The following is a 144,179-nucleotide window of genomic DNA, read 5'->3' on the forward strand; positions in this document are numbered from 1 at the left end:
GAAGTGCGTTTAGCTTAAAACGCATGTGAGGTGATAAATTTGTTCTCGAAATAAATGAACTATTCAAACAAAAGATTGAAAACTTGGATTCCTTATGGCGGAAGTATCGCACCGGCTATAATCAGGTTATTACATGCAGTTCGTGAGATTTGCTAGCTTTAACGATATATATTTTTTTTATATAGAAAAGGCAAACCAATATGGCAGGTCGAGGTACCATCATAAAACCGTATAGGTATATAAAGACATGATGACATTTTTCTCATTATTCATAACTTTTTAGAGCTCAGCTCTTAGGCGCTTGTTCCTGCGTTCCGCGTTGTAGTCGTCGGTGTGGGTGTAGTCGGCGTAGTCGACGTAACCGGTTGTCTAAGTAGCAGAGTTACACACCTCCTGGAAGGTGGCTGCCACGGGAACATTCAGAGGGTGGCTAGCAGTGTAACGCGTCACGTGCAAGCGGTGGCAGGTGGCGTGCGAAGAGCTGTGCTTAAATTTCGCATTACCAACTGCTGTAACCATGCGTCATTTTCTCTTCCTTTCAAATTGTTGTGAACGCCAATAAGCCACCACAGCAGCAGTGGGCTATGACCGCCCTATTATTTTATATAGTGAAAAGTACCTTTGTTGTCAACTCAACGTTTTATGTCAACATTGGTAATAAGGTATCACATATCACCTGTGTCGTTGGTGCAAGCTGCAAAACAGATGATAAAATGGTTTGAAGTAGTTATTTAGTTGAGAGCTGAAGACAACTTAAATTTAACTAATGATCTTCATACACAACCACTATAGACGACAATAATAACGCTTATGGCCTCTTTCCATTTTTGAAACCCGGTGCCTTCAGAAGTTCCACGAAACTTTGGTTCTGCTTGGCCTCAAATGCTCGGTTTTGCAAATGTCGAGTCGTTTTCTAGAAAGCGGAGGTGTTCGTTAACAGAGATAGACATTGTGGGTGTCTTGCATAATTTTCTCTCATACAGCTTTTGTGGATGAGCTTTCATGACAACTGAGTGTTGTTGACGTCAGTCTGGGGCAATGCTTCGAGGTGCAAATCTTTCGCTACAACCATGTGCTGTCAGTGCACAGCTGTGCAGAATCGAAGGCTGTGCCCTCTGGCGCAAGTCCAGCCGAAAGCAGCATAGCATGAAAGTCGGAGTCAGGATTGGTGGCGAGGCTGCTAGTAGGGCCGAATTCAATCACCCGTCCAGCCTCCATCACAAGGATCCTGCGTTGAAGAAATAGTAAATGAAGCAACTAAAAAAACGTGTTATTACCAAACTTGGAAAAGTGCCCAGGAGGGACTGTTGCCGTTCACAGAACGAACGCCAGGTTTAGTAGCGATTACTGGCCGGCATGATTTTGCGAGACAACAGACAACGGCATAAAATTTTCAGGTTTAAGTGTTTCGTTAACCAATTGTTTTTACCGCATAAGAACCTGGACCAATATTAAAGGTTGAAATAACTAGGACTACTTTTCTGTTCTTTCACGGAAAGCAAGAAGCGGGCGACCGCTGCGGCTGTTCGACACATCGGCGAATAGTACCTCACATTCGACAATTTGTCTCCGTATGGGCGCGCGTGGCCGCTGCGACGCACGTTTTGAAGCGGTAGCTTCACTACTAGAGGTCTCGGGCTGAGATCGCTGTGCGTTGCCTATGACCTTCAAGGGTCAGCCAAGGTCAAATCTTGAGTTTATAAGCTTGGAGAACCGGTGGATAGTCAATGATCAGACTAGTGGTGGAGCAATTGAACAGGTCAAGGTCAAGCCGGGGACGTCAAGGTCACGTGAAGGTGAACCAGACTTTGGTCACGTGATCGACTTCGGGCTCACCGAGGAGCCTAAATGCGTTGTTTACGTGATAGTCGTCACGCCATTTTTAACCGAGTACATGACGGAAGGAGCACCGGCGCGCCTGGGAATAAGTCGACATGCAGTGTTCAGGTTCTAGGCAGTGATGTCACGGACTCCTAAATCGGGTACATGACGGAAGTAGCACCGGCGCGCCTGGCTCAAAGTGCACATGTAGTGTTCACGTGCTAGGCTGTATCGTCAGGGTCAGCAGCAGCGCCGCGCCTACGCACGAAGTCCTAGTGTGGTGTTCATGTGCTGGGCCCTGACGTCACGCGTACAACAACAATAACAACGACCCTGGCCTCGGCCGGACAGCATAAGAAGACTTTGCCAGGCTAAAGCATCGTGAAGCTACCGCTTCTCAATCGGTTTAACCAAGGCTAAAGCACCGCTAATTTTATTAATACATTTACGGTTCGCTCCTCTGAAGATGCCAACTTCCCCAGCATGCAGCAGTGATGGTGATGCAGTTGGTGGAAATCGACAGGCCGGCACACTTTCCTATTAATTCTTCATAATTAAGAATGAGGACGCAGAAGCTGTCTCATTTCTCGGTGGGCAACTCAGCGGCGCTTAAGAAAAAAATATTGAGGGAGTGAAAGCACGCAGAGAAAAAAAATTTAAAGACACTCTGATGACCTGATGTGATGAAATGCCTCAGGTAGTACGCTTTTATAATGATGGTTTTCAATTTAATGCTTTTCTATTTCACTCTTTTGCAATTGAGGCCTTTCACTTGAGCCACGTTTCATTGCCCGAAAATTGCCACACTTCGTTTAGCTTTTCCTTGGCTGCCTATTACGGCTCGCCAGTAATTGTATGCTCTGTATTTGATACAGTTAAATTCCGCTCAAATTTATTGTGGCCTATGGCTCGCAAATAATTTTTTATGCTTTTATATTTGCCGCACAACAAAACATTTCGCATTACTTGGCCGGGTGTACTGGATCAGTCGACGACGGGCGCTCGCTGGCATACGCTGACGCTTATCCACTTTCGGTGCCGCTTTTCCTCTTTACTTTCATTCCCTGCTTGTTTGGGGGCGCCGCTGCGGCGGATAATTTTCTCCCACGCCTCTCATCGGGGGCTGGTTCTCGCGCTCGGCTCACTGCATGTGCTCGAGGCTTCGTTCGGCGGCCATGCTAATGACACTTATACTGTTTACGTAGTGAAAGAGACACTGTGCTGGAAGGCTCGGATAAAATTTCGACGCCTTGGAGTGCTTCCACACGCACTGGCATCGCCCACTACACGAGTGTGTTCAATTTCGTCTCCATCGTGACGCGGCGGCTACGCCCGGAATGAAACTTGCGCCTTCGAGATCAGAAGCCGAGCGCGCTAACCAATGAGCTACCGTGGCGGGTTCCTCGTTCTTCAACCAAATTAAAAATGGTTACATGGAAATGAAAGGCGCGGTAACTGTGTAACGTTTGGAAGAAAAGAAAATTCACAGAAACTTCACCGTGGACACCTCAACCGCGTCGTGTTTTTTCTGTGTACGAAATATAACATATGGCGGCGACCAAGCCGTTCCTTTTAACGTACAAGCAATTTGAAAGCAGAATATTTATGCGCATTTGGAAACACGCTTTTTACGTGCGCACACAGTGTTTACGTTTCTCTGGGATTCATTTCTCAAATAATTTTTAGTTCCCACCCACACATTCAACCTTACAAAAAAACCAGTCATGTATTTTTTTTCTGAGCGTTCCCCTTTGTAGAGGAAAAGATTCAGGGGCTGTGTTATGTGCTTTATGTTGATAAACTAGCTATGTACGCTCAATATATTAAATTGGGTGGGTGTTCTTGTGTTGTCTCATCGAACTGTCCCTAATTAGGTACACATCCAGTTGTACATTCCGGCGCAAGCCATTATGGCGTGATGTTTAGAGGTGAGGGCGTCTCTTCACCGCGTAGGGTGCGGGCTCAATGTAAACGAAAGCATGAACATGTCAATAGTAAAGTGAAAAGCACCTTTAGGATAGCTGAACAATTCTTCCTTCCTACAATACTCGGCTGCAAATATGAATGTTTTCATCGAGTGTATGTTGAAACGTCCAGACTTTAGAGCATTCGAGCACACTCACTTGTCGTAGTCGAGCACGGTGTCCAGCCTGTGGGCAATGGCCAGCACTGTGCAGTGGGCGAAGCTGTCCCTCAGCGTGCTCTGCACCAGCCTGTCCGTGTCTCCGTCCATGTGGGACGTGGCCTCGTCCAGCAGCAGCACGCGGGGTCGACGCAGCAGTGCCCTGGCCAGGCACACTAGCTGGCGCTGGCCCGCACTGCGCAGGTAGGTTCGTGGTCAGCTTGTTCCAATAAAGGTAGACGTTGCCCATAGTTCTTCAATGTGGTGCTATATATCACATATTATTGATTTCTGCGAATAAAATCGACTCCAAAGAGCCTATCAATCCAGCATGGACGAAAAAAAAAGTTTGTTACTCATTCTTGTTAATAAGAATATATCAGTGGCGTATACTAGACACTGTTTCCGCATGCCACGTTAATGCTAGTGTGGTTAGCCTAGCTGATTTTTAATTCGGCAACATTCCCAGTTACATTAGAGTGCTTTAATGAAGGGCAGCTTGTATACTATAAGTGTTGCTCAAATGAGTATGCTGAGATCGATCTGTAGAGGGGCGAGAAGGAAGAAAGTGCGGAACGAGCTCATAGGAGCAACAGCCGGTCACAAATATTGGAAGAGAGATAGAAGAAGAAAAGGTACGAAGTTTTGACCATGCCTTCAGCAGGGACGACATATACACGAGAAAGAAGAGGATTAAACTAGAAATTCAATGGAAGAGGCTGGAAGGGTGACCCAAGAAGTCGTGGCAACACGATGTGGAGGAAAATATAATTGGGAAGCAGCTCAAGAGAGAATAGGTTAATTATGGCGCAAAGCGGAGAGCGCGGATGGAAATGAGCAGTCTTAATTAAAAATTGGACAAAGCTGCTAAGAAGAACAAGCCTTCAGCACAACGGTTGCATGCTAGCAATGCACATACAGCAGAAGTTCGCTGCGCAAAATTAGTGGATGCATGGAAGTTGAATGGAAGATAGGAGCGTCTCCTTTAAAACGATGTGTAGGCATTTGTCACCATGCTCGTCTTTTTTCCTTTATTTATATAGAATGAATGGTAAAAAGGAGCGTCCTGCTTGTAACGGGTGGTGACAGTTGCCACAAAGCTCGGCTTTTTTCGATACGTTTCTTTAACGATGTAATAAATCAGTCTATAAATTCGCCATTTTCTTTAGATACATTCTTAATCCTACATTTCTAAACTTATGGTACGTTTCTGTTTTTGAGTCACAGTTGCTTTGCCACTGTGGAAGGTGTGCGCCACCTGACGGCGAAAATCCCACTTTGCGTGCGCAGCTGGCATCCGCCCATTTTCCATTAAAATGCCCGCCTCAGACGAAGTCGGTTGCTGACGCATTCGGCTTCGACGTAGATGATGTGCAAAAATGCGTGGTGTACTAGGCAATAACGCGGTGCGTTTCATCAGATTACTATGCATAGCGTCTCGATTAAAGGAAAAATTAGAAATTTTCATTCACACAGGCAGATTTTCTTTGCAGCTCCCCTCTATCTGAAATTTTCGGGATGGCAAATAAATTTTGATTTCTAATAAAGGAGTAATTGCCCACTCGCATCCACCCATGCGCAGCCACACGGCTACAAAGGAGAGCTGTGCAGTTTCCACAGAAACTTTATTGTTAAAGAAAAGTTCGTTCTAGCCCGAACCAGGACGAATGTTTCATTAACTACGAAGTTTCTGTGGAAACTGTATAGCTGTTCACTGTAGCCGTCAGGCTGCGCATGGGTGGATGCCAATGGGCAATGACTCCTTTATTACAAATATACTCCACCGTGAGGGATTCCCTTAAACATTTTACGAAACTTTGATTTCATTTCCAGATAACCCACGGTACAGCATGACGATGCCCTATAAACGCTGCGGATTTAGAAAATGTTATTGGAACTTAGCCTAGCAGCCATTGCTATTTCTGTGCACTGCGAGGTTGTATGGAGGAGAATACATATCACATAGATGGCACACAACGCTCTGCACTCTACCTGAAGTTGTTGTCAACGTCTTCCACGTCCATGAAAATGTTCATCGGGTGACGTGACACGAAATGCGTCAGATGCGCTTGCTCTAGTGCCCACCACACATCCTCATCGGAGCAGGTGTTAGTAGGGTCCAAGACGTTGCGCAGTGATCCGCGCGTCAAGCACGGGTCCTGTACGTTGGTAGAGACAAAACGTAGCTCAGCGACGCAAGGTGCAAGAGAGCGCCTGACAGCGGTGCAACGAAGGTTATTATTTTGGAACCAAAACGTGCAATACTAAAAGTAAAATTTGGCTTTTTTCCGAGAAGCAGAAGTTTGAACTTTGAGGCGGCCACGTGCAGTGACAAAACAAGGCGTTGTAAGCAATTGTCAGAAGGCAACCGGCTTATTTAGGCATCATGAAGATTTAGTTTATTGTGGTTTAAAGTCCCGAAGCGCCTCAGGCTATGACGGACGTCGTAGTGAAGGGCTCCCTAAATTTCGACCGGGTTCTCTAACGTGCGCTGACATCGCCCAGTACACGGACCTCTAGAATTTCGCCTCCGCCGCGGCAGGGATCAACCTGCGCCTTTCGGGTCAGCAGCCGAGTGCCTTAACCACTGAGCTACTACGGCGACAATGGCACCATGAAGAGGTGACGAGTGCTCGCAGATACGGAAAGCGCACTTATCCCGATAAAAAGTGCAGTTTTACAAAGCTGGCGCTTCTATTCTTGCGTATTCCTTGCCAATGGGTGTAGGTATTTGGATGCTGATGAATTCTGCGCTTGTTTTCATCTTTAGGTTCACTTTATGTATTTCATCTTTCCATCATAACAAAGTTTAGCTATGTCAGCGGGCGCCCTGTTCGTTTCCCTCTATTTGTCCTGCAACTATTAGCACTCGTACAGTACCCATCGCTAAGTTGCTTTGGCGTTCCACTGATGGTCCGATGGGCGCTGGACCGAACCCAGCCGAGACGGCCATATTTCAATGCTGCTGAAAAGCAAAAACGCCTGTGTAGTGCACCAGGCCAGAGCACGTTGAAGGTCACCAGCTGTTCTAAAATAATTCGCAAGGCTGCACACAGGCGTCCCTCTTCGCCTATGTGTCGCTTAGCGACGCTAAACTCCACACATCATACGACATTTCTAACCACGGCTTTCTATCCCATGCTTGACCATGGGCTTGCGCAAGTGGCACCGCTACACAATCAGTTCAGATAAAGGCCCTCCACAATTTCCTCCATGGCCCTGATTTTCTCCTTGGGTCTCCTCGACCACCTAGTGCTCGCGTGGTGTGCCACATGGTTTATAGCCCTATACACGGTTTTGTCGAACGTTTTTAATGCGAGAGGATTGCTAGCCCCCTTAGGCGAAATTCATTCGGCGGCCGACGTTGTTGTTGAGACCGAGATGGTCTAAAAAGGTTGCGTCATCACTCCGTCTCCGAGCGTGGGGCACGCATTGCGCCGATAGATAGCGTATGCATACAGGGTGGCCTTACTGCTCCAACCTTGCGCGTGGGCAATCCCGCTCCGGCTCCGACTCACGGGGTAAGCCGGAAGGTAAGGGGTAAAAGCAGCGCGCGTGTAGTGATGTCATCTGACGAATCCCCCCGAGGCGGAACCAAGGTGGGTTCACCCGCGCGTAACGCACTCTCTGGGTGCGGCCTCTGACCTATGCAGCGCGGTCGTTGCCACGCCTCTCCCCAGAAGCTCGCACTTCCTAACTTAATTGTGCCGGTCTTCCTCCAAAACAAACCATGCAGACGGACCGTCCGGCAGAAATAACTATAATCACAGATATTCGGCAGCGAAAGAAGCTAATCCTTTCGCCCTCCCACGCGTAGTCAGTCTTAAGTGTCTGTACCGAACTTTTTCTTCTGGCAACACTGCGTTTAGCCTCATAACACTTCCTGATAAATTAAATTGCCTTTGTGGCCTAGCGGCAGGCGGATGGATGTAAGCATACCCGCTTTTAGAATGACAATTTATTTAAATGCTGTTTGCCGCAGGCACATTGGAACGGATGGCTTCAGCGCAATGGTGCCTCAGAACACCGGTACAACCGCCGCGGTGGCTCAGGGGTTATGGCGCTCGGCATGCTGACGCGAAAGACGAGGGCCAGATGCCGGCCGCGCCGGTCGATTTTCGATGCAGGTGAAATTCTAGAGGCTGGTGTACTGTGCGATGTCAGCGCACGTTAAAGAACCCCAAGTGGTCGAATTTTCTGAAGCCCTTCACTACGGCGTCCTTCATAGCCTGAGTCGCTTTGGGACGAACTGTCCCAAACCCAGTAAACAACATTAAACCAAAACCAGAAGATCTGTACATACAGGGCATAGAATTTACTAGACATCTAAAACAAACCTGTCGTTCTACACATTACTTTTTTTGTAAAATTATGAGTGAACTATGGAAGTACAATTGAAATCGAGATCTGCTTAATAAAAAGTGCTCAAGATCAATAGATCATCTTGCCTGTGGAATGACGGTGACCACAGAACGCAATCTCCGCAGCGGTACAGATGCTATGTCCACGCCATCGATGCGAATGCATCCGGCGGATGCTTTTAACACGCGAAGTACGGCCATAAAGAGGGATGACTTGCCGGCTCCGGTGCGGCCGACTATGCCAACCTGAAAGTGCCGGACACAGAGAGTAAATCAAAACAGTTAAGCTGCTGATGCAGAACGTAAGCAACGGTGAGACGTACTATAACACGAGTAATGCCGGCACAAGAGGTGACAGCTTCATCCGTGGCCACATTTCAGAGCTCAAATATTGAAATGCAACAGGAGCACTGTAGTGATAGCGGCACTTCGGTGAGGATTAGGACGCGCCGACTGGGCCTACAATGCCAGCATGTTAAAAGGGAGTCTGAAGTTTCATCAGGTACTTGTTTACGAAAGACATATTGTTCTCTAGGTCATCAAAAGCACAGGGAGAAATAGTCCCCACACCTTCTACAACAATCAACACGTAAGGCCAGCACAGCATTTATATGAGATATATTTCTAAAGTTCAACGAAACCTACCTTCTCACGGGGCAGTACAACAAATGACACATCGTGAAGAACATCTGGCAAGATTCCAGGCTTGTAGGAGGCTGAGTATTTGTCGAACTCTAGCTTTCCTTTTGAAGGCCACACCTCCGAGTCTAGCGAACCGGCAAGAACGGGCTGGGGGTTGCGGTTAACTGGCGAAGTTTTCCCTCCGTCTCGTTCGCTGGCAGATTTGTCGTTCAAACCCGCCTGGTCAGGTCGGAAGGAGGGGAAACAAAACTCAGCTATTGGTGCCAAGTTTATTGCATGGAAAGCGGCTAAACCATTCTGACCACTATAAATTGGGGTGCGATTCGGACCAGTACATACAACGTATCAAACAAAACATGGAATGCGCTGATTGCTACGCAATAAACACATTGAACACAAAGCAAAAACAGTGTCTTGACCATGGCGAGGTAATTAAAACTATTTTCAGTATGGCGTGCAAGTTCAACCAAGACAATAAAAAGTATTTAACTGGGCGGCTTCAGAACAAAGCACACTTTTTGCTGATGCTTGTGCATATACGTAAATATGTGTCAGTCTTCCTGGAATAAAACTATTACTTTTTTCCAAGTCAGCCGTCAGAATTGTTATGCGCACTTTCAACTTCCTGAGAGCTTTTATTCTAACCGTTATTATAAGTTTCGCATAGAACGTTACGGTAATCAATGAAACGACGGACAAATTGCAAGTTTCACAACTCTTTACCAGACTTGTGCTTTCCCTATCCCTGCGCCGTTGAACTTCGTGTTGGCCTGTAAGCTGATACGAAGAACGTTGTCGCTAATATTTAGTAAATAGTGAGTACAAAACCTACAGATCTCAGCAAATACAACACTCTATCTGCGTTACCTGGCATGCAGTGCGCTTGGTAGCTGATATAGAGGGGAGGAGAATTTGGGCGGACTTGCAGGCTTGACGGAATACGCAATTCTGAGTGAGTTGTGACTTTTTTCTCATTTCGGTGTATAACTGTCGCGGTTGCGGGAAACGAGTCACAAAAGCATGCGGTCAACAGCGATCACACGCGTACAAACATTTCTGCATAGACCAGCTGAATCACGACATCCCACTCTTGGTGGAAAGCTTGCTTCGCTTCGATGTGGCTTTTTGGCCACTTGCTGAGACTTGCACTGCCTCGAAGTAAGAAATATAGGGGCGCCGCTCCATTCTTTGTTGAACTTTATATCTTTGTTCCCGAACTTGCTGAGACAATATTTCATGCATCTAAATATTGAAAAAAACAAGTGCACTTCCAAACGTGGCAATAAACAAAACCTGATGACAAAATCTTCCTCTCGAGTGCATTTATGCGTGAATATTTGAGCAGATTAGCACTCATGGCCCATCTCAGATGCCTTCTGAGCGACCCTCTAGGTGTATATTTATTCCACCTACATGTAACACATATGGCGTGCTTTTCTTTCTGTATATATCATTGCTAAGCAGTTCGCCAATGATGTGAAGATTTCGTGATTTGAAAATAGGCATATATATTTTTTTCCGAACCGGAGCCAGTATGAAACATTTATATAGGGAAATAAGATTTCCATTAATCGTTAACTTTCTTTACACTCGGCGGACAAAATATTGCGTCACGAGAGGAAAAATACTTGCTCAGTTCTTTCCAGTAACCTGTTACTAACCTCTGGGGGCAGTCGAGTGTAGTCCACGCAGCGCTCAACAGATACGAACATCTGGAGACAAAAGAACACTGATCCCGAGGAGCCCATTATAAGGAAAGCGACCTGTAAGAATGAAAGGAGGCAACTATATCATTGACGATAATAATTACAATACCTGCGATGAATAATTCTCTTTTTGAATTGAAGTCACGCACAATATTGCTTATCGGAGACACTAGAGTATCGGAAGTTGCATGTAATATACTTGCATCTAAATAGTAGAAAGTATATTAGGAAGAGTACGTAACAAATGGTAATTAATATACGCTAGTAATCTCCGATTTGCAGATGGCATTGCCATGCTAAGTAACGGTAGTATCACTGCGGAATCCAAGAGAAAAAAAAACTCAGCTGCGACAGCCAGAAAGTAAGGAAGGCACAGGATGTTATTAAATTTCGGGTGTAGTTGGCGGCAGCTGGCACAGGCCAGAGTTCATTGGAGGTCAGTGGCAAAGGGCGTAACTGGCCTATAATAATAGTGAAGGTGACGTTTTAGCAGGGACTATGAGATGGACACAATTATGAAAGCAAACTTTTGATTCATTTAAATCTATACCTTCCTTAAGAACAAGTTACGCCACAGTTAGAGTAGAGGAGCTGCTGATTCCCACAGTTTGCAAATGAACCCAATAATATAAGTGTTTTTATGCCTACTGATCTTAAATGCTTCCAGCTCCTGTCACCGCCATTGTTATCCAGCGTTCGCGAGTGACAAGCAGCGCCCAAGCGCTGTAAACTCACGCCAACAGATGCACTGAGAGCGAGTCCCACGGCGCTTCCGTTGTTGGCCACGTCTTGGCTTTGTCCAGGCAGAATCACAGTAAAGACCACGGACGCCATTACGACCAGGAATCCACATAGACCTCCCAGGAACCGGACGCTTCGGAGGCAGTTGGTCAGCGTGAGCAATGCCCTCATAGCAGCGTCGACTAGGCGATAGGAGTGCCGACAGAAGCGCTCGTCCACGCCGTACGACCGCAGGACGCTCAGCGTGTCTCGTGTCTCAGCAACGTGCTGAAGCAGGTGCGACCTCTGGATGCTCTCTAAACGGCCCGCAGCATTGCAGGCCTTGGCCATGATGACCTGCAGATTCTTGCCTTGATTTGGACTGCTAGACAACAGTGCGAAAGCATGCAATTTTAAAATTTCATGGTTTCCTATTTGTTAGCTTGCCAGACGGTTTTTTTCGTTCCAAAACTACATTACTTACACTGTTGCTCTGATTGCACTTTCGTCTTGCTTCAGCCGTCGTGTTAAGGGCTGTCAAAGAATGATGAACTTAAACGAGAGCTCATCGCTTTTCCGTGTATCTCCACTGCACCGCGTCGTTGTAAATAGTTTCTTTCGTTGTCTTTAACGGTTTAAGGCGTTGCAGAAACAATTTTGTAGAAAGCGAACTTGCAGATTTTTATTATAGTGTGGTTCACATAACAGTGGTTCTGCCGTTTGTTTCACGTGACTCCAGCGTCGTATATGATGCAAGAATGAAGGTTTTTTATGCCAACTAGTTAACACAATTACTGATATTTTTTTAGAAAAAGAATTTTGTGGCATGTCCTCCGCGTTTTCATGCAGGCAGGTTGAGCCAGTAGCAGCAATATCAATTTTTGCTTAATTTCTAGCGTCGCGGGAACAGAAATTGGTTCAGCGATTTCTCGTATAATTCACAAATCCTGGCCTTTTCATGTTACATTTCTTAAACATTGAGAGACTTTGGACAAAAATTTGCTCATATTGCTAGCCACATTGACTGTTCGTGTCCTGTGTCGGAAAACTAACTAACCGACTTTCTTTAGTCGCAGATATACTATTTCGGCGGAAAAATGTTTGTTTTCAATCTCTAGAGCGAGTGGCGTCGGAAGCGGTTTAGTTCCTGCCTTGGTAGTGTGCTAAATTCTGGCATGTGGAGTAAACACTCTGCGCTTTACTGAAGGAGCGACTGACACATTGACATACCATCATGATTAGGTAGAAGGCGGCAGTGAAGCCTCCCAGCACCCCTGCGGCTGGTGCTTGGAGGCCTGTCACGACAATGCGGGCGATCCCTGCGGGCAGTGTTTGCAGGATCTGCTTCAGCGACAGATAGAGGCAGGAGTCAACGTTCTCGAGCTCTGTTGAGAAGCGGTTGAGAACGCGGCCCCGCGGTGTAGAGTCGAAAAAATCCACCGGGCTGTCGAGCACCCGCCGAACCATCGCCCCTTGTAGCCGGAAAGAGAGGTTCTTCAATGCAACAGCCAGAGTGAAGGCGCCCAGCCAGCCAAGGAGGACTGTTTAATCATGCGAACAATAATGGCATTGTAGGTCATGGTGTTATCGACCTTTTCATCAATAATCATCAAGAATTCAGTTGTAAAACAGCAATGATGAAAAGTCTAAGTAGATGATGACTCTGATATGTGGCAAGCGGAAACGCAAGCAACTAAAAACCGGGCAGTTTTGATCACAGCAACAAGTCAACTTGCAGTTTGTGAGCAGTACACAATAGTTGTTCACATGAGAATTTAGTTGCTAGCCAATATTGAATATTCCTTCTTCATTCATGGCTTTGTGATTCGGCGATTGAACAGGAGCTTGATAGCTTACTGCTCAGTGCATAATAATCTGGGCCCAGCTGCTAAACTTCACGCGTGGAGTGCGTTTAAAGCGATAGCTTCAGGACACTTGTTCAGCGGAATATGCTGCGTCCGGTCGGTGGCGTCCGACAATGTTGTGTTGCAAAACTTTGCATTGTTCGAAAATTCCTGACTTTCCACGTGGATCAGCGAAATTCAAAGTAGTTAGAACATTACATAGACATTATCAAGATCGCAACATGACACAAACGTCATTACCAAATGTAGGCATATTAATTAAATTAAATGAGGTGAGGAGGAAACTCGAGTAATTCGGGAGGAATCGAGCCATTGGATTGCGAGTCATACACCATACACCCAGGCCACACGCACGTTCGTACCGCTTGGTAAAAGTAGAGTCTCATACGTATGTCGTGTGGAATTTAACATAATGTTCTAGCTTACTGACTGTGATTAGAGAGGCTCTAATTAAAGGAGTAGCGTCCAAGTGAGAAGCAATGTGCATGCAAAAGAGGAGTGAATCTATGCGAACGACTGTATGCTTGTGTCACGCGACATTGGTGTGTCATGTGACCTGGTAACATTGGTAGAACACGGGGTCAGCTAATATGCTAATGAGATCAAGTGGACTAGCTGACTGGACCCACTAGAGCAGTCGCGACATAACTTTAAAGGCTGATGATAAGCGTCTCTCAAATTAATCATGCAGGAAGAATTTTAAGTCCCGGAAAACCGCCCGTTCTGTGCCGAACTGCTGAGCAGCAAACAGGTAATTTTAATATAGGAGCATTAAAAATTCATAGCGGGACGCCTTCTGTGCCACCATTTCCTGGCACTTATCGGCAAACTGACTGTTGTACTATTCAAAACAACGTGAAGAGTATTACTGTATCACAGCCAATGACTTTTTTTTTCACTTTTACTACATTTATTGCTGTTCAGTGCTTGCTTTGAGGAAACGAAAATTCAGCGGTGAATGATCAGTACGCTAACGTAGATGTCTCGTTCATCCCATTGCTCCGTCAGCCTTTCTGCCCGCTTTTACAGAACATAGCTGAAATAAATATCTTATGATGTCTCTAATACTACGTGGCTGCTCGTTTCGTGAGCGAGAGAATAGTGTTAGAAAAAAGCTTTCAGATGTAGCGAACACATAGAAAGCCGCATATGCGCGTCAACGTTCTCGCACTCTGTCATTATCGCTCTCTTCTAAGTGTTTACGAAGCCGTCGCAATTCCCCGAAGAGTTTTTGTCCATCCTGTTACATGTAAAAACAGCTACACAATTCAAACAGGCATGCAAGTAGAATCATAAATGACGCCTGTAAAGTTTTTTTGCATTGCAGATAGTAATTTGGCCCTCGGGTAGACAGATGCAGAGCACGGAATTGCATTTCTCATTCCACTGAGGGAGTCTCTACGAGAGAAACAGCCGATAGAGACTTTTTGCATAGAGGAAACGTGCTCAGGCAGATGTAAATCGGTTTCTGGGACGCCACCTGCGCAGCCGCAGTGGTAGGGATGCGGCCATGCGAAGCCACTGCACTTGCGTAGCCAGCGTCCCAGAAACCGCCATACGTCTAAGCTAGTATTTATCCCGCCGTGCAAAATGTTTCTTATGTTACGTGGCTAGGGCAGCAGCACAGACGCCGCTGCAGACTTCTATACGACAAAGAGAAGATCGCCGGGATCGAAACTGATTTGGGGGGCGATTTTTTCGCTTACTCAGGAAAGCAAGCAGGCGGCGGCGAATTATTTTCTTCTGGTCTTTGGCTTAAGAATCGTCTCTACTGTCGGCCGCGCTCAGTTTCAAGGTGACGCCGAATCTTTGAGAAAAGGCGCCTGTACAGCCCACGACAACCTTGACTGCTATCTCTCAGAAGAATTCGGACTGCCACAGCCGCGGCAGGCAAAGTGACAACGCCACGCTCTAGCTTTGAACAAAAAAGCGAATAAACACCTTTCAAACCTTTGCGCAATAAGAAATCCAGTTAATCTTCTCACCGTCCGAGACGCAAATGGCCGCTAGACCCGAAATCCACACAGTCGAAGGTTTCTCGTCGGCAGCCGCGTCCGTCCATTGTTTCATCCAAACCAAATATGAAGCCACCGCTCCCGCACGGGCCATGAAGCATAGTGCAGCGACTACAATGCAAGGACCGCTTATGCGTACTGCAGAGGAAAATAGGTCCATGGTTCCCTGAAACGTGGAAGTAACGCTGTTCACACAGGAGGTAACTTTCTTTTCGGAGGCATTACGTTTTCGGCAGCTATAAAGAAATAGTGTTTACTGTAGGTCCGTAAGCTTTTCATAAGGGGTGTTCTTTTATTCTGTTTAATTAGCACCCGAATTGTTTTTTCTGCATTTTCGTCTTATGGCAACGTTTCAGGCTTACTGTGTGTTGCTTGTCGCTACCCGTTCGAGCAAACGGACAGTTCACAAATACTTTCAAATATTTTACAGATACCATCCGCCTTTTACAAAGAGTTTGCAAATACTATCCGCTTACATGTCTGCCTGTGACTGATGCCAGTAACAAGCTAAAGGATCCTTGAAGCCGGACCCTCTATCAATCTCTGAAGTAAACCTTTTTTGCCTTGACTCATACGTGATGAGAAAAAGAATGCATCTACCAGCATTCTTTAACTGTGGAAACAGATCACATTTCGTTTTTAGACTCCAAAGTTTGTTTGTTTTTTATAGTGCGTAGTTTGATATCCTAAAAACAAGAATCGAACCCCTAATATACATGCCAAAGAGCACGTTCCATGAATAAAGCGAAACTGTAGAAATATGGTTTTTTCTCTCGGGAACGCGTAAATTATTCAGCCTTTCTTGACAAACGTCATATCAAAGCAAGCGGTCCGTTCGTCTTCCATCTCTGGCGATCCCCGTCCTGGTACGCTGCACAACCACAACGGTATGCTCTAAGGATGTCCCTCCAACTTTTACAAGAATCGTTGACTTGTTGGTATTACTGGCTTGCTAATATACTCTTACTCCGAAAGCCCATTATCTTCGAGAAATACACGTGCACATTTTAATGAATCATGCTCAGCTATAAGCAATGAACAGCCTGGGTAAAGAACCACGCTTTTCTCATTCTCTGCAAGCTCTATGCTCGATTCCAGCGTTCTTTTTCTGCATGGCCCTTTTATTTTCAACCCGCTCATTATCTCTACCATTCTCGCTCTACGTGGTAGACATAGCTGATCTTTCGCAACCTTTAAATTCCGCCAACCTTTGCGACTTTGGCACAAGATTTGTTCTACCCTTGTGGTATGTTAAAAGAATGCTTTACTATGTCTTGCTATCCCCCGTTAACTCATTTAACAACCTCATTACCGTACAGACAATTTAGCTGCCTTTGGGCCAAACAGCCGCATACTTTCCGGTACCTGCTTGAAAGCGGGTTCGGCTCTTTCAACATGCATAACAAGCCGTAGCCAAGAGAGCGAAAGCAAGGTTGGTGAATTATGAATGTTTAAGGCTGCACTTCTTCAAAACACACGCAGTCTACAGAAAAATGCACGTACCACAAGCGACGCCATAGTTTCTTCTTCTGTTTCTTGATGAGTAGGTTTGGCAATTGCTTCAGTTAGGGCCGGGTTTCTGAAGCAGCAGGCAGAGGGTTGTATATAAGTTGAGGGCGCAGATATCAAAGCAGGAAAATTAACAGTTGGCTCTTTCATCGAAGTTAGATTGCAGCGTTCACATGCGACACGAATGTACTGTTTGTGCAATATTTATGCCGTGGCTTTCAATGAGATTAATAAACATTAATTTATCTTTTCAAGTTATTTAGCTTGTAAGCACACTGATATAAAAATGTTATTGATAGAGATGCTTCAACTCGCCGCATTCACTGAGTGGTCTTCGCTTCGGTATCGTGATCTTAATTTCGCAAGACTGAATTCGGCTGCGGCAGCTGCATTATTAAGGTGGGGGATTCGAACAACAATGCACTGTGCGATTTCAACACACGTTATTGAGCCCCAGGTGGCTGAAGTTAATTCGAATCATTATAAAGTAGTGCTCTTGTAGGTCATGGCTGTGTTAAAGACGTTAACTCTCTCTTACCATATCCGTAACTAAGATGCATGGTTATTATGGCGCTCTGCGCTCGTATTTTCAAAACGTGCTCTAGGCTTTAACATTTATGCATGAAAAAGGCATGTGCGGGATGTGAAAACTCTAAATCCAAGTTACTTAACCTTTCGATTTCTTTCTACTTACTTGCTGAAGTCCTGTCTGCTGGTGTCCTTAGCATGAATTCCTTCCCTGAGGGTGGCAGGGCATCTGTGGTCTTTGATAAGTTCACTGATGTCATCAAAAGTTGCAAGTTTGCCGTCGGCGACAAGCATAATTTGATCCATCTGCTGCAGATAACGAGTTTGGCTGCATACGACAACGCGTGTCTGCAAATGTAGAAGCTTCAAGGTTATCCGCAGAAAAAGGCAACAGCTCGAAGTGAGGACAAGACGCCATTAGTTTCTTTTATCTAATAGTATCCTTATCCTATTCAAAAACAGCTATGGGAAATAGTTTGTGTTTCTGTAAAGGGCAAGCGCACGAATCTTTGCAGTGACAGTAGACAGTACACCTAGGAAAGAAGCGTTGAAAGATTGTATGTGCGTAAGAATTATTGTCGAAGAGTGAAGCCGAAGGAGGATTAAAAAGGAAAAGAGCGTTTCCGTGCAATCAAGCCCTCAAGTTCGAGGTGATTTCAGTGAGGGAGTCATTACTATTACATCCACCTCAGCGTAGCCCCGCGGGTACAAAGCAAAATTGTGAGGGTTATCAGAACCTTTGCCAGTGGGGAAAATTTCATCCCGGTCCAGGTATGGAACCCCGTGCCCCACTTGTCCGGGACAGGCGGCTGCGGAGTGTGGATGCTCCTTAAAGACTAAAGAACTGCTGTACAATACAAACGTTAGAAGCATACTTGAGTATGCTTGCACAGTCTGGGATCCGAAATCCTTTCTTGACGTTCAAAAGCTAGAAAGAGTTCAGAATTTGGCCGCTCGTTTTGTTTTCAATAACTATGGGTGATATTTTGTGTAACGAGCGCGAAAAAATCTTTGGGTTGGGAGTCCCTTCAAAAACGTAGGAAAGTTCTGCCTTTAAAATTATTTCATAACATGTTTCATTCTAGAACTGGAATAGACAAAACCAAATATATAGCCAACCCTGATTACGTGTCTTTACGAAGAGATCATCCACTTAAAGTTAAAGAAAAGAATACAGATGCCGGACTGACCTTTTTAAAATGTCTTTTTTCCGAAAAACGGTTTTGGAATGGAACAAGCTGCCTGAGGAAGTAGTGTCCATATTATCAAATGATTCATTTTCTTCCATGCTGTGACATTTTTTATGTATAATAATTCCGTGTTCTTTCTATCTCATTGTTATCTTTTTTTTGTAACCACCTGCATGAGATAGCATTTGTGTACTTTTTGTTCAACCCCCCCACTGTAATGCCAGACAATGGCGCTGTGGGTTTTATGATAAATAAATAATTAAATGGCTAAATACTCCCTTCAAAGAGGATTTCCGTTTCCAAGACCGATGGCCCTCTAGTACATAAATAATCTGTTAACTGATTGATTGCACGAAGGTCAGCAAAGCTTAGAAGGTAGATAGACTGGAATGAGTGACAACATAAATCTTCCCTGCTTCCAGTACCGTTAGGTCTATTGCTTTTCATACCACTCAGTGGGCCTATATCGAGATCACTCGATAATAGCTGCAACATTAGACCCAATGCTTTGAATCTAAGGGGGTAAAAGTACGAATTTTTTTTTAAAGTGGAAGGGTTTAGCTTTACACTGAGCATCCCTCCCCACTTTTTTCATTACCCAGAGAAAACAGAGCTCACCATGTTATGATCTATTGTTTGAGATCTCCTACTCGTCATTGCTTGCAAGCGCTTATAAAGAGGTATATATTTCCCAATGTAAGTTGCTCGGCGAGTTGGTTCCGATATTCCATGACTACATCGCAACGAACGGGACAAGAAGAAGGGCACAGGCAGAGGCAGAGACACAGGCAGGCACAGGCAGAGACACAACACAGCGCTGTGTTGTGTCTCTGCCTGTGCCCTTCTTCTTGTCCCGTTCGTTGCGCTGTAGTCATGGAATATATTTCCCGTCAGCCGTAAATGCGCCAGGGTTAGCCTCTATTCTGCGCCTCGACAATGATTACTGTTTTGTTAAAAGCCTTTTTTATCTTATATTGGTGCATTCACTTTTGCAGTCGTTCATGGAATCGGCGAGGAAGGGCATGCTGTGAACATTTCGCCCTTTACAAAAGGAAAAAAAGCGTTAACTACGCAATGCAACCGTTCATTATAATAGGGCAATCACGGCTACAGCATATGTGAAAATAAGAGAGCGGGCGGCAATATAAGAAACGGCAGCTCCCTTACCAGTATACGGTACTTCAGCTGCGTCTTTTAGGAAGGCCTCTACAGCCTTCATGCTCCTCGGGTAAGAAGTCTTTTTTTTTTTTGCTTTGTCGACATGTGCTCACTTTCTCTGTATTAAATCAGTACTTTTCCTCATGAAATTCCGATTGTAATCAGCGTCGTGTGAGTTGATTATCTGTGTAAATCTGTTTTGAATTTGATTTGTGAACCGTGCGTTATAACCTCTTCCTTCGTATTGATTTATAATGGATGTTGCATGCAGGTTTTGGCAGGCATTTTCGCCCTTAGAGCACAGATTCTTCAGGACGTTAAAGTTGGTAAGGCGGTTTTTGCATATCACCTAGTTTGCTTAGCAGTAACCGAGAAATGAATCACTGAGAATCAGTTTTTCCCTCGAAAACATTTGATAGAGGCATGACTATTCACCATGGATTTCGCAAACTCTAAAAAGCTGCGATAAAAAGATTGTGTTTTCGAGCTGAATTACTTGAGAGTCACAATAAAATCACGCGTGAATAATTTTATGCACCTTTTTCTGAAGGATTCCATTGGTTCCAATTACTTGTTCGAAGACCTTGGAAGCAACATGGACATCCAGAGCGCTGAGGGTGTCGTCTAGAAGGTAGACGTCGCTCTCACTGTAAGCTGCCCGGGCGAGGGCAATCCTCTGCTTTTGTCCGCCACTCAGTGTCGCCCCCTATCGTAGAAAAGCGTTAACGAATTGTTCACTTATGTGATGAAAGGTCTCCACAAAGGCAGTGCGATGTGATGTATACTGAACTATTGTCCAGATTCAATTTGACTTGTGTTTTCGAAAAGCTTTCAAAAGGCGATTAATGCGCGGATTGACAGTTTCTGTAGCAAAGGCAATCTCATAAAGGCATCAATTTAGGTTTAGAAATTTTCGTTGCACACAATGTGCTCTTTTGGTGCAGAAAGAAATAGCATTAGAAATCATGGAAGATAAAATGATGATAATAGGACTATACATCTATATCAGGAAAGCTTTGGCCCTGTAAATCACACGATTGTCCTGGACAAAATGGAACGTTATGGTGTCAGAGGAGCAGCGCAGAAACTAATTCGTCCATACCATACAGGTTGATATGCAATATATGTGAACAGGGAAATACAAATCGCGCTTGACAAAAATGGTGTCAGGATTGCCACAAGGAAATATTTGGAACCTATTCTATAACTTTGCCACAACAATGACATAGTAAAAAAAAACCTAGAGAGTTGTTATCAACGCAGATGATTACTTCGTGTTTTTTGCTGGAATCGATCTAGCGCACAATACTATAGAGGCACATATGTTGCTTTGTAGTTTAGAAGAATCATACAAGACAAATTGCGTAACCCTAAAAGAATAAAAAAAAATGTGCGATGAGAACACTAGCGAAGATGCCTGAAGCCATAGTCCCTGAGCCGCAAAATCTTTCGATTGTAAAATCTGTGAAAACGCTTGGTATCCTATTTACCGAGCATATGTCCTGGAGCCAGCAGATTCACTTGTTATTGGTTAAATGAAGCGAAACAGTGCACACATTGAAAAGGCACCGACAAACTCTTCCAGCTACGATTATACTACTTTATCATGCCCTGTTCATATCTATTTGTACTATTGTGTACTGGTTTAGGGAAATAGTACAGCTGAAAACCTACATAAATCCACTATATTGCAAAAGGGCAGTATCAAATGCTTTCCATTCAGAACACATGGCGCCTCTTTTTGAAAAGAATAGAATCATTCGCGTTCAGCGCTTGTACAGTTAGATACTATTGTTCTTATAAGGAAGCGATTAAAGGCAATTTGCATGGTTTCCTGGACATTGCACAACTTAAGCATAACCCTACAACTTACATTTTTCGCTCTAAACGACTCTGACATGTTCGTTTCTCGCGCACACGGTACGGCCTTCAGCGAATTCAGCACATATTGCCAACGACATTAAATGACTATAACACACTGAATGCTGATATGAAGACGTTAAGATAAAAAGATATAAGTTTATTTAGACAATAAAAATGAAAAGCAGACATGTTTGAAGAACTCTATTAGTCAAGATTTCATAATTGTATTCTGAGGGGGATTTCATCACACTACCATTTTTTTCAAGATGCTCATTTATGCTTTTTTTACTATGTGTTTTATTCTGCTTTTTGCGTAGTATGCTTTACTATGCTCGAAGTGCTATGTTCTTGCAGCGGAGCCCCTGGCCTGGCTTCTAAAATCTTCCCGCTTTTTTAAGCTATATATAGTGATTTATGACTGTTGAATGTAATGTATTTTCTCTACCATTGCTTCCCCCCGCCGCGCTGCTTCAGTGGTTACGGCGCTCGGCTGCTGACCCGAAAGACGCGGGTTCGATCCAGGCCGCGGCGGTCGAATTTCGATGGAGGCGAAATTCTAGAGGCCCGTGTAGTGTATGATGTCAGGGCACGTTAAAGAACCCCAGGTGGTCGAAATTTCCGGAGCCCTTCACTACGGCGTCTCTCATAGCCTCAGTCGCTTTGGGACGTTAAACCCCAATAAACCAAACCAAACCAATCTACCATTGCTCCCAAGTATGTGCATAGTTCAATTTCCAAACAACCGTGCAATATTATACTGCTTATTTCTTTTATAAGCACCCAGTGAAACAGATTCATGGTCTTCCTTGCTATGTAAGAAACAGAATGCTAGATTTAGTGGCTCTCGTGACGTCAAAATACGTCAGTTAGTATCTGCACATTTAATTTAGAGGATGAAGCCTCTGCAGCGTCTGCGGTTTTTGGATGTTGCCGTAGCAGCAGCATTTTGACTGAGGTGAAATGGAGTAGAAGAGTGCTGTTGTTTAGGGCCACGAGAACAACTCAAGGAGGTCGATATTCATTGCAAATTCTACACGCCGAATTCAAATATATTTCATGAAGTTGCTTTAAAATCGTGAAAACCTATCACACGTTGAGGAATACGGACATCATTGTGCATGTAAGATACATTTCTCGATAGTCAGGAAATCGCATAACATGTAGAGTTTGAATATAAGAGAACCAACAGCCACAGAAACCAAGGGGCACAGGGGATCTTTAATTAATGTATTTATTTTGTGGTGTTGATCAATTTATAATATTACTGAATATGTTACCGCTTAAAGCTAATTGATTAGAAAAGCAGAAGAAAAAACAACCACATGCCGCCGGTGGGATCCGAACCCACGACCTCCGAATTAAGCGTCCGGTGCTCTACCGCTGAGCTACGGCGACGGCTGTCAAACCTTCTGCTTTCGGAGGTTTTTATGTTTACAAATAACCTAACCTTGAGAGTGTTCATCAGCGCCACCCACGTTCGTAAGCGGCGGACGTGGAACGTCCTGAGTTACCGCTGGTGTGACGTAGAACGCCATCGAACGGCGAGGGTGGAAGCTGTGTGAGAACCCTCTTATGCTTCCTATGGCGTCAAGGCTGCCAGAACCGAGGCCCTCGCTAAGCAATTAAGCAAACAAGAGAAGGGGAATGAGGGGCTCGTTATAAATATGGGAGAAGTCTTCTCATATTTATAACGAGCCCCTCATTCCCCTTCTCATGTATAGTTTGAAGTTAGGTAGAATAGGTGTAGTTAGGTAGGATAGGTGTTATAGGGCAGTTGGCTGCTATTTGATACAGGCTCATATAAATTCAGAGGTTTAGATTAGTTGTAACAGATTCTGCGTAGGAAAGGGTACAATGCTCTGACAGCGCGCTGCGCGGCTCTGGAGGATCGCTATCTCCGGCTACATCTTCCTTTTTGGGACCTCGGAGGTGCTCGGAGGCGCTCGACTGTATGTCGCCAGGCATCGTCGGGTGTCAGGGGCCAACTCAGGCGAGCAAGCTTCCGGGCTAGTTGGTGATGCATTTTCTGATGAAGTTAGCGCAAAAAACGAACAATAGGGAGAAAGAAAAGACACATGAGACATTAACGAGCGTGAATGTCTTATGTGTTCTTTCTTTCGGTCCCTTGTCCGTTTTTTTTTGCGCCAACTTCTTCAGGGGCCAAGGCTCATTACAGGTCTGAATGCACTCTGGCCGTCACTTTTATTCACGCGCCAAGAAGCATTCAACTGGTCATGCACACCCCTTAAGAGTCACAGCGGCGCCAGCCGGAAGAGAAAAGGCCCAAGCCAGTGGGAAAATGGGGGTGAAGACGGGAAATGCTGCAGGCGCCGACGAGGAGGGCGAGAGAAACGTTCTAGCTTGGAAAGAAGGATCGCTCGGATGGAGGGGGAAAAACGAGGAAAGCTGGTCAGTGGGGTGATGAGGAAGGCCCGAGACTACACAGCTGGGAGGCGGTTCTCCGTGGTTCGAAGCGCCCAAGACATCGGAGACAGCGAACGAACAGGACCAACTTCGCAGTCTCTTGATTCCTTCTGGCAGACTCCGGCGCCAACGCAGCGGCATGTAAGCTTGGGCACCTCTGCCTCTGAATCATATACTCTTTAACACGCAATTCTTGATTATATTCGTTTTGCTCCAGCTCAGTCTAGCACTGCCCTTATGTCTCTTAATTCGGCGTCGAAGCCCCACATTCATTCCTGTTATTTTCCTTGGATTAAAAATTTTAAGTCATGAATGACGCGACATTCAAGAGACCTTTGTTTTTGAGACCCCACTTCTGACACCACGTGTGACGATCCCACGTACTGCACAGGTACACACGGGACGGAGAGGCAAAGAGACACCGCTAGTCTCAGTTGGGACAAAACCGACTTATTCAAGAATTACATGTTAAAGAGTGCACGTTACCGTGTAGAGGCTGTGGTCTCCAAGCTTACATGCCACTGCGTTGGCGCCACAATCTTCTTCAGAAGGAACGCCGTGGCTGCGGAGTTGGCCTTGTTCGTTCGCTGTCTCCGATGTCTTTGGCGCTTCCGTGCCTGGAGGACCGACTACCAGCGGTGTCGTCTCGTGCTTTCCTCGTCATGCCACTGACCAGCTTTTCTGGTTTTCTCCACCATTCCGGCGATCCTTCTTTTCAGGCTGCAGCGTCTTCCCCGCCCTCCTCTCAACATCGGCGCCTACGGCACTCCCCGTCTTCCCTCGAATTTTTTTCACCAGCTTCGGCCTTTTCTCCTCCGGCCGTCGCCAGTGTGGTATGCCTGGCTAGTTGAATGCTTGTTGGCGTCGAAATAAAGATGACGGCCAGGCTGTCATCCTTCGCACTCATAATGAGCCTTTGCACCCAACACCCGACGATTCCTAGCTCCATACAGTCTCTTGCTTGAGCATCTCCGGAGTCCCACAAAGGGAAGATGTCGCCGGAGGTAGCAGCCCTCCGATGAAGCAGTTAGCCAGCATCAGTATACGTACCTTTTGTCCAACTTCTGTGAGGTCTCCTGCCGGGAAGGCAGCTATGTCTTCGAGTAGGTCGCAGGCACTCAGTACTTCTTCGTAGAGCGAGAGGTTTAGTGGCTTTCCGAAGAGGACGTTGTCCCTGATGGACATGTTGTAGATACACGCAATCTGTGGAACGTACGCCACAGATCCCTGCGGAAGCAAGTAGCATGACGTTGAATTTCTCATTGTTTGCTCTTGTTTTGGTATTGCGGCGGCTGGCTGTAGCAAATGGCATAAATGTATGCATTAATCTGACCCCCTGCTTACACTCTGCTGAATCTAGCTTGCAATATTGAGATCAAAATTTCACCTTTTACCCACTGAACTCAAACCAAGAGTGCTCTGCAGAACTTGTTGCAAAGTCTTAGAGCTCATTATTTTAAAGTTAAGTATAGAATTTATTGAGTCAATGCTCTTCATTTCTTCTCCACCCTTATCAACACTGCGTCAGATACGGCCTGTCTAACGTTACGGAATTTCTTCAGATATTACTTTACTTCACCAATGCAATATTCCGGCAAAGAGCAAATAGATGCTCTGGACGTTTGTCGAAGTTTCCATTTTGTGGACGTTTCTATGGAATTTGATCGTGTCTCCATTGCTGAAACATATTTAGAGAACAGGCGATTTGTTGAAAGCGTCACAAATTATTTATCTTTTAACCACCTGTTGGTATAGTTTGGTGGCCATGTTTCAGATAATTTTCCTGCCATTTGTAGTGCAAGAAATGGCTCAGTTTTAGCTGCTTCTCTGTTTCTTCTGATCGTAAATGACAAAAAAGTCGTGCACAACATAACAGAAATCACATAATTGCATACAATCCAAAATTAGATTATTGACACGTGATTGCGCTCTGTACATTGAAACAAAAATCCGTTAAGGTCTTATGTCTAAACAAGAATTTTGCTACAATCGCCCTAAACTGAGCAACTGGAAATGAGAATTAACTTTCACAAAACGACTGCAATGAAGGTAACGAAAAAGGAATGTAACCTTTGTTTTCTGCACCGCTACGACAGCACCATTCGACGTCATTGTACCAACCTGTCTTGAAGAAACGCAACGAAAAGTGTGGACCGAAAGTAAATAGATGCTTGCGCTGATGCTCCTGAGCAATGCGTATTCTAAGCACTAAGGAAGCCTTTTCGTGTATGTGATTATCATATATCCAATCTTAATATACAAGAACGAAATCTGCTTCTAGTTGAGCGCGTTCAAAACTGTCGAGCGAAAAGCTTTGTCTTTTATTTTTAATGAATATAGGCGCAGTGATTCGCAAGTACAAATCCTGTCCAAAATTGGCCTTGATACACCAGCCAGTTGTCTGAAGCTTCATCGCCTGAAATTGCTGCGTAGTCCCTTGCCCGCGATGCACTAAAGGCGCGGGTGTTGCCTCCGTCCACCAGCGTCAGCCTATGAACTGCGTCTCATATACATACATACATACATCTTTATTAACTCTCACAAGGTTACATCAGTAACAGAGGAGAGAGGACGCAAGGCAAAAAGCTGCGTTGGTGCAGCTTGAGGGCCACCCTGCGCCCCCTGCCGGCGGTGTCGCCTGGCAGCTAATCACAACAGCAGTGGAAGAGCGCACTCACAAGCACAAAGGAAAATACAGTCACAAAATATATACATCAACATTTGCATGACGTTATGCCTCTGTTATCACTCGACATTATTGGACAAAAGAAACTGCTCAAAATTTTTATGTACAGGGAACGCATTTATAATCAACAGAGATACAAATCAAGTAGAAAGAAGATACACAAAGCTATATATATATATATATATATATATATATATATATATATATATGTTCTAATCATGATGTCAAAATGATGCACATTCAAACACATTCAAACAAAGGAATAAGTGTTATTAATTTATGCCGTGAAGTCTTTTCAAGTATGATGTTGTTCTTGTGCAGAATATTGAGGTAGTGTGGTAGACTATATGTCACTGACTGCTTACCGTATGTAGTGCGGCAGAAAGGTACGGACCATGACATTTTGTTCCGTGTGTTATAAGATGGAATCGAACGAATGAGGTTGAAACTTGATAAGAGGAGATCATTCTTAGTTGAAACAGCATTTTTATACATAGAGATTAACTTGAATGGGAATAACTCTGAGAGTTTCATGATACTGAACCTTGCAAAGTAGGAAGCCGTATGAGTACACCATGGCACATTAGCTATTAATCTAATTGCTCGTTTTTGCGCCATTAGAATTTTCATTTGGTTTTGCTTGGTTGTTGTCCCCCAGACCATGAGACAATAAGTTATATGTGGCAATATAAATGCATTGTAAATTAATAATTTAACTCTAGGCGGAAGCGTGTGCCTCTGGCGGCATAGGATGCCATTAATCTTGTTTATTTTAGCGCAGATATTCTCAGTATGTTTATCCCAATTAAGTGATTCGGTCCAAACAACACCAAGACATTTCACAGCTGGCACGACATCAATTTTTTTGTTTCCTAACCAAAGGTCAAAATTTGCACGCACCATTATTGCTTGCACGCACCATTATTGCTCGGAATATTATTGCTTTGGTCTTCGTGATGTTTACCCTTAGGTAGTTCTTAAAGGACCATTGACGCAGGAATTCTAAGAACTTATTGCCGTGTTCTAGCAGGTCTCTTTCTGTGTTACCTGAGGAAAGCATTGTGAGGTCGTCTGCATACGCTATGATGTTGACAGGAAGGGGAGCAGAAAATATATCATTAATGTAAATATTAAATAATAGGGGGCCCAGAATGCTGCCTTGTGGTACACCAGAGAGGATAGCTTGCGAGGTTGATATAGTGTTATTAAGGGAGACCATTTGTTTACGATATTTCAGATATGATTCAATTAAAGATAAGCTGTTACCTCTAATTCCATAGTTATTGAGTTTATGTACCAGTAAAGCATGATTAAGCAGGTCAAATGCTTTGGAAAAATCAACAAATATTCCTAGTACAAGGAGCTTTTCCTCAAACGCATTTATTATTATTTCTTTTTGCTTAATTAGTGCCGTTTCCGTGGACCTTTGTTTTCTGAAACCAAACTGACTCTCTGATAAAACTGAATGTTTGACTAGAAAAGTATTTATTCTCACATAAATAATCTTTTCCAGACCTTTGGATAATATCGGAAGAATGGAAATAGGCCTGTAGTTAGCCATATCTGAGGTAGCACCACCTTTGTGAATGACAGCCACTTTTGCTACCTGCATTTCTTTTGGAAACACGCAAGATTCTATACATAAAACACTAAAAGCAAAATCTTCGCCATGTGCTCGTTCGAAAGAACCTTTCATAAGCTTAAGAAGACATTACAAAAGTAGGTTTGTGTAGGGAATGCATATGGCTTTTACCGCAGGCTGCGCGAGTATGGAATGCTTTGGACTAGATGATGGTTTCGACTAGCCTAGCACTGAGAAATATTTGGAAAAAGATTTTTCGCCAACAAACAAATGATGACCTGTTTTCACTTCTTCCTTTCTCGTGGTTTTCATGACTTTTGCATTCTGTTGTGTCACATCTAACATGCAGTGGTTATCTTGTTTATGCGGTGGCAATTTATAACTTTTTTCAATTGATTGCAACATTTGAACTATTTCTTACATTGTTTTTAGTATGCTTTCAACTTTGAGTGCCTGTTCGGCTTCCTACCTGCTGGTAGAATTACACTAACTCCTTTGAAAATCTGTGCAGAGATTCATAGCATCGAGAAATGAAAAAAAAACGATGAGTTATCTTTGCAAGAATTGGTGACGAAAGGGTGCGGTAGTTTATTATAGTAAATGTAACTGCAGAAGGAATTCTTAATGCGCATATTAGGGACAGATCAATGGCGAACAGAGAGGCGGGACAGGACATAGCGGAAATAAGATGTCAAATTTAATTCATAAAAGGGGCTGTGAGCAATGAGAAATTGGCTTCATCAAAGGAAATAGGCATGTGTTAACTTTTTATTCTGACTGGCGTTTGACAACAGGCCCTGCCAACAACACAATCACATTAGCGATTAGATTTAAGCAGGCTTGTGGTCATTTTCACAATTGGGATTTACCGCACGAGGCGGATTGAAGTTCTTTGACGACGCAATAAATCACCAATCCATCAATGGAAAGCTTTGCTCATAGACTACTTTTCCAAGCACTTCAGTGCAGAGAAAGCCCTGTACCAGGCCAGGACACAGCTTTTACTTGTTACAAACTGAATGATACCGGACGGCATTTGAGATTGAACCCCAGACCTCCAGAACTACCCAGCACGTGTAACCAATACGTCGCCGCTGTGTAGTGATTAGAGCTAAGTGAAAAGTATGGGAGGACTTTCACCTCCTTTTATGTAATCAGCCTAAAAATAACAAACAATGAACGACTACGGGAATCAGCGAGGCTTAGTGCGTAAAAAAGTGCACACTATGTTCTAGAAATGTTCACTGCCTTTCTGGAACATGAAGAAAGAGCAACGGACATAACGAAATCATGATGACAGCTTACCTTTGTGTCCAGTTAGGTAATATGTACTAAAAGTAGGCTTGGTATTGAATAAACATTAAGGGAGTAATCACTCATTAGCATCAACGCAAGCGCAGCCATACGGCTACAAAAAGAAAGATATAGAGCTTCTACACAAACTTCCAAGTGTAAAAAAAAATTCAAGGTAGCACAAGAGAGAATATAAAAAAAATGTGTCCTGAACGCTCGCTATTTATATTAAACCATTCGGAGCAAAGCTGTCTTTTCTTTCTAGGCTTTGTGAGTTTTTGCGCAGGTCACACAGGAGATTGTGTGCAGCGTTGACCACTTTTTTGTAGAAACAAAACTCGCCCAGTTGAAGCGACGCCTGTTTGGACATGTTCGTTATTTACGCCTTTCCAGAGTACAAGCCTAGGTGCACATGCGAGAATTCTTGCATTGGCTCGCAGAGAAGGAATTGACTATATATGAAGCGTACTGAAGCATAGCTGGTGTATTATTAGCAGATTCAGGCCACGTGATGGTGCGTTGAGTTTCCTGCGTTTCCGCCCGCAATGTTTACAATCCGGAGCAAGAAACTCAACCGTTCTTGGCGAGCAAAAGTCCGTTCTTGTTCTTTTGATCTTACTAATCACATGCATGTCATGCCGCTCTAGGTGTTTTCTTTTGAGCACTGATTAATTGGTGATTGTTGCGGAAATATTTATTCATCGTATGCTGCCACAGGAAACATCGGACGAAGATACGACCTCCCGCTGCAACCCTCAGGTGAAGGACTAACTGTAGGATCTTTTTCGCCTTCGCTACTTTTTAGACAAGGAAAGGGTAGGGGAAACGCTCGCCGCTCACTGCAGCCCAACGTTCTGAACACGTCCCAGCTAAAACTTTAATAGCCGCATCACAAAGAAATTTTCAATTTTGTTTTGATTTTAGGCTTTCGATACTCCAATCGCGATCGAACAACATGAACTTGCGGCTGGGCAAGACGACGAACTGAAGAGAGATTGCATTATCTTCCATTTTCATAAACTTCTAGCCTCGCCGTCAGTGAGGCTACATGAAGTCATAATTTTGTAAGTATTCAAACAATCAGCTCACAAGGTTAACCGCTAAAAGTTGAAAACAAACTATTTATTCGTTACAGCAGCTTTATCGAACTTGAAGTGAACACTGTTGTTGCGGACAAGCGTGAGTAGCTTTTTCAACGTTAAACCCTCTTAATTTAAACAATATTAATTTCTAAGGGACAAGCTACACATGTCCCTCGTCCACAAGGTCAAGCTGCTTTCACTCGAAGGGAGTCGAAATTCGGACATTTCAGCTACTACGTTTTCTCGATAAAGCGTTGATTTGATGTTTATTGTGGTCACCAGAAACATAGCTCAGTCGCACCTTGAGTTTATAAAGTATCGGTTTCGGGGCATTTGTAATTATTATGATGCATGGGTGTGCGTGAACCCGAAAAGATGCTAGTGTTCGTTCAGCGTTTCAAAGTTTTCATAAAGTAGAAATAAAACATACAAAAGGAACAACAAAGTTTGGTACAAATAGGAACAACAATGATTCTGCTCCTTGAGTTCGCGTAATCAGCCAACTTAACTACTGATTCAGCTTTTGGCTGTCAAAGTTTCCTACCTATAAAAATGATAGGCCGAAGGAAATGGTCGGCTTGACAGCGTTAGTCAGAATCGCATTTTCATCTATGGGTGCTTCGTTGAATGTACACAAAAAATTTTCCAGCCATGTATCCATCACTCGGTCCTGTAAAAGTTGTTTTCGTGCTTTTTTCTACGGGCTTCTGTGCCTTGCGAAACATGTAACAACGTGTTATGTCATATGTTCAGTGAGATACATGAACGAAAGAATGCGTACGTAAAATCTAAGGTGTATAGTGTATGGAGCTTTGTGTCCGAAAACAACATAGCGGCTATAAGGGACGCCGTAGTGGAGGCCTCCCGAAAAGTTTAGAACACTCGGAGTTCCCTAACGTGCAACGACATCGGAAAGTACACGGGAATCTTGCGTTTCTCCTTCGTAGAAACGCGGCAGCAGCGGGCAGGATCGAACCCGCGTTTTTCGGCTTAACATTTGTCCGGTAGCAAAAAGAAAAATTTGCTGCAGAGAAAATTCAATTTCAAATTGTTTCCACCCTCTCCATTCAAACTCGCGGCGCCCACACCGATAAGGACTGATTGACCCTGACTTAGAAATACCAGCGCAGCATATCCTCTAGGATCCCCCCTCCCCCCCCCCCCCCTCCCCCCAAAAAATGTAGACGCAACCAGCTTAGTTGTGAATGCGGCCGATGATGGCAACACTGTATTTCATTTTTTGGTCTTTATAGCTTATAGAAGCTTCATATTCGATGACAGTGCTCTCTTTGTTGTTTTTTGCATTGCGTTCATCAGAAATATGTCGCGTGTATTCGACCAGATAGGAGCAGGTTCCCTCGCGGAGCTGCTGACTGCAGTTATCTGTGCTTCAGATTCGGCGCGCGGTGTTGGTAACGGTATACCTGTATGTCACTGGGGACGGCGGCACACCGAAAAGGAACATAGTAGGTGGTGACACCTGGGTGTAACTTTTTTCTCTAATATTGCCGTTAAAGTAGCCCCTATGCTCACTTTTCTAGATGTATAGGCGGACTTGAGCTGGCACACTCACTTTCACGCAGCAGCTGCCGCTAAGGATCAGCATGTCTCCCTGGAGCGCGGCCAGCAGCGCTGACTTCCCGCTCCCGACGGATCCCACCAGGCCAACCAGGGAACCTGGCCTCAACGTGAGGTTCACATCACGCAGGACCGCTTCAGGGCAGTTTCCGGGGCAGGTTTTGGAAGAGCTCCAGGCGAACGAACATCGTTTCAGGTAGATCGAACCTAAAGGATATGTTATATGTTAGAAAAGCAGTGGTGAAAAGCAAAAAAGACCGCAGCAGTAGAAGAAAGTCGGGTTACTGCAAACCAGTGCAAAAAGAGGTTGTTACCCTTCCAACTCTCCCTGTGCTCTCCAAAATAAAGAAATAGCAATTGACTCTTACCTGCAGCGCCCTCTTCAGGTTTTCAAAACTGCATTTCTTCTGGTATGTCTGTAGCTACGCATGGATGCGTCTTCGATATGTATGTCTGTGAGTGTAAGCATGTTTGCATGCGCGTGCAGGTGCTCAATGAATGTGACAATGTAAAAGCTCTAGCGCAAGCGCGCCATGTGAAAAGCGCTGTCGAAACTAACTTGCACACGTAAAGTGAGAAACTATCAGAACTTCTTGCTTTCTTCGCGGGCAAAGAACTAATATCAGTGCTGTGTCACATTTATAGCAAATCCGCCGCGGGAACACAATGGCTTTGGCTTTCTCCTACCGATTTCAAGGTCGCTGGATTGAATTCGCAAGTCGACGGAGGCTAAATTCATGAACACCCGAGTGCTGTGCGATGGCGGCATGCTCTAAAGAGCCCAAGACTGTCTACATTTATCCGCAATCCTCCTTTACGGCATGCCTCATTGACCATGAGTCGCTGCGGGGCGTTAAGCACTGCATACCCATATTTATAACAAAGCAGAAGTTAACGAATCCAACAATTGCTGCGGATGGAGCGCTTGCATGCGACACAGATCACTAAATCGAGATAAGCTGCTGCTGTCATCTTGTCAAGACGTCCGGTTTGACACTGCGTTACATAAGGTTGGGAATCTGCCGGGCTTTATTAACCGGAGTTTGGTCTTCGAAGACTCTTGTCCTCCATGTTCTTCATTTGAACCTTCGCTGTGAGCGCCAGCCGGCTGAGCCGCGCGCTAATGTGCAAATCGTACCTCGTCTTTCATCTCCCGGACCATACCCTCATGGCACTGTCCCAAACCTGATACGGCTTGTACGGCTTGCCAGGACAAATCGACTTCGTCGATCAGACGAGGACGACACCAATACACTGCATTTGAAGATGAACTACTAGCTGGAACCGGAAACTACATTCCTCTCCGAAGGAAAAACTAGTTTGAGCTGTGTATCTTTGGAAGCGTTAAAAAGTTCGCGAGTACAACACATTATTCAAGCGCACTTCAGGAAAAATAACGGATGTTCCTTACCAGTGTGACTGGTGAGGATATAAATTAATTGAGATTAACTCCCTAAAAACTGAGCTAGTGTGATTTTGAAGTTCACGCGAATTTAAACCAAAATATTGCCACGTATCATTGTAGCGTCCGTTCGTTCGCGCAAGGCCGCAGAAAAGGGGTGTTATTTTTGTTCTTGACGCGAGAAGCGACCGGACTTATCTCGATTGTTCACAGCCATGAACAGCTGCATCTACGTGTTTCTAGATTACTCTAGATGATCTCGTCCTGCTATCTCGAAGTTTCCTTGCCGGCTTTGAATTGAACGATGCCGCGAGCAGCGGGCATTCGTAGTTCGACGACTGACGAGCACGTTGGTTGCTTACGCCGCCGCCGAGTGATTCAGTTCCTTTGCGGGCGCAAGTCAGCCCAAATAAAGAGCTTCGTTTCCAAGTCTTGGTGTTTTCGTGACCGCTGGACTGCCGTCACTACAACGTGGCATCTGGTGGAGGTGCTGGGTAGCCTTCCATGTTCCGGACACCCCCTACAAGTCGTGACGCCAGTCCTCTGAGTCATTCACCGCAGGGCCTGAGCCCAGTCCACCGCGCAAGTCGACGTCTGCTAGGGGACGCACCTGAGTTCGGGATTCTGCCGGACCCTACCCGGAAGCGAAAACCAGTAGCAAAGTCCACCATGAGCCTGCCCCAGGCGACGACTCCAATCATTCTTCAGCAGCCCCGGGTGCCACCAACCTTCGACGCTTCGCGGCGCCGACCCCGAAGAATGGCTGGAACAGTTCGACCGTGTGGCTGGCTTCAACAACTGGGATGATGCTACGAGACTTCGGTACGTCTTCTTCGCCTTGGAGGGACCAGAAATAATCTGGTTTCAGAATGAGGAAGCTAGCCTCACGAACTGGGAAACCTTCAAGGAGCAGCTTCTGAAGATCTTCACGAACGTCGTGCGAAAGGAGAGAGCCCAGCAGCTGCTACAGTCTCACATACAACATCCAAACGAGACCGTTGCAATGTACACTGAGGAGATGAAGCGTCTCTTCCGGCGTGCCGACTCGAACATGAAGGAAGATGAAAAGGTCAAGCTGCTTATGCGAGGAGTTAAAGAGCAACCCTTTGCGGGCCTCGTACGGAACCCACCCAAAGCCGTCGCAAAATTCGTCGAAGAGGCATCCACCATAGAAAAAACCCTTGAAGCCAGAGCCCGCCAGTATGACCGCCAGCAGCGCTTTTTGTCAGCAAGCTGCATGGACAACGCTAACAAAGATAACCTGCGCGAGGTTATACGTGAAATTGTGCGAGAAGAGCTCCGACGATTGCTGCCAACAGGAACGCAGCCGCAGCTCACTTCGCTCACCGACGTCATCCGGGACGAGGTGCAACAGGCCTTGGGTGTGAAACCGACCACCACCCAGCCTCTGGAGCCTCCAACCATGACTTACGCCGCAGCAGTGCGCCGTCCTGCACCTCGACGACGGGACCCAAGCCCCTATCGCCCTCAGCCAGCTGCGTTGGACCGCCGCCCTCTCGCACCAACCCGCCCGTCCTACGAGCGCCGCACACAGACGAGGAAACGCGACGAGTGGAGAACTCCCGACCAGCGCCGTCCACTATGCTTCCACTGTGGCGAAGCCGGTCACGTCCTCCGGCACTGCCCATACAGAAGACTGGGCATCTGAGGGTTCTCTTACGACGCCCCACGACCCCGACCCGGCCAGCGAACAGTCGAAATCTAAGAGTATTTGCGTCGGGAAGAATGCTCATCGCCGAGCCGCCTATCACGTTCCCCGTGGCCATCGTCACCACGCTTTGTATCTCCGAACCGAGGTTACGCCGTGCGTGGACGCTCCCCAAGCCCCCGAGGGTTAAACTGAGTAAAGCAGCCTATGGAGGTGAGGTTGCTTCTAAGCGCAAGGACAAAGATCCTCCACCGACGACAACCCCGACGACAACCCCGACGACAAACCCGACGACAACCCTGACGACAACCCCGACTACAACTCCGACGACACCTCCGACGACACCTCCGATGACACCTCCGACGACACCTACGACGACACCTACGACGACAACTTCGACGACAACTTCGATGACAACACCGACGACGACGACGACGCGGCCATACTTGAAGCCTTTACCGCTGCCCGTAGAAGTAACGTCGGAGTACGCCCACCGCAGCCTGGCTACCCGACGAAGCCGAGATCGTACACCGTAGACTACGTGTAGCACGAAAACGCGAACAAGTGACCTTGAAGTTACGGTCGACGGTCACGTGGTTACTGCCTTGGTCGACACTGGAGCTGACTACTCCGTCATGAGCGGGCCATTCGCTGTCCGACTCAGGAAAGTGACAACAACTTGGGATGGCACGCTGATCCGCACCGCAGGTGGTAACCTTATTACGCCGTCAGGACGCTGCACCGCGAGAGTTACAGTAAATGGGCCAACCTATGCTACAACCTTCCTGGTCCTACAGAAATGCTCGCGAGACGTGATTTTGGGAATAGACTTCCTGAATGAACATTAGGCGATCATCGACCTTCGATCCAAGTCGATCAAGCTTTCCACGGACAAAGCCATACCTGCTGCGACGAGCGCAACTCATCACTTTGCCTTAAACGTCCTCGACGAAGTACTGAGCGTGCCGCCCCGATCAAGTGTCGTCGCCCGCATAGGTACAAGAGACATCGAAACTCCCGAAGGCGTCGTCGAGGGGAACACCCAGTTACTCCTTGATCGAGGACTGGGCGCCGCAAGGGGAGTCGCCAAAATCCGAAATGGCCAAGCCCAGGTGCTGCTAACCAACTTCACCGAAGAATACCGGCATCTAAACCAAGGTACGACGATCGCTTTCCTCGACGAGCTGGCAGTCATCAGAGACATATTTACCCTACCCGACCAACCCGTAGAACCATCTGACCAAGGCCATCAACCAACGTTTGATATCAACCCGGCATTACCACGGAGCAGACAAGACCAAATACGCAGTCTTCTTCAAAAGTACAGCGATTGCTTCTCATCAGCATCGAATGTGCGACGAACCAGGCTTGCCAAGCACCGCATTGTCACAGACGAACACGCCCGACCCTTGCGACAGAGCCCCTACCGCGTATCGCCGCTAGAACGTCAAGCTATTCGCAAACAAGTTGAGGAAATGCTTCGTGACAACGTCATCCAGCCATCGAGGAGCCCTTGGGCAGCTCCAGTCGTCCTAGTGAAAAAGAAAGACAGCACCCTTCGCTTTTGCGTCTATTACCGCCGCCTGAACAGCATTACGAAGAAGGATGTCTACCCCCTCCCCCGCATCGACGACACATTGGATCGGCTATGCAACGCTAAGTACTTCTCATCGATTGACCTGAAGAGCGGATACTGGCAAATTCAAGTCGACGAAAGAGATCGCGAGAAGACTGCGTTCATCACGCCAGAAGGACTCTTCGAGTTCAAGGTGATGCCCTTCGGCCTCTGCTCTGCCCCAGCGACGTTCCAGCGAGTAATGGATACGGTGCTCGCAGGCTTGAAGTGGCAGATTTGCCTAGTCTACATAGATGACGTTGCTGTCTTCTCCTCAAGCTTTGAAGACCATCTCAGAAGGCTTCGCACAGTGCTGGAAACAATCTAGTCTTCAGGACTAACACTGAAATAGGAGAAGTGCCACTTCGCCTACGAGGAGCTGCTCTTCCTTGGTCACGTCGTAAGCAAGGATGGAGTTCGCCCAGACCCTCAGAAGACGGCTGCGATCGCAGAGTTTCCACAGCCTAATGACAAGAAATCTATACGCAGATTCCTTGGACTGTGCGCTTATTACCGGCGATTCGTCAAGACCTTTTCGCGCATCGCTGAACCTTTGACCCAACTTACAAAGGCTGACGTGCCTTTTAAATGGGGAACGCAGCAAGTGGAAGCTTTCGAAGAGCTGAAGCGCCGCTTACAGTCCCCTCCTGTGCTCGGACACTTTGATGAAAACGCCGAAACCGAAATTCATACAGATGCAAGCAGTGTGGGCTTAGGTGCGGTCCTCGTTCAGAGAGATGGCAAACAGGAGAAAGTTATCGCGTACTCAAGTCGTTCACTGTCGAAAGCCGAAGCCAACTATTCGACGACCGAGAAAGAATGTCTCGCCATTATTTGGGCCACGTCCAAATTTCGACCCTACCTGTACTGACGACCATTCAAGGTTGTCAGCGACCACAATGCTCTGTGCTGGCTTGGCAATTAGAAGGATCCCTCTGGCCGCCTTGCTGGTTGGAGCTTGCGTCTTCAAGAATTTGACATAACTATAGTCTACAAATCTGGCCGCAAGCATTCCGATGCAGACTGCCTATTGCAAGCCCCCGTAGACGCCGCACCTGAAGAGGAAGACGACGACGCTTTCTTAGGAACGGTAAGCGCGAGCAGTTTCGCGCAGCAGCAGCGCTCGGATCCTGAGTTGCAAAGCCTTGTTGCTTATCTGAAAGGAAAGACCGCATCGCCTCCCCGAGGGTTCAAGCGCCAACTGTCGTCCTTCGTAGTTCACAATAATGTCCTCCTGAAGAAGAACTTCGCGCCCAACAGGACCGTGCATCTTCTTGTCGTGCCCAAAAATATCAGGCAAGAAATTATGCAGGCATGCCATGATGAGCCGACTGCAGGGCATCTCGGGATTGCTCGCGCGTTGCACCGCATCCAGGAGAAGTACTATTGGCCGCGGTTAGCTGCCGATGTTTCCCATTACGCGAAAACGTGCCGTGAGTGTCAGCGACGCAAAACGCCTCCGACTAGACCAGCTGAACTCCTGAACCCCATACCACCTCCAACTAAGCCCTTTCAGCAAATTGGGATGGACCTCCTCGGCCCCTTTCCGACTTCATCATCGGGTAACAAATGGATCATCGTGGCCACCGACTACATGACTCGATACGCCGAAGCAAAAGCGTTGCCTAATGGTACCGCAACAGAAGTCGCTAAATTTTTTGTCGAACAAATTCTCCTGCGACACAGCGCCCCCGAAGTGCTCATCACAGACAGAGGAACGGCGTTTACAGCGGAGCTGACGCAAGCCATTCTCAACTACAGTCAGACAAGCAATCGGAGGACAACTGCCTATCATCCACAAACCAACGGACTCACAGAGCGTCTGAACAAGACCATCGCAGACAGGCTCTCCATGTACATCGACGCAGAACACAAGACGTGGAACTCCATTCTGCCCTACGTGATCTTCGCTTATAATACTGCCGTCCAGGAGACAACCAGGTTTACCCCATTCCAGCTGGTATACGGCAGGAAGCCCACGACAACACTCGACGCAATGCTCCCGCACGTTTCTGACGAAGTCAACCTCGACGTCGCCGCCTGCCTTCATCGCGCCGAGGAAGCCCGAAGACTTGCGCGGCTTCGCATTCAAGACCAGCAGCACACCGACGCCCGACGCTACAATCTGCGCCGGCGAGACACGCATTACAAGCCAGGTGATCGTGTTTGGATATGGATGCCAGTTCGCCGCCGTGGATTGAGTGAAAAGTTGCTGCGACGCTACTTTGGCCCGTACAGGGTTCTCCGTCGCATCGGTGACCTCGACAATGAAGTCATCCCCGACGGCACGACAGCATCTCAGCGACGCCGCACACGCCCGGAAGTCGTACATGTAGTACGCCTGAAGCCATATTATGAACGCTAAAGGACTCGAAGTTTGCATTTTCCGTGTTTATTTTCATTTTAAAGCACCGAGACGATGCTTCTTTGGGAGGGGGGTAATGCCACATATTATTGTAGCGTCCGTTCGTTCGCGCAAGGCCGCAGAAAAGGGGTGTTATCATTTTTGTTCGTGACGCGAGAAGCGACCGGACTTATCTCGATTGTTCACAGCCATGAAGAGCTGTATCTACGTGTTTCTAGATTACTCTAGATGATCTCGACCTGCTATCTCGAAGTTTCCATGCCGGCTTTAAATTGAACGATGCCGCGAGCAGCGGGCATTCGTAGTTCGACGACTGACGAGCACGTTTTGCTTACGCCGCCGCCGAGTGATTCAGTTCCTTTGCGGGCGCAAGTCAGCCCAAATAAAGAGCTTCGTTTCCATGTCTTGTTGGTGTTTTCGTGACCGCTGGACTGCCGTCACTACAACGTGACAATATTGCCGTACTTTGAGCACAGCGTCAAAGTCGCCCCTGATGTTCTTGTTCACTCATTACCTGTGTTCCGACCGTTAAGTATTCTGGTATGTACACTTAGAGCAATGTGCCCTCGAATGCGACCCACATGGCTAATAGCATAATCTTTGGAATATTGTTTTTAAGGCGAAAGCCTTTAATCTCTCATCGTTGTAAGCAGCAGTTGTCGACAGAAATGTCACGCTTTTCAGTTCGTCGAAACGGTCGTGACGTCACAGTGCGCCAATTTCAAACGGGGCCAATTGTACTTTGGCTAGTAACAGTCTAACCAAAAAAACGACACGTTAATTAAGAAACTGAGAAACACTGTCAACCAAATCTCCTTCCTCATCAGACGCATCGCGAATCGGCGAGGAGGAGTTAAAGAAGCCGAGACCAGGAGACTAATACAAGCCTTCGTTCTTAGCAGAGTCAACTACACTACACCATACGTCACCCTCACAGTAAGAGAAAGAGACGACCTGGATTCTCTAATTAGACAGTCCTACAAAATTGCGCTCAACCTCCCACGTCATACTCCAAATGAAAAACTATTACAGTTAGGAATTCATAACACCTTAGCGGAAATGATAGAAGCACACCTCATTGCACAATATGAAAGACTATCAGGCACTGAAACGGGACGTTTCATCCTAAAGAAAGCAGGAATACAATATGAAGGAATCCGTACACACACCTTGCCAATTCCAAGACACGTGCACGAACACTTAACAGTCCCTCTTCTGCCCAAAAACATGCATCCACACTACGATACGGACAGAAGAAAGGCTAGGGCACAAAAACTTCACGAAAGATTTTCAGTTCAGAAAGACACGGCGCACGTGGACGTGGCAGAACATGCGGACAGAGACGCCTTTTCTCTGGCAGTTGTCGATCATCGAGGTTCTCCCCTTGCATCGGCGACAATAGATAAAACAAAATTTCCGGAGGAGGCCGAAGAAGCTGCCATAGCTTTAGCCATTACCTCCACCACTGCCAAATACATCATAAGTGACTCCAAAACAGCAATTCGAAATTTTGCAAAAGGAAGGGCCCACTCAGCAGCCATCAAAATCTTACAAAAAATCTCCAATACCCGCCAGATAACATTGATCTGGGTCCCCGCCCATTCGGACCATCCTGGAAACGAGGCGGCGCACCAATTTGCCCGAGGATTCGTGGTTAACCGGGAGGTGCGCTACCCCGAGCTCAGGTCGGCCAAGGAGCGAATGACAACCTACAAAGAAATTACTACCCACTTCAAGAAAGAAAGACAGATCTTCCCAGAACCACATACATCCCTCAGTAAAACACAACAAGTCAGTTGGCGGCAGCTCCAAACAGACACTTTCTTTAATCCATACATGTACTCCATATGGTTCCCGGAGCAGTACAGCCCCGTCTGTTCTCTCTGTGGGCACCAAAAGGCAGACACACCGCACATCCTATACTCATGTACTCAAGACAAGCCATCGCACAGTCTGCAGCTCTCTACCCAATCTCAGTGGGAGGCCGCGCTGCTCAGCTCGGACCCGGAGGTTCAACTTCGAGCCACAGAGCGAGCCGAAGAGGTCGCCGAACGACATCGTCGGTCGGCCACCTGGCGTCCGGCCTAGAAGAGGAGCCCACCGCGGGGAGGGGAACATGACCCCAATCCGCGCCTAAGACCTCTTCTTTAATAAAGTTTACCTCCTCCTAGTAACCTATTGAAGGGATCATATAGTAATGCTCCAAGTAAGTGGGACTGAGCTTAGTTAACTGCTTAATTACCAAATTATCGTAATTAACTTTTCTAGTCAGGCCATGTAAATAAATAAAAGCCAGTAGGAAATTGGTCGAGCTCGGGAATCGAACCCCGGTCTTTGGAGTGCGAGACGAGCATGCTATCCACTCCGCCATGCCAGCTCGATGGTTTGGAATGAACAAAGGCACGTCTAGTGAATACGGTGTCTCCGCTCACTGCCATCCTCCTCCCTTCCCTTCCGGCCAAGTTTAGGTGTCCACCGAGATATGAGAGAGAAATACATTTCCTTTCCTCAAAAACCAATTTACCGACGAGCGAGGCGTAGAACCGAATGGGCGATGGCGTTCTATGGACTCCCTGGCAGCGTTGCAAGACGCTGTCGCGTTCCACTCTTAGAGGCGAAGCTTAACATCTTAACCACACATCAGTGACCGCACTTTAGGTCAAAAAAGTGCGCCCCCCCCCCCCTGAATTTTGACGGGTGTCAACCGAGATATGTGAGACAGTTACTGCGTAATTTCCTTTCCTCAAATACAATTTTCATTTCCTTCATTACGGGCCATCTTTGTCTTTCTTCTTTCACTCCCACTTCCTCCCTTCCTCTACGGTGCGGTTCAGGTGTCCACCGAGATGACAGAGAATTACTGCGCCATTTCCTTTCCTCAAAAACCGTTGCGTTCAAACGGCAAAGCATCGCGCCGAACGGGTGGTGGCGTTCCGTGGACTCCCTCGCAGCGCTACAACACGCTGTCGCGTACCACTCCTAATGGCGAAGATTAAGCGTCATTAATTAGCAGTTAATCAGTATTCAGGCATTAATCCAAAATTAACCATTAATTAGTGATTTGTCATCACTTAGTAATTAGTACTCAATTACATGTGACGCCACCAGTGCCACAGAAGCAGTCAAAGTGGTGCGGAAAACGCTTTCGCCTCTACGCACTTTAGACAGTTAAAGTGCCGCCTGAATTTTCTTAGACATGACAGGTGCTATTTCTTAAACTTCAAAGCCACCTGGAAAAGAGGATGAACAGTATTCTTAAAAGGCATTGATGATAACTCCATCAAGATTTACTTCGTAAATAACAGTTGTGTTGCTCAATATGATTATGCTAGCGTTTGCCCGGCGACGACGACGTAAGGCATGTGGAGTGTGTTCCGAATCTGACAGATCTGAAGAAGGCGGTAGGGGCTTGCAATATCAGTGAAATATATTATGAATAGTCTCCATCCGAACTGAGTCTTAATCGTTTACGTCTACAAGCTTATGGGGATGCCAAACTGAGCAGCTTCATTCTGGTATTGGAACATGTATCAGTTTTTTGTATGAAACCTCATATCTAGTTGAGAAACATAAAAACTGCAAGTGTCTGAGCGCTTGGAGAGCCTATTTATGTTCACATATTGCAATCTCCCGTAAGGCAACGACAGGAAGCAATAAAGAACACAGCACACAAACACAGCAATCAGCAGTATGTGAAATACCATGAAAGCACGTGGAAACGCAAAGTCAGAAAACGTTAGGTATATAACGAAGAATATAATAATTCCTTCAAAGGCAGATCTTAGAGCCTGAAAAGGAGTTGCAAAGTGCTTTATCGTTCAAAAAAAATCTGCATTTGAACATGTGAGTACGAGAGTTAAAAGGGAAAAGCTCGTAAAGTAACTACACTGCTGACTGTAGCGAGGAACTAGAAAGAAAGTTCAGTAATGAAAAGCACACATTTTGCGCTACATGCAAGGTCCACCAAAATCATACTCGGCATTGTGGACGGAGAGAACAAAATTGCCTCCTCAAATTTGTGCAACTTGCAGAGTTGGTGTGTGTTGGCAAAGACAAAGAAAAACAAAAACAGCGTGATAAAAGGCATACACGAAAGAAAAACGACCCAGATAAGATTGTCGACCTTGCTTTGTTCCTGCTATCATATATGCCGTCATTTTCAAGCTGTTGTGCTTTTTTCTTGCTACCATCACAATCATTAATACCTCGCCTAATACGGTCCTTACGTAGCGGGTGGGCGCACGTGTTTAAAGCAGCAAATACCTTAGATTGGGACACATCAAGCAATGAGTCAATAACTCGAAGTAACTCAACACAAAGCCTCGAGCAAAAAGTGCAACAGCCGTTTCCTAGAAGCCGTGGAGAGCTGGTGGACTTCGAAAATAGCCTTTTTTTTTAAGGACTTTTTGGTCAACCCCATCAAGGTGATCAAATCTCTCACCTTCGGGTAGGAGTACGTCGTCTGAAGTTTTCAGATCATCTTCTCTCTCTTCCTCTCCGCAAGCCCTGGCGATTCTTTTAAATCCAAATATTGACTGCAAGAAACCAGAACGAAATATTTTCGAAAGAATAGCATCTATGTACACTCTTATATAGAAAATATGTAGGAGCTCAGAGTCACTTCAGTGCTTCAGTTTCGATAGTGGCAAGCTGGTGACGGGAAATGGAAGCTTAAAATGCTTTTGCACTGGCTGCCGAAAGGGCAATGAACAGCCAGGGATGGCATATACACTAAAATGCTGTAGCTCACTCACCAACGTGAATAGTTTGAGCAAGATCACGATGTTGCTGTTTGTTGGGTCTAGAAGTGACAGCGCATAAATGCACGAGAACGACAGCGAGGCAGTCAGGCTTCTCTCAGGGTAAATGTGGGCCAGTGCACTGAAGAGTATGATGGCCATCTGGAAACGACCAGATGGCACTCAATTCACTGCAGATGGGACATATAAACGAGGTTAGAAGTAAAGGAATGGGTGCACAGAAAACACTCGCCATCGTGGTATTTTGAATCTTTAGCTGGAAACAACACTCCACTCTTTGCATCCATCGAGCCTTAAAAGAGCTCTGCAAAAAAAAAAAACTTTCTCCGCCATGAGAAATCTTCAGGGTTAACGGCGGCTTATAACAGAAATCTGCGAATCTCTACACCACTAGAAGCCTTAACCGGCAGGCATTTAGGCATCCTAAATTTAATGTACCCAATTAAGCCAAAATGTATTCTAAATTTACATAATCTTCACAGGCGCACTATAACGGTAACGGTAGTCCAAATAATTATTGTCCAGCTGTTCAAGCCGCTACTATATAAACACTGCGCACAAGTGGGGCTATGACTTCAACACGGGGGCAAGCACTACTGAAGCACGCTGCAATGAATGGCATGCTAAGGTTGGAGAACCTCAAGTTTTACTGCGAAAGCACTACTTCAATAGCAATCCTGAAAAAGGCGATATTTATCTGAAGCCTCTTAGATACCTGCAGAAATAAAATAAACAACGCCACAACTAGCTTTCAAACCCGCGGCGGCGCGAACGATCAGGTTCACAGACCACTGCACGAGAGCGCTATGCTGTCGCCGCAACCAATCACGTCTCATGTTAAACTGCCACACTTTCGCGCTGTGCACTGAACGTCGTCATCATCAACTTCCATCTGCGCTCAAAAGACACTATTATTCTCCTACTCCACAAAATCCGCAGGCGGACGGGAAGTCTCTGAGACAGTCAGGAAAGGAAACGAAACGCGCATAACTGGCTCCCTGGGCCAGTGGCCACTTCTTTGGCGCATTGGGATACGTGGCGGTAGTGAAACAAATATGTGCACTACATGCGTGGGCAGAAACGCGGCACTTGAGCAATACCCCGCCAGCGTTCTTCGGCTAAATTAGAAATGACGATGCAAAAGTTAGGCTCGGTTGGTTTAGAGGAGCGAAATAACGTGGTTAAAATTTTTAAACGAGATTGACAAGCCCGAGATCAGTACATCTGCTTCTAGATGTATATAGCGCCTGTTCCTCAGCAGTACCAACCGATGTTGATAGTGTACACCTGCAAAAACGCGCTTTCGCAAGATATTTTGCGCTCAGGAATGCTAAACCACCATAAGTTTTTGTGTGTCCTCCTGAACTGCAGCCTTATGTTTTGAGCTACTTGCAGTCCTTGCACACGAGGTTTGCAAACATGTAGCAGGAATGGCCGTGAGGCTCAGCTCATGATTTGATGAGCTCAATTACCATGAACTTTCGTAGTAGCACTCTCCTGATGTTCAAGATTCGCAATGATTCTAGTTCTCTCCAGTTACTGACTCTTCTACTGTGCGTATTACGGTTCTCCCAAACGCTATGCTTGCGAAAGCTGCGTGTTGACAGGAAATGCTCCATTCGCCAGGTCCTGGCACTTGCTTGCATTGCGGTGAAGTCTTACAGCTGAGTCGAATGCTTTCTCGGCGATGCTTCTCGGGGAGGCTTTCAGGTGTGCGTTTTAATTATATAACTGCAGCTAGCTTTTATTTTCGCGCATTGCCAGTTTTCTGTCCAGTGTTTATTTTCTTTTAAATAAAAATAAGATGAAACTGAAATTTAAAATAAATTTAAATTACTTCATTTAGAAATTTACGCCAAATATCGAAATATCTACTCCTTGCAATTAAGTGATGTCGGAGAATTCCTTCTTTGCACAGCGAATCAGCCAGGGAAAATATTGTGATGCCCATGAAAAGGCCTATTCTATCTAGTCCTATTCTATATGGTCGGCGTTGCTGACTAAGCCGAAGATGAGGAGAACGAAGTTGTTGGTGTCTCGTGCTCGGCAAGCGGACCCAGCTGCTTTCAATCTCCGTCCCGGTCTTAATAAACCCTGGGCTTAACATCTTGGTGGAGGTGCGGGGTATACTGGTTCCCCGAAGGCGGATACTTTGCTGGAACCTCGCCGGAGTCGTCGCATTGTTGGTCTGCCGCCTTCTGTGCTCATGATGTCCCTGGACGGCGACGCTCCGAAGTCTCTGCCCAGCAGTTCATGGCAGCATTTTCGGGAGCCACGGCCGTTCGCAGGCTCAACCAGCGAGGACGTGGATGAATGGCTTACCCACTACCAACGGGCGAGCCGTTACAATAAGTGGAAATCTTCTGCCCGACTTGTCAATGTCGTCTTTTCCCTGGCCGACACGGCGCTAACGTGGTATGACAACCACGAGGATTCATTTACGACATGGGACCGCTTTGTAGAGGAGCTAAAGAAGTGTTTCGGCGACTCTGTCACGAAGAAGAAGCAGGCTGAACAAGCGCTTGCGCAAAGGGCTCAGCTTCCCGGAGAGACCTGTACAACGTACATTGAAGAAATCATAAAGTTATGCAAGGTCGTCTCTCCTGGCATGACAGAAGAGGATAAAGTTGGCCATCTACTTAAAGGGTTTGCAGATGACATTTACAATTTTCTTATCGGCAAATCAAGTCTAGATTCCGTGTCTGACGTCATCCAGCACTGTCGCACGTTTGAGACATTGAAGTTGCGTCGCATCACACCGAAATTCGGACGTTTGGCCGGTGTGGCAATGGTGGCAGCCGTAGACACAACATCGTCGTGTGATCTGGCTTCCACGATCCGCCAGATTGTGCGCGAAGAGTTGACCAGGTCGCTGGAACTCACTCGGAATTCTTCAGTGCTTCCCCCTGAGTATCCCACGCGCCCTCCTCCGCCAACCGCAGTTAACGCAGCGGACTTTGAGGACCACCGGGTGCCCCGACAGCTGCGGTCGAGCAACGTACCGCGATCGCCTCCAGAGCACCGGCAAGATTACCAACCTGTACCTTCTCGGAGCCCGTCCTGCACGCCTGATGTCGACAACCGATGGCCTGCACAAATGCGGAATAGTTCACCGGCATCGGATAGAAGCGTGACTCCACCTCCAGCTTCCCGCACTCGTCGATCTCCATCACTCCGACGCCGCTCCTCTTCGCCTCCGCCGGAAAACTAGTCGGCGCGACCGATGGGGGTGAGGTCGCTGGAAGTCTGCCGCCGGAAGTGATACCCCTGCCTGTAGTTATGTTGCGGAACAAAGTGAATGTACTAGTGGATGGTGTACCTGTAATGGCTTTAGTGGATACCGGTGCTACTGTTTCCGTTATGAGCGCTGCATTTAAGTGTCTCCTTGGACGCAAAATATTGTTTCGGTGGGACAAAAATGTCCAGTTTTGTGGTGTGAGTGGCGAACCGTTGCCTGCAATCGGAGTGTGTACTGTTAAGGTTTCTTTGAGTGGTGAAGTGTTCAGCACGGAAATGGCGGTGCTCGCCCGATCGACGCACGACGTCATTCTTGGCCTCGACTTTTTGCAGATGTGTGGCGCCAACGTCGACTGTCGCACCGGTAAGCTGAGCGTCGGCAAATGTTTTACCACTGGACTTGTGGAAGGCTCTTGCAGTGGAGAGAGTGTGCTCGTTGTTACCCGAGATACTGTTGTGCCTCCTTCTTCGGCCGTATGCGTACCGGTTTCCTGTCCCGATACCACGGTCGACGTGTTTGATGTGACTGTGGAACCGAACCATCTTACCTGCATGAAGAAGAATATTTTGGTTCCTCATGCCATGGTTTCCGTCACCAACGGTCGCACTGAATTATGGGCAGTGAATTGTTCTACAGAAGCGGTAGTTCTGCCTGAACGCCGGAAGCTTGCGTCGTGCAGCCACGCCTCACAAGTGTCCGTTGCCTTGGTTACCGACGCCTTGCACGCGGAAGCGCCTAAGTTTTGTGACGAGCCCAAGCTACTTAGCATAATTGACAAGTCACTCTCGACGCATGAGCGCCGTGCTCTCTTGGCCATTCTTCTGCGACACTCCACCATGTTTGACTTTTCACAGCCCGGTGGCCCACCTTCCATCCCCTCGTCTCGGACCCTTCACAGGATTGACACTGGCGCCTCACACCCGATCCGGCAAAAGCCCTACCGAGTGGCCCCGTCTGAGCGTAAGCTGATCAATGAGCAAGTGACGGAGATGTTAGCTAAAGGTGTTATACAACAGTCGTCAAGTCCCTGGGCTGCTCCAGTAGTTCTTGTTCGGAAGAAGGATGGGTCGTGGCGTTTTTGCGTGGATTACCGTCGTCTGAATGCTGTCACGAGAAAAGACGTATACCCCCTACCTGGAATCGACGATGCCATCGACTGCCTTTTTTCAGCCTCCTACTTCTCTTCCGTTGATCTTCGGTCGGAGTATTGGCAAATCCCTATGCATCCCGCGGACAAAGAAAAAACAGCGTTTATCACGCCTGATGGCCTTTATGAATTTAATGTGATGCCATTTGGCCTTTGCAATGCGCCCGCCACCTTCGAGAGATTTATGGACACTATACTCTGCGGTTTGAAATGGGAAATATGCATGTGCTACCTCGACGACGTTGTAATTTTCGGAAAGACGTTCAGTGAGCACAACGACCGTTTAGCTCTCGTCCTGGACTGTTTGCGCCAATCTGGTCTTGTGCTTAACTCTGAAAAGTGCCACTTTGGTGCGCGTCAAGCGTTAGTGCTTGGACACCTCGTTGATAAAGACGGCGTCAGACCTTATCCAGCCAAGACTGCAGCTGTCGAGTCGTTCAAGCCACCACAGTCTGTCAAAGAGCTGCGGAGCTTCTTGAGCTTATGCTCTTACTGTCGCCGCTTTATTCATCGCTTTGCGGACGTAGCTTACCCCCTGACTGGTCTACTTCAGAAAGATGTGGCTTTCGAGTGGACAGCTGAGTGCGACTCCGCCTTTCGCCAACTAAAATTCCTTTTGACGTCCCACCCTGTACTTCGCCACTTCGATCCCTCCGCTCCCACAGAGATTCATACTGACGCCAGCGGTGTTGGCCTCGGCGCTGTTCTCGTCCAGCGATGCGACAACAAAGAGCACGTTGTTGCGTATGCGAGTCACTCGCTCAGCAAGCCGGAGCGCAATTATACAGTCACCGAGCAATAATGCTTGGCTGTCGTCTTCGCCACGCAGCGTTTCCGTTCCTATCTGTACGGACGACCGTTCACCGTCGTCACCGACCATCATGCCCTCTGCTGATGTCGCAACGTTCAAAGCGGAACAGCAGAAAGATTTAACTCTACGGTCTCTCCTTGCGGAAGCTGAAGATCCTTCCAATGTCAGCCACTTTTGTGTGCGGGATGGTCTTCTGTGGAAGAAAAACTATTCTTCTACGGGCCGCCGCTTCCTGCTGGTAGTCCCGAAGAGCCTGTACAACTCTGTCTTGCAAGCCATGCACGATGACCCTACATCTGGACATCTTGGTTCAGCACGGACGCTGCACCGTACTCAGGCACGCTTCTATTGGCCGAAAATGCGGGCCACGACTGAGCGGTACGTCGCCAGCTGCACTCAGTGCCAACGATACAAGCGACCTACTAGCCTTGCATCTGGTCAGCTTCACCCTGTGACACCGTCTGCAGCACCGTTTGAGCAAGTGGGCATAGATCTTCTTGGCCCGTTTCCGAAATCCTATCATGGGAAGCGCTGGATAGTGGTTTGTGTCCATTACCTTACTCGTTATTGTGAAACGGCAGCACTACCCGCGGCTACAGCGTATCATGTGTCCTCTATTCTGCTACGATTCATAGTTCTACGTCATGGACCTCCAAAAGTTATCATCAGAGACCGTGGTCGGCAGTTCACCGCTGACATCGTGGAGCAACTTCTCCGTTCCTGCGCATCGCATTTTCGCCACTCCTCGCCTTACCATCCCCAGACGAATGGACTCACTGAGCGCACGAACCGCACGATCACCAACATGCTGTCAATGTATGTTGATTCAAGGCACAAGAATTGGGACAGCGTCCTGCCGTTCATCACGTACGCGTTCAATACCGCGCGCCATGAGACTACTGGCTACAGCCCCTTCTTTTTACTCTATGCTCGGCCCCCACGCTACACCCTGGACACCATGCTACCATTTTCTGACGAGCTTCCTGAAGATCCCTCCATCCCTGAGACACTCTGTATCGCCGAAGAAGCACGACGCCTTGCTCGTCTTCTTGTTCTCGCCTCCCAAGATCGGTCTAAAGCGCGCTACGATTCCCACCGCCGTCACGTCACTTACAGGCCTGGTGATTTGGTCTTGTTGTGGCGGCCTATCAGAAAGCGAGGATTGTCTCAGAAGCTGCTGTGCCACTACGATGGACCCTATGTCATTATTGAGCAATTTAGCGAGCTCAATCACTGCGTAGCTCGTCTCACGGCAAGCGGACGTCGTTCAGCGCGAACTGAAGTCACTCACGTTGCCCTGCTGAAGCCCTACCATTCGCGCGGCGCTTCTTAACTCGCCCAGCGGGCTTCGGCTGTGTAGGGGGAAGTGTGACGCCCATGAAAAGGCCAATTCTGTCTAGTCCTATTCTACATGGTCGGCGTTGCTGACTAAGCCGAAGATGAGGAGAACGAGGTTGGTGGTGTCTCGCGCTCGGCAAGCGGACCCAGCTGCTTTCAATCCTCCGTCCCGGTATTAATAAACCCTGGGCGTAACAATATATTAGCGGCCACGAAACTTTACGGGATGGCGGTAAGTAGAAAGAATTTATTTCGGTGCATTCACGTATACCAATTATCTGAAATGCCTGAAAATGTAAGGGCACGTACAGGCCTGAGCAGTCAAGTCTGCAGCTCTCGAACTGTGGTTGGGCGGGCAAAAAATGTTGAATTCTAAGGCAAGTATTGGGTTCCAAAGGTAATCTTTGAACCAAATACCTACGCGAATTATGCAAGCAAAATTGCAGTGCCCGCAGCAAGACAGCTAGCCTAAGATTTCAGGTTATTTGTTTCGCGGCCCACCACTCCTGTGCTCTAGAAAAACTTGCTCATATGTGTACATGTTGCACTCTATGGCAATATTGCCACTGGAAAGGATAAGAACATCGGTTATAAGAAATTATTTTCCAAGAACATGTATACCGCAAACTTTTGCTGCATATAGAACTATTTATAGCTGCTGGAAGCGCCTACAACTGAATTTTATTCCTCCATTTTGCACCGGCCTCCTGTTACGTGTGAATCCCCGAGCTTATCAAGGCATCTACTGATCGCTTATTACTCGCGGCAACCCGACTTAGCTCGACTCACACTGTTATCTTTCATGGTGCCACCGGCAGTGGCACAGATTAATACATATCCTTGGATCTGCGATTTAAGCCAACTCTGAACAGAAATAATAAGTATTAATGCTTCACTGGACCTCTGGAACTCCCCAAAAAGCTCACGGAGTTATAAATGTAATAAGCAAATTATCTAGTGTCTTACACAGGTAGCGATTTCGAGTCACCCAATTTTCAGCGCTCACCACAGAGCTGGATGACACAAGAAGGGTGTCCATCAATCCGTCTCTCAAGTTGCCGACAAACCGCTGCTTCACTTCTTGACGCCTTAGCTGAGCCACTGAATCGGCGAAAGCTTCTTCCCAAGCGTAAAACTTCACAAGCCGCACAGAGGACAAAATATCTGTGATCTTCTTGAGTCGAGCGTCGCGGAACTTGATAACATTTACCTGAAAGCAAAGCAAAGCATTCAATTCACTCCTGGTTTTTTATCAGATATTCTGCCTTACCACTATCTCACGTAAGCTTTTCAGTGACAATTTGTCGAAAGATATACCTCCTTCAAACCCGGCGTAGACAAATCTTTACGCAATTTGTGTTACCTCGGCTTCGGTTGCTGTTTCGATAATATGCGCCGCCACTGGCTGAAGCTTATATTTTGAAGCCTTTGCGACAAACCACCAGCGACAAGCCATTTATGCCAGACATGCGAAATAAACGTAAAAAACCGTTTATAGATGAAGGTCCCCATGTTTCACCTAGGTACCGGCGTGGCTACCGGTACATGTGCGTACCTGTTCGCGGTTTTTGTGCGCATCAGCAGTTTTAAAATCCATAATGTAAGCTAAACCATTTACATAATTAGTTCCTCTCAAAGACGTTGGTCAAAAAATCTAAAGTTGACATCTTCGAAAAGCTTCCAAGACATAGAGTTGCGATATGAGAAACCAAGCGAAATAGTATATCTGCGATGCCGTCGTGTGTTTTTTCTTTATCTAGTCATGTGACTTAGAATAATCTGAAAATTTCATGGTTTACTCCGACAGGCTCTTAAACCTGAAAAAGGTAATAAGTCTGCACTGAGCCATCTTTCACTAGCTTTCCAGCTAAACTGACTTGTTGTTTGTTCTAACTAAATATTACAGCAACGAAATATGAGCACACCGTAAAGCAGGTGCCTTTTTCGTTAATACATCTTCGGTCCCTGACGCCCAGCTCGCAAATATGTTACATGTGAAAGTAAAGAAAGCATGTAAGCAACTTAAGCAGAAGCTTTGTCAATTATCAGTGCTCTTTCGAAATTTAACTGAAAACTGAATAGGTTCCTTTTGTTTTCAGTTCCGGTTGATTTATGTGCGTGTTTGTAAAACGTCGTTGGCATATTACGAACGCATGAGAATCAATCCGCCACAAAAAATTGCCTTGACAGCCAAAGATGGCCACTCTTAGAATTGTTCAAATGTGGCACATCTTAAACGCGTCTAGATAGGACATCTGAGTGGGCTTAGAACTTCATTCACAAACAAAAACAGCATGACAGAAGAGTCAAGGCAGAGAATGAAAGAAATGATTGAGTTTTACCAGCTACATACGTTGGTTGCGGGAACGTATTATAACGTATGTTGCTAAATAAACAGGTAAAACCAACCAAAATGCAAAACAGCGCTGAAAAACTGAACATCCTGGATTAAAAGCAAGTAATCTCCTGGAACTACCAGGAAACTTATGGCTCATGAACACAAGACACACCCTTACGGTCGATAATGCAAGCTTGGAAAATTTCACGCGTCCGTGAAACGGAAGCGTGAAAAAATATCATTTTAGTATGAAATTGCATTCCTGCTGACAGTGGGTGTCCGTGTTCGCTTCATCTTCTCCACTCTCCCCCGCCTGTCGCACTCAAAGACTTACTCGCTCAGCTTGATAATGCAAAACTATTAATTGCTACTAATAGATCTCTACGTGCAGGGCAACAATTGCGGTTTTGATCGCGCCGCAGTCCACCCTTGGTTGCGTGTTTTATTTTGCCCGCATAGATTCTTATCGTTTTTATCAAAACGTCTGTCTTTCCTATATTCATATAGGAACCTCTGATGGCACTGGAAAAGAAATCGGCAATGTGCAGCCCCTTGTGACATTCATAAAGAACCAAGCGATTAGCTTAAACTCAGCGCGTGAGGATTTTAAACCTTGTCTCTCAAGCTAGTACAGCAACCTTCATTTGCATCACTATATTTCTCTGAGTTGTATGTTATGCAGTTTTGAAATAATACATAAAGAATTTTGGTAAACGTTAGAGCGAGTGCCTCTTTTTTGTGCGAAGAAAACTCGACCAACACAATTTTGCCCAAATATGTTTAGGGGAATCCCCCAAGGTGGAGTAGCTTTGTAATAAGGGAGTAATTACTCATTGACGTCCACCCGAGCGCAGCCATACGGCCACAAAGGAAAGCTATACAGCTTTCACAGAAACTTCGTAGTTAAAGAAAAATTCGTCCTGGTCCGGGGTTCGAACCCGGGACCACCGCTACACCGGAGCAGTCGCTCTACCAATTGAGCTAACCGGGACGGCAAGCTTATGGTAGGGCGAGAGCGAATTGATCTATAACTCGAAGTGGGAACAGTGTTGACCAAATATTTTTAGGGGAATCCCCCAAGGTGGAGTAGATTTGTAATAAGGGAGTAATTACTCATTGACGTCCACCCGAGCGCAGCCATACGGCCACAAAGGAAAGCTATACAGCTTTCACAGAAACTTCGTAGTTAAAGAAAAATTCGTCCTGGTCCGGGGTTCGAACCCGGGACCACCGCTACACCGGAGCAGTCGCTCTACCAATTGAGCTAACCGGGACGGCAAGCTTATGGTAGGGCGAGAGCGAATTGATCTATAACTCGAAGTGGGAACAGTGTTGACCAAATATTTTTAGGGGAATCCCCCAAGGTGGAGTAGATTTGTAATAAGGGAGTAATTACTCATTGACGTCCACCCGAGCGCAGCCATGCGGCCACAAAGGACAGCTATACAGCTTTCACAGAAACTTCGTAGTTAAAGAAAAATTCGTCCTGGTCCGGGGTTCGAACCCGGGACCACCGCTACACCGGAGCAGTCGCTCTACCAATTGAGCTAACCGGGACGGCAAGCTTATGGTAGGGCGAGAGCGAATTGATCTATAACTCGAAGTGGGAACAGTTGGGGGATTCCCCTAAAAATATTTGGTCAACACTGTTCCCACTTCGAGTTATAGATCAATTCGCTCTCGCCCTACCATAAGCTTGCCGTCCCGGTTAGCTCAATTGGTAGAGCGACTGCTCCGGTGTAGCGGTGGTCCCGGGTTCGAACCCCGGACCAGGACGAATTTTTCTTTAACTACGAAGTTTCTGTGAAAGCTGTATAGCTTTCCTTTGTGGCCGTATGGCTGCGCTCGGGTGGACGTCAATGAGTAATTACTCCCTTATTACAAATCTACTCCACCTTGGGGGATTCCCCTAAAAATATTTGGTCAACACTGTTCCCACTTCGAGTTATAGATCAATTCGCTCTCGCCCTACCATAAGCTTGCCGCCCCGGTTAGCTCAATTGGTAGAGCGACTGCTCCGGTGTAGCGGTGGTCCCGGGTTCGAACCCCGGACCAGGACGAATTTTTCTTTAACTACGAAGTTTCTGTGAAAGCTGTATAGCTTTCCTTTGTGGCCGTATGGCTGCGCTCGGGTGGACGTCAATGAGTAATTACTCCCTTATTACAAATCTACTCCACCTTGGGGGATTCCCCTAAAAATATTTGGTCAACACTGTTCCCACTTCGAGTTATAGATCAATTCGCTCTCGCCCTACCATAAGCTTGCCGTCCCGGTTAGCTCAATTGGTAGAGCGACTGCTCCGGTGTAGCGGTGGTCCCGGGTTCGAACCCCGGACCAGGACGAATTTTTCTTTAACTACGAAGTTTCTGTGAAAGCTGTATAGCTTTCCTTTGTGGCCGTATGGCTGCGCTCGGGTGGACGTCAATGAGTAATTACTCCCTTATTACAAATCTACTCCACCTTGGGGGATTCCCCTAAAAATATTTGGTCAACACTGTTCCCACTTCGAGTTATAGATCAATTCGCTCTCGCCCTACCATAAGCTTGCCGTCCCGGTTAGCTCAATTGGTAGAGCGACTGCTCCGGTGTAGCGGTGGTCCCGGGTTCGAACCCCGGACCAGGACGAATTTTTCTTTAACTACGAAGTTTCTGTGAAAGCTGTATAGCTTTCCTTTGTGGCCGTATGGCTGCGCTCGGGTGGACGTCAATGATTGGTTTGGTTTATGGGGTTTAACGTCCCAAAGCGACCAAGGCTATGAGAGACGCCGTAGTGGAGGGCTCCGGAAATTTCGACCACCTGGGGTTCTTTAACGTGCACTGACATCGCACAGTACACGGACCTCTAGAATTTCTCCTCCAAAGAAATTCCAGCCGCCGCGGCCGGGATCGAACCCGCGTCTTTCGGGTCAGCAGCCGAGCACCATAACCGCTGAGCCACCGCGGCGGGGTGGACGTCAATGAGTAATTACTCCCTTATTACAAATCTACTCCACCTTGGGGGATTCCCCTAAAAATATTTGGTCAACACTGTTCCCACTTCGAGTTATAGATCAATTGGCTCTCGCCCTACCATAAGCTTGCCGTCCCGGTTAGCTCAATTGGTAGAGCGACTGCTCCGGTGTAGCGGTGGTCCCGGGTTCGAACCCCGGACCAGGACGAATTTTTCTTTAACTACGAAGTTTCTGTGAAAGCTGTATAGCTTTCCTTTGTGGCCGTATGGCTGCGCTCGGGTGGACGTCAATGAGTAATTACTCCCTTATTACAAATCTACTCCACCTTGGGGGATTCCCCTAAAAATATTTGGTCAACACTGTTCCCACTTCGAGTTATAGATCAATTCGCTCTCGCCCTACCATAAGCTTGCCGTCCCGGTTAGCTCAATTGGTAGAGCGACTGCTCCGGTGTAGCGGTGGTCCCGGGTTCGAACCCCGGACCAGGACGAATTTTTCTTTAACTACGAAGTTTCTGTGAAAGCTGTATAGCTTTCCTTTGTGGCCGTGTGGCTGCGCTCGGGTGGACGTCAATGAGTAATTACTCCCTTATTACACAATTTTGCCGTTTTCCCATTGCTCGCACACTCGGGTGCTCAAAAGCATCTACTAACCAGGCAGTGTCCTATAATGTACAGTCTGTTGCAGAAGTTTACAATTCATCGCGCCACTGAAATGAACAATGCTGTGGATTGCAAACTTTTGCAACAAACGGTACATTTCGGACATAGACACAAATAACTGGGCTTGATAGTCGGTTAACATCTTGATCTTCAGCTGGGCACACGACGCGAAGAAGAAGGAAATAGTTCCTCCAACGCTTGGGGGAATTAATTCCCTAAGGTGGAGTATGATTGCATTAGGATAGTAATTAATCATTAGCACCACCGAAACGCAACCATGTGGCCACGAAGGAAGGGCATCTAGTTTCGTCAAAACATCATAGATGAAAAATTAGCCCTGGCCCGGTGGGATCACCGCTTACCGAGCAGTCGCTGTGCCAACTGAGCTTAACAACTGGACCAAATGGACCAACTGGATTGGACCAATTGCTATCCGACTCGACTTGCAGAATTCGCTCTCGCCCTACCGCGTGCCAGCCGTGCCGGTTAGGTGACTTGGTAGAGTGACTGTTCTGGTGAGCCGGTGGTCCCGTGTTCGAGCCTCGCACTAGGAGGAATTTTTCTTTTAAAGCAGTGTTTCCGAGGAAGCTATATACCATTATTTTGTAGCAATATGGCTACAACACAAAAAAGGCACAGCGAGCCGTACATAAAAATTACTTTGGAAATAAGCGCTCGTCGTCTATTGTTTCTTCGTCCTTACGGAACGCGTCGCGCTCAACGTTGAGCCGTTCTAACATTCCCTTAGAACATAGGAAGCGCAGGGAAAGCCTCATCACCCGCCATTCTTTGCACGTTTGTTCTTCTACGCAAGCTTCACTAGAATCGAACATATACTTTGTGCTAATTGTGGACCACTGCTGGTGTGTGGGCAGAGTCGATAACATTTGAGCACCGATTGTGCCTACACGCCAGAACCGCTACCCAAGATAACCACAAGCAATTGATCACCGCGCTTCAGTCGAGTTGCTATTATTGATGTCGGGTATATTTTTCTGTTGTGCCGCTCTATTTGTGATCTACGTAAGGCAATGTTGCGCTAAGTGGGGAGATGGAAGGTGCCTATGAACAGTGTCATTCTAGACACGTCTCCTCGATGGGCAAGAAATAAGGGGCACGTCATTACAAAGCAATTCTTGCAGATTTTAAAAGGAACCGGCCTCCTTCGACATTGTCTTAACGCAGAAATATATATGTCTAGAATGAGGACATTATGCAGGAGCTGCCCATTCAGGAAAGAGTGACGGCTGTATTGAGAACGGTGCGTCCTGTTATATACCACCTTGGAAACACACTGAAAAAGTAAACATCTACACATCAACACTATCTCAAAGCCTAAAGTGTACTGCCAGAGAAAGAGAGACGACGTCTTTTGTGTGTCAGCGATTAGCATTTAATAATAAAATGAACGTCAAACACCCGCACTTTTGCAATATGTTGTCGTGCGAAGAAAGATTTTGATACTTTTATACTGCTTTTATAAGACTGTACAAATTAGTTTTCTCTGGTAATTTTCGCTGCATCACACAAACAAGGTTTCTGAGTTCATAAAGTGTGAGCTCTTTCATTGCAGTGGAGATGACTTCGTCGCCATATTTATAATCCCTTGCCAAGAATTCTGTTTGGATATATCAGATAAAGAAGAACATAAAATTGAAAAATGAATGCCAAATTCACCACATTTTCTTCTAGAATAAATGTAATGCAACGTGAATGAATATAATGTAAATGTAGCTTCGGTTGCTTTAAACTAGGCTTCCGCAAATGGTCTGGACAACGATGGTGCAAAGTACTCACCCATATCTTTCCTTGCCGCATCGAAAATGGAATGAGGAGAAGAAGCGTTAGCAGCTGCCAGCAGACACAGCACAGTATGGGGAGGGTGCCGACGTAACACCATAAAATGTATAAAATGACCGGCGTGAAAAGAAAACCAAAGCTTGTCCTGAGCGCGGATGTTGCGGTCACGCTAGCCACCTCGCAGTCGACGCCAATGATTGATACAAGGTAGCTCGCCGAATAGCTTGGCAGTGCGCATTGGCTCATGCGCATCATCTGCGAAAGGATAAATAGAAGAGCACCCCCATCGCCCATCACTTTCGGCACATCAGAAAATTAGGCTTTCGCCAGGAAACGAGTCACTCAAGTGAAAATTGGTTTGGTTTTTATGGGGTTTGACGTGCCAAAGCGAATCTGGCTATGAGGGACGCCGTAGTTGAGGGCTCCGGAAAATTACGACCACTTGGGGTTCTTTAACGCGCTCCAAAATACACGAGGCTCTAGCATTTCGCCTCCATCGAACTGCGACCGCCACGGTCGGGATCGAGCCAGCGTCTTTGCGTCAACAGCCGAGCACCATAACCACTGAGCCACCTCGGCAGCTTAAACTGAAATTTGAGTGTGCAGATAGGCTGAGATTCAGTGGATTCAAAAAATGTTCGTAGAGACACCTAATTACATTATGCCTTTTTAAAGTGACAGCATTGAAAGTTCTTCATGGTTTACAATTAGTTTTTTCTCATTACTTCATGGTTGTAGTTGAGGACCCCTAGATGGTTTATAATAAGTTTTCTCTCATTATTTCTCGATTGGGCCTGAGGACCCCCACACGTCGGTCTGCACACGACACGCCTTTTCGTGTCATCTAGCTGATGGCCACATATTTGCCCGAAGGTGTCGAGAGGTTGCGGCACGGGCGCATTTAGATACATCGAAGTTGTCACATCCAATCTAGAGACGCCACTTCCGCAACCGGGAATGATGTGACCGACAGCGCATTTTTTGCCAATGCGGCTTCCAATGCTTTCATATTCCAAATGCAGAAAAAAATATCTTCCACGCAATAGGAGGCGTTTCATCTAGCAAAACCGGTACAGTATACAAGCTATCACACATACGAAATACCGCGGCCTGGCTTGAGGCTAAACTAGACACGGTGTGCTTCCTCTCCAGCAGAAATTGTTAGGTGTTACAATGTAAACTGCCCCTTCCCTGTTCTTGCATCTTTTGCAGTTTACAGTTTATGGGAGCTCACTGTTCCAAAGCTACTCAGGCTATGAGAGACGCCGTAGTGCAGGGCTCCGGAAATTTCGACCACCTGGGGTACTTTGGCGTGCATTGGCATTGCTCAATACACGCGGTTCTAGAATTCCGCCTCCATCGAAATCGGGCCTCGGCGGACGTGATCAAACCCGTGTCTTTCGGGCCAGCAGCTGAGCGCCTTTACTACCCAGCCACCGCGGCAGCTCACACAGCTTTTGGACGAGGATATTGGTTATGGTTGCTCCGGCATGTATGAACGTCGGAAATACATCGCAGTAATTCCTCTATTCGTGCGACTAAGTTTCAAAGCACCCGGAAACGCCTGGAACGCTCCATGTTTCGCTCCCAGTGTGATTAGAGTGCTTTCATTTCATTCACAATATATATTATAAATATCCCAGCACAAAAACTACACCTCGGTTTCGAAAGCCGCAGAAGGTTTGAATCGATATTGCTAACCCTTTGTGTCTTTTCTTGTGAAACCAACCAAGATTGCAGTCTGTTAGGGATAGTGGAGCGTGATCATGAGTGAGGCTTTATTTAGTCAGGGGTGGGCAATACGCCAAAAAAATTTTCTAATCGTCTTCCTATTATCAATTCCGGTACACCGAATATATATCTCCATAATATTTGCTACTTAATACGTCGCGCTCTCCAAGTATGTAAAGGGTTGCTTAAAAGAAAAAGAGGAAATGGCAATTCAATTCAAAATTTCACATTGTCGCATGTTGCCTCACCCTGCGGGACAAGATCAATCAGTGCGGGCAAAATTAGAAGCCCTTCCAAAACTAATATACTGCGCATCGTTACAATGAATGTACACGAAGTTAATTTAATCGGCATCTCTTTGAGGATAACCGCATGACAAGGATTATAACAAGGTAGAACCCAGCATTGTTTTTTTTTCATAGTCTGCTGAAAACCAGCCACTTGGACTGGCGAGTTTTGCATTCTCCCTGCCTACACGAGCGCTGAAGTTCCTGTATTCGTCGCATTATTAATATATTCTGTTCGTATTCTGTTTTAATATTCTGTTCGTATTCAGTTCTTCATTTGTGCTATGTTCGAATGCGCACTGGGGCTGCTTTCATGCTGCTTGCTTATATTACACTTTTAAAAATCTGTTAGTACCCAGACATTCAATTCAAGCAATTAAAAGCATTAAAATGAATTCCTGCCAGCCTTCTCGACTCCCTGTAAATGATCACGGCGTTCTCGCACGATAAACAGCATCCAGAACAAGGCAAAGCATCAAAGCGTGGGGACTACCAACCTTTGTGAAGAGGACACCTTGAAGCAGCGACTGTATTCGCACGCTTAGGGTGTACGAACTGGCAGCTTCAAAACATCCCAGGAAAAACTCCGCAATACAGCTCGCCACGAACAAAGCGACCAGCATGGAAACTTCGGCGGTGGTCTCAGCTTCCAGTAGCTTCCTTCAGTAATAAACATTGGGGTAAAGGGCAGCGACAGAACGAATAAGGAGACAGCGAAAGTGAAATGAGCAAGCGCCTTGGCACTGTTTACCATTTACTGGTAAAACGCTAAGTTTTTTTTTCACGCCTAATAGCATAAGGCTTCTCATTCCAGTGGTAGAAGGCAAATGGTCCTGAATGCTTGGCTGGAGAACCTGCAGCCTTCGTCAGCATCGACGCGGAAAGAATATACAAGGGTGCTGGTTTTTACTTAAGAAGTCATAGCGACTCGGATTTAATAATACCAACAGTGGTTGCTCTCATGCTGAAGAACACCACCTCGTGCGCATTTCGACAAAAGAGATTGAAAATTTCACCAGAAGAGAAAACTTCTTCATTAACAAAGCATGATTTAAGAGTTTGCAAAAATATCTTGCTCTAAATGCCCAGAGAATAAAAGATACAAACAGATGCCTTGAAAAAGCTTTTTCCAAGAAGCAGTAGTGATAAGTGTGTTAGGAAATGATTTTTGCAGGGTGAAATCTCATTTACCATGACGCCTGTTGAAACTGTTGAAATTCACGTTAAAGCTTTCGTCTCCGAACAAATAATTTTAGAAAGGTCGTTTCAATATGTGTACAAGCCTTTGAGTTTGTATGACTAACTGCGGTTCATTGCTAGAAGCCCAGTCAAAACTGTGTTGTTGTAACAAGCTTTTACCCCGCAAAGGCAGCATGTAAAATTGCATAATTAGGGGATTTATTGAGAGCATAAATTTTTTTCTCGTTCCTGTACTCGTGCTCTCCGCGGTTGGCTTCTGCAGTCAGCAGGAATATAACATCAAGAAGAATTTCTCTGTATTGCAACTGTGCTATAAGATTTAAATGCTCACAGGAAGTATTCCTGGTAATTTTTAAACAATTTTATCTCGATATTAGGCGCAACATGCAAGTCGTATGTCACAAGGTAAAGTGCTCCTACTGACACCGGTACCAGGGGCTTCTTTACAAATAAACACTCTCCGAGGACGTAGTAAATGTTCTGTCGGTATCTAGAATGGGGCACGTGCGTTTGCTACTGTGCGATAAAGATTGTGATGTCACCGTGATTCTGCGCATGCGCTAGTTAGTGTAGCTGCATGCATATAAATGGTTGCTCATGCTCTGTACTGGGAGGAGTTGCTTTCGTGCCGCCATGTAGGCAGCACTGATAATAAAGCCGTGTTCATCAAGCTAACGCCTTCTCTGTGGATGTAACAGTGAAAACGCACTTTTTCTCCAAAAATAATAGTTTCCGAGGTATTTCTTCAGACATGCGTAGTAAATCATATGCTAAATACCTTCCGCAAACAGCCTACTTATACGAGCGTGGCTTTGGATTTTTCATTTTTTTTATAGAGTGAACATATTTTGCATATGAACAGAGTAATAACTCTATACCCGGCATCCATACTTAATAAACCGACAGAGAGGTTGACAAAGTAGCGATATGATTATCATGTGATGAAGAACGTGTTCAAGCTCAAACAGGTCATTCGCGGCGTTGAGATAAGTTTAACTGATCAACAAAAACAAAACTTTAAACCTGTTGAGATACACATCAGGGATCTGAAACAGTGAGCATAGCCATTAAGGACAATGTTTCGCGAAACAATTTCAAATATCTTGTCAATATACTTCGTTCATCATGCCTGTGCATTTTTAATGCTTTCATGTTTACTTCTTAAACATCTTACCAATTGCAAACCAACTTTATGTTAAAAATTGCCAAATTTCAGCAAGTAGAAATGCTTACCCAAGCAGAGGTATTCGCAATATGACGCATGCTTGGTAAGCCACGTTGCACGCTGCGCAGGATAGAACATCTTGCCAGAGGATGCGCACTACACATGTCACGAAGTGCCAAACTCCTTTTACCCTGGAATTCCTGGAATGGGTGGAGATGACACGCACATACCAGCTTAAATTATTTACTATATCTCAGTGAATAGTTAAGCAACCGGTTAATGCGCAGGTGCTTAGTCTGTTCGAAGAGTAATATTCGCATAAAATTATAAGCACACGATGTGATTGACGGTTGTGCTCGGCTGTGTAGCAGCCCACTGAACTAACCCTCAGTAATCCAGGTGGTTCTAGGGCGAAATGCCTCAGCATACGGTGATACTCAGCCAAGCCTAAGAAACTGCCGTTGGCAAAATTCTCTTCTGGAAAATCTCGCTGTCTTTTTGATATAATTCAAAAAGACTCACACAATCATGTACCCGGCCCTGATTCAATTTCAGCCCTCCCCGCGGATTTCTTAACTACGGCGAAGTTCAGACATCTTTACGAGTTGTGATTTGACCTCTGGGAAGCGAATTATTCAAAGCGACACAATAGCGTCACTTCTGGAAACTTCAATGTTGTGGCTCCTAAAACTAAGAGGTAAGAAGCGGTTCATACTCCGCATGCACATATAACCCTATTATTCATAGCCATGTACTAAATCCTCAAAAGAGTATGACGCATTTAAGAATTCCTTACACGATGTGTATGTCATTTAGTACCAAGGACCTGGGGCTGAATACGTTTTCTTCCTAAGTTCGTGCGAGTGCGTTTTAGCCACATTTCAGTTTTTATTACGGCCATGAAACTTCGAAATTTGCGGATATGTTTAAAGGGTCACCCGGACCATCATCATGTGATCATAATGGTTTCCTTTATGCAATTTGACGTCCGAAAGCGACTAAGTCTATGAGAGACGCCGCAGTGGAGGGCCCCGGGTAATTTTGACTACCTACAGTTTTTTAACATTGACATTGAGAGTCGGCCTTTGAGAGTCGCTCCATGAGTTTACCAAGCAACATAATAGAACAAGCAGGTAAAGTTTTGTGTCGTCGGTCCGAACAATTTACAACCGTTACAGGACGAAGCTATCCGTATTACGTACAGGGCGTTGAAGAATTCGTATCACAAGATCACAGTGCCCCTTACTTCAGCCCTTGCGGTGACTGCAAATTCGTATAATCAGATATTTTCCAGTAAGAACCGGTATAAGTAGCGCACCGCTCCTGTATATGGTCATGCAAGCCCACTTTCGACCGCATTTTCGGTCGCTAGCGGCGGCCAGACCTGTTTTAACACGTAGACGAAGAATTGACCATGAATTTGATTGCAAATTATGAGTTTGCGTTGCCAATCTTTAGAAAACGAGTCATAGTAGTACACTTTGAAAGAAAACAGAAACTTGTTTCGCCTGCAGAAGGTAAACGCACGTCTGAATGTTTACTTTTTATTTTGGTATGACACGAACATACCGCCCCCATTACTGAATTTTAGCAGCGACAGCGCAAGAAAGGTAGACCGGACGAATGTGAATACAGATCTCTTTTGTTGAAGTCTAACGCGCGTAAATATAAGCATGATGAAGCAATTGTTTCGACTAATATGCCAAGTTTTTGAATAAAACGAACACGCTTCATTCTGATATGATCTGCAATCCGCCGCATAGAAAAAATACTTCTCCCCCTTGCGCAAAAGAGCGAAGGACAGAAAAGCACAGAAGTGCGCTCCCTTATGTTCTTGCTCCATAAGTGGAAAAATATGTTGCGTGCTTTCCGAAAGCCGATATAAAATAAATCTATCATTAATAAACGGCATGAAAAAATTATTCTTTCCTCATTTCTTGCTTTTACGTTGAGATGTCAGTTCTATCAAGTGATTGACCCACTTTTGCTATGTTCAGCGCCTGTGCACAGCGATTTATTTTGATTTCATCAAGACGAATCTCTCCTGAGTCACATGGAAGGCTGAGTAGTTTGAAGATTTTTACGTTGTTTCCAGACTTTTTTTTTATTCCTGTAATTTTTCCTTTGTTTTTATTCCTTTGAATAGGGATGTATTTTTCCAGCATTCTTATGTTTCTTAAAAGTTGTCTGTTTAGATACAAGCCTACCTTCGCAATTTTGACCAAATTTTGTCTAAAAACACTGATTTCAAAAATAAAATCTAGTTAGACATGAAAGACATTAACCCGGTTTGAATTATTAAGGATATTTTTAATTTGCATTTTGATGCATAGGATTAAAGGTGCATTGAAGTGGAATCTGAACTTGTATTTTTACCGCTGGAACTCGATCTACATGTTCCGAGTGTTCTTAGAAACTTCGACTGAGTGCACTGTGCGGCCGATTCCCCTCATTTAAATCTGATTAAATCTCCCGGATCCCACTTTTTTGTTTAATTCCCCGCAGACGGTGGGTGGAGTCAGCCAACCTTTCAACCAGTCCCGTGGCGTCTTACCGCTCTGCCATCGGCGGAGAGATACGTAGGGATCGGCAAAAGCAAAGAGTGCACGCGTATATTTATTTCCATAGGCATTATTTGTAGCTATGTAGTCTCTGACTAGATCTATTTATTCACGGAAACTTAAAAACAAAATAAAAGCGCAAGCAAAGCCGCCACGTGACTGCCTGAAAAGCACCTCATGCGTTGGTTGACACCTGCCACAGCTGGACGTTAATCCGATTTAATTTAAGGAAATTCGCCACACAGGGCAATAATTCGACGTTTCGAAGAATGCTCAAAACGTGTACATCGAGTTCCCGCTGCAAAAAGACAAGTTCAGATTCCTCTTCAGTGCACCTTTAAGTTCAAAACATCCTACGCCGCCGCGGTGCCTCAGTGGTTATCTTCTTTGGCTGCTGACGGGAATGATACGGGTTCAATAACGGCCGCGGCGGTTGCATTTCGATGGAGGCAAAATGCCAGAGGCTCATGTACTGTCGATGTCATTGCATGTTAAAGAACTCCAGGTGGTCGGAACTTCCGGAACTCTTCACTACTTCGTTCCTCATAGCCTGAGTCGCTTTGAGACGTTGAATCCCCAGAAAACAAACAATGAAATACACCTCATAGTTCTTGGATGAAAACCACCTAACGACAACCATCAAAATCGGCAATAGTAGGGCAAATATTATTTCGTCTTCAGCGTCCTTTAAGCTCCCCATGCGAACACACTGTTTACGTACCGTGCCTGGAACTTCGTCATAGCCCTTGTCTGTGGGCGGGAACGGAGGGCGTCGCCCAACAAGGGCAAATCATCGGGTACTACTTTTTCCCTGAACGCAGCATTCCACACGTGCCTGAAAATCGACCAGAGTCAAAGAATAGTGACAGTATTTGTGACGTGAATCTCCTTTGATAGGAGGGCGCTCTCGACAGACGAAAAAAAAAGTTCCGTTCGTATAATTTATGGCTTAGCCAGTTCCCGTTTTTGCATTGTGTTATTTTTTAGTTTCTCAGTTTAGTAAAGCTGTACGCTTACAAGGCAGGTGCAAACACTCGCAAAGAAGGCTGCGCACTGATGAACGAGCTGAATGGAAAGTTACCACGCTAGTAGCGACGGCTATATTCAAGTTGCTCTCAGTAGTAAGAAATTCGACGTCAGCAGTGCGCAGAAAGCAAGATGAAAGCCTAATTTTTAACAGCAACAGCAGCTGACTACATAACGCAAGAAACATATGTGATCATATAATTTCGATCATCAAATTGAATGGCGCAGAAAGGCCCAACGGAAGTGTCCTTATTTACAATAGCGCAGGAAGAGCTTGAGTAAACGTAGGTGTACATAAAAGAGGTATTTAATTCCTCCCTCACTAATTAGCCGCAAGTTACGAAAGGCCGTTATTTCTAAATGAGCTTGCCGGTAAAAGAGACAACAGTCATGATGTAAAAGCGTAGACAATAGTATGGTTTTCTTACCTGAAAATAGTTGTGCAAGCCAATCTGCTGAACACAGAATGCGTATCTTCATTTCTGTCACTTGATACCTGCCGCATAACACAACCAGCGAAACGTAAAGCAATACAACATAAGGCTTGAAATTCATACTGCGAAGCTTGAGTAAGAAGTGGACTTTTCCTTTTGTTCATGTATATGTCATTTTAGACTTATCATTAGGTGGCAGATTTATTCAAGTGTCAGTAATTGGTCCAGCAGTTTTTTTTTCGTCCCTTTTTGGATCCAGCATAACATATTTGTACAAATTCTTACGAGTGTCACACCAATACAGCCAATGCAATAATATTACCAGACCGAAGATAACTTCAGGGAATAAATCCCTGCTCTGCGATTAGGGGATCGGCTACTGAGCCCAAAGATGTCCATCGATTTCCTGCGGCGGCTGCCATATTTCGATGCTGGTGAAGTTGCAAATCGTCCACACCAAATTGGCCGAATATTTGCTTCCACAGCTGCAGCCGGCTTGTTTCTCTTTCAGCAAATAAGTGACGAACGTTGAGATGAAACAGTTTTCTGATTTATATTTCAATGCTGCAAACTGGGAGCGACATTTCGAGATCCCTTAATCGAATTGAAGTGAAAGTGCTCAAACAATGTATTAAGTAAACGACCATTTCAGCTGGCCATGAACGTCAATAAGGCTCGTGAAGTCGTACGAAAGGCTGCTGCAGAGGCTATACTCAACGTGGAAGCGCCGGCTACTTCCTGTAGCATTTCTTTAAATGTGGTTTTATATTTAAAAGCTACAATGAACAGTAAGACAACAATTGTGACGCCTTTATGAAGTACTGACGCAGCAAAACTTTTATGACTGAATATTTTTAGAAGCGGCAAAATTGGGCCATCTCTTTGCATCCTACGAAAATGAGAGGCAGTTGAGGTGTGCACTCTAGGGAAAAAACGGGCTCCTTACATTGTGATACCGAACACTTAACTAAAACTTTAAATGAGTGACCTATGCCGTCTTATACTTTTTAATACTTGGAGTAATGTTCTGGCGGTGAGGACAATAAAACTCAGTCTAGAAGTGATGACATGTGGGAAGCAAAACCATCTCCTCAAGAAAACCTACCAGTCAACTGCATTTGGGATGAGAGTTTTGTTATAGGCTTCATTAGGCCGCATTTGTTCCAGAGGCCTGTATAGTATTTTGTGCGATTTATACTTTGCTTAAAAATAGCCACCAAAGTGTTGAAAGCTTGCTCGTATCTTTATGAATCACTTTGTACAGATGTTTCGTTATGAAAGGCATGCGCAGGACCTCTGACTCCTCAGATACGCGAACACTTCCTCGATATATCCTTTGTTATTTCCGCCCTCAGGAGGTAAGCAACACAGCAAACAAGCGGCTAGCTGTTCTTTTCAATCTGTAAAAAACCACTATTACAACCTCTCGCCTTCATATTTAGCATAATCCTGAATGAATTTTACCGTTTCCACTAAAAATAGTAATATGTGACTTATGTTCCTCACGCACACAGCTTTAAGGGTGCGTCATTTACATTACTGGCGGTGACGCAGCTCTAAACATTAATGTGGCAGCTTTTCCTCTGGTACCTTTTCTTCAGACGGCCTGACTTCTGGCATGTCTTGGCACCCAGAAAGTAGAAAGCACCCGGACACTGTGACGAGCAGCAAGGCATCACTTGTCCTCCCCATCTCAAAAAAGGCGCTGCCGGCGTAGTTAACGATACCCTGAAAGACAATAACTGATTTTATATCGTAGCAGAGTGAGGGGATATCCATCAGAAAACACTCCCTAAGGTTGAATTCAATATAAGTAGTGTCTGTGTGGTTCAGATCAAAGTAAACGGCTAAGAGCAGATTGTAAAACTCAGACATTCCCGAGAAGCAAGAAAGTAGTAAAGATACGGCAAGAGACACCTGGGAACCTGGTGTGGTCTTGAAAGAACATAATGCATTTATAAACGTTTGCGCTCCATGCCTTACGGGTGTGCCCCTTGTTAGCTCTTGAGGTGGGCCTACAATGACAGTGGCTTTCATGATAGGACAGCGCTCTTTCGGTAAAGGTCATCTCTCCGGCGTTTCTTTTACCCCCCCCTCCTCCCTTATTTTATTGAAAATATCACGGTACGTACTACAGATTTCTGGTCTGCATGGCAAGTTTCGCACCGCGGCGGTCTATTGTTGCAATCAAAATAAATTTTCAAATCTTCTATTCCATGAAGCAGCCTTGCGTATGTGGGGTCACTGGACGCAGGGTCGTTGATATTCGCTCTTTTTTTTTTCTGAAGAACGAAGTGTCTAACTAACTGGATTTTGAAAATTCGGAAAATATAGTGACCCCAGCGCTCATTCAATGTGGACACCTTAGACAGTCAATGCGCACAGGGTAGGTTTTGTGACAGTATTCAAGACGTCACTGGGCGGTCTGTCGTGACTTCATCGTTTTGTCAAAACTCAGCTGCGGGTTCACAGTTTTTATTGTTTAAACACTTCTATTTAGTATTTCAAAATTGGTTTTAGTTCCGAGTGAGAGGGATGTAAGTAATGTGATCCGCATATTAATTTAAAATCATCAAAGACACACTGGAGTTGTCCTTGAAGCTGGTCATTCACGAAGGACTCTCAGGCTAATGTTGTGAATGTAGACCAGTCAGAGTTTTACATTTGTTACGTTCAGAAGCCAAGATAGAGCATTGGGAAGAGGTAGAAGTCGCCCCGTATGGGAAGGACCTCGTTTAGTTTCGCAATATGGGGGACATCTAACTGAACCCTACTTTACCACAAAAAGCAATTCTCTTAGCCTATCCTCGAGATGCTCAGTGTCCTTTGTGCTTCTCGCAAACTTTGTCTTTGTCAGTGGGTAATAAAAGCATTGGTCCTTAGTGAAGGCTTGATTTGCTCTGCTTCATTACCTGGCAATGAATGATGTGAGACGGGGTGGCAGTTAAGGCAATGCTCAATTAGTGTTTATGTGTAACTGGATGGTTGCCGCCTATGAGAGCTTAACGCGAGATGCTATGGTAATTACTGTTGGTGCAGCAGCTGTCAATGGTAACTGAAATTTTGCCAGTACTATGCATTACACCTCGAAGAACTCCCTCCCTGATCATTTCAAATGCTTTGGGAAAGCATAAGTCTCAGTAAAACAAAACCACTTCCTAGGGAATCGTTTGAATTCTTGCAGTACTAAACACAGCTCATTATTCTTCACTGAGTTTTCTTTCAGCTCCTCCCTCAGGCCCGTGTTAAAAACGATAATCGAGACATCAATCTGAGGACTTGCTTTTGCGTACTGTCGTTGTCTGTGACATATATCGTTCAAAAATGCATGCTTTGAGGGAATGAAAATATCTCACGCCGAGTAAGAGAGAAGTTTTATCTTTAGTTCGATCGATTTGTTTACTCTACATGGTCTCAGCATCTACAAAACTTCAAGCCAGGTTACCGCCAATTAAAAATTATTGTTTTAGCAACAGCGACCGAGCAAGCTGTATCTACTACGCTAACAACCGTAACGACAAATTTTGTCTGCGTGTTGTCGTGGGTGCGTACGTACTGAAAATTCCTCCACTCGGCGGCAGCTGTTTCAGGCTACAGAGGCGGAGCGTCTCTAACCGTATCACTCCGCCAGATGCTTTGGCCGCACTACGCCACGCCTGGCACTTTGCTCTCTCCGCGGAAGCTTCATTTCCTAGATGTAGAGTTATTTTACAAGTACCTAGAGCTGCCCGTAGGTCTGCCGAGTTGCCGCAGAAAACATCCAAGTTATACAACAAAGCCGCCCTTCGCGTCCGCAAGAGGCGCTAAACGCCTAAGCTCGGAAAGGAAAATCATACAGTGATTGCCTTAAGCAATCCCATTCTCCCCATTTTACCGTGGGCCCGACTAATTTAGACAATTACGCCGAGTAAAACGCTCGAAACGCTTTTCTCGCTCCGCAGTTTTGCCGCATAACTTGGATGCTTTCTGAGGCAACTCGGAAGACCTACACGCAACTCAAGGTACTGGCACAGTAACTCTCCCTCGACGTAGCAGCTCGAACCATCTATTTAAGTTCCTTGTAACTAGACGTATCCTGCAAATCTGTTCTAGCTAAGAAAACTATTTCTTTCTTGGCCATCAGTGCTGAAAGCTGGCAGTGTGGTTTGAAATATGGAGTAAATAATGAATATTTACAATTTTCAACTGCTTCAGAAGTAACAAAACTAGTGGCAGCAAGCGGATATTCCGCTGTGTAGAAACAGAGGATGCCTTTACGTTCCGCAGCTTCATTTCATTGCCAGAAAAAGTTCGTCGGGAGAGTAGCAGAGGCATATATCATAATTTCCCATTAGAACTGCGAGTACATGCACAAGTGCGTGTTGGGTGAAAGTAGACAGATGAAATTAGAGAGCGAATGAAAAGTGGAGCCTCAGCCGCGGCCTACTGGTTTGAGCATCCGCCTCCTATGCGGGAGGTGTGGGGTTCGGCCCTCAGCCCCACCGGGTACCCACTTGTCTCCAGCGGGTAAAAACGCTCTCCTTGCTTGAGCATGGGCTCCACTGAGGTAAATTGTTTGGAAACTGGGCCTCTGAAGCCAATATGTGTGCACATTTTCCTTCATTGGTCTCTTTGCCCAAGATGTCTATGCGTCAATCGAATTTATCATTATCACAACAGAAAAAGCTCTCGTCTACCACCACTTATTCCAGTCATACAAAAAAGGACAAGCGACGGTACTGTATTAATAAAACTAATATATAGAATTGGGGCTTGAAAGGTTGAAAATGGCGATAAAAATCGGGGGTTCCCTTTCTCTTACTATGATTTGTCAAGACCCTTAAGCAAACCATCGGTCATAGGATATTTGAGAGCAATGACGGCGCATTATTATGAATGACCGCAAACTAGTCAGTTCAAAAGAAATGAAAGTTCACACCGTGTTCCGAGTGACATCCATGAGGTCCGTGATGACAGCCACCAGGTGGAGGAAGTGTGCGCCACATATAGAGGTAGACGCACCAGTCTGGTGCCACCTTGTGAGCAAGATCATAATATTTGCCGACACCTGAATATGAAAAGAAAATTAAAAACATCCATAATGGACGAAGACGAAATACTTGAATAATCTACTGACAAGGGGAACACAATGCTGTGAAGATATCTGCGGAAGGCACGTAAACCTCGCACTCAAATGCAGTCAAAATGGCAGGAAACATTACAGTTTGCTCCATTTACCTCACAGAAACCGTCGCATATCAGTCTACGTTCACTGCGCCGATATAGTCTCTTTCACTTACACCCTAACATTTCTCTTGTGTGTCACACGTGGTCATCCTATGCAAGCTATTGTTCCTCTTTCATCTCTCAGTGCCGAATATGTAACGTTTTATTTCACTTTTTCTTCTTTGTTACGATAAGGAACAATCGGTTACCGGCTGTCTGCATTACACCTATCCTTTTATAGTTCTATTACTTTACCGATAATTGCGTTTGTCCAATAATCCACGCTTCTCTCGATCTCAGTCTGAAAGTTATGCCTGTTACTTGGTTTTCCAGCAGCTCACTGCCTTAATCATAATCAAAGCGCAAGTACTTATTTCTATAGGCTCCAAATTTCGACCCCTCAATGATGTCAGTAAAGCTGCTAAGGAGCCAGTAGGATTTTCATGCTTGACTGCATTATTGCGGAACTCTGGGTACGGACTCCAGGCAAAGGAAACACAGACAGACAAAGTGCAAACTATGAACTGATTTTTATGGCTCGGAGATTTGTCTTTTTTTATCTGTTAAAAATACGAAAATGGAACAGCACATGATAAATTGCTGGCGTCAGGGGATTGAGTGTGCATTTCTTCGCTGTTAGTTGTTGGGTATGAGCGTAAGGTCCAGGTTTTTTCACTTCCTGAAGTCGACCTCTCGCTTTGTCAACGTGACTGGCGGTTTACTTTGGCATTGCCGTCATTTTAGGACATCATGCGAAAAGCTTCAAGCAGCTCTCTTCGCATCTTATCGCGACTGAAGGAGGAACCTTGAGTTATTATCAGGAGTAGTCCGGTGTTATGGAGCAAATTTTCATCGGCCCACGGTAGAAAGAGTGCGGGCAAATGGTTCTTAACAATCACAAAGAGAACAAGGGAGGGCAAACCTTCAGGGTCGGTGATATGCAAAAAGAGCTGTTCGAAGCTTTCGGTATGATGTCCTCCAACGAAGGCACGGCTCTTAGTGCACCGTCAATCACGTAAACGAAGAGAAAGACCCACTTCTTCAGAAAGGAGAAAAACCTTTACCTTTCACGCGTGTCAAAAACGGACGGAAATATGCACACTGATGCCAGCTAATATCATCAATTTTTTATGTGTTGCTCCAATTTAATGTGATTAAAAGTTCATATCTAAAACACTTTCCGCGCTGTATGAAACTAGTTGATAGTTTCCGCTCTTTCCTGTATTTATTTTTTCATCCATTTGTGTGTCATACCCAGAGTAGTGTCATAACGAACACCGCCGTATGAGAGCACCGGCATTATGCAACTTTTATGTTCGTTTTAGAAGCGTAGCTAAGTTCTTGTTGTTAACATAAGAAGCATTGCCATATGCACTTCAGACCCTTTTCACTCACGTAGTCGCTTCTTTCTTACACATCCGATCTACCATCAGAAGTTTCACTAAAAAACATACATGACGTCCACTTCATCATAAGCATCATAAGCAATGTGTAAAATAAACGAAAACGTCTGTGAGTGCTTTGCAGGCACATTGGTACAAAGGTGACGCAGTGACCTCACCGCAAGGCCTGCGCGTTTAATTTAACTCCAGCAAAAAGGCCGTGCTTTTCATTTTGTGCAACGTCGGACTCCGCAGAGGGACACACAAGCCACGTCGTCCACTCCGAGGACCCTTCCAATCATATGCACTAGCCTGGTTTCGTTTGATACAAACTGTACACTTTGTTCGTTTTTCCTTTGTCTTGATATTTAGAAGCTGCAGTTTTTGAGAACAACTTGAGGTAGGTATATTAGCGTCGTGCAAATGTCCGCATACAAGTCACGCATCGAAGCAAACATCTTACCAGCGCAACAGGAAGAGAAAAAATCGCCGTCAACTGAAAAAGACCGGGAGCGTCGAGAGGTAATGGTGCCTCCATCCATAGGTATGATGAGATCGCTTGCCTGGCGCAAAAGTAACACGTCGACAAGTTGTAAACCTGAAAATAAGGAATAGGAAGAGGATGAAGAAACATTATAAAAGCTTTGGCGGTGTCGTGTGATTGTGAGGCTTTCTTTCTTCATTGAACTACCAGGTAAACCAAGCCGTGGCACCAATATTAGCCACTTCCTCAGGAATTTCGAGAAGCATGTTTCGAGCTAAGCTCTCCAAATACAGGTACTGTGATGCACACCACTTGCTCGGCAGCGGCTTTTAATGTGCAATTGCTGCCTGACTTGTCCATCATGTAGGAAACTGACAGTCATCGACACCAAGGAGAGCTTAGGGAATGGTGTTTTCAATTTGTGGCATTGGTAAATGAGAAGTTAGAAGCGTAATCAATTTTATTGCGAATGCAATACTGCGCTAGGTTTTGATCCTTCAGCGTCGTCCCGGCGGATCCGCGTTTGACCTTTAGCTTGACCTCTGTTGTGGCGTTCATTGATGCGCTCTGACATAAACAGCGTTGTAGACTGCGTTGATTTGGAGGAAAGGAAAGGCGCCTTACCAACTCTGTCGTTTAGTGGACACCTCAATAGCACTTTAAGCTAATTCTGGCGTTCCGTGCAGCACTCAGGCTTTCGCCTTTCAATACTGTAGTCGCTAAACTTGCTCGTAATTTGCTTTCGCAACCTTCCGTGCTCGACCAAGCTAAGTCTCTGCCAATTTTTTTATGCCTGTAAAGTGATTGATTTGAAAGGAGGAGAAAGAGCAGCTTATACTTTTTCACTAATTAGTTTTCAGGTATAAAAAATTATTGCAATTTTAATTTTTCAATCCATCAACACTACAAACTAAAACATAATTCCTCCATGCTTTCTTTGGTGTCCGTGACCATAGGCTCTTTTAAAATATATGTCAGAACGAGACCTCATTTCCCTAGTCTTGTTTACTCAACTGACTAACAACTGTTTCTCCAGCGTTTCTGCTGCACTCGTTCGTGTGCGGATAGTCACATAGGTAGAATCACCGCTCGTAGGAAGGTGGCTGTGTCTGAATCCTTTTTGCCCGTGAAAGTTACATCTGACATGAACACTTGTTTAATTGCTTTTCCAGCTTATCCCGTTCAGATGGTGTTGCATCAAAACAAAATACAGCATGCTTGCATCTGTCTTTGAAAATGCTCAAACACATTGTATTCCATTTCGGGAAGCGCCACATAATGATGAACACTTTACCCAGCTCTTTCCTCTTCGCCTAAATAGTTTCATTTTGCAACAAGTGGTACTAAAATTTTACCGGAACTAGGCGAACAATGCAGGCTGACAATAAGGGTAGGAGAAAGGACGACGGAGCACAGAGAACACTTCGTAATCGGCTATCTTCAAAATCTTCATATGCACAAAGCTGCATAGGGATTACCCAGCCAAAGAAGCAAAATTTATTCATAACTAAGTGGAATATAAAGTTCTTGTTTACAAAACAACTTTCATTAAGTAAGTACATTGCAACTCCTTACAGATGATAGAAACCGGGGAGGCTCCTAATTTCGCTGAGAATTGTTTGAAAGTGGAGAGGCAGAACTGCCACAGAACAAAGCTTACCGGGGTAGGCAGATTTGCGTAGCTCTGAAATTTTGCCAAGCATTGGCCGCAATCTTTACTAGGAAAGAAACTGGAGACTTTTACAGCGAAAAGCTTTTTTCGGGAGCTCATCCATACCAGAACTTCGCTCTCGTCCCCCGGTACACTCTCACCCTGCCGTTCCGGGCGCCCTACGCGCAGAACTTCCGAGTGCGACAGGGAGGAGTCAGACGTCGCAGTAACCGACGCCACCATACCGGCTCCCCCAGAGAAGCTTTCGTCATAAATTCTCCGGCTTCGTGCATTGGCCCGGCCGATTTGTCTCCGTGTCTGCGTTTCGAGCAAAACACCCTTCCTCTCCCACCCTTCACGCGCGCGCATTCCGTCGTCCCTTCGCGCGAGGCTCGCATGTTTTACGCGTTAGTGAAAGAACCCTGTTCCAGAGAAAAGCCGGCGTTGGCGTTACCGAAAAATACGGATTGGTAGAAAAGGTGGTTGTTACAACAAGCTCACGTCATCAACGTTACGTTCCTACAAAAAATTTGTGAATGCTGTACCATCCTTGTAGCACCTGTTTTTGCACAGTCCCACAACAGTAAAGATACCCAGAAGTTCTGCAGAAAAAATTGAGCTTCCGCAGAATCTCAGCACAGGCCCAATTTTTTAACGGGAAGTTTTTATGAACGCATTTTTTTTTCTCATACTGTAATATCTAACCCCAAATTCACTATATCTTCATATTCCTCCTCTGGACTTCTCAAATTTTCTATTTCTTGTCAGAACTGCAGCCAATCGGTTTCATCAGGCAGTTATAGCTACTCGGACGAACGCAGGACAAACAATAAATGCAATATTTTGCTACACATAGCAATTCGTTACCCAATGCCATCCCAAATTTTCTTAGAATATTCCACAGCTGCTTCACAATTACTCTCTGAAACGTACCGCATTAATTTTCTATGGTATTCTAAATTATTACTTGCGAGAAGAGGGGAAACTTTGAAAGTAAGATTTTTGTACGCATGGAAATTTTAGACCACTTCTGTTAATATCTTGATAAGAGTACCTGAAATATTCCACCGTCGCCTCGCAATTAAAAGTGATGTCCAAAAAACCTGGAACTATAGCGTGATTGGAAAAAGCAAAAATCACACCCCTTCTTAAGTCTAGAGATACCCAAAGCGCCTGTCTCTGATATAGGCGTCTTGCAAAATAAAGGCGCTTATTTTTATGCATTAGTCAACCATTTAGAAGCTGTGATTTTTTTGCATTTTCAACGTCTATTTCATGCCTTTTTTGCTGTGTTACTTTACTTCTCCTAAATAATAGTGTATCTTGCGGATCAACCATCCCTGGCCCGTCGAGTCGCCGAGCTGCTGCGCATTGTAGGTATTTTCTATAGATATAAATAAATCAATAAATATAATATTTACTGCTAAACCTTACGTGGGCTTTGAGTTTGTTTCAGCCTACATATTTTTATTTCCCTAAAGGCGTTCATAATTTATCCTTACCTTTTTTTGCATAATAATAATAATAATAATAATAATAAATGTTTTATTGCACATAATGATACATAGATCAAGGAGCGGGCCTGTCAAAGCCAGCAGTGGCTTGAGGGACTAGGCCCGGCAAAGTCAGCGGACGAGGGTGCAATAATTCAAATCAGCATACAAAAAAAAGTGTTGAATGATGGTTAACACTTGGGACGATTAATGTCAACATGTGGTGAACCGCACACCCATATACAAAAACAACAACAACATCAAAACAGACAACGCGTACAGATTACAGAAATGAGAACATACACTTTACAAAGAACCAAGCATGCTTTTTAATGCATTTTTTGATGATACCGAAAATACATCATCTGGCAAATCATTCAAAATTTTCGGCACATAAGCACAACGCCTAGCTTCGCCGAATCTTGTTGAAGATCGCGGAACAACAAAGCGAACACTGTTACGAAGGCTTCGGGGGGCAGTGTAACTTATTTTAAATTCACTAAACCAGATATGCCGTAAAACCACAGTTTGGACGAACAGATTCCAGAAGCATGGAAGACGAAGTGCAGAAAAGATGTTAGGATTAGCGATTGCTGGAGTATTGTAGGCTATATTTCTTAATATGGCCTTTAACAAAGAATCAACACGGTTTTTCCATCGAGTGGAGCAAAAAGCAAAAACAGTGATCCCATATCTGAGAGTACTGTAGACTAGAGCATGCGCAATAGTTTTTTTTATTTGAAACGGAACGATAGATTTAATGTGGAAAAATAACCAAGCAGCGCTCCTAAGCTTATTGCAGATATGCGATAGGGGATTGTGCCATGACATATCACTATCGAAGAATACTCCCAGGTATTTCACCGAGTTCGTGTAGGCGACCGGCGTGCATCGACAGGGATGACAGTTGTGGCTATGTAGAAAAACTGGTGCGTTTATTACTGTTAATTTTAGAGGAGATCTGAAGCAAACAAGTTGGGTTTTTGAGGCGTTAACCTTTAAACAGTTATCACTGAACCAGGTCATGGCTTTGTGGACGCTATTCTGCAGATTAAGGATGGCCATGTCGTAGGAAAAATGTTTTGAGAGCAAAACAGTGTCATCGGCGTACTGAAATACTAGACATTTTGAAATTACGCGCGTAAAATCATTAATAAATATGTTGAAGAGTAAAGGTGATAGTATAGAGCCCTGAGGTACACCAGCCTTCACAGGAAGTTTACCACTTGCGTTTTTAATCTCGTCTAAAACAACCATTTGCGATCGCTCGGTGAGATAGTTCTTAAGGACATCGTAAAATGGACCCCTGAAACCACTAGAATAGAGTTTCTGTAGAAGAATTCCGTGATGAACTGTATCGAAGGCCTTAGATATGTCTAGAAACAAAGCAACGGAAAACAAATTTTGATCAAAAGCCGAATACAGTTCATCCGAGAATTCCTCCAGAAGGGCTACCGTACCACGACCAGTAACGAAACCGAACTGTCGAGTCGACAGAATCGAAAATTTTTCAACAAATGATGACATGGTTTTCAAAAGAAATTTTTCGATAACATGGGAAAGTATGGGCAACATCGAAATGGGTCGATAGTTCTTCACGTCATCTTTTTGTCCCCCTTTGAAAAGCGGCCTAACTATCGCAGTTTTAAGATCTTTCGGGATGCACGCGGTATCAAGAAAGCCGTTTAACATGAAGAGCAAAATTTTGGATATCGCTGCAAAGTTCCTCTGTAGTAGACTAGCTGATAAACCGTCAATACCAGGAGGCTTATTGCGCTCAAAGCTGAAAATTATTTCATAAAGTTCATAAGGTGAGCATGATAATTATTTACACAAACATGGTCAATTTAGTAATGGCTTCCTTACTTCATGTGTTTGTTTGCAGCTGTTAATAGTAACAATTCACCTCCAATCGCAATTAACTCCGGAAGATCCTAAGGGTCAGTTCTTGGCCGCTCGTTATCCTTTATTTTTATCAACGTCTGACCAACTCATGTTTGCTCTAAATTTGTTATTTTGAAGAAGATTGTGCAGTGTTTTCTAGAATGACCAACAATCCGGCTATTCAATTTGTACAGCTTACCCAAATCCAATATTTCGGTAGCATGCATCACAGTGATTACAATCAAGGCGGAAATCTGGGCTAGTTGGTCTGTCCTAGTTACATGCGCTATTCTCTATATGAATGGTAATCAGTGATTACAAGTGCAGGGCAATTTGAAATCTTCGATCTAACACAGCAAGTCCCAAATATTTTCTGAATAACTTGGTTTTAAAGACGGTGACGTAACATTGCCGTTGTGTTAATGTAACAATAAATTTGTCTCTAAATTAGCACATTCAATACTTGACGTCTAAAGCAGTCAGTGCATTATTGTATATCAGAAGAAACAAATCACCTGCCCCGTCATTCTTAAAGCTAGTGTTATACGCGACCTATCTACTTTCACAACTATAATACGCGTCATCTGATTAAGACCCATACCGCATCATTCTAATCGATAAGGCTAAAGCTGTGCAAAATCGTTCAATCCGCTTCATTCTTACAACTACCGCAGACGAGCTAGCGTAATGCTAATGAAGATGACTTTAAATATGTTATCACAACGGATCTTTTATTTATGCTTATTTCATGAAACACAATGTCATAACCGAACTCTCTCTCTCTTCTGCGGATCCGCACAGCTATGTTCATGTCTTCCTGCCGTGATAATATTCTCACCAGTATCCCTCATTGTCAAACAAAACGTATAAGCTGATTCAACCTACACACCACTTGCATGTGAACAAAAGACCTTAGTGCATTTTAAAAGCACGCTAATTTGGTACACTAGTGTCTATCTCCTGTCGCTTCGCGTTTATGAATTTTTTGACCCTCATGCATTTTTTATTTTGCTCCTTTATGGAATGAATATTGTGTTTTTTCTCAATGTCATTTAGTGGTAATTGTAACTTTTCTCACCTCCTCCCTGATCTGGATATGTATGTATACCGTGAGGATAAAATAAACATTTTTCTACCTGCTAGCGACTTCTTACAAAAGATTTCTGAGATCTGAACATTACTGATCAGTATGTATATAATCGACTACACGGAACACCTTTAGGTACACTTATTTCCATGATCTAGCACAGCTAAGAACCTTCACGCATGAATTACCGCGAATTCTCTGAAGCACAATGCAACCGAGAACAAAAGAAGGCTAAAACATATTGAATTTATTGGGGTAATACGCCAAAATAGCAGAAAAAATATTCCACATTCCAGTGAGCGAACAGCAGCTGATAATCTACAGTCAGGAACCAGAATTAGTGAAAGAGTATGCCAGTCTAGGTCAAGTAGTTAAAACGGATTCGCACCACCTGAAAGCAATTCGTCGGACACTACGAGTACGAACACTTAGGCATGAATCAGGAAAGTTCTACCAAGGTATGAACTGCAGCCTATCGAGATCACTTAACATGATGGTACAGATTAGTGCTATTTAACCAGCAGCGGCTGTAGAAACTAATTTCGAGGCTGAGACGCAGTTTAAGTGAACTGGGGAGAGCCCGATGAACTAATACAATGAAATAAGTGTAACTTTATCAGGCGGAAAGAAATGTTTTGCGTATTTGAGAGAAAAAGCAAAAATTCATGATACTATTGCTTAAGCGCCGGTGATGAACGTGAGCCGTGTAAGAGTAATGAGCAAACGAGATAACAAATAATCGGTTAAATTTACAGAATTGTTAGCAAGAGGAGGGTACCGTTGCCACGGGTGATAGTTCAGCTTGTGATTGGAAATTTATGTGGAGGGGGAAAAGGGTTCCGACAGGAGGAATCCAGAAACAATGGAGTACAGGGAAGATAGGGATGGAAGAAAGGCATAATTGAAGAGCACTGGAAAGTGCCTGCGTTCCACAGCGGATGCACACTTATTGTTGATGGACATGCAGCTATCGTCTGCATGCACATGATGCAGTTTGAATTCTAGGTAGAGAGAACAGTGAACATGGAAAGGAAATCAGCGTAACGGAGGAGAGGATATTCAACAGAGTGGAAATTATGAAAGTTTAGAGGAAGCACATAAATGCGTTTTGCATGCTTTCTTCGAGGAAATTAGCAGTAAACTCGAATTGTGAAAGTGTGTAGTTTCAATATCTCCAGTATTTGCAAAGATAATTTATTGCGACGTATTGTTAGGTCATGAAGTAGTGAAAGCACTTGCGCCTGCCCCGGCTGATCGTCACGAATGCTGCTCACGTTTTTTTTCCTTAAAAAAGCATTCATTTAATATTTTTTTATGTTGCATGAAACTCCACACAAAACAAAATTTGTAATAAAAGAAATGAGACTTCGCCGTTGTTTCCAAGTGATTGCACGAAATTAAGAATATGAAGTGTGATTTTCTCAATAAAAAACAAGGTATACTCTGCTTGAAGTATTTCGCTAAAGGGCGGAAGCACTGACCTGACTCGCCTCTTACCACAGGTGCAGAATCTAAAATTCATAGAGCCGCCGCGGTGGCTCAGCGGTTATGGTGCTCGGCTGCTGTCCCGAAAGACGCGGGTTCGATCCCGGCCGCGGCGGCTAGAATTTCTTTGGAGGAGAAATTCTAGAGGTCCGTGTGCTGTGCGATGTCAGTGCACGTTAAAGAACCCCAGGTGGTCGAAATTTCCGGAGCCCTCCACTACGGCGTCTCTCATAGCCTGAGTCGCTTTGGGACGTTAAGCCCCATAAACCAAACCAAACCTAAAATTCATAGACCTGTGTCATAAATAGAGACCGGATTTTTAGGCACTAAAAGGCATGTTTTAGGCGCCATAAATAAGCGGCTAAAATTGCATTTTAGGCACCTAACGGAGAAAAATAGGCACTATAAACTTTATCAAAAGTGCACACAGTTCCGAACTTCAGCGCGCAATATCTGCCGTAAAATAAAACAAAAAAACAGCAGGAATGATTTGGGACCTTAAGCAAGGTGCTAACATTAGAAGCCGTTTTTTTTTACAGCTGTCGCGCAACTTTTCGTACAATACACATGCTTCAGCAGAGCAAAAGGGACGGTTACCAATCCTTTTAAAACACTTTGGTATAACTCGAAACAAACAATTCGCATGTCGTGTACAAAAGTAGAAACAATGAACACCTTAACAGGAAGCCATGTATTTAGGAATTTATAGAAACGTTGTCAGTGCAAAGCATCTGACAAATGAGTTCAATCTTCGCTCACATAGGAATTGAACTTATTTATTGCAAGCATACATGATGCTTCAAAATTAATAAATATGCTGTCATTTGTGTAAACAGTGTTTTATAGTTTGTGGCTTCACGTGTCTGGAGCCACGCGACTATCAAATGGTGCTTGCCATTAGAAGTGTCTGGAAACCATAAATACGAGATGCTAGAAAATGCTACACACAGTGCTGCTTGATGCCGAATATGTCGAAAAGAATCATAGTTTTGCACGGACCTACGTACATCCACAAGGATCCATGGTAAAATAAGCATCATCCATCTAGAAATCACTGTTAAAGCAATGGAAGCAGTCATTGAGTCATTTACTCTATGGTTTGAGTGCACGAATACGTTTTCGTATGCATGCACGACTGCCAGCTGTCTAGTGTGGCCTGCTCCAACAAGATTACCGCCAAATGCCATTTGATGAAGATGGCATGCGGCTGCGGCGCAAGGAACGAAAGTAAGGCAGGTTACCCAGGTGGAAATTTTAACCAGTTAAACTGTTTCCAGCAGGTTTATGGAACATTTTACAGTTGGTTTCAATTGGAACCAACTGGGAATTATTTGGACGAACCTATAACTTGTTCCGTATACTTTCCGGAATGTGGTGCCATCTGGTCAACTACCACTTTAACAGCCAAAGTCATCAACAAGTTGCTACGATAAAATGGCAGAAAATAGGAAAAAGGTTGCTTCGATATTTTCGGCTGACGTGGTTGGTATTGTGTACGCAGCCGGCGTAGGTGCAGTGTTCACCACAGCCAACTGACGAGATCATCTCATGTTGCCACGTGCGTGTTCTACTCAAAACCGAAATGGATTCGAAAGCAAACAGAATTTGAAAGGAAAACCACAGCGTATTTAAAGCCCCTTTAATGTAAAATAGGGCATTTTTAGGCACCGACCTCAGAAATAGGCATTTATAGGCACTGACACCCAAAATAGGCATTTATAGGCACTATAAAAACAGTATTAAACATATTTTCAACACCTAATTCGTGCTCATATGTAAAAATCGTGCGCCTACGAAGCGTTGAAAAAAATAGGCATTTGCCTAAAATCCGGTCTCTAGTCATAAATATACATATATATATATATATATATAGTACTAGCAAGTCAGAAAGATTTGCAGAATTAAGGGTTCACAACAGTTCGATTATCTTTGTTTATTACCAACATTTGCTGCGGACGGAGGACAGGCCTTCGTCAGGGTATACAGTCTAATATATATATATATATATATATATATATATATATATAGAGAGAGAGAGAGAGAGAGAGAGAGAGCATTATTTTATCCGCAGCTTGACAGGAAGTGTTAGTGGCGTCAACCAGGTGTGCAAGTTCAGATCGAATTCGAGCTCAGTTTTCTCTCTTGATGTAGACTAGTGAAGGTACATTCGACAAATACAACAATGAAGACAAGAAACTATGCTAGAGTGAAATGTGACAGTTGAACACTACCGGAATTTTTCTGCAGAAAAAGCTGACTGGACTGCAAAGCCAATCGAAAATGAAGCGCCCTGTTTCATCTTCCATTTTTAATCCAAGAAGGTCGGGCTGCCTTCTCTTGTTTGCATACATCGTAGCTCTCCGAAGACTTCCATTGTCTGGCGATGACTGTTACTAATATCATTTATTATTTACATAGTTCATTCATTTATTCCGCCATTCTACTCAATCCTTATTTTCTAGGTATCTCACGCAGTCGCTGTTGGAATTTTTTCATTCCCTTGGTCTGAGCTTGTACATCGTACGCATCGGCTCTATCATGGCCACTATTTCTGACGAGCCTCGGAACCCAAGGGAGCTTCATGTTGCGTCCTTGTATTCTGGCTCTTGTAATGTTGTGTATGATATTTCTAAGCAGTGGCGTAATTGCTTTTCGACAAGTAAGTGTTGTTGGTATCCTCAGAGAATCGATGCAAACAATGCTGTTCCGACCCACGCATTCATTACTTTTTCTACGGCCATACAGATGGTGCAACATTCAGCATTAAAGGGAGTTGCGCATCGCGGAAGCCTCACTGTTTCTTGCCGGTAAACGTGTACTACTGCGCTTACGGCGTAAAAACTTGAAAACTAACTAGTGTAGCACGTAAAATCTTTCAACCAATAATGGCTATCAAAACCGCCTTCCGTGCATGGTTGCTAGAGCTCGGTAGCAAAGTCACTTAATGCGTCGCTGTTTTGTGTAACTTTCCAATTCATCCAAGCTTTCACCAGTGTAAAAATGAGATAGGTCCAACCTGACGACACTAATCTCTCCGGCTGAATGGACTAAGCATTCACTTTAAATCTGTGGTTGAGAACTACTCCCTTACTGCAAAGTACAAGTGTACTTGGTTTATGGGCGTTACTCACTCAGGCTAAGAGGGAAGACGATGTGGAGTGCTCCAGATAATTTCGACTACCTGTGGTTTTTTAATGTGCACTGACGACGCACAGTACTCGGGGTTCTAGCGCTTTGCCTCTGTCGAAATGTGACCGCCACAAACGTGGTCAAACCGCTTCTTAAAATCATAACAACTGAGCCTCCGCGAAGGCAAAATAGGAGTTGGGTACATAACTTACCACGTAGGTGAAGTCTAGCATGGTGACGCAAGGTATTCTTCGGCGTTTCGGGATGGTCGTGCCGATTGTGCCCAAAAGACTGATGAGGATGCAGCCAACCGCGCTGAGCTTTAACCCGGCAGAAACGAATATGTGCAGACTTTCGAGCTGCAAGAAAAATGGGATAAACATTTTGTTTTAGGTTCTTGTGTCTTGGCAAGTTCATTGTCTCTTCATGCAAAATATTTTCCCTCAAAGTCGAAGAACGGAGTTCAACGAAAAACAGTTGCTAAAAAAAAGAAAGCAAGGTTTCGAGAGCTTGAGCTACAGATAGGAAGTACGGGGCACTATGGTACATTCGGCAATGGTTGATGCCGGTGGCCGCTTCGTGCTGGTTGCAAGATGTCATGGCAACTTTTCCGGCTAACTTATCTCTGCCTGACTATTCCGTGGGCGGTATTTCCCCTCATTTCGTGTTAAAACGGTCATCAGGCCTTTCGCCATTCACTGCAGGCATGCTAAAAATTCCAGATGTCCTGAAAATCTCAGAACACGTGCATAAACATGCGGCTCTCATTATCCTCCTACGCATCATAGCAAACGGGCGAGAGCGCCCATGGAAACGGTCTACGCGTGCACACATGAAAGCAAGAGGTAGTGAGCGTTGTTATCGGCGAGGCAGCAGTAACATATTTAAGAAAAAAATGCGCACCAAAAAACCACGAAGATTAGTAAAGTGATAGTCTATTTAGATTCTCGTACAATCTCTTTGCTCTGGTGATATTTTCTTAGCAAGCTGTAATCGTTAACAGTTAATAAAAAACTGACTCTGCACCAGCAGCCTGTCGTGTAGTGACTGCTAATGGGCTAGAAACACGCCGCATATCAGGAGGTACCATAGACGCTGAATATTGAAGTTTTTGCATCTGAGATGTAACAGCGATGTTCGCAGTACTAGGGCCGCTATTTTCCATCTGTATATGTTGTATGGAATACATTTCATAACGTCATCGCTGCAGATAGAGCCATTGGAACCGAAAAGAGCCTGCCTCTGCCTTGCGCTCTGCAGTTAATTAAATGTCTGCATGCGGTGAAGCAGACAGGCGACAACATACAACGATGTTGTCGCCCTCTTTTTCTGAACAGCGGCTATAAGAATTTAGTTTCCATCAATATCTATATCTCGGTGCTAATCGAGAGCCAACAAGCTCAGGATAAATCCGGTGACCCATACAAGAACCCACAAGTGCACAGGCGCATCGTCCAATGTCTTGCTCGTCTCCAGGAACATTTTCGAGCTCCTATGACTACATCATCAAAGTAAAGAAAGCTTGCTTTCTGGTCTTTTTCACCCAAGGTTAATGAGCACAAGGCATTTTATTGCCCTCTTATTCTTCTTTTATGTCTGTACATAACATTGAAGAGTTTCTTAGCGTTTTGTTACGTGAGCAATGTCTAGTGGAGATTTTATTTTGTAGCTGAAAACTTCATGCGTAACCTTTAGTCATTTGAATTCGATCATTTATGCGCATAAGGTGCATGGTAGCCAGATTCTTCTTGTGTATTATACGAATATTTTTCTGTTCCGCTTTCTTCTTCACTATATTTTTAAATCTTAGATTTGTTTGCGCATTATATTTCCACATATACTTTTTTAATATCCCTCATTAAGACAAGCATTCATGTCAGTAGATGTGCTTCGGCATTCCTGCCTTTCCAATCAAAATATTCGAAGAACAAATAGTTTATGCAACACCTCAAATAGCTGCGTTCAATAAGGCAGCCAAAACTTTTTCTAGCTTCTAGTGTTTGTTACTCAAACCATCGATATTTTCAAGAGCTTCATGCAATACTATAAGCAGCGTTTTACATATCTGAAAACTTCTGAAATAATTATCTTTACTTGTTACAATGATAACGCCCTAAAATTGTACAGTAACTTTCACCAAAGCTCGTAATTTCATAATACTGCCTAATCTCATAGTTTGAAATGCACAGTGTCAAAAAGTACTGTTACTGGGTAATTTGAGAGATAACAAAATCTTTTCCACAAAATTGCAAATTTTCATGTTATTTTTTCACTTCGGATATAACACACCTAGTGGAAATCTAGTTAGAAAACAGAAAAAGTGTGCGAATCACAAATAACTGTCCAACTGTCAATAAATTACTGCTAAAATTTTGTTCCCTCTCAAAATTCTCACGACTGTACATTTATTAACCTTCATTTTTATGGGCCGCACGCAATGTACCCAACGTTACTTTTTAGTTCAAAATTTCAAATAACCTACAAAAGCCTACAAATTCAGCGTCTCCAGTAGCCTCCGTACAGTTTCAGTACATTGAATGCCGCAAATCCCCACAGCCAGAGACGCATGCGAAAAATGGCGTCTTCGAGAGAAAGTTGTGTGACCAGTCGACTGTAATAACAATAAAATCATGCCCAGATGCCAGATAGCGCTAAGGCAGAGTGCTTGACGCTGGTCGTACTACCAGTTTAAGTAATTTCTGATTTGCTGAAGTTTTTGGGTTCAAGCCTAGGTAATGATTCCAGCCACGCTGTGAATAACAGATCTTTCGGAGAGTGGCTTCGAACTCACGGGCTTGTTTGCGCGCTGTTCCTAACGAGGTGTGCACACAGGTAGCATGAAAACTGGCGCAAAAGCTGTTAAAATCCACACGTCGTCTTATTACTGACAGCAACGACTGGCTTTGAAGGACTTTGTACTGCTTCGTTTATAGAAGATGCAATCATATCTAGCAATGCTGAAGTAAAGCATTTTTCAACGGGGAAGTTTATGAACGCAATTTTTTCATATATACTAAGATTTCACTACAAAAATCAATAAATCTGCCGATCGCTATGCATCTTGTTATATATAAATCCAATATATCTTGAAACAAGAACTTCTGATATTGGAACAATATAAACTAATGTTATGGAAATATTGGACATAATGGTCCATTCTTCCTCTGTGTTGTAAAATCTTTATTTTAAAGTGTTTCCATCGCTCGCATCGAGTAGGTAGCACTATCTTAGCAAAGAAATCGGGAACGTTTATGGCAACAGCAAAAATGTCAATACCAAAAAAATGCAAGCCTGCTGCCGGAAGATCTAAGGATATGTTCATTTTTCTAGTGAAACCTTACAATATCAGAAAAAAATTACGTTCATATACTATTTCCCGTTGAAATATGCGTTGTCCAGAACTGTGGCTAAGAAATGAGCCTTGCTGCCTTGAAATTGAGATTACAAGCGCGAAGCATCCACATAAACAAAAACTAGAATTACAAGAGCGAAGCCTCAAAGAAAGTTTTGCACATTCTTGGAATCAAATTTGAGGCCTTAGCCGTAACACATTCTCATGACTTCTCCACGGATTTCAAGCGTTCAGTGGTGTCAGCCGTGATATTCTAGAGCGAGTATGGAGCCCTTGCTTTATTAGCCTGTGGCTGTTGCAGGAGCCGTACAGTGGCATGAGGACAAAATGAGATGTTTTGGCACTCAAGGTAGTGTCACATAAAAAAATACCATGGTAGTTGTTAAATTCATTGAACCCCATACTGCCTGTAGCAGAGCATACATTTGGGCTAGTTGGTGTGAATTCATGGTGGAAAACAGCGCAAACTAAGACAGGGAACCCAGACCAAGAGAGGAGACACTACAAGCGCTGTAGTGTAGCGCTGTAGACACTACAAGCGCTCCCCTCTTGTTCTGTGTTCGCTGTCTCAGTTTGCGCTGTTCTTCCACCCCATACTACGTGTGTATTTTATTTAAGCATCTTTAAAAATTCGTTGAAAAGCTTGGCACAGTTAAATAAATATGCGACTGGTTGATGCTTGGGACTAACGCCAGCAATTCAGCTCTGCCATGCGTCTTGTCTAAAATATGGGTCTGTTTTTAAAGGAATAAATTTGACGTTCTCTGTTATTTTTGCGCTTAGCATTAGCAGACCATCGCCTCTGTACTCCTATGTTATGTAAGCCAAAACGTCTAGAAACCAAAAACCAAAGGCCGTACCGGCTGTTCTATGGGAACTGTAACCGGTGTGTTATCAATGTACGTTTGGAGGTAAGCCTCACATCCGTGAGAAGTAATCCTGACGCATGTGGTACTTCCTTTTACATCCTCTTCCGCTAATGACGCAAGCAGTCATTAATATTTTCTATTTTTCTGTGTGCTACACAAGAGACCATGTTACTTCCGCAAGGGCTGCCACCGGTGCCCTTAATTCGCATATGCCAGTGAGGACATTGCCCGTTCCTGTAGCGCAAGATGAATAGGCGGATTCCAACTGCTCGCGTCGCGAGCCTAACACAATAGTGCGCGGCCTCAGACAGCTGGCATCGCATTACTACTTTTACACCAGGGTCCGTCATCTTACACTGGACGTCATCCGTGTGCTTGGTGTCCACAGAAAACATTTTGTGTCCGTACTCCCAATACTCCTTTGCCAAGTCGTTGATGGGTGCTATGGGTTCATTCCTACCTTCCCGGAAGCAGCACGCACAATCCTGAGTGGTGTCGCGCTACTCAAGCGCTTGAATCCCAATAAGTTCTTCAAACCGAGCAGAAAAAACATATGCGCCGATAATGGTCTTTTTGCATCCAAGGTCCGGCTACAAACGGTCTGGGTGGCGATGAATAAATGAAAGATCAGACCTGGATCAGGCAGTTGGTATACTGACTGATTCATGTATTGCATTGTGTGGTAAATTTAATACCTCCTGTTAGGCTCGAAATGTCTTCCGGGCATAAAGGCAGTTCGGGACTGAACTTTTATGGATGTTCCTACAAGCGCCCTTCTATGTAAGCTAGCCAAGAGGCTTTAACATGCGCTATATCTACATAACAGATTCGCAAATGGAGCGAGCATACTTTTCCTGCAGCCTATATACCTAACGTGGTTTAGTGACGTGGTTTAGTAGTAACGTGGTTTAGTAGTTACGCAGATCACTGTATCTACAACAAAGGACCGTTAAAATTGGTGATGACAAGACATACCGTCAGCAGGCGTTTACACTGTCAGCGGATTAGGCGCATGTATTGCCTCGCTCATCATTAATCTAATTTGTTCAGCACTGACGGTCACTGAAAAGGATAGCTTTTAGTTGCCAATTAGATGCGCAGTCAATAAGAAAGAAGGTCCCTGAGTGTCCTTCCGCAAAGAAAGGCCACACCGTCTTTGATTGTTTCGATATAATGATCGTTCATTATTTCGACACCCAGGAGAATGCTTCATAGAGCAAGGTTAATACGAAAAAGTATGAGCATGAGCACATTATGCTACTGTGCTCGAACAGTACACTCAAAAGGATTTATCCCGCGTGGATCTCTACCCATAAAAAGGAATAAGTCAGGCGGCGCAGTGCACGGCGTTGGTCTTTGAGTTTGTACCTTTTGTGCATTTAGGTAGGAGGCTTTGTTTTTCTAGGTGTGTGGCCATTATTCTTTGCGAAACGGTGTTAAGGTTTTGTCATCCACTAGGCAATGCAAGCCAATCAAATTGTTCACTTCCCTATATTTCTTTCTGGGATCTCTACTAATAAAAGCTTCCATGACTAACACCAATAAGATGAAATTAAAAAATCAGGTCGTTGATTGCCTACCTCTTTAAGATCATCCATTTTCACAGATGTCAGCACGGGCAGCCTGAATGTCAATACTTCAGCGGAGCTCGTTGTTGAGAGGTGCAAAGAGGTCTGAATACAATTTCACTTCTTTAAAGACTTAACTGAAATTATAGAGCAATATTTGTGAAAGTTCACTGCAAGCGCACGTAGAGCTGCAGACAACCAAGCCAAATGGTATTCTCGGCAAGCTTCTGCCGACCCATATCAACTCCAGGTGCTTTCAGCGGCAAACAGCTATGGTGCCATGTGGCAAGTGTTTTGCAGCCCGGCAGCTGGCGCTTTAAACAGAAGGCTTTAACAAGCTTCAAACTAGGTCGGTGGATCCCAGCACAAGAGCACGTAGAGCCAAAACAAACCAACCGTACTCTCGATAACCTTTTTCCTACTCATATGCTGCACAGCTGCATTTCATCGGTAAAAAAAGCGTTGACGTCATGTGATACGAGCTCTCGCTGCTAGGAACTTTTGGCAGGAAATAACTACATAAGGTATTGAAGTGAGTAATCTTGGTACTTTCTGCAGGAAAATGTTATGCCACAGTTCAGACACGCAGGCATTCGGAGTGTTTAAGCTAAGCAGTGCGAAGCCTTAAAAGACTACATCGCTCTGTATAAAGGTTTCACTATTCTAGTATACTTGGAATCCCCCCCGACTACAGTCCGAACATGGAGGCGCCTATGAAAAGAAGTGCGGAAGAAGACACCTTCACTCGTTATCACTTCTTTCTCTTTTCAATGTAAGTACCAGAACATAACCTAGCCATCTTTTTAGTACTATCTGCAACGTGAACTGTTCAGTGCAACAGTAGCACAGCATCTTGAGAAATTACCATTTCGGCGGTATTTTTTTAGTAGCACTTGCATTATTCTTTTTACAAGCTTAAAATAAAGCTATCTCGCGTAAAGAATTATCACCTAAAAATGCGATCCCTCGTCGCGCTGTTGGCTGCATCACAAAAGCTCGCATTTCAAGAACATGGTTACAGAAAATCATCTCTCTGTCTTGGTCGAGGATAGCCGTAAGCACAATTTTTTTTAGGAGTACCGGCGTGCCACATTCTAGGTATTCAATCTCACTGTGAGGTCTCGTCTCGGCGAGAGACAACCGTCTGTCTCTCGGGCTGTTGAGTACAATGTCCAGTAAAACTATGCCGCTCTCGCTGTTTCGAAAGGGGTTCGTGCCGCGCCGAAGGATGGGGTCATGGCTCCCTACGAGACCAGGTGCATGCAGGCGCAAGGATCGTGCAAAACGCGCGCCGCTGAGGCTTCGCTCACACGCCACAAGGACTGCGCGTCCACGCTCGGGCTGCAGGGGACAGTGCGCTTGCGTTGTCTACCACGGGTCTAGAAAGACGTTGTTGTTGACGCATGCGCTGCTACGGCGGCAGCGCAGCGCAGCGTGCAGATGCCAGCGGCAAGTTTTCACCCGAAAAGCGCGCATCTCCAGAACAGGTGTGCATCGCAGCCGATTCTTCTTGCACGAATAATTAGACGAGTTTAAAGAACTTTTATATCAAAAGCGGTTTATAATTCAGGCGCAAAAAGATTGCAAAAGTTCCCGTTTTCTTTTTTAAGGTTGGTTGGTTTATGGGGTTTAACGTCCCAAAGCGACTAAGGTTATGAGAGACGCCGTAGTGGAGGGCTTCGGAAATTTTGACCACCTGGGGTTCTTTACGTGCACTGACATCGCACAGTACACGGGCCTCTAGAATTTCTCCTCCAAAGAAATTCAACCGCCGCGGCCGGGATCGAAGCCGCGTCTTTCGGGTCAGCAGCCGAGCACCATAACCACTGAGCTACCGCGGCGGCGTTTTCTTTTTTAAAGTGTGTCTAAAAATTTTGCTGTTATTGCTTGAGCTGAAGAGCTTTAATCGGCAATTAGGTTTAAGGGAGAAGCCAGCAGGATGACAACTCGTCCATCTCCGTAAAGCAGCACCTTTTTTTTTTCTTCATCCCTTGCTCCTGCCGAGCTTGAAAATAAAATAGGTTTTCCGTGATTTCATTTTATTCGATTTCATTTGAAAGCGGGAATATTCAGTGCTTTTTGAGATGAAGCTGAGCCAATGTACATCTCTAATTATTTCATTTCCTCTTGCAATGCGTGAATGCCGTTTGGCGGAGGCGTCCTGTAGCCTAGTTTCTTTCGATACAAGCGGCTCCTTTTGTATTTGTTGCTTTTTCCACGCAGTTGCTTGCGTCTTCCTCCTCTTAAAGTTCCCGGAGATGCTGTTGTTTTACTAGTTTACTGATGACAGCATTACGAGGAGCCACAGGATGGACAACGTGACGTTCCATCTCCGGGTGATGACAACGAGTACCCTTTCAATTCCAAGTGAAGTCTCTAGAAAGACAATGCAGGCTCCCCAAAACTATTTCTTCGAAAGAACTTCCGGAATTGTCGCAGCGGTATTTGAATTCATAACGCTGCAGAGGCGGCAGATTTTGAGGCCCCTCTTTTACCGGTGTTCATTAGCTGCCTAAAAAGTCGAGTAACTATTCTAAGCAGCTTCACTGCGAAGCGCATAGGCAGCCGTGGGAGCGCAAACAGGTGTGGATGTACCACTCACGAATAATTACTGTTAGAATTACACTGGCATCCAATTCAACCTAAAATCAACATTCTTCCTCTTTAGATAACCTGCAAAATGTTCGAAAGAGAGTCTATCGCAGTATATCTATAAATATGGTGCAGTCGCATATATATTCAGTCAATTTTTGCCGAGCTTTAACAGCGCCATGCACCGTTTAAAATAAGTGTCCGCAAAATATCTGCTTATTTTGTCATGGAACTAAACTTCTATCCCGACGGCATGCCAGCCTTTGTGGGGTGCTAAGAGCTGGAGGGTTCTGCTTGGAAGCTGTCTTAAGTGCCATGGTCAAGCTATGGTCATAAAAAAATGACCATAACTTGGCCTTCGAGCTTTTCTTTCTTTGCTTTTTGCGGAAGAAGGTAGATTAATACGTCTCTTCAGCGCAAGCAACTTAGCATCAGCCTGAAGAAAAAATAAGAGCCAATTTATAAATAGCACCATGCGGTAAAGGCTCGCCGGGGGTGATGCTGTTTTGTTGCTCCTCTATTCATTATGGCCCCTCTTCTGGCATTGTATCTCACTAATCAATCATGTGCGAGAAATCCCTGACCAAATAATTCCAAAGTAAGAACAATATACTCGCCAAACAGCATTTAAAACTCCTGAAAAACCAGAGGTACACACGCTTCTAGAGGTAGTTAAGTTCTCCTTCCAAAGTCTGAATGTGTGCGATGATATATACAGGGTGTCTGACCTAGGATGTTTTGCAATTTCTTAAAATATCTTCATTGTATTACAACAGGGATTTCTTCGGCAATGCATTGTCATAGGTAAAACGCATCAGAATAAGCTGAGACGTTTTACTATTAGGCTGCTCGACCAATGCTCAATAGTTATCTTCCTGGCTATCATTCTTAGTCTTCTTGTTTATTTAGAGCCTCGGTCCTCGGTTCTTGGTAAGTAATATTCATACCAATTTTTAGAATTTCCGAATCCCCACTGACCCTCGGTGCTTTGTCCTAATATATTTTGACTGTTCCGACGGGACACGTGCACTGCCTTTATTTACAGCAAAATAACGCATAAATGTGGCCGATCACTAAATCCATGTTTTGGTCACGTAGCAAAAGAATTACTGCTATTTATGATCCATGCAGGGCTGGTTCTCACGGCGCCGCTTTTCTGGTTGTTGGTGCCCTAAAGGAATTAATGACGTGTAGCGAATGCGGGAGATTGGCCAAAGCACAGGCGGCGAGCGACAAATTTTGAAAAACGGTTTTCATATAACGAAAGAAAAATAGTAAGGGAGTGCAGATTGGGCGACTTAAAGAAGAAGGAATCGGTTGCTGCGAGATGGGTGACTGACAATGGAAATGTGGCTATACGTGCAAAGATTTGCTTGTTTTCATTGCAGATTAATTTTGAACATGAGCAGAGGGAAGATAGAAATGAGAAAATTTTTAGGAAGGCAGCCGCTTCTGACGTTTGTGGTGAAGAGGAAAGAGAAGGAAGAAGAAGAGCAAAGTCCCTGGCTGGCTGGCGTACCCTCTAATGCTCCGAGATGGGTAAGGTAAACACTTGCTTAATTGTGCATGTGCCCGGACTCTGGCGTCTGGATTTGAGCAGTAATGGTTATATATGTGTGCTAAGGAGATGGCCGACAGCCAATATACACTCAATGCGAAGAGTGCGAGTCGTAGCTGAAGGCAGCTCGCAGCACTATTATGGTGGTTTTGTGTTCAACACGTTCTCATGTAGCTTTAGCCCTTTGGAGCTGCAATACGAGTTTCACGCGCGTAAACTGCGCTCCGAACCTCACCTGTACCGTTTCTCTCCTTGAAGGAAACCCGGCCAAATGCGAAAGACTTACAGCAGACGTGTTCACTGGCAGCCTCAGAAAAGGAAAAATGCCCACTCCCGTTCTAGTTGTGCATCTTACTATTCCACGAAACCGGATTAGATTCCACGCTTATTTCATAAATCTAGGCAATCTTCAAGAAAGTGCTCCTCGGCACCGCACAGGCCTCCAGGTTCGCACTCAAGCGAGGTACCTGTATTGTTCATTTGTCGGGTAGCTGATGTGATCGCTGAAGAAGCATACACACCGTAGATTAAAGTAGCCGTCCGACTATGTGGGCTTCAGTGAGGCGGGCATGGTTGAAAACAGTAAAACAGGAAATTGTGGGGCTTGAGGCGGTGTACGGCGCGATTTAAAGCACTGGTAGCCTTCACAAACGCAGCACTGATGTTCTGGTTTCGAAGCTCGTAGTTGTTGTCTCGTAGTCTGCCGGGAGGCGGCTCCATACCCAGTCTTCTTTTACGTCTATGGGTTCGGCGCAACTTCTTCACCACAGGCTTAACGACCCGAAGCGAAAAATTGGCTGGGTAAACACCGTAATTGACGGCTCAGGAATAATTTCGACCACCCGGGGTTCTTTACCTTTCACTGACATTCCACAGCACACGGGTATTTTAGCATACCGCCTCCATGAAAAATACAGGCGCCTTGGGCAGAATGGACCTGGTGTTTTAAAGCCAGCAGCCGAATGCCAGAGCCACTGATGCACCGCCGGGAATCAGCATAGTTAATGTAATGTTTCACGGGCACGGTGGCACCAAAGTAGCCGAAGTATGTTAAACGTACATAAAACGACACCTCCCTTACTGTAGCGTCGTAATGTTGTCTTCCACGGCAAGCTCTCGGCTCATTTCACTATTTTTGTTTTCTTTAGTTTCTTCTGGAGTCGGTACTTGAGTCTTCAGCCCCGTCAGATTATGTCTATTAATAACTGCTACGAAACAAAAGTAATGTTAAGGATAGGACGGAATGGGGCAATGCACATATTAGAGCATATTACACTAAGTCTGGCATATTCGATACGGATTTTAGATGCAAGACTATATTGACGCCGTGTTAAACACTGCCGTTTTTTGTGAACGGGCAATGTACGTCGCGGTGGCCCAGTGGTTATGGTGCTCGCCTGCTGACCCGAAAGACGCGGGTTCAATCCCGGCCACGGCGGTTGAATTTCTTTGGTGGAGAAATTGCAGAGGCCCGTGTACTGTGCGATGTCAGTGCACGTTAAAAAACCCCAGGTGGTCGGAATTTCCGCAGCCCTCCGCTACGGCGTCTCTCATAATAGCCTTAGTCGCTTTGGGACGTCAAAACCCCATAAACCATAAACACGTTTCTGAGTTAATTTAGACCATCTTTGACAGCCCAATGTGTCCGACTGCATTTTTTGTCAAACCGGCCGATCTGAACTCAACACTTCGTGTTCAGCTGCACAATACCCCAACCCCGTTGTCACTCTAGCGGGGTTTGCTAAGCAACCCTTACAAAAATGACTTTTGAGCTTCAGTTGACGCCTTGTTGAGCTCCTGTTGAATCAACTGGAAACCAACATGAACTCTATGTATGTTGAGCCTACTCAACACCTGCTACACGGAATTTTTGTTGAGCGTAGTCAAGAGATTTACTGTTGAGCAATTTCTGTTGGATTTAAGTTGAATCATCTCAAGGCAGCCGTTTCTAAGCCTAACTAAATGAAATCATTTCGACATCCATCGTGTAAACAGAACCTGATCACATTACACACATTAAGAACGCATGCAGCACCCGTTAAAACTCTCATAAACCGCTCAAAGTAATTTTCTTGCATAGAAAAAAGTGCACTATGCTCATTCAGGCATGCCTACTTTGGAGGATTCGTATGTGCTCTCATAAAAAAGGGCGCTTAATTAATGCTTTAATTAAGTTGTTTACGAATAAATCAAGGTCGTCAAATAATAGACCGTTGCATATGAACTTCATTACTTGTACTACACATAAAATAAATAAATATTAAGAGTAATAACTGACATAACTTTGCTGATCGGCAGGCCATAACCTGCGCAGGTCCGGACACCCCTGAGTAGGACTATATAAGGGCGAAGATCAAGATGAACTCCAGCTGTCAGTTCTTCCTATAGCCTCGTGTGCAGTACTGTCCCATGCTCTTTATCTGATGGATGTGTATGTATATGTATGGATGTGTATGTATATATATATATTTATATACATAAGTGTTTGTGCGTATGTGTGGAGCGCTACGTCACAGGGGGTGATGGCTTCACGTTAACGAGAAATCGCAGAAATATGAATATACCGCCGAAAATTTCATTGGTAGTCGGTCCATCTGGCGCAATACGAATGCATTCCCAGGATTTTTTTGCTGTTTTACCCCAGCCAAGATTCAGAATGGCGTGTTGATTCACTCCCGTAATTCCAACATGAATTCAACATGAACGCAAAGCAGAAATTTCATTGAGAATGCTCAACTCTAGCACAGTGGCCACTTTTCCAATCAGTTTCAACTCGGCCTCAACAATTCACCAACACTAGCCAATCCTGGTCACAACAAAAATTCAACATGGCGTGTTGAGTCTGCTCATGAGAACTTCAACACTGTCTCAAGAAGCATTTTTGTAAGTGAACTACGCCTGATATTTAGTGGTAAAGAAATGCTGGGTTTTTACTTGATGTTATGAAAGAAGTTTACAAACAGAAAGACCATTTAAACCGCCAGCATATACTCTTTTTTAGAAGTAGCGTGAAAACTTCTTCGAGCAAAGAAATACATACAGCCTTGCAATCTTTGCTTAGGCGCCTGCATAAGCGGCTTCTTAAGACGAATCATCAAAGGGATCGTATTTTTAACTCAGTGGGGTAGCACGATATTTGGTTTGGGATACTGAACGGTTTCGCTTAGAAATGCTTGAAGGTGTAGCCTCACAGCAGGGTTAATGAAAGATAGTGGCATTAATCGTGTGCGTCATCATTGCAGTAGGCGCTTCTATTCGTTTCACGATATCTTTGGTCGGAAAGCAAGCACCTGAAAATAAGCCATACCCCCGTCATTTCTCCTCCATTACAAACTTAGGATAAGAGCGTACGTTGTTGGGCTAGTCGGTCAATCATGGTGAATACAAGGGGGGGTACTGCGCACAAAAAGACAAGGACAAGAAGATAACAGAACAAGCGCAGACTCGCGACTAACTTTATTTGAAAACACGATACTCCTTTTATAGTTTCAAACTGTCACATCACACACATGTGGAAACCAAAAACCTTTCTTCATTTTTTACGCAATCTTTATCCTTCAGTTTGATACAGAACGCCTCCGCCAACTCACGCGCCACCTGGTCACGGCTCCTCCTCAAAACTTTTGTATCTGTCAGCAAAGGCAGGCAAGGGTTATTGCGCGTAGCATCCGGGCATGCGCCACAATGCAGGGGTAAATTCGACCCTGTCCCTGATTTCATGGAAAGCTGGTGCTCTCTTAAGCGCTCATTCAGACATCGGCCTGTCTGGCCGATGTATACCCTGCCACAGGTGAGGGGAATCTGGTATACCACACCCGTCTGGCACCTGACAAATCGAGTGGCATGACGCTTCTCGCAGTCCGCTTTCCTCTTCCCTCCGGACATGACCTGAGGGCACAATGAGGCCAACTTGCATGGGGCGGTAAAAACTACCGGCACGCCGTAGCTTTTCGCCACGTTCTTCAAGTTGTGGGAAATTCTGTGAATTTCACACAGAATTCACACAGAATTCACAGAATTTCCCACAACTTGAAGAACGTGGCGAAAAGCTACGGCGTGCCGGTAGTTTTTACCGCCCCATGCAAGTTGGCCTCATTGTGCCCTCAGGTCATGTCCGGAGGGAAGAGGAAAGCGGACTGCGAGAAGCGTCATGCCACTCGATTTGTCAGGTGCCAGACGGGTGTGGTATACCAGATTCCCCTCACCTGTGGCAGGGTATACATCGGCCAGACAGGCCGATGTCTGAATGAGCGCTTAAGAGAGCACCAGCTTTCCATGAAATCAGGGACAGGGTCGAATTTACCCCTGCATTGTGGCGCATGCCCGGATGCTACGCGCAATAACCCTTGCCTGCCTTTGCTGACAGATACAAAAGTTTTGAGGAGGAGCCGTGACCAGGTGGCGCGTGAGTTGGCGGAGGCGTTCTGTATCAAACTGAAGGATAAAGATTGCGTAAGTGACCCGTCTATCAAACTGTATCAGAATGAAGAAAGGTTTTTGGTTTCCACATGTGTGTGATGTGACAGTTTGAAACTATAAAAGGAGTATCGTGTTTTCAAATAAAGTTAGTCGCGAGTCTGCGCTTGTTCTGTTATCTTCTTGTCCTTGTCTTTTTGTGCGCAGTACCCCCCCTTGTATTCACCAACAAACTTAGGACTCAAGATAAAACCTTTGTATGCAAAGGGCGTTCACAAAAGCTCTCCTAGTGTGGCGACAATATTTTATTTCCTGATGAAATTAAAAGCTGTCAAACTTAGATTAAAACCTCGAATGTCGTCTTCCTTTCTGAGAGCATCGTTTGCCTGTACAGTCACCGGATGTGGCGATCGACTGTTGCCTATCTGTGGTACTGTGCTACTGTGTGCATGTGGCCGTGGCATAATGACGGCGGGTTTTGTCGATGCACCATCAGGCTGCAAAGGTGATTCTTTTTTTTTTGCCCTACACGTAGCTTGTACCGTTGGAATACAGATTCGTTCTCATAGAGAAAAATTAAATCAAGCTGAGCATGGACCGGACTACAAACAGGAAGAGTGGAAAAGCCTTCCTCATTTTTGCGCAATAGGTAGACGATAAGACCTACCGGCGGCCGCAGAGCGTCTACTGTATGCTTGCGGCGGCTGTAACTGAAAGTGGCGTGCTTCTTGGAAATATCAATGTCAAATTGAATGGGCAAGTAAGAGTTTTTAATGCCGTCACTTAAGAAAAAGCGCTCAAACAGAAAAGTAATGAAAAGGCTTTTTGTAACCTTGAGTACTGATTTGGAGCTTTGCGTTTTAGATGAAATACAATTCAAAACACAACAGCAGAGAATTTCTAGCGAAGAAGCATACGCAATCACCGGGTGCCAGCTGCGCAAGCGCAGTAGCAGGTGCTAGCCCGCGCCCCTTTCCCCGCTGTTCGCACTTATGCCACTCTGGTAACTGCAGATTAGTCTGCTTTAAGCACTCCAGCGGAGCACGACGAGACCCTCCCTGCTTACATTATAAAGGCCTCTAGAACTGCTTCATGATGTGCAGTGCGGCTCTTAATAGCATCCTAAGCAAGCCACCCTGATAATTGTGGATGATCAGCAGAACTTTCATTTTCTTGACTCTGAGCTTTGAATCGCAAGCAGAGGGTGAGGAGGGGAGGTTCGAGAGCCCAGTTGTTAATACTGACGTCAGCAGAGCAGATAAATAGTTCAGGAGACACGAAGTTCAGAATTATATATTCAACGTGCTCGTTGTTGAAATGAAACGAGGTGCGAAAAGGAGCGTTCAGCGTGGCGCTTTCAGCATTCAGATTAAAATACCGAGAGACATTCATCACGGCCAGGTTTCGCCCACCCGCTATGCTCAAGAATCGAGAACTGCTTAAACACACTCCGTTTATGAAAACCACATAGACAGATTCTTTAAAACCTCTTCGTCGTGTAAACAGTTGCGATTCTATAAAAACTGATATGTAACCGTAACACATAAAACGAGTTGCGCACACATAAAAGACAAATACAAGCAAGGCGATTTAGACGGAAAGAGTGCCTCTCCACCCTCTATTTTGGGGAGCTCGTATGCACACTGCATTTATTAGCAGTATTGAACCGAGAAAAAAAGTGTGCTCTTTCAGTCACCATCGTCTTTCCTGTGTTCGTCTTTCATGTGTGCGCAGCTCGATCTTAACAACAGTAATGCATCAAGCCGCCCAGCAAGAAGTTCTAAAGTAACGGTAATAGTCGGGGATGACATGTGATAGCCCCTCAAGCAGTGCCAACATTATATTCTCTGTCCCACTTCTGGGTGCAGGGTTGGCTGTTTCACGCGAAGGACAACACGCGAGGAGTTAAAATGCTCACGCGTGTAGGGGAATGAGGCGATTTAAAGGAGAGAACTCAGCTGACCACTACGTGCGTGCGTGCATGCCCGAGTGTTTCTCTTTAGATGCGCTCTTATATATTTATATCATCTAATATTTTCTCCAGGCGACGCATCACCGCCGTTGACCGCTGGTGGCACTGGAACTGGCGGTAGTTGTAAGTGCAGTATTTCAAGTTTCTAAGTACAAAAATACCAAAAGTGTCGTTGTTCCTGAAACGCAGCAATGCATTCCTACGTGATACTTTTTGATGGTGCTAATTGCTTTTTAATGATGCACGGACATCTCGGGAAATGAAGACCGCAGTTCAAACTTTCTCTGTGCGCGAGAAAAGGAGCACAGTAGACCCATTTCTCTAAGTATTCACCACACATAAGCCAAGCATACCGAGTCAGTTCAAGAGTTGTGCATATCAGAAAGCCATCAGGTGCCCGGCTTCGCAGGGAATCGAACCCTGCCCCTAACGTGTAAAAGGTGGATACCAAACCCGCTAGGCCACCACAGCATTGTCTAGTCGTTTGCAACGCTTGTACATAATCGCACTCGATCTTAACTGAGAAGTTCACCCGTTACAGGGCTGATGGCGCTGTCAGCAGCGACAGTTGCGGCAAATAAGCCAATGTGTTATCAAGTGATAATACGTAAAAACAATTTTGTTCGAAAATCTTCTGAGTAATGAATGCATGAGGAAGGGTTTTAGCCAAAAATTAGTCGGCTGATGAAAGTTTCCGAAACACGTGGGTAGCAGTGGCAGCTCCTGGATCCAGCTTGGAAATCTAAATCTTACTTTGGGACCCGGCTTGATGTCGACCGCGTTTGGAACCAGCCGTGATTAGAATTTTTCGTGCAGCCCCCCCAAAGCCCCCCTGGGTTAGGTCTTCATTAAATCAGTGAATAAAAAAAGTATTCTTGAGACCCCGATAAAGAATAGGCTTCCCAGCTGGGTCTTAAACAAGTGCCCCCAGTAAGTGAAGGTTGTTTTTAGGGCTTCTATTACTCATCGGATCAGTGCGAAACAGAATATTTCAGATTCATGCGGTCGACGATCACTCCGGAAGCGGGAATATATGACGCATCTTTTCTTTCTAAGTATTTTCTGTTTAAGTCCTAGTATATTTAACGCATATTTTGACTGGGGCATGACAAACGAAGTGTAAAACACTATGCAGGTTCCCTTAATAGTACTCATGTCTACACTGTACCTTCAAAGGCGTCTTGTGAAGAACTTAGAGTATATTAGCAATGGTAAACTGCTACTTATCGCTCGTAACCATGATTGCAGAGAATGAGTGTCAGATTGTTCAAGAAAAACGTATTCCTATACACTTGCCTGCTAATCTTTTTTATCTTTCTTTCTAGCCCAAACACAAGAGTAAGTATATGCATGGCATTCCAAAACAATTCAAATATTCCTAAGAGGGTTAGGAAAGAAATGTTTGCCACACTGTCAAAAGAGGTACTGGCTTCTTTTACCCACAGGGGGATGGCCATCTCCCGATTTCGCCTATACGCTTCAATTGAGTACGCTGGTCGACAGCAAGCAGGAAAGGCCACATCTAATCTTAATGAATGGTAGCAGTTAAGTGGGTGTAATAACACAGGGGAGCGCTAACCTCAGAAAAGACAACACGAAAAATACACTATAAAACACTAAGCGCACATTTTCAACTAAGTTTATATTCGACGGTGCTGCGAGAGTGCTGCGAGATTGCCCGGCGCGTTCACTGGAGAGTGGTTGTTATTGTACTCTCGGCCTCGCAGCCTTTTATCAAAGCACCTTCCAGTCAGGCCAACGAAGGCCAAGCCGTAAGACAGATTAATTTTATAGACGACTCTTTCAACACCTTCTAAGATTTTTTTCTGGTGTCTTACACCGCAATGCCAACTATGTTTTCCGGCTAGGTGCGCGTTGGTCATACGGGAAGGTGCGTGAATGAAATTTTGTGAGAGTACAATTACAATAGTCCAATCAGCGCGCCTGGCAACCTCGCAACGCAATGCGGTAGGCATAAGTGTATACCTCTAGGAGAAAGGATGTCGGTTGTTCTCAAATCCAGCAACAATGTCACAAGGGAGTTGCTCAAAACATTTCGTATGGCTTCGGTCACAGGCGCCGAGGCTTTCTTAAGCGATCCGTCTGTGGCTTCGACTGAAAAAGAAAAATGGTTTTTGAGCTGCACAGAAAGTAGAAACATGATTGGTGCGGAAGGGTTTGATTCAGTCACCACTGGTTTCATAATTGCTTGGTCTTTGGATAGTTTTCCTTCAGTGTTTTTTTGTTGCTTTTTTTTGTTTTCTCTTTCGGTTCGGTTTGGTTTATGGGGTTTAACGTTCCAAAGCGACTAAGGCTATGAGAGACGCCGTAGTGAAGGGCTCCGGAAATTTCGACCACCTGGGGTTCTTTATCGTGCACTGACATCGCACAGTACACGGGCCTCTAGAATTTCTCCTCCAAAGAAATTCAACCGCCGCGGCCGGGACCGAACCCGCGTCTTTCGGGTCAGCAGCCGAGCACCATAACCACTGAGCCACCACGGCGGCTGTTTTCTCTTTCCTTTGATTTTTCTGCCTATCAATATGCGCCCTTTCGAAAATAAGCTCAGTTGAAAGTCTGTGTTTGGTGTCTCCTGGTGTAATCTGTCTCGTCTGTTCCGAAGTTTGCTCTCTCCAACTTCATTGCCAATGGCTAGCTAGCTCTTGTCGTTAAATGGGCAGCTATAATTTTGGGGGAGAATTCAAAATTCGAAATTTGGTATATTCTGTACAAGTGAGCGCATTTTGCGATCCGCGACAAGCATTTTGGTACCAACTTCTAATATGTTAGCCGCTGTCAGTACAGATAGTTTTTTCTGCCTATATCTTCCCCAGACCTTGCTATGGAAAACTGGTGACATAAGTGGGACAACAGAATGAAATATGTGAAGAATTTTCAGCATCATAAAGCGCTCTTTCTGAGGTACCTTTGTAATCTGCGCAGCAGTCTCGTGAACGTGGCCAAAGTAGCACTGTTTCGCTTTTCTCTAAGCGGTTCAATGAGGGGTGAGTCAATCTCTTTCAGTATCATCAATATCGATCAGAAATACGAGCGGAATCACCTAAAATCTTAGGGTCATTGATTGCTTTCAGGCATTTTTTGGTCTTTTTAACATAGCCACCAAAACACGTAAACGCACAATCGGGCCTAAAAATGTGCTCAATCTTCTCCCACACTTCGAAAGTTTGATATTTTCTCCATATTAAAATATTTCCCAGCACACAACCAAACGTTATAAAAGTAGGAAAGCATATTTCATTTACTTTTTTACAAAATAAATATACATAGTTTGTGACCCGCTGAAAATGCTCAATGGAGTCGCATTCACTCAAGAATTCCAACGGTTCTTATTAATCCGAAGTACTCTCTCATAGCCCATGTGCGACTTCTGGACGTTAAACCTGGCATACCATACGAAAGTAAATCATATTCAAAGTGTCCGAAAAAAATCACTGACAATATTTACCGTTCCAGTCTTGGCAGAACGGATTTATTTCCAACCCCTTTACTACCAAAACATATAGGACAACCTCCTAGGACTTCCCGGACGACTTTCGCTGTTCGGTGTAGCTTCGATATCTCTTACGCGTCGTCTGTAGGGAAAGGAGAACACAGCATGGGTCAAGTTGCTAATGAGCTAACAAAGGCGCTTTACCAAGGGATTAACCACCTTCAAGACAATCCGTAGACATATCCGGGAACAATAATGAATATCTCTGAATTATGGGAGCGTGACTGCTGCCCTCTGGCAGAAAAGTACTGAGGTCGTGATAGTGATAGACCGGGAAACGAGTCGCTCGTGGCGAATGAGAAAATTGCGACACCCGTGGAGCTTCGATCAAAACTAAAAATGTGAACGCGACCAATGTTTACTGGAATAGCATACTATATGTGACCATTTATGACGTGACCATTTATATGTGACCATTTATGAAGTGAAAAAGTGATGATTATTCATGCGTTATCTTTGTATTGCCTTTTTTCAATGCCTCTTCCCGTTGTCCCCATAATTTTCGTTGTCCTTTTTGCATACATTAAATAGTGTTTATGCCTGGTCGACTGCTTTGTCTGCGGACACAACCCACTCCTGTAAAAATCCCTTAAACAGGGACTGGCAGTATTAATAAATAAAATAGATATGTAAATGCGAAGGACAGTTGTGATATTTATCTATGGTGTTCCTTACATTGTATAAAAGTGAGCCCCTTAATTCAATAAAAGAAAATTGCACGTCGCTTTTAAGGGTGCCTGCATAACGCTAAGCATGCGCTACGCTTTTCAATGTGCTCAACTCTGCTTCAGTGGCATACCGATGTGGCCCGAGTTTGCGCCTTTCTGAGCTTCCTTCCAACACGGCGCCTTGCAGACTGGAGGAGCACGCTGCCGAGGACAGCAGCATCAAACGCAGGCTCATGGTGGGATCCCTCTGCGTCCTCTTCCTCGCGGCAATCTTTTCCTACCTAATCCTCGACGCCCTCGGTGAGTTCGCCGCAGGCTATGTCTCTTATAATAATACCTTTATTTACGGGGCAAGCGAAAGGGAGGGAGGGGGGGGGGGGCGTATATGTGCCCACCTTGTTGAACAGTGCGCGCGCGGTTATTCCGTATGGAGAGGTAGTGCGCGGATCTTTGCGCTTAGTTCACAGCGCTTCTGCAGAGAACAATTCATTGCGACCCCTGCGCCAGAGCGATTACAGAGAATTTAATCGCCTTGCCATCTTCTTTCGTTGTCAAAGCGATGATCCGAGACCGAAAGACTTGCTGCCTTTACGGCATCATAAAGGTAGAATAAAGACTTGCAGGTTAGTTACCACAGTGTTACACGCAGTTCATGGGCAGCTGTTCGCGGTGAAGAACGTAATACTCTTTATCACTCTTTTTAAATTGGTACGTATTTATAAATTGTTATTTTCCTGTTCGTCTTCCTATCTTTAGCCGAAATTAAGCAGAAGAAATGGGCATAGGCAGGGCATGTAATTCGCAAGCAAGAATACCGTGGTCGATAAACGTAAATGGCTGGATTGCATGACAAGGCAAGCGTAGCTGGAGTCCACAGAAAGTCGGGTGGGCGGATGAGGTCAGGAGGTTTGCGGCGATAAGCTTGCCGCAGCATGTACACAGGAACTAGTTAAGTAGAAAAATATGGGTGGAGCCTTTGCCCATTCGTCGGTGTAGTGACGGTGACCACGTTTTCAAGCGAAAGCTTTACTAAGGAACCTCGTGTTTCGACCGCCGTGTGCCTAGTTTTAACCTTCAAATGACCTTGAGCTTCGAAAGCAAAGGAAAGGCTCATAACTGGCTCCCTGGGGCAGTGGACACTTCAGTCGCGCTTTAAGCCAGGAAACCAATGCAGCGGGGACTCGGAAAGCAAGGAAAGGCGCATAACTGCCCTCTTGAAACAGTGCACACCTCAGTCGTTCTTTAACCTATGCGGCGGTAGTGACAGATGTGCGCTGCATGCGCTAGCATTGACAGCGTTGTGCCAGAATCGCGGAACTGAAGCCATAGGCCGTCGGCGTTCATTGTGTTCATTGGCGTTGGCGTTGACAACGTTTTAGACTGCGATGGTTTTAAAGAAAGGAAGTGCGCATAAGTGGCTCCCTGGGTCAGTGTACGCCTGAATCACGTTTATAGGTACGTGGGGTGATGAGAGAGAGAGATGTGGGCTATACGCGTTAGCACTGACAACGTTGTGACAGACACGCGGCACTGCTGCAATAGGCCGCAGGGTGGCAGGTTTGGTGCGCTGCCTATCCAGTGTCTGCAACGCACTCAACGTTACAGACGCTAAGCCGATGCGCCATAGCTTTCGCTCTGCAACCAGGTTCAGCAGCAGTTGAACCGCAGATAATTTTTTATGCGAAGCATATTGCTAGAGCTACCACTCACACCGTCGGCGTGGGACCCCTAGACGTCACACCACGTGACACCGTGACGTCACACCACGTGACATCGGCTGAGAGAGGCGGCCTCCACCTCGCGCCGTCGCCGTGGGACCCCTAGCCGTCACGCCACGTGACACCGTGACGTCATCGTCACGATGCCATCGCACAGACGCCGGAATGTCCTCGAGCGGCATTCCCGCGCATTTCGAACGCGCGTTCACACTCGGTGTAGGTGAAACGCTCGCTCCACCGGGCAGGCAGACGCGGCTTCCGTGGCAATCCAGGCGCTCACCCAACGCGCGTCTCGGGGTTAGTCGGCGTTCCGCTGTAGCCATGCCGTTGTCTTCCCCCACGACGAAGGCTTCTAGTGGTTGTATTAAAATGACCAAGTAGGCAACCAAGGAAAGCCGTGTATTACCAAGCCTAGCCACCAATATGCTTCGCATCTGACTAGGCTTAACCTTAGCTAAGCCTCAGCCATAATTTTTTTTCCTCTTTAGTAAAGCTTATGTGACGTCAGTTCATTATCACCACTCAGGATGTCTCGTTGCAATGACGGTATGCATAGTGGCACTGCGTACTGACCAATTACCGTTATGCGGTGGTACTTCAACGGTAGCACCTCATAGCCCGAAGTTTTGTCTCAAAACCGACCATCCCCTGGGTGTACGACATTCTGCAGATTTGTGTTTCAGTTGCCAAATTAAGAGCGTGTTATACGAGTGCGGAAGCGCTAGTGCCCTAGGCGGGCTCTGTTGCAACCGACATTCTGGAAAGCTTGTGCGACGTCATGAGAATATACCCGCCACTGCGTCATCTGCGTTCCGGGATACAAACTTAGAGTCCATACGACTCTTGTTCCTTCGATGCATGATAGCAGTAGTATTCGTGCTTCATGCATGAGTGTACAATGAGCGTCAATATATAGCTCAGAAGTGAAAACAGTAGCTTCGGTTTGTTGAAAGGGGGAAATTGGCGATGTGCATGTACACAAACGCAGCTATACGGCTACCAAGAAAAGCTATGCACCTTCCTCAGAGTTTCTGAGGAAGCTGTATGGCTTTCCTTAGCAGCCGTATGGTTGTGCTTGGGTGGATGCCAATGAATAATTACGCCCCTATTACACAGTCTACTCCACCTTCGAGATTCCCCTGAATTTTTCACCAATTAGCGTGGCTTTGCGGCAGTAATCTTTAAAATATGCTTGAAAGAGGATGCTCGGAAACTGCAGAGACAAATATGGCTTAGTGCATTATTCAGCAAAAGCTGATCGGAGTTAGCGTGGTCTCCGTCAGGTAGGGTCGGTAAGGCGCGTGCGTGCGTACAGCGTGGACGGTAGCGTTGGCGTAGACATATTTACAGACAATTTACATATTCAGCGAGCCAACTTCACAAAAAAATAGCTGCCTGGCTTTGCTTTCCTATTTCGCCTGTCTTTTCCAGATGTCTATTTAGAGTATTCTGTTAACACGTCAGTGATGTAACGTTGCCAGGGCAGCTGATTACAAAAGAAACGAAACACATTACTCTTAAAATGACGTTCTTAAACTCTAATTTCTGGGAATTGTAATTAAAAGCATAGAATACAATGTGTAATAAAAAATTTGTGGGAGAAAATTCAGTGTCGCGGTCGTTTTAATAACTACGCCGCAAAACGTTGAACTCCATCAAAGTCTGTGTTGGCGAAATGAAAATACCTCACGCCTGTCTGACTCGCTGGAACAATTATCACAGGAACTGAACCTATTTTTCATGTTTCATGAAAATAAATAGGCAATCTCAGTAGCAAAATAAACCCGAAAAGTTGCCCTTTAACCATATGCAACCATGGGCCGTGAATTCTCTACACACCAATTTGAAGCCGAAAAAGCCAATAGGAAGCGATATTGTCTTCGCCTTAACAGGAGGTACTCGTCGTTTCCGAGCTGGCAACTGAGAAAAAGTGGATAAGTGTTATGAATAGTGCGTTCTTCAATAAAAAAAAATAGCTCAGTTTTTCCCACGAGACCCCGTGCTGTTCATAAATTGGTACCGAAGGTGGTGGTCGCCTGTTGCCGAAGTGAGCTATCCTGCATCTCGGAAGCCATACACTGTTCAGCGCGGCACGGTCGATATGGGGCTTCTAAATTTATATCTTAAATAAGGCTGCCACGCCGGTACAGTAAGGTACTCGGCCTTGATGCGTGCAAGCAAATAAGAAGGGACATAGTTTTCAACAGCATGGCTGGCTCGAGCTAGAAGTCTATTCAGGCTCCCTAGCAACAAAGAACCAACAGTCTAGCTCGCATACCGGACGTGGTCGCACAGCAAGTGACGTGGCGGCCAATCTGTTATCTGTTTTAAATCCGCCAAAGGAATGTTCAATAGCTCTACGTTTGATAGCTTCTCTAAGAAGCTCGCTCCTTGGCTGACGTTCACCACACAGCAGAAGACGAGTCGTAGATGCTGTCATCTACGCTGTTCGCATCAGTCTCGGTCGTGTGTATCGGTCCGAGCTCGTTCGTTTTGGCCCATAGAGACGGATTCATTCCCCTCATCGTGAACGGCTTTGGGCGCATTTTGCTGCCGTGCCCGAGCATGCGAACGTTTCTTTGGTGTGTCTATGAGGATGGAGCGCACAAAGGCTCTGGAAAACACAGGCACATCATCGGGCCGCATCACCAGTGCCTCTGAGCAGCAATGCGTGACTCATTTGGGTGTTTGCCTGTTATAAGCCTGGCTGGCAATCGTACGGCGGCGATGGTCAAATGGTTTCCAGAGTGAGCCAAGCAGGCTACTCTCTCCGCGCCGGCTTGACTTACATCCGAATCAGAGGACAGACATTTTATTTTTTACACTTGAAGGCACGCCTTCTCTTTTAATGTTCATTGTAATTACGTGGCCCAACAAAACAGCGAAGCCGTCTGCTGTTCATTATTCATGTTGATTATGTAAATACGCATCTGGGCACTTCATCCTGTTCTCCATTCACTCTACGTCCACAGGGTGCCCAAGAGTGCAGGGCAGTTTCATTCTTATTGGGTGTTTCGCGTAGCGATCACATTGAGGAGCTTTGCCTTTGCATTCAGACGACCTACTCGCGCTTCCTGCTCTTCGTGCCATGGAATTGTTTCTGTAAAATATCTGAATGCGAATTTTGTTTTAATTCGACCGCTGCGACCCGTTGTCGTGTCGTTTGTCTAACGAAGTAACGCGCTGATACGGTTAGAATTTGGTCTTAGCGACGCGGTGCGCTAAAAATTCCGAAAGAAGGAGATTAAGATTAACACGTTTCTCCGAGTAGCTGGCGGCTCCCGTCCTGGTCCGGAGCCCGGTCAGCACGAAGAAGATACGCCACCGCCTTACCAAGGGGGATACGGTCATCGCGACGGGCGGCGAACGCCTCCACCGCCACCTACCGAAGAGCCAGAGACGGCAGCTCCGAACAACAATACCGTGCCTTCCTCCAGTGAGCCTTTCATACCACCACCCAATGAAGTGCGAAACTACCGGGCGAAATACACACCAGAATTCACGAGGGATAATACGAGTAGTCCACTTGGTACTTCATCCTGGTGGCGCTTCTCAGCACATCCAATAGAAGGCGCTTAACTTGATCAGGTGGCAGAGATGAAGCAAGTCTAAAGATGGAGGCCAAGCCCAACTAAATGGACGCTAGATAGATTGAGAAGAAAACCATCAAAAATAAATTTAACGTGTAAGTTGCATGAACATGCAAGGAGCCATAGTGAGAGCGAAATTGTAATAAATAGGACAGCACTTAAGAACAAATAGTCGTATACGGTCTCTCCTAAGCACATCTGAGGGATCTAGGTGACCCATCGTTTATTGTAGGATGTGGGGATAGTCTATTGAGGGATATATATAGATTGTATTGGGAACGTAGTCTTTGAATTCTGTGAGCAGCGCAACCTAGTTATACGTAGTAACGTCTCAATGTGAAGAATAAATTACGTGGAAATCCCACAATATTCAGACGACCATTGGCCATTGCCTAAGGTCGCGGGAAATATATAGAAAGCTCGCAACTAGCCACGTAGCGGAAGAAGGGAATATAGTTTGCTAAGTGATCAAAAACGTAATAGCCTGCTGATAGGACCCCCGATCAAAAGGGGAATGCAAGAAATTGAGAAGGAAACCCCAAAAGGAACGGGATTTAAATGAGGTGCAAAATGCGTTAAAAGCAGCAGGCGCTGAGAAAGCAATATAGAACCCAATACAAGAGCGGTTTACAATCAGTTAGAACGACTCATCTGTCAAAAAAATGGAACAAATAAAAATGGCTAACCATTAGAACCTAAACAGGAAGGCGCCAAGCTTGTGGAATACGGAAATAAAGAGGCAATCGAACGATGACGCCTGGCTTCGGGAGAAAATAAAGGCAAAGGAGGCGCAGCTTTCTCCCGATGTATCAGACATAAAACGGGAATCTTGTCGACAAAACAAACCTCGAGCAGAAATCCTCGTCCATGGCAAAATAAAGCAGTCCACTGATCGCTGGACGGCTGAGGTTCGGTATGTAACTGAAGGTAAGGCTGAAAAATTCTGCAAATATGCATACAACATCTCTGGGTAAAGGCAACAGAGGAAGAAGGAACTGCTACAGTGTGCTGAAGGAAATTCTTTAGAGGGCGACGGCGCTTTGAAATACACTAAATTAGTCTTAACTAACGCATTTACGGTGGACTATTGGATAATCTACATGAGCGGAAATGCATCACAGACCAGTGTAATGAAAAGGAGCTACTAATTAAACAAACCTGACTGAAAGAAGGCAGAAGGCAATATATCTGAATGCACTACCGCAGGAATCGAGGAATTTTAAATCAACGTGATTGAAGAGCTTGGTTTAAGGAACAGGGAAACGCTGTTAAACACATTGCAAACGTCATCTCGAATAAGCAAATTCCGGACAGATAGCGACAAGGTAGAATCAACTTGGTCTATAATGAGAAACAAGATAGGGCCAGAGTAAAATCCTTCAGACCGGTTAGTATAACTGCTTTTACAGGCAGGCTGCCAATACAGGCAGAGAATTTAAAAACCAGACATGAAAAAAAGTAAGATACTGGGAGAACATCATAACGGGTTCAGAAGCGGCAGGCGCCTAGATTCGTGCTTAGGCGCCTGTTCGTACTTACACAGTGCATAGAAATAGCTAAGCCGGAAAACAGGCCTCGGTACTTAGCCTTCCTAGACATAACAACTTCGTACGACAATGCAGCAGGGAGCTCTTTTGGGCATGCTCAGCGATGAAGGTTTGGTCATAAGTTTTCATAATTTGTAAATCAAATGTACAAAGGTAATAAAGTTGAAATTGCATTCGAAGGGATAAGACCGTCAGCAGTCGAGGCAAACAAAAGACTTAGGGAGAGTTGAACGTTATCACCACTCCTGTTAACTGTTTACCAGATAAATATAAAAAAAAGGCTGCAAGGAAGTAATCTGCGTTTTATCTGTCGTACCAATTAGGTCTAATTGTCGCAGAGTAGATGTTGCCAGGTTTAATGTATGCTTGCAATATTGTACCCTGAGAAAATAGCCGCCAAGATTTACATACGTGGTTAACATTTGCGGAGGAGAAGGACATGTTGTGGGGTTTACTTTTTATTTTTATTTTTTATTGATTTACAAAACAGTGCGGACACTGAGTCCAGGCAGGGTGGGCGAACAAGTCAATCAAGCCACAAGGTTAGATATTAGGTATCTCTCCATTAGGTGAGATATTCACAGATTTAGAGCTTACAGTAAAAAAACAAGCATGATGTGCCCAGGCTGGCCGAGTACTTATATCGTGTGGTATGGGTAAGCGAAGGACAGATATACCGGATGTCTCAACGAGCACTTTCAAAAATTTTCAGAAATAGGCTTTTTGGGCTAAATTTATGGCTTTCGCAGCAGAGTATTACAAGTGTTGGCGGACAGCAGAAAAACGGTGAATCGCCTTTGGCAGTAAACTGATCAACTAATTTTTAATAATTACCTTTTTAGGCGCCTAGTTGCAATTAGGGACTTGTACCTAATTGCAAGTTTTTATAATTTCACAAACGCGATTACCCTCACCGCTGCGGCTCGACTAAGTTTTTCTGCATCGTTCGAAAATACTTGCGATTTTGGAAGCATGCAAGAAAAGCAACCCTTTCAGGGCACGTAACTAGTCGAAAAAGGCAAATTTTGTCGAGCCACAGCGCCAAGGGCAATCGCGTTTTTTGAAATTCTAAAAACTGGTTTGCCTGTTACTAACGACTGGTTATAAAGTAAAGTGAAGTAAGAAAGCAATTATTTAGCATAAAACATGTAATAGAAGCACACAACTTCAGGGACCCAACAAAATTTGTTTCAGGGTCCCAACCACTATAAGCTGATACGTATGATGTAGACGACAGCAACAACTAACGCAACTCTATTTGCAACCATGCGTCTAGCTCTAATAGTAAAACAGCTAATTTGTAGAATTTAGTTGACCAGCTTAGTACTTTAGATGATTCACCGGTTTTCTACTGTCTGCCAGGCCTGGAAATACCATACTGCAAAACCGGTAATTTTACTCTAAGGATAATTTTTTTTATTTTTAAAGTATTCGCTGAAACACCCGGTGCATGGGAAAAGACGAAAACGCTACCTGGGAGAAAGGGTGAAGCGATGCGTAGGTACGATGTACTGACAGCTATATGGAAAGAAATTATGGTGTCAGGGCTTTAACCAAGGAATTTAACCAAGATAGTCACACATCGCTGTTGTTATCTTGTCCCTCTGTTGTCCCTCTGTCTTCTCCTTTGTCCTGTTGTCTTCTTCTTTCCTTGTCCCTCGTCTCAGCGCTGTTTTTTTTTCCTAGCACTAAGTACCAACTAGCTCAACTCTCCGCTTTATTGATAGTCACACATGTGGCGTTCGCGGTGAATCCATTATAAATCCATAGAAATAAAAGAACATGTACAGTAACGTTGCAGTATCGATCCAAACGTGGATAGAGACACAATTCCTCTCATGAGGCCCTAAGGTTAGAGATAAAAAGAATGTAGTACGGTTTTAGCGCAGTTAAGCTAAGTGGCCGTACTCTAGCATGTGTTTAGCCTGGTTGGCTCAAGATTTTGCTTTGCTGGGTCGTCGGCACGTCTGGCAGCGATTTTACCCTCAGGTTAAGCTCTTATTGTGGTTAAGCTCATCTGATCTGCTCGCGCTGCCGTGGGTATGGAACCCTTTCACGGCAATATTTATTTTATTTCTGCATGGCCTGTTGCCATGCCACGTTTTTCAAGGCCACCCTCCAATTGGCTACACCAGGCGTGGCGCTCCTCCGAACTTACCCGAGCTTACTCGAGTTACTCCGAGGCTTGACACAAGATTCTTGGTTGGGACCGCTTCAAGTAGTGGTTTATATAGTGGGAATGAATCTTCGGTAGGCACGCATTGCGTGCCGACGTGTGCTTGAAGAATGTAAGAAGAGATAAAGCATCTTATAATGGCTCGTCGGTGAGCGGAGAGAATTCCAGAGGGCGAGACCGAAGCAACGCTGAGCCCACTACGTCAGCCTTGGAATGGTTTGCATCGCTCAGCGCTTCGCGCGCAGTAACCAATTGATGCTGAAAGGCGCCGGCATCTGTGTTGGTTTCGCCCAGGTATATAAATGCTCGTGTGAAAAGGGTGCAAAAGAAGCACTCAAAACCTTATTTATTTGCGCAATACTGTGAGCTTTAAGCAATCTAAGCATGGGTGAAATACAAAGCAAAGCACTGGTATCCAGGGCTATGATAGCACCATGTTGTTTCATAATGCCATCGTGTGCGGAAAAAAAAAATGAAAACTTGAAAGCATCTGTTCGCGCAAAGTAGAGGTAATGACTGACGGTGATGGTGCCGAGTGTATCATGTTGCAAAGATTGACAGGCATGGTGCAGGATCAATTGCAAATGCATGGTTACTGAGCGGGATAAGAAATTGAAGCTGGAATTTTCTTATAACTTCTAACTGTGGAATTTCATTAGTTTTCATCAGGTCAGTTCTGAAATCGGACTGTGGGATTTTATAATAAAAAACCTTACTGCTTTTATCTGAATTTCTTCAAATTTATCTCATTGGTTCCTTCCTAAGCGAGCATGCTCGAAATCCGGGCTAATCAGTGATAGGTGAGCAAGAAGCCTAACGCTGCTTGGTGGTTGTTGAAGTTTATGCCTGAGGAAGAATGGTTTAGCCAAGGCGAAACGAGATATATTTTTAATATGACGTTTCTAAGGTAAACGACTGGTGAGTGTCTAGCCTAAGTACTTACAATTAGTGACTTCCATCAATGGCACTTGGCCTAACTGTTACGTGAAATAGAGAGGGGAAATTCTTTCGTAAGCAATGCGTAGGTAGGCGTTAATAGCTATCCTCCAGTTACGGCAGCGTCTCAGTATGTTATTCAATTATGTGTTAAGGTGAGCTTGACCGCTGGTGGAAGTCATTTGCCGCTACTCAAAGCAGCGGTCAACAAACAGGCGTATTTGCACACCATCGGACATTGTGTTTACAACATCACTGATATAAATCAAAGAAAGAACAGAGAGAGGACGCCGCCCAGCGGTACGCAAGAAGTGGAAAAAAATGCAGGAAAGGCTCCCCGGGCGAATTGAAGGATTGACGGGTATTTTACCACTCCCCGTCCGATGAAAGCATTTGCGCCAAGCCCTCCTAGATCAGGCGCCCACGTGAACCGCATGCAAGAATGTCACCATCCCTCTGCAGTGCACATAAATAACTCTCTCTGAGGTGAACTGGAACGCTGTTGCTCACGCCTCACTTTTCCTATGAAGCCGCTTTGCCCTTACGCTGTACCGTATGCAGATGTGGAGGAAAAATTTTGGTTACGCATCTGAGACTAAAATGCTATCCTACTGAGGGTAAGAAATGGACTTCAGTAAAACGGCAAGTTGAGCTAGTCGATACATCTTGAGAAAGAAACAGCGCAGGAACAGGGACACAAGAAAAGAAGACGACGGAACAGGCACTGACTAGCAACTGAAGGTTTATTGCACGAAACACGAAAAAATATACCCTACAAAAAACCAGGAGCACGCATGATCGACGCCAACAACACTGATACGATGTTACAATCAACCATGATCTTCAAGAAACGATATCTCACAGTCATGAACGAGGACGAAAAAATTTCCAGTCATTGCAAGCGACGCTAAACTTTGAAGGTAGTCGCACTATTATATTTTTCACACGTCTTCTTTTAGCGCATGAACACTCTGAAGCCACTAAAGCGATGTATGTGCTCAATAAAGACCTAAATAAAGGCTGCGAAGTGCGCTCTCAATGGGCTTTCCGAGTTTTTTGGCATTAAAGGCAACGCTTCGATCACAGAGACAGTGGAACTTGGCGACAGTCGCGATTCGCCATAACTCGAAAATACTACATCCGCATGACTCCGTCGCTCTATTAGCGACCAAGCCCACATCTTCCCCTGATTTATTTGATTGGGGCTACAGTTTTTAGACCTACGGGTCAAAAAAATAAAGAGAAGCCTCTAGCGCATCTGCTTTTTTCTTTCTACCTGGTACGCGTTCACAACAGGGCCAAAACATAGGTCTGCCGGTGGCGTCTTCAGCGTCATGCTTGCTTTTCATAGTCAGGTGTATAAAGAAATCTTCGTGAACCCTTGTAGCGTGCTCGCTCACTACGAAGGGCATGGTGGACGCCAGCTCCCGTAGCAAAAATGCCTCCTGCGACTGGGCTGGCATTAAGAGCCTATCAGGTGCTGGCAGGTCTATCTTAGCTCGTCATATTTGTGCGTTTAATATAGGACATCCTGACTTAGTTTAGCATTTGTAGTGCCCGAAGAAAGCAGGAACTCTTTTTCCAAACACGTTAGGTAAACAATTGCAAAGTATCGGATGAACGCCTGCATGGCCAGTGTGGACGATTCCTCGCTTCAGTCAAGCCCTTTCTTGTGCAAAATATATCTTACATCGTTCTGCGGCGCTTAGTGCATGGCTTGTCTTTACGAGCGGTCAATAGATCCGCCTAAAGCATTATTGTTTAAATAGACCTACGCCAAAGTTTGTTCATCATTAACTGACTATGCGCCTACTTTGCAAAGATACTGGTGAACAGCGCAAAAAAGGCGGGACAACGACAAGATAAGCGCTGGCACTTAACAACAAGGAATTAGCATACATTACTTCCCATGTGACATAGTTTTTGATTTTCACGACCCTTTTCAACAGCGCTTGTCTTGCCGTTGTCCCGCCTTTTTCGCGCTGTTCACCAGTATGAATGCATACCAACTTGCCCAGATCTCAGCTTTACTACTTTGCAAAGGTAGCGAGTAGGTATTGTTGCTGCTTAGGCCATAACCCGCACAGACGCTGCGTCCTCGTTTGCGGACTGCATCAGAACCCGGTCAAATCCATCTATGCAACGCATAAAAGTAGCTTATGTCACGTGATATGTTGCGCTTACATTGGTAGTTTATGTACAGAAATATATCTAGCCATTAATGAGAAATAAACGCAGAAAATGTTTTACAAATTTCACTCCGGGGTCTTTACAGTCACTCTGTTATGGCTGCGAATATTGTGTGTTTATTTTTAATCTCTAGAAGGAACATGCTCAACACAATCTCTAGAAGAAACATGCTCAAAAAACAAAGAACGGAAACATATTTTCATTTACTTGAAATGTGTGCACGAGCCATCTAAAGAGTCTAAAATGCGCAGATTTGCTGCGCCTTCAGTTTACATAGACGGTACACATGAAAATAAGTACAGCCGAGATAGTAAAAGAATCTAGACACAACGTGCCCTTAGAGGACCCGACAGAATAATCGTTGAATTGTTATTGTTTAAAATAAATATTGAGGAGGACAAAAATTTTCCTTTCCCATGTTGGAACGCTCCTTGCAAAACACCCGGATATTTGCGTTGTTTACGAATAATGCTTTACTTGACGTACTAGTTGTGGGTTAGTTGCCCTTTCAAGTAACCACAGCTTCGTCTACGCAGTTATTTAGCCGTATAGCCTTTATTGGATTGTTTTTAAGTCAGCCGACACAGTGGTTGTCTTGCAGTTTTATATTCATTGAAGGCGTTAGCCAACCACGGACAGCCATATGCGCCGAAGAGTGGTTTGAATCACCGCCATAAGAAGGCGTGGACAGCCGCTAACAGCCAAAACCTCCACTTTCTATAGAACTTCAGGCCCATGTTTTTAAGGCTGAGGGAATCAGTAGAAGCACTCTGTGCTAATTTCTACTCAAGCCCAAAATAAACACTTCAGCGCTTATACTAAAAATATAACGAAATATCATAGTGTAACCGAAGAAGCGAGGAATAAAGAAAACAACTGTACGATCGAATAACTGCATACTATTTGAAAACGGATAACATATACCTGGAAAGCTTCTAAACCTCTGAGCAGACATTCTGAGAACCTCAACTTTATCAAAGACGTAATATGGTACCAACACTAAGCTACCAGAAGACAGGATCACCGTAATCAGCATCATTAGCCTGACTACTCCCACTGCAAGATAAAGGCCTCTCCTATACCTCTCCATTAACCCGGTCCTTCCCAGCAAACCTCTTACTCTCATCCGCCCATCAAATTTTCTGCCAGCCCCTGCTCTGCTTGCCTTCTCTTGGAATCCGGTCCGTTACCCTTAATGACCATCGGTTACCTTGCCTTTGCGTTACATGCACTGAGCAAGTATAAGACAGCAATTCCGCCACTGGTTCTACGTCATTTTTGAATTTCCCGCCCTTCATCACTGACTTAAACGACGCCGCGCACCGCGTTCAGTTTTGCTAATTGGCTGTAGACTGGGGCGTGGCGTCGCGTCAGCCAATGGCGAAAGGCGAGACATTCACAAAAGGAATTGTGGTTCCCGGTGGAATCATTATATATTACACCATCCCTGCGCAAGCCCATTCCTTCTTCTTGATTTTGAATAGGACGTCGTTAATCCGTGCAGTTTCCTTGACCCATTCTGCTTTCTTTTCTCTTAACGTTAGACCTGTAATATTTCTTTCCGTTTCTCCCTGGTTTGTACTTAAGTTCCACCTTTTTCGTTAGCCCCCACATTCTCCCCATAGGTCAATACTGATAAGGTACATCAGTTATCTACTATTCCATTGAGGGATATTGGTAAACTCTCATTCATGATCTGAGAGCCCCTGCGAAATGCGCTACACCCCATTCGTATTTTTCTAGTTATATCGCTGTCATAGCCTCAATCGCTTTGGGACGTTAAACCCCAATAAACCAAACCAACCTTATGAGGCGAGAAGCCGCTCATCGATATAATTGCTGACTGAATGGAAACGACGTTCACTGGAGTCATCCAGGCATTCAGGCTGTAATTTCCTTCGAGCCACTTTACCCAGGAAAATATCGTTGATCGAACTATGCCTGATAACCCTGAAAGGCGAATTTCTATCCAGGATGTTTCAGATAAAAGAAGAAAGGGCTTTAAAAACTTTAAAGACTTTAAAGAAGACAATTCCTTTTACGAGTGATATAACCTTTGTGTGGTTCGGAGTCTGCTGGCGCAGTCACAAATATTTCTACACCCTACCTGTTTAGAATAATATTTAGGGTGAATTCCCTAAGCTTTGAGCATTTTGCTTCGGAAATAGTGGTACTGAGCCATGTTGGCTTTCGGGCAGGTTGCGCCAGCAGCTGCTTCTCTTGTAATCTTGCTCTCAGTCCCTTCGCCTATTTATTTTTGCTATAAAAGGCAGTCGTATTGTCGCAGGTGCCGGCGTCTATTTATAAATTTTCTATCCATTGCAGCAGCGAAGTCAGATGACGACCACCCGCGGACGCGTACTACTACTACTGAGAAGGAGGAAGAACAGACGGAGGTCTGTTCCACCGCATAGCCTTCGCCGACCACCGCATAGCCTTCGAGGAGGTGTGCGTCTTGGCAGTGGAGCCAAACCTGTTCAAGAGGCGACATGTGGAGTCATGCCACATCCGGCTCGCGAAGGCTGCGATGAATAGGACTCCAGGAACGCTCCCCTCCACGTACGTTATTAGACTACGCCACGTGCTAACAAAGGGAGAGGGAAAGCAGAATCCCGCTGCTGCTGGCACACTTTAGCCACCCCTGAAAAAGGGACCGAGTTGTTCCCGGAACGTTGGGCAGAATTAAAATATTGATTGGCGCCAGTTTTTTCTCTCAAATATATTTGTTCTATTCTTAAGGGTTGAAAACTTCGACTCGGTAGTAGTCTGACGTTGTTTCTCCTTGCTTCATTCTGAGCATCCCAAGCTTGTTGTGCATCGCAGACTCGAGCAGCACGAGGCCAAGGAGACCAGTATCAAGAAGCGGCTCATCGTGGGTGCCATCTGCGTCCTCTTCATTGCGGGAATCTTTTCCTACCTGATTATCGACTCTCTCGGTGAGTGCCATGCGGTTTCTGTTGGCGAAAAGTCCCGAAGTTTCTCTCCCATTATAGCTATCACTTTATCAGGGACGTTGTGCGGACTTCTTGGGACCAGAGGACTTCGTTCTTTTTCAGCATGCTATAACATCACCAGAAAACTTGGTGCTATTACGTCCTTATGCGTACGGTCTTAATAAATAGCAAAAATTAACTCTTCCGAAGTCCGCCTTAGGTGAAAATAAATGCAGCCAGGAGAAGAGACAACCATGGGACAAGAGACAATCGCTGAACTTCCACTAAACGCTTTATTTGGCACTCACAGGTGCCATAAACCTTTATAAGGTATAAAGGTGTGCGCTAAATAAGGCGTCTAGTGGAAGTTTAGCGCTTTTGCTTCGTTCCATCGTTTTGCACTGTGGACCTCATGTGAATTACCCAAAATACCGAGCCATCACCCTTCTATGGTTCGCGAGGTTCTACGCCGAATTGTACCAGAAAATTTAGGCAGAAAGGCCTAGTTAGTTTTCAATCCAAATGCTTCGTTGTTTCCTGCATGGAACAAAGGCAGCGAAACATTCGCGACCATTTATGTGATATCCACTACACTCTACAGCAATAAATTCGGAACTGCGAAGAGCTGCTTTTTTCAATCTGGTTATTCGCACCTTTTAGGGCGCGTCGGATGCTCCGTAAGGCAGACGTTTTGAAAAAGTCTCGGCCGGATGAGTAGGGCCAATTCAGCGGCATTTCTTCAGCCTTGCAGACAGGTTCGGGTTTCCTTGTATCGACAGGGTCTGTCCGACTACGCCGCCGTATGCGACGGACGCGAAGACAATAGCACTTGTCTTGTTTCCCTTTTCGCTGTTTTTTCCTTAACGTTCCAATGGAGACTCTTCAAATCAGTAACTGACTAGCTTAATTAAGCTATTCAGCCGACCAGAGTAAGGAGATGGGGGGCTTGTTATGACACGTTTCATGGAAGCCAATAGTCATGGAAACCAAGGGACGCTTAGGGGCATTTTTTTTTTCATTTACCAGCTGCAAAAAAAAAGATATTCTTTTATGGGTTTCAGGCTTTCCGTAACTCTTGGCTTCATTACGATTCTTTGCAGTACGAACCTTTGTAGTGTTAGTTCACGCTCCAAGCCACTGGCACGCTGCTTTATCATTTTCTTGTGACGCGAGATGCGACCAGACTTATCTCCAATAATCGCTGCCATGCTCAACTGCTTGCACTTTATTCCTTGTTCTTTCTTTCGCGCCTTATCTCGATGATTCCTTGCGAGTTTTGATGTGAGTGTGGATGGGATTCTATACGACGACCGCCGTGTCGATCAGTTCTTTGTGGGCGCAAGTTAGCCCACACTCTGTTTTGGCTGGTTATAAGAAATCTCGGACTGCTTCGAACTAGTGCCGCAATAATCTTGTAGGACAATGGTGAGCCGGTATGGTCGGTATGGATCCCTATTGAAAAAAAAATTGGCTGTTGTTTAGCTCTGGTTAAACCTCGAGTGACGCGGTAGCTACAGCTGGCCGAGTGGAACTCGCCGAGTCGAATTGCGCAGTCTTTCGCCGCTGTGTTTCACTGGACGTTCAGTCTTCATCTTCGTCCCTGCACATGGATTCACAGTTTTCCTTTCCTCAAATTCATTTTTTTCATTACGGCCCCTCTTTCTGTTTCTTCTTTCACTCCCACTTCCTTACAAACGGTTGACGGGTGTCCACCGAGATATGCGAGGCAGTTACTACGTAATTTCCTTTCCTCAAATGCAATTTTCTTTTTCTTCATTACGGTCCCTCTTCCTGTTTCTTTCGCTCCCACTTCCTCCCTTCCTGTACGGTGCGGTTCAGGTGTCCACCGATATGACAGAGAATTACTGCGTCATTAATTAGCGAGCTACAGGCCATGACTACGCTTAGCCTTCAATGTGGTTAAGCGATGTAATAGTAGTAGTAGTAAAAACATTTATTTTTATTTTTTCAAAAGGAAGAGTTAGGGAGTAGGGGGATGGGGATAGATAGATGTGGAGCTACAGTGGTCGGTCTTCCCTAGTCCAGGATACCGTTGGCCTCCGCCGCTGCCTTGGCCCTCGTCACCAGCATAAGCTGTGTGCTCGGGTCGGAGTCAGCCAGGAGAGCCTCCCACTGCTCTAGACTAGGGCTATTTACCTTTGGTAGTAAAGGGCTTTTTTCGCAGCCCCAGGTGGCGTGGTACGTTGTGGCGTAGCCCCCACACCACACGCACTCTTGCGCGTATCTGTTCGGCCACATTTTGTGATACATGGCTCTGCTTGGGTAGGTGTCTGTTTGTAGTCGTCTGAGCGTGGTGGCCTGCTCTCTGTCGAGGATATCCGCCGGAGCCGAGTACTTCATACCCGGCAGAAGCGATGTAACACTACTGATGATTTACTTGGGGAATCTCTGACGTCATCAAACGGATGGCGGGTGTCCACGGAGATGTGAGACAGTTACTGCGTAATATCCTTTCCTCAAATTCATTTTCTTCATTACTGCCCTTCTTTTTGTTTTTTCTTTCACTCCCACTTCCTCCCTTCCCCTACAAACGGATAACGGGTGTCCACATCCGTGCCCACCCAGATATGCGAGACAGTTACAGCTTAATTTCCTTTCCTTCAATACAATTATTTTCTTTATTACGGCCCCTCTTTCTCTTTCTTCTTTCACTCCCACTTCCTTCCTTTCTGTACGGTGCGGTTCAGGTGTCCACCGCGGCGGTTGCTAAGCAGCGATGTGGGGGGAAACGCTTATTTGCTCTATTTTACAATGTTTATTTTGCGGCTTCGGATGGAGTCTTCCATCTCATCATCAGGGTCCGTTCCCCTAGTCCAGGGCTCCGCTGAAGGTAGCTGCTCTGCGTGCACGCCTCAGTAGTCCTTGCTGGACTTTCAGGACGTCGGTGGATAGCATCCTCTCCCACTGTTCCACACTCGGCTCAACATCGGTGCAACCACGGCGAAAGTGCGACCGTGCTGAAGAGGCAAAGCAGCTGGCGTAGCTACAGTAGTATAGCTGTCGCTACAAAACAGCGCAGGAAACGAGACGAATAATGTTTGTGTCGCCTCATTTTTATGCGAAGCATACTACTTTAGCTACCACTTCAGCCCTTCACCGTGGTTGTGCGCCTCCAAATCACGTGATACATGACGTCACACCACGTGACACGATGAAGTCACGACAGTAGAGAAACGGGGGCCCACCTCGCGCCGTCGCTGTGGTTGTGCGCCTCCAAATCACGTGATTCATGACGTCACACCACGTGACACGATGACGTCACGACAGTGGAGAAACGGGGGCCCACCTCGCGCCGTCGCTGTGGTTGTGCGCCTCGAAATCACGTGATACATGACGTCACACCACGTGACACGATGACGTCACGACAGTGGAGAAACGGGGGCCCACCTCCTCACGCCGTCGCTGTGGTTGTGCGCCTCCAAATTACGCGACACGATGACGCTTCGCATTCTCCAGGCTTAACCAAGTTAAGCCTCAGCCATTTTTTTTCGTCCCGTTTTATCCACTGGTGTTTCTCCAATATCCTTGCGGCTGATAGTGTTTAAAAGGCAAAAGTCCCCATATTTAAGATGATTAATCATACAGTTTACGGATTACAGTTTCCAATGGCTCTCAGTGGTCTCCTACGGATTTCTATGGCTGCGGTGTCTTGATACCTGGCTTAATATTTAATGCAATTTAATGTTTAAACAATGGCAGTGAACGAATTCTGAAAAAAACTTGGAACCTTTTTGGGTGAAAAAACGAGATATTTTAATTATTTACACCTGCAATCGCTGCTTTTTATTGTCTTCATATAGAACTGGAACTGTGCTTTCCATTCCTCAGTACTGTGATTGTCACAAAAAAAATGGTCCAAAATTCACATTTCAAAAACAGCGCTCGCCTAAATCACGTATAGGGTCCCAGGTAAAAAAACCAGTACGCCTACACGCACGAATACGTCGCACCGAGCTCCACACCGAAGCCCTGCATGTTATAGGGTGGTTCCAGCGGAAAAGTTTTTCTTTCTCTTGAGTGTGATCAGTTCTGTGTACTGGAAATACTGAGTGTACTAGTCGAACAGACTTTTGTAGCTGTAGCATTAAAAGCCCCACGTGGCCAAGATACGCCATCGGTCATAAATTTCATCCACTGGCTGGAGGAGATGACGTCACGAAAACTGACGTGACGCTACTTCCAGGGGCTCCATCAACTCTCCAAACGCTGTCGCATCGCAATCGCACAGTGGAATCCCTGTGAAGGCGCTCTGTTTATTCATACTGCCAACTCACGCTCCCAGGACTGTTAGCCGTTCATTCAGCAATCCGTGCGAAACAACTCAGAATAAATCATTTTCTCCAGCGGTATTAGTGGCTAGCAGGGTGTGTTGCTGGGCAAGTTGGTTTGACATCCTGAACATGTTCCTTGTTGGCTTGCATCGCATCTTTTTAGGCCGTGTTTGTTCGGTTGGCTTTCATCGCATGCTTTTAGACTATCAATTCTTCCTCCATTTCAACCACCCTTTCGGTTCATTCCTTTTTAGTGCGTCTTCACACCGTCTTCAGAGATTGTAATGTCTTTCGCATCGTTGCCTTTTACATTTTATCTTTTTTATCTTTTTATCTCTGTCATCACCAAGCTGCACAGGACTCCTTGGCGCGTGTATCTCCCTTTTTTCACCAGGTGTTGTTATTATGTCTTTCCCCTTGCCCCCTTCACTGCCTATCTTTGCTGTTTGTGTCATCAGGGGTGTACCTGGCACCTGGCCGACCAGAATGACTGAATCCTTCTTGGGTTTTTGTTTTTTGTTTTTTTTTGTTGTTTTTCTTCTGCACTGTGTGGGTCAACACGCGCCTGCGCGCTTACCCTGTTTTCTTTGGTTATATTGTTAGTTGCCTTGACTTGCGCATGTGCCTTACAATCACGGGTTTTTGGGTACGATATAAAACGTGCGGATCGCCCTCCTTCCAAATAAAAGTTGTTAGTTCAGCGCCCTGTGTGTGTCGTCTCTCCTTTGTCCCTCGTCTGCCAGCGCTGCATGTTCAGGATAGTGGCTAGCAGCCGAGTGGCTTGTCTATCTGAGGTATATGCTCCCTAAGGCAAAACTTCGTCTTGTCTTTCGGGGCTCTAAATTCAGGGAAGAAGTAAACAAAAAACTTTTCTCTCAACAGCCGGATTCTCCCATCCGGGCCCGAGGACCAATGACCCCGATTATGACTGGCCACCGCCTTCACATGACGGCTACCATATACCAAACCGCAGACGGACTACGCCAGCCCCGCCTACCGACGAGCCAGACACGTCAACTCCGAACAACGATACCGTTCCTTCCACGAGTGAGTCCGTCCAATCACCGGCAACTGAAAGCCATACTAGCGAGCTTTCATACACTTGACAGAGATCTGTACCTCTAGCCGTCACGGTCGTCACTCCTGCTTGGTTTTTCTGCGCTTCACTGGTGTCTACACGGAAGGCCACATAGATTGATCATTGATATATTAGTGCAGAGTGAGAGGTCGAACTCTAGTACTGACAATATGCCGACGATCACTGCGGTAAGCCTCGTCTCGTGCAAAAATTTATTCACGATGATCCTGTGGTGCATAGGCCATTGGTTGCCTCTGCGACGGGGAAATGGTTATCCAGCAGTTTTACTCTTTACTTTGGCCTACGCAAAATGGGTTCTTGCAGAGAGCGTGCCCGCAAGTTGCAGCTGTAGCGACTGGTCATTATAACTGCTTGAAAATTAACTCCTTTACAAGCTGCGTCCACGTGAATGGCCACGACATTAACACTATCAAATCGTTGTATACAACCCGCAATATTCACAGATGTGGAGATTGTTAAGTGCGTTGAAATTATAAAAAAAGAATACCTATAAAACACATAAAAAATGGCACGCCAAATGATAGGTAAAATTGTTTTAAAATCAAAACCTCTGTGTATTAAGGTAGGGGGCATGATCCTAGTTGAATATGTATTAGCTTTTTGGAAAATGTTCAATTAAAACATGCTTTGGAAGTAAGGAAACAAAAGGAGTTGCCGTTTACGTGTTTAGCATGTATTAACGCTTGCTCGTGGCCAGAAGCTGTTATTTGATGTCGTAATAAGCTCAGGTGGGAGAAGTCAAAAGTATTAAAACTCTAGATTTGGAGGGGGTGCTGAGTCACGGCGTGGTATTATTGGGAGCGCATGGAATTTCGGCAATTTATCCCCGGGAAAGTTGACAACTTTGCTGTGCAACCGTGGTGCTTCAACAAACTTATAAAAATTTGGAAATCTCCCCCTCACTGTCACGAGATATTAAATGTTGGCCGGAACTGATAATAGTCTACTATACTTGTACGAGGGGGGATCCTAATAGTTATTCTTTGTTCGCGTTTACTAACTTCTTTTGAGACATGCTGATGCAAAAAATGTCATGGGAGATATGATCATATATTTAGTGACAAACGGCGGACGGAAGCTGGAGATGCTTGTTACCGCGTGCCCTTAAGCCTCAAGCTTTAGCTCTGCCACAGCCACGAATAACTGGTTGAAAATACTAACGAGAAGGCTGGTATCTTGTCATTGGCTTATTATAGCCTAATGTTTGTGTAGAAGATATTAGCTGACATAATTGCTGACTGAATCAGTAAAGCAGTAAAAATCAATAACCCCCCGCAAACAATTTACTTTCATTAGGGTATTTCCCCTTCACTATATTTAGAATATTATGTCTTGAAGACACTCGTTAAGGAAGGAAGGAAGGAAGGAAGGAAGGAAGGAAGGAAGGAAGGAAGGAAGGAAGGAAGGAAGGAAGGAAGGAAGGAAAAACTTTATTTTACTCTAGTCCTTTTTCCTGCGGTTTGGGAGCATCTTCAGAGACGTTTTCTCCTTGATTTTACCCCCAGGAGTCTTCTCTGTCGAAGTCGTCCGCCTCTAATCAGTGGTCGGTTGCCCTCAGTCCAGGGCTCCGCTGGCCACTGCCGCCCGTTGAGCTCGCTGTACCAGACCTTCTTGGTCTTCACAGCGGTCGCTGGACAGCAGAGTCTCCCACTGCTCCGCACTCGGGTTTTGTATTTTGGGGACCACGTCTATCTTTTGGCAGGCCCATGTGATGTGATAGAGAGTAGGTTTTCCGTCGCACCAGGGACATTTGTCCGCGTATATGGTAGGGTGCATTTTGTTTAGTATATGTAGGTTTGGGAAAGAGCCTGTTTGTAATTGTCTCCAAGTGACAGCTTCCTCTCTGCTGAGAGATTTGTGCGGTGGGGGATACCGCAATCTTCTGCCTCTGTAGTTTTGTAGTATCGCCGAGTAATCCCTGGGTGCTGGCGCGAGTTCCGCGGGCTCATCGGATGCTCGGAAAGTAATGTATCCTCGAGCTATCCTGTCGGCCTCTTGGTTCCCTGCCACCCCCGTGTGCCCCGGTACCCACACAATTTTGTGTGGGATCTTGTCGCTTTGTTCTTCCTGGTTTTTAATTCTGTCGCTCGCTGCGAGGAGTATACGGAGCGCGTGACGACCTATCCTGCCATTCATGTAATTTCGGCAGGCTGTTTGAGAGTCGGTGAGTATTGTTAGCGACCGCCCGGTTCTATAGCCCTCCGCCACCGCTAGAGCAACGGCTACTTCCTCGGACTCTGCAGCTGTGCAGCCTCGGAGAGACGCGCTGGTCATTTCGCGTAAAGACGAATCGACCACCGCCGCCACAGCGATTTTGGTGTCTCCTCCTGTCCAAGACGCGTCTGCATACACGGTCGTGGCTTGAGGAGCGTATGTTCTTTCGATGAAGTCGGCCCTCGCTTCTCTTCTGCCTCGATGGAGGTTGGGATCCATGTTTTTTGGTATTGGCGCTACCTTGAGGGTCTTGCGAAGCTCGTCGGGGATCGTTGCCGTCCTCGTCATTTCTCGCATCTGCTCACGGTATCCGAGCCTCTGCAGGAGCGCTCTTCCAGTCGTTGTCTGCAACAGCCTGAGTTTTTGCGACTCAAGCTGCGCCTCTCGTAGCTCCTCAAAGGTGTTATGTAATCCCAGGGCCATGAGTTTTTCGGTTGACGTGTTGCGCGGAAGTCGGAGCGCTGTCTTATACGCTTTGCGTAGCAGGGCATCCGCTTGTTGTATTTCGTTTTTGTTGAGGCACTGGTAGGGTAGGCTGTACGTGATTCTACTAACTACAAGGCTTCTGACTAGTTTGAGTGTGTCCTCTTCACGCATGCCATGTCGCCTGTTGGTGATGCGGGTGATCATGCGTGAGACTTGTAGTGTTGTTGCTTTGAGCAGGGTAAAAGTGTGAGTACTGCGCTGGTTGGATTGAACCCACATGCCTAAAATTCTTATTGTTGTCTTTTCGGGGATGGGTGTCCCGTCAAGGTAGACGTTGAGTTTTAGGTCCTCGTTGGTTGGGACGGTCCGGTTTTGCTTGCCTCTCCAGACTCTCAGCAGTTCCGATTTCTCGGTCGAGCATGCGAGTCCTCTTTCTGCGAGGTATTGCTCTACACAAGAGGCCGCTTGCTGTAGCCTTTCTTCCTTCTCTCCGAGACAACCCGTGTTTGTCCAGACTGTTATATCGTCAGCATACATTGCATGCCTGATGCCTTCGATGTTCTCTAGTTTTCGAGCTAGGCCTATCATAGCTATGTTGAAAAGTAAGGGGGAGATAACTGACCCTTGGGGTGTTCTCTTATTTGGAGTGCGAATTTTGTCCGATCGAAGGTCTCCTATGCCGATGGTGGCAGTTCTGTCGGACAGGAAGGCTTTGACGAAGCCGTGGATTCTGCGCCCGCAATCCAGCTTGTCTAGGCCCGTAAGGATCGCTTCGTGGCTGACGTTATCGAATGCCCCTTTGATGTCCAGGGCCATTATGACATTTTCTCCCGTCCGAGGTAAGTTTCGCAGGACATCTTCTTGTATTTGGAGGAGAACGTCCTGCGTCGAGAGCTTCGCTCTGAAGCCGAACATGGTATGTGGTACACAGTCGTTGTCTTCCATGTAATTTTGCAGTCTTAAAGTTACCACCCGTTCGTAAAGTTTGCCAAGGCACGACGTGAGTGATATGGGCCTGAGGTTTTCAATTTGTAGCTTTTTACCAGGTTTAGGTATCATTATTACTTCGGCGTGTTTCCAATCTTCGGGAACCGTCTCCGCCTCCCAATGTTTGCTAAGAAAGCTGACGAGCTCTTGTATGAGGTCGTCGCTCAGGTTGCGGATTAGGGCGTTGTCGATTCTGTCCGCTCCGGCTGCCGTGTTTCTGGTGGTGTTTCTTATGGCCGCGTAAACCTCTTCCACAGTTATGGGGCGGTCGAGTTTCTCGTTTTCGGCTCCTCGATACGTTCCTTGGTATCGCGGGGGGTTGTGATCGCCGAAACATTTTTCCCGTGCCTTCTCCAGTAGGGTGATGTCTGATCCCTCGAAGGAGTGGATGAACCTGTGGATGGCTTTATTGTTTTCTGATTTTATTTTGGTCGGATCGATTAGTGCTCTTAAGAGATTCCAGGTTCTGGCCGTGCCTAGAGTTCCCCTAAGCGAGTCGCTGAGTTGGTCCCAATTTTGTTTCGCGAGTTGCATCGCATATTCTTCCGCCTTTGCCGTAATTTCTGCTATCTTTAGTTTTAGTTTCCAGTTGTGTTTTTGCTTCCGCCATCTTTTGGTGAGACTGCGTCTCGCTTCCCATAGTCTGAGGAGGTGGGCGTCTACTTCAGGCGTTGCTGTCGTTCTCCTTAGACTTTTTGTGCATCGTTGTCGCGTTTCTCTCAGCATGCCGCTCCATTCCTCCAGTGATTGGATACCGCCTTCAGATTTGTTGCAAGCCCCGCGAAACGCGTTCCAGTCAGTGATTTTCGCCTGTCCAATCTGGCGTCTTATGGTGTCGGATGCTATTCGTGTCCGGAGGATAAAGTGATCGCTGCCTAGATTTTCCATCATGTTTTCCCACTGTGACTCCCTGCTCTTCCTTACGAAGGTGAGGTCCGGGCATGTGTCCGTGCTCACGCTATTTCCGATTCTCGTGGGGGTCGCAGGATCTGTGATTAGACTGCAGCCAAAGTACTCCGCTACTTCCACTAATGTTCTTCCCTTGATGTCTTGTTTCTGGTATCCCCAACTCCTGTCCATGGCGTTGAAATCTCCTACGATGATGAGTGCATTTTTTTTGGCCAGCTTGTGCGCTCCATAGAACAGTTCGAAGAGTTTGGCTTTTCTTTGTCTCGGCGGGCTGTACACGTTAAGTAAGAACGTGCTGCTTCCCTGTCGCTTTTTCGGAATAATTTCAACAAGCGCGTGCTCGATGTCGGTGTCGGCGATGGTATCGTGCCTGATGGCGGTAATGGTTTTGCTGACTAGGACGGCCGCTTTACCTTCGTTTTGACTCTCGTAAACCTCGTACCCTTGTAAGGTCGGCTTGATTCCAGTCTCTTGGAGCGCAATTACATCAGGAGGTGTCAGTTGTGTGTTTATATATTGTTTTAAAAGGGCCTGCTTTTTGCGGTAGCCTCTGCAGTTCCATTGCAGAACATATCGAGCGCATATGCCGAGCGTCCAAGTATGAAGAAGACAGAGCTTTGAAGACGAAACAAATTTCTTCGAAATTAAAACGAACTGATCATGCCTGGTAGATGCTCGATGGAGTCGCTAACATTCTCATCACTCTCTCTAGTTAACGCGTTCATCTGGACCAATTAGCAAACTTTTGAACATCAGTTTTAGGCAGGTTGGTCGTGCAGTCGCTACGCATTTAATGAGGTCTTTTGTCCCATTGGGTAGTTACTTTTTGCCACAAAATGTGTGAACACTTTTCAGGTGTTGTAACCCTTTCGCCTTCTTTTCTTCTATTGCAGCAATGAAGGAAAACGACGACCAGCGGGGAGAACGTACAACGCAGAAGGAAGTGGTCGTCCGCCCGCAGAGCGAATGACCATGCCCAATGCCTACCGATGAAGTCGGCCAAGCGGTTCACTTCCGAAGTGATGCCAGTGACTGCCGCTTGCGACTTTGCGCACCCGCGCCTCAATGGGGTCATATTAATCGTAGCAAAATAATGGAACCCTTCGTTTGTAGTACCGCACGATAAATGTTATTCGCACTGATAACAACTAACAAGTTTTACCCTTTTTGGTGAATCATTTATTTGTTTTACAGCGCTACCTTTGAAAACCAAGTCTACTTGTGTGACGAGGTAGGCGTTGTCCGTACGCATGCCCCATTCCACAGCAAAACAATAGGCAACTATGCGCATACATGCCGCTGTACATTTATATACGGCGACCTCCGGTGAAGGCCAACTTGGGCAAGAGAAACCGAGCTGCATGCTCGCATCACATGTCATAATCAGGATTGCAGTTGTCCTTATGGCTCCCAGCAATTCAAAGGATGCTACGGCTATTTTTGTCGTTCAACGGCAGTTTAGAGGCCGTAGCCGTCATGGGTATCACAAGCTAACTGTGGTCCCCCGTCATATTGAAGGTGTGAACGGCTGTACTTTTGTTAACCTTTATTTTTAGAACTCGCCGGTAGACGACGCTTTCATTTCCTCGCCTCATATAGCAAATCATAAAGAAAGAGCTTCGGCGTTGCTTTGTTAAAGTACGCAGCATCGCCGAGAACGAAAAATATTCAAGGCAAATATTCGTGGACGACTTTTCCGGTAGGTACGCTGTCAGACTGAACCGACACATGCCGGTGCCTTGAGCGTCTGAGCCAGGTAACACAAGCGTGCGTGTAGAGCAGTTTACAAATACAGCGCAAATGGAAGGTCCCTTTTCTGTCTATTCCCTCCTCCTTCGAGTTACGTGACGCAATACACGGCCCAAATGCTGTCACCGTGACGTCATCATTAGGTCTCAAGAATGGCGTAACACTAGAGGTTCGATAACAGCCACTGCCGCTGGACAACACTACAGTGAGAGGTAGATTCGAATAGACGACGGCGCTGCCCACATCGTATACCTAAGTAAACATTCGCTATTGGACACGAAAGTATATAGACCTGGAGTGAGAGCTATCGCGAATTACAGCAACAGATGCGGAAGGTGACACAAGAAGGTAGAAAATGAGGAACGACCCACTCCGATCTACCGTACCTGGCGGTACATACCTTTGTTTGATCTTACTCTGGAATCTGCGTGAAGTAATTCAACGTTACGGCCGCGATGATAAAATATGTTGTTTTATTTTTAAGGGTAGGCGCTGCGGTGCAGTCGTGTGCTACCAGCCTGTAAAATCTTATCTTGTTGGTTCGATTCCCATTGCGTGTAAAGTTTAAATTTTATTTTCTCCGAAACGACACCACCTTTAGAGTACGGCAAAACGATCGCTTCTGACCTGTCACCAACGCAAGCCCAAGGCCAGCGCTGTCTACCATCCTCTTTTCGCAACGTCTCCGAATTTGATGGCTGCCCCTTACCTCGAACCTCTGTTGTGAAGCATCGCACCCACACCAAGGGTACCGCTCCTCTTCATAGACGTCCGTATAGCGTGTTCAGAGCAGAGCGCCACATAATCTTCTTAACGCCACATAATCCACTTTTCTTCTTTGCCCGAGGCATGCCTGTTTTTTTTTTGTCACACCCTGTTTATCAGTCCATTTGCCTTCCTGTGTATTTGCTCATGTTCTTTTTTTTTTGTTACTATTATGTCGTATTTATATTCTATTTTTTTTATTCAATGTTTTTCTGCATGTATTTTTTACTGTCGTGAGAATTTGTAATCAGCTTTTAGAACGTAACAGTGTTTGTTTCTACGCATTTTTGGTTTTTTCTAGCTACTGTTGCACATATTTATTGCTCCCCCCTTACACAATTTACACAATGCCTCCCTGGAGGCCTGTAATGTACGTGTAAATAAATAGAGCAGGAGGTGGACAAGATGCTCGATAAAGAAATCATCGAACCATTGTCGAACCCTTGTGCGTCACCTGTCGTCCTGGCTAAAAAGAAAGACAGGAGCTGGCGCTTGTGCGTCGATCACCGGCACCTCAACCGCATCATTCGGAAGGGCATCTATCCTCTGCCTAAAATCGATGACGCGCTGAACTGCCTTCACGGAACCAAGAACTTTCCTTCAAACGATCTTAGGTCTGGCTACGGGAAAATTTCTGTCGATAACATGGGCCTCGAAAAGACCGCCTTCTTGACGCCTGACGGCGTATATCAGTTTCAAGTCATTCCGTTCGGCTTATGCAACACTCCTGCTACCTTCTAACGCATGATGGATTTTCTTCTTCGCGGGTTTAAGAGGTCTACCTGTGTTTGTTATTTAGATGGCATTCTGGTTTTCTCCCCTACCTTTACCACGCACATCTACCGCCTCACGAGTATTCTGGCAGTGTTCAGTACAGCCGGGCTCCAGCTGAGCTACTCGAAACGCAAACTCGGTCATCGACAATTCCTAATTCTCGGACACCTGATTGACGCCTCCGGAGTACGGCCGGACACCGCTAAAACTCAAGCCGTCAAAGATTTTTCTCTACCACGGTCGTCCAAGGGCGTGCGCAGCTTTGTCGGCCTGTGTTCATACTTCCGCCGTTTTATCAACGATTTCGCTGCCATTTCTCTTCCCCTCACCGATCTCTTTATAACCGACTCCCCCTTTACCTGAGGCCCTGCTCAGGAAAACTCATTTTCTTCGCTCATCCGCCTGCTCACCACTCCGCCCATTTTAGTCCATTTCGATCCTTCTGTTCTCCCTCCACCAAGACGCTGAATGCTTGTCTCGCTACCCTGTGGAGCCCCCTGACCTTCATGAAACTGATACCATGCCTTGTCACTTCGTTATTTCTGACCTCCTCAACACCACCGACGAACAGCGCCAAAATTCCTCCTTACGAACCCTCATTGATAGTTGTAGGTACGAATTGCGCACAAAAGACACACACAGGAAACCCACGAGAGAGACTGAAAGAGCGCAAACTATCAACTGGTGTTTATTAGATTCAGTGCCGCTTTATAGGCAGTGTGCACACATGCCTACAAAGACGAAAAGAGAGGATAAGGAGGCAAATCAAACCCTGCGCGACAAACCATCAGAAACGGTCCAAAAAATTCTTTTCCGCGTTGTACAGTGAAACGGATGTGTCACTCACACAGTTATCACCTCTTGCCTTGATGTGATATGCCTCTAGAAGTTCACGGGAAACTTTGTCCTTGCTCCTGCCCAGAATTCTGATACTTTTTAGCAAAGTTTCCCGTGAACTTCTAGAGGCATATCACATCAAGGCAAGAGGTGATAACTTTGTCCTTGCTCCTGCCCAGAATTCTGATACATTTTAGCAAAGTTTCCCGTGAACTTCTAGAGGCATATCACATCAAGGCAAGAGGTGATAACTGTGTGAGTGACACATCCGTTTCACTGTACAACGCGGAAAAGAATTTTTTGGACCGTTTTCTGATGGTTTGTCGCGCAGGGTTTGATTTGCCTCCTTATCCTCTCTTTTCGTCTTGTAGGCATGTGTGCACACTGCCTATAAAGCGGCACTGAATCTAATAAACACCAGTTGATAGTTTGCGATCTTTCAGTCTCTCTCGTGTGTTTCCTGTGTGTGTCTTTTGTGCGCAATTCGTACCTACAACAGTATGCACCAACTCGCCCAACAAGAAGTTCTTCTTAACTACCTCATTGATAGCTTCAGCTCAGAACACCTGAATTCGTCCCTGAAACTATGTTCTTCACAATGGCATTCTCTACCATCTCTGCCTACGCCCTGATGAACCCCCGCTATGGCTTGTCATTCCTCAACAGCTACGCTCCTCTGTCCTTGAGCTCCACAATCTACCGACAGCGGGACACCTTGGTGTCCCCCTCACGTATGCACGGGTCCGGCGTCACTTCTTCTGGCCCGGCTTATATCGGGCAGTCAAGCTTTACGTCGCATTGCCTGCCGGTCTTATCAAACGCACCGATGTCCCGTTGGAACCTTTTCACCGTGTTTACCTCGACCCTCTCAGCCCTTTTCATACATCCCTATCCGGCAATAAGTAGATCGCTGTCGCAACGGACTATGCAATTCGGTACGCCATCACAAGTGTGTTGCCGACGGGCTGCGCTACAATGTCGCGGATTTTTTCTTGCAAAGTGTCATTCAAAGTGCCATTCATTCGCTCCTCGTCAACTACTCACCGATCGCAGCCGTACATTTCTGACCAGATTCGAGCACGACATCCTCCGTTCATGTTCGATGCAGCACAAGCTCGCCAGAGCGGCTGAACCGAACTTTGACCGACATCATATCAACAAACAAACACTCTTGTTTGTTTATAGGCTGAATTTCCCTCGCCAGACGGGCTTTCATCGGACCCTCAACTATAATTGACCGACATGTTAACTATGGCTATTTCCCACGACCACCGTGACTGGGACAGTGCATAGCCTTATGTGACCTTCGCAAACAATTCCTCCCAACACAACACCACGGGCTATACCCTTTCTTACCTTTTGTTGAGTAGGTACCCCACCTTGCGCTCGGACACAATCCTCTCACTTTCTCCACTCTCACCTACCGCTTACGCCCGTGACGCCAACGATCAAGCCACCCATGCGCGACAAATAGCCCGTCGTCGGCTCCAAGAATCTCAAGCGTCCCAAAAGTCCGCCTACGACCATCGGCACCCTGAAGTCAACTACGACCATGGATCACTCGTTCTTCTGTGGCCGCCTTCGTGTCGCGTTGGTCTCTCCGAGAAACTTACTTCTCACTACACCGGCCCTTACCGAGTGGTGCGCAAGGTAGCTAACGTGCACTATGAAATCACTGCCCATGCGTCGTCACCATCGTCGTCTCGCCCCGTCACCGACATCATCCACATCCGCCGCCTTAAACCCTACCACGTTGCTGACACTTCGGACTCTAACGCCGGGACGGCGTTTCTACCGCCCAGGGTCATGTAGCAGGCTGACGACGTCGATGAAGAGGTGCACTATGCCACGAGTCAACGGCGGACGAAGACGACAAAGGTCTCTTACTCGATCCGCTCGGCGCTGCTCGACGCTAAACCGGCTGCTATTATACAGGGTGTTTCGCCTAAGTCTTTACACAATTTTTAAAAATAGGCTTTTTGAGTTAAAGAGCGCATTTTTCGGCATAGCACTGTGAGTGGTGTTGTAAAGCAGAATACAGCTAAGACATGCTAATAGTAGGCTGGTTAGCTAATATTAGGTAGTTAACTTACTAGCTATTACTGTTAGGCTCATTAATTAATGAGGGGTGTGTAGCCCACCGTAAGAAATATCCGTATCAATTTTAAGAATTTTGAAAAAGCGGTTGCCTTCGCCGCTGTGGCCTATCAAATTTTGGCTACATCATACCAAAATACATGCGCTTTCATGAACCCCGCAGGCAAAGCAACTCCTCCAGTGCACGTAGCTCGCCGAAGTAGCCAAAGTTGGTTAGGTCACAGCGCCGAGGGTACCCGCCGAGGGTACCCGCCGAGGGTTTCGAACTTGCAGCGGACCACGCTCTAGACACATTGGCGCTTGGGAGAGCATAGGCCATTCTGAAGGCTCCAGCGTATAGGAGGCAGATTATAATCGCAGGGCACTGGCAGCGCTATCTACTGGATTACCTCCGGCGCATTATCGTAGTCATCCGGTAAAAGTGAAGTCTTTCACATTAACATCAGTCCGTAAAACAGCAGTCACTGAGTTCCGTTGAGCGTGCGCGCCAGAATGAGCGTGTGGTACGTGCGCCATCAATGCTTGTCTCGTGGCTCGTGGCTTTTTTTAGTTTTTTATTAACCTAAATGACGCGGTAACTGACTCACATCTTAATGCACACCACAAACGCTCTGTAAGGAGTTTAGTTTAGTTTATGGGGTTTAACGTCCCAAAGCGACTGAGGCTATGAGAGACGCCGTAGTGGAGGGCTCCGGAAATTTCGACCACCTGGGGTTCTTTAACGTGCACTGACATCGCACAGTACACGGGCCTCTAGAATTTCTCCTCCAAAGAAATTCTAGCCGCCGCGGCCGGGATCGAACCCGCGTCTTTTGGGTCAGCAGCCGAGCACCATAGCCGCTGAGCCACCGCGGCGGCGCTCTGTAAGGAAAGGAAGGAAGCTGAGAATGACAGAAGAAATATATAACTTCGTCCACCTGGAGATGTCTATGAATTTAATGGAAGGTACGCCGACCAAAAGGTAGTTGTTAATATTGTCACGTAGTGATGACTGCAGTACGGCGAACAGGAAAACAGCGAGAACGTCTTCGAAACGAAACTCTTTATTCGGGCTGTCTTGCGCCCGCAAAGAACTGAATCACTTGGCGGTGGCGTAGCAACAAGCGTGCTCGGCGGTCGTCGAACAGAATCCCCGCCGCTGTCGGCCGTGCTCTCTTTAAAGCTGATAGCGAACATTCGAGATAAAGCTTCGGAAGTTACTAGAACATTCTGGCACAAAGTAGAATCGGCTCCGCCTGTATGCGATCAATCGAGATAAATCTAGGCGCGTCTTGCGTCACAAACGAAGTAGCCTTGAAGCATGAACAAATAAACACAACAAACAAACCCTACAAATATTCGCGGCAATATGAAGACGAAGACGTTTCGGCTTCCATACTGAGGCCTTGATCACTGGGTGGAAAGTCCAAAGCACAGAGCTGTAGTACATTGCAATAATCGCCTCAAGCATCTTGCGTACGTAGGCGGGAGATTGCCTGCGTTGTGGTTAAGGGTTCCTCCTGTTGTTTGGATTATTAGGGGCTCCAAATATCGACGTGACAGCCAACTCTTTTCTCTTGCGATGAGTGATGCTTCTTCCCAGGCTGTTTTGTGCGTCGCGGCTTCCACGTGTTCCGCAAGTGCATTAGATGTAATCCTCTTGTTCCTGATGTCGTTCTTGTGGTTCCTCAGTCGTCTTTGCAGATGTCTAACGTGCAGTGACATCACACAGCACACGATCGCCTTTTGCGTTTCGCCTCTATGGCTCGCCACCTTCGTATAGAGGATGGATGGCTCCAGAGGTCAACACAATCGTATTGATTGATTGATTGATTGATTGATCGATCGTTCGATTAATTGATAGATTGATCGATCGTTTTATTAATTGATAGATCGGTCAATAGTTCGATTAATTGATCGGTCGGACGGTCGGTCGGTTGATTAATTGATTGATTGATTGATTGATTGATTGATTGATTGATTGATTGATTGATTGATTGATTGATTGATTGATTGATTGATTGATTGATTGATTGATTGATTGATTGATTGATTGATTGATTGATTGATTGATTGATTGACGGCGTCGAGTTTGCGCTACCTTCCTGGTCATTGCTCGACTATGCTGCCTCCCAATTCTCTAATGAGGCGCGTGGTGTTTTTAGGTGTGGAGGTTTACCAATACAACCCCGTGAGATGTAGAAGTGCGCTGTGCGGTTGCGGTTTCATTGCCGAGCAACATTATTTATCAGGCACGCGGAACTCAGCGAGTTGTCACTGTCACTCGCTGGGCCACCACTAGGTCGCCGCAGCGGTGGTCTAGTGGTCTGAGCATCCGCCTCGCATGCGGGAGGAGGTGCGGGGTTCGATCCCCAGTGCTGCCGGGTACCCACCGGCGAAGCAATGGGTACAAGCTTCCCCTGGCCTGGTGCTCGCCTTTATCAGGGGGAAATGCATGGGAAATGAGCCTTTGACCCAGCCTTGATCAAACGAAAATACCTTGTGTCATGGCGTGCTTTGGCCACAGATGCCTTTGAGCCATAAAATTTCACTATGATCATCACTGCAATGCCGCTGTATTGCAGTTTTAGTGCGAAAGCATTCTAGCCGCACTGCCCGGCTTTCATCGGCGTCTGTGTGGAGCCTCTGAGTAGCCAGCAGCTGGCTCAATGTGTCAATACACCTCGTCAGAGCTACGAGTATAGACGGTGGCGTTCACTCACAAATAGAGGTAGTTAGGCGCCTTTGCTTTTCTCAAGAGCAGTACAAGGTTTACACTCCGACGATATTGGGGAACGAAAAGGCACATAACTGGCTGCCTGGGTCAGAGGACACCTCGATCGTGCTTTGAGGTACGTGGCAGTGGGCACGCCGGCGTTTCGTGGCAGCAGTGGTAATGTCATTTGCGTGCCAAATTTCGGCCACCGGTTTCAGATAACGGTGGGGTTTTAGCAGAATGAGCCAAGTAATGCTCGTGGATTGGAAATATTGCCGGTCCTTTTGATAATGTTTAGTAAAGTAATCAACGTGAAGCACTTTACATTCATTCGTGCAGTGTTCCGCAAACACGCGCGCGGTTCGCCTGCCCTTCCATCTCAAGAACCGATCGTTACCTAGTACACCGTTCTCACTCCAACAGAAACTTCCTCGAGTATTTACCACCGGTATCAGGGACAGCCGCTAGCTCAACAGCATGCTATTGCTGCGCTCATTGGCTTTTACAATAACCCTAGAAACTTTCTAAAGGAACTAAGCTAAAACATGGCACACACACACACCAAGCAACGTGGAAATTAACAGAAAGATGTTAATTTTTTCAGTCACCATAATCCTCTTCATAAGCCTAACTACTCCCACGGCAGGACAAAATCCTCCACCCATATCTCGAATTAGCCCTCTCCCATGACAGCTGCGGCCACCTTATCCTGATTTCGCAGCAAATTTCGTTAGGACACAATAAAGGTGCTGCGGTTTGAGATAAAATCATGCTTAAGAGTTGCATACACTGTTAATCGAAAAAATGAGATAAGATTGCACAGGCTAGTAGCGTTTGATTCCGCTGCCACGCTTATCCCAAAAAATAATTCAATAGATAGTATTGTGGCGTGCCTAGCACTGAATAACTTGAGGCAGGGACAAGAATGAGGTCAAATTAAGCTGTGTACCGCGAGACAGGGTATAACAAGGCAGGTCGTCCTTCGTTTTGTAACTTCTAGGGTAGTCTTATGTAGAACTGATACAGTGTAATTCGCGATTTCCCTCTAATCCTGTCCCGTCCACTTGCGTGCCCGATAGCGAAACTCCACTTACCTACCGAAGTCTGGCAGCGCCGTCGTCTGTGGCAACCAAGCTCCCAGTATACTTTGTTTAGAGATCGTTTCGACGCTATATTTCAATCTATCAATATTTATTTAGCACTTTCATGAAGATAAAAATGCAGGGTGCGTGACAAAAAGCTGCACTGAGGCGAGCTTGACTGGGTCGCTACCGCCTTCACATGGCAGTGGCAGATTTTGCAGTAGCTCTCGATCAATAGCTTAAAAAAAGTACCAATTATTCGCAGCACATGCGATTTCCACGTAGAAGATGAATAATGTTTCATGCAACAATGTCAAAGTGCAGCAAACATACACTCCCGTAAAAGTATTACCCGGAATTTAAAAAAAGCAACGACAGATGAGAACCTTCAGCACACTCCTAGTTATGGCTTGTTACATATTACTTAGTATATTTATCAACAGGTGACGTTGACGCCATTTGGAAGTTCTATTACATAACGATAACTAAACGAAGGAGCCATGGGACAGGAAGGCCACCTTCCTTTTGTCCTTTATCTGCAAGCGCTACGCTCCGCTCGCCTGCGTCTCTTGCCTCAGGCACTCAAGGCGTCGGTGTGCGCCGGGTGTATGAAAGCGCACCTACCTCAAGAATAGCTCACAGTGCCTCTAGCATTTTTCGTTTTCGGCGATGCTTTGCAATCTATAAAAGCCAAGCCGAAGATATTCTCTGGTGATTGGTAATAAAGACAATGCAATTAAAGGCTCGTTAAACTGAGAGTTTTAAAAATCCAGGCTACCAAAAGCACAGCCGTTTACAGTGTGGTGCGACGAGTGACCAGCGCTAGCTGGTGGCGCTATGAATGCCGCTACCCATGACTGCTGCATGAATGATTGGATGGAATTAGGAGAATTATACTTGTCATTATGGCCTGGGTTACGGAAGACCGGTTCGAATTCGCATGTTCAAGTTCGCCTTCACTGGATTACTTCCATTAAATCACCGTTGAACGAACACAGACAGCCGCGGTAGCCCATGAATGATTGGATGGAATTAGTATTACACTTGTCATTATGGCCTGGGTTACGGACGTCTGGTCTGAATTCGCATGCTCAAGTTCGCTTTCTCCGTATGTGGCCGTACATATATAAGTATATAGTGGCATGTAAGTATATAGTTCTCTATCTTTTTGATTTCATAACGAGATAACAAGGCCACAACAGCTAGACTTTAAAACAGACCAAAACGATTCACCGGAAGTGTCAGCACTGGCGCGCTGTCAACAAAGCGAACAGCGTTTATCTCGTTCAATGAAAATGCAGTTCTATCACTATAATATGATTGATATGAGCGTATTTAGGCGCACTAGCACAACGACTCCGGCGGTAGTCCCTTTCCTCCCTTCAGAAGCGGGCCTCTTGGCGCACTTCACTGGTCGGCATTGGGCTTTCGTAGTTCATTGTGCGGGTGACCATCTATTCTTCTTTCTGCATTGCTAGCTCTTCCGGATGCTCGTCTTCTGACTTCCCTGCCGGAATAAAAGGAAAAAAAGTCGAAAGCTACAAACCTACAAACGTGTGGCAGGTTTCATTGCGAAATACTACTCAAGCGGGCTGAAGGCGTTATTCAATGGGAAGCTGCTGCAGGACCAACCTGCCTAAACGTGAGAGTTGAAATCTTGGCAAATTAGTCCTGGTTAATATGTTAGCTAGGCATAATTATGAGAATACTGGCGGCAAGGTCCACCGACTCATAAGCAATATGAGCCTCTCAGGGGCTATTTATTATCCCCTGTTTATGAAAGGCTAGATTTTTTTATTTTCATAAATATCTCACGAAGGCATTCCACAGAAAAGTTCGAAAGCCTAACAGAGTACCCTGTGGGGCCAGTTGGTCATACATAATCTGAACAACAAACGTAGCGTTTAAACAGGACACAGAAAGATGAGGACAGGAGGGGGCTACAACTTAAAACTGAGTGAGATCGATTTCATTCAATTCGATTTCTTTCAGTTGTAAGTTGTAGCCCCGTCCTGTCCTCATCTTTCTGTGTCCTGTTTAAACGCTACGTTTGTTCGTTCAGATTCAAAAGCTTACCCTATGATGAAATATTCAATTTCTTACTGCTCCTGATTGGTCACATCGTGGCTCACAGTTCTTTCCAAAGTTTATTTTTAGATTTGTTTACTCATTCTGTCACATGAAGTCCTTATGTCAATAAATCAGCGCTCTCAAACCTTCATTTACAAAGAGCTACCACAAATTGAATGTATCACCTATTCACGCGCGCACAGACATGTTCAATTTTTTTTTCCATGTCTTATCGAACGGCGGAATCCTTTACCCGGTGTTGTACGCTCCCTGAAATCAAAACTTATTTTTCAATATTGTTACAAATCTGTAATTGCTCTGTTGAATTATTGTTCTGTATTTTAATGCTGTTGAAGTTTGAATATGTTGTCCCTCTTTTTCTTTACTTTTTCTTCCTCCCACTCCTGCAATAGCCCGATCGGGGCTCCACTATCGGTAAATAAATAAATAAATGCCTCTTGCATCTTGTATGTCTGCTTCCTGGATGTGCACATTTTGGGTAGGGCGAGGTAAGGAATCGAATTGCAGGCAAGCCATTTCTTAGCTCCCAAAGGCAAGTAACGTTCCATGCGCTGCAAAACGTTTTTGATTGATTGTCCACGAGAGGTAGCTTGACGTGTAGGTTTTACATCGACGTCTTGTCCGTACTAAACTTCTTCCTGCTGACTGAAATGCCTGCAAGCAGCACCCGCCGCTGCCATAGCTGCAGATGTTTGCTATGTTTTTCTCAAAAGGGTAACGTAAAGGCAACACGTACAGACTAGCAAAGAGTTTTCCGCTTAAGTTAAGGACAACGCAACGAGCTATGGAAAGAAAAATGATCGGTGTAACGTTAAGAGATCGGAAGCGGGCGTAGTGGGTGTGGGAACGAACGCGGGTTAATGACATCCTAGTTAAAATCAAGAGGAAGAAATGGGCTTGGGCAGGGCATGTAAAGCGAAGGCAAGATAACCGCTGGTCCTTAAAGGTAACGGAGTGGATTCCAACAGAAGGCAAACGTAGCATGCGGCTGCAGGAAGTTAGATGGGCGGATGAGATTAAAAATTTTGCAGGGATACGGTGGCCGCAACTAGCAAAGGACAGCGTTAATTGGAGAAACACGGGAGAGGCCTTTGCCCTGCAGTGGGAGTAGTCAGGCTGATGATGGTGATGCTGATGAACCAGTGCTCTGGTATGCGTTTCACTGGAAGGTGATGCAGAAGACTCACTCGTGGAAGGCACGATATCTTTCTTCAAAGTTTGCTCGTCTACCTCATCGGTAGGCTTGTGCGGCGTCGTCCGTCTCAGGTGGTCATTACTGTTGCCGTCATCTGACGATGATGCCATTTCATCCTCGTACAAGCTGGTCACCGGAACCGGACGAGAGACAGCTGTTGTTTAGAAAAAAAACATTATTCTTTATTACTTCTTAAATGAATTTACCGCACCGCGTGCGTACGATCAATTGGGCCTCAGTCAACAAGTAACGCAATTGGGCAATCTGCCCAGCAGCAAGTCACAACTACCAAAACAATAATAAGTATACGGCACATCAAAACAACATTATTATATCCTGCAGCAGCGGAAACGTGACTCGTCCATCTTAACCAAAAAAACAAGCAGCAGCTTAACTATGTAACACGGAATTGCCGAGCGATAGCTGTTCTTTCTTCTACGATGACTTGGCTGTTTCTTACCTCTTGGGTTCACTTGTTGCTTGCGGCTGCTGTGAGTGTGTTTTGACTTGGGTTAAGTAAAATGTAGAGACTGCCGTCGTATCGAGCACATTGAAATTATTCACGGACATCGATTTCGGCTCAAATCGATACTTCAAATTTTAGGGGTAGAGTGGGGCAAATTATGGGAGCGGCCCGAATCAAATCTGGAGCCCACCGTCCTTCGAGCACATTCAAATTACCCTGTACATCTATATTGGCACAAATCGATGAAGATGAAAGTCCAGGGGTGGGCTGAGGTTGGGAGCGGCCCGGGTAAAATTTGGAGGCTACCATTGTACCGAACACATTCGAATTAGCCTGGACATCGATTTTTGTTCAAATCAATAAAGGCCAGATTTCGGGGGTGGGGTGAGCCTTACTTGGCACGATGGGAAACGTTTTGGAAACGACTCGGGTCTAATTTGTAGACCCCATCGCATTGGC

At 45.5% G+C, this 144,179-nt stretch overlaps 2 protein-coding genes across 2 annotated transcripts; one reads left to right on the forward strand and one right to left on the reverse strand.

Annotated features, from left to right (window-relative positions):
• Positions 1 to 630: 630 nt before the first annotated feature.
• LOC149333346 (ATP-binding cassette sub-family C member 3-like) lies at positions 631 to 90,437 on the reverse strand. The gene is made up of 27 exons (XM_089558636.1): positions 90,248 to 90,437; positions 84,659 to 84,805; positions 73,697 to 73,831; positions 71,565 to 71,693; positions 68,237 to 68,374; positions 66,641 to 66,708; positions 65,908 to 66,021; positions 62,694 to 62,825; positions 60,758 to 60,920; positions 58,240 to 58,497; positions 51,497 to 51,700; positions 43,951 to 44,097; positions 43,638 to 43,731; positions 32,141 to 32,352; positions 24,975 to 25,151; positions 20,176 to 20,343; positions 17,456 to 17,637; positions 16,756 to 16,831; positions 15,223 to 15,418; positions 12,603 to 12,913; positions 11,388 to 11,729; positions 10,608 to 10,709; positions 8,950 to 9,165; positions 8,392 to 8,550; positions 5,936 to 6,102; positions 3,945 to 4,139; positions 631 to 1,228 (listed from the first exon to the last, which is right to left on the reverse strand). Exons 1-27 carry the CDS (start codon positions 90,263 to 90,265, stop codon positions 1,063 to 1,065), a joined length of 4,416 nt encoding a protein of 1,471 aa, XP_089414762.1. The 5' UTR covers positions 90,266 to 90,437; the 3' UTR covers positions 631 to 1,062.
• Positions 90,438 to 105,185: 14,748 nt separating this feature from the next.
• Positions 105,186 to 130,939, forward strand: LOC149333347 (uncharacterized). Its single transcript, XM_089557708.1, has 5 exons — positions 105,186 to 105,252; positions 109,942 to 110,106; positions 119,435 to 119,505; positions 119,907 to 120,045; positions 130,863 to 130,939. Exons 1-5 carry the CDS (start codon positions 105,186 to 105,188, stop codon positions 130,937 to 130,939), a joined length of 519 nt encoding a protein of 172 aa, XP_089413834.1.
• The last annotated feature ends 13,240 nt before the right edge of the window (positions 130,940 to 144,179 follow it).

This window comes from Amblyomma mixtum, chromosome 8, assembly GCF_055824585.1.
Source record: "Amblyomma mixtum isolate Tamu chromosome 8, ASM5582458v1, whole genome shotgun sequence".
Lineage (NCBI taxonomy): Eukaryota > Metazoa > Arthropoda > Arachnida > Ixodida > Ixodidae > Amblyomma > Amblyomma mixtum.

Coding starts and splice junctions, on each gene's coding strand:
- LOC149333347 (XM_089557708.1), top strand. CDS start 105,186: ATGGTGGGATCCCTCTGCGTCCTCTTCCTCGCGGCAATCTTTTCCTAC. Junction 110,107..119,434: donor CAATACCGTGCCTTCCTCCA/GTGAGCCTTTCA, acceptor TATCCATTGCAG/CAGCGAAGTCAGATGACGAC. Junction 120,046..130,862: donor CCTGATTATCGACTCTCTCG/GTGAGTGCCATG, acceptor CTTCTATTGCAG/CAATGAAGGAAAACGACGAC.
- LOC149333346 (XM_089558636.1), bottom strand. Junction 16,832..17,455: donor AGCAGACAGGACTTCAGCAA/GTAAGTAGAAAG, acceptor CTGCTGCTTCAG/AAACCCGGCCCTAACTGAAG. Junction 8,551..8,949: donor TTGTACTGCCCCGTGAGAAG/GTAGGTTTCGTT, acceptor CGGCACTTTCAG/GTTGGCATAGTCGGCCGCAC.